The sequence below is a fragment of the Parambassis ranga genome, chromosome 3 (assembly GCF_900634625.1).
Source record: "Parambassis ranga chromosome 3, fParRan2.1, whole genome shotgun sequence".
NCBI classification, from domain to species: domain Eukaryota; kingdom Metazoa; phylum Chordata; class Actinopteri; family Ambassidae; genus Parambassis; species Parambassis ranga.
In genome coordinates this window covers 24,221,687-24,363,329 of record NC_041024.1, presented here as the reverse complement: position 1 = coordinate 24,363,329, position 141,643 = coordinate 24,221,687, and the positions used below count along the sequence as shown (strand labels likewise).

Here is a 141,643-nt window from a genome sequence, read left to right as displayed (position 1 = left end):
CACTGCCTACACCTACAAACAGCTTGATTTGTGAATCATTGACCTTCCAGCTCCTTTATGTTATATTCATGAGGTGTTTTCCACTAAAGTGGATGTAAGATTTTGTAGTAAAAAAAAATACCTACAGTTACACTACAGTTGTAAAATTATATATAAGACAAAATACCATCAACACGTGCACAAAGATTTGGACTCACATGAAATCAAATAAAAAAATACGGTCAAAGGGTAAAGTCTTTACACATCTATCTTATTGTAATCTCAAAATCCTTGGAATACTTTGGGATTTGTTCATATGTGATACAAAGGATTTATTAGACAATACTAGACTAATTATATTCAGATATTCAAAGACATTTCTAGAAATAAATTTAATAATAATCCACACAAGTATTCATAATGTGATTGCATTATATTCTTGGCTTTCCCTCTGTGCCAGCAGCACCCCTCCTGCTACGCAAACAGCAGCACCCAGGTCTATCATTTGATACACGCTGATAACAAGTCAACGCACATCAGGCTTATCACACTCGCATGCCAAGTTCAACCAGACCTGTGACTTCTGTGTGCCATGGAGAGATAATAATCTGAGGAGGAAGAGGATGTTTTTCTTGTTATAATTTTTTTGTGTTTCAGTTTTTTATGTGTGTCTTTTTAAGGTAAAAACTAAATACCGGTAATATTAATATTGATATTTTATGTGATTTTAAGCAGTTGACATCTCCTTGACGATGTATACTGTGTACTGTTTTATCTGCCGCAGAGACCAATGGAAACAGCTGATCATTGTGCAAATGCAACAGTTTACCAATTGACTTATAATGTATCATTTTGTACCACAACTCACATTCAGGTTTTTAGTCTTCCCATCAATCTTTGTTTTGGCACAGCTCACAGTGAGTATAAGAATATTGCACATTGTGTCATATTTGTCTTCTTTATCTAAAATTACTATGGTACTTGCCCTTAAACGACCCACTTACATGCAGACTTCCACATGGGGCCATTTTCCATAAATTCTGCACATTAAAATTGCTGTTGATTTTAAATGTAAGATTCTCAGTGTAGTTGCCCTGTGATGGACTGGTCCCTTGTCCAGGGTGTACCCCGCCTCTCACTCATAGAAAGCCCCCGTGACCAGCCCCCGTGACCCTGCACTGCAGAATGAGCGGCTTCAGATAATGGCTGGATGGAAAATCAGATCTTTGACAAACTCTAGTTTAATTTTTGCACTTGTCATAAAGCCGCAAGACGAGTAGAAACCTGCATCTGAGACCTCAACCAGGGGCATGGTTGAGGTCTCAGATGCAGGTTTTTACTCGTCTTGTTGATCTTTGCTCTTGTTTCAACAAGGAAAATGACAGGTGGGCAGCAGTGGCTCAGTGGTATAGCAGGGATGTCTAATTACTGGAAGGTTGGTGGTTCAATCCCAACTCCTCCCTAGTCACCGTTGTGTGTCCTATACTTTACCCGCATAGCCTCCAGTGTACTCACTGGTGTATGGTGCTCTTTGCTGGGCTGCCTTAAGCAATTTCCCCATTTGGGGACTAATAAAGGTTTCTTAATTTCTTAATTTTTTAAATTAAATTCTAATACACTCTTCTGTTAGTATTAGCAGTGTTGCACACACAGCTCTTCCTCAGTTAAAATTGTTGGGGTAAGCCCCAATTTCATGTGGAGTTCCACAGGGCTTGTGTCTGGGTGCTTTTCCATTTAGGGCCGAATCTCTAATAAACCTGCTATCAATTGCTGTTGCTGTAAAGACGATACACAACTCTGCAGCCCCTTACAAACCTAATCTTGTCCCATTATTACATTTTGGAAGACCAACAATTTTCTCTGTCTCTGTCTGTGACCATCTTTATCACCCCTTTTATTTCACTTTATGTCTGGCTTGTCAAACCAGAAGGAAGACATTTCAGAGTTGTGTCTGTCCTCTAATACTTCTGTGTGTCCTGTGTTACACGTGTGTTACTCTACAGTCCTGTTTGAACTCAGGTTCAACCCTTCATCGTATCTTTACAAAATGTCATACATTACAGTCAGACCTGACCATTAGAACTGCTTAAACTTGTATTAATCATAAATAATATTCAGTAAACATACATCATTCAGTAAAATTGTGTGTGTGTGTTTTAATGGCACAGTATTACATAAATCATGCAGTAGTATAACATAACTGGAGTGTGTGCCACGTGCTACCATATCTTATGACGCATTAGTATTTGGAGATGATAAAAGTCAGCCCAAAAACTATTAGATTGTTACTAAGCCAACAAAATGGATATATTCCTAAACAACTTGGTAATGGTTTGATTATGGATTAAATAGAAGGGTGTTTCCTCTTAATTTTTTTTTAAATGCATACACACTGAGTGAGGCATGCTGGCTTTATTTTCATCTTATCTAATATTTACTGTGCCACCTTGCTTTGAAAGAACACACGGAGATTTCTCCAAAATGGTCCAGGTCAAACCACAAGCGCTGTTTTCTCAACCCAGTTATCACTGTTGATTAAAGGAGGTGAATGCTGTCCAAACACACCAGTGTTTTCACATCTTGAGCTGACTCATAAAATCTCAATGCTGTGCAACTTTTTTCAAACACTGGAAGTCAGCTCCACCAACGCGAAATCAGGTTCTCTGATACAGGTCCTCTGACATCACACAGAGGAGCAGCCGTGAGACATGTCCCAGGGGACTGCTGTGAAAACAGGACGACAGTGACGTGACTACACCATTTGTCTTGTCATTCACCACGCTTCTCACAAGTTCATCCTCCTCTCTTTTAGTCCTCCCCTTGCCTGCTCTACAGTCTCCCTTCACCAGTCACCTAGACACACATCTATTTTCTCACATGCTAACCTTAGCTTTTTATTAAACACATACCCATCCTTCCCAGACTTAACCATTTGACCACATAAAGAGAACCTTGTCACAAGATTATGATACCAGTATGCTGCTTGTAAGATAAGTATAATAATTTATTGGAAGAACAAATGCAAAAGCATCTCCCACTGACTGGACAAAATGAACTGTGCTCAGCTCTGCCTAACCAAACCACGGAGCTCTTTGTAGACCTCTGTGGAACGATTACTGTGATGTATGGATCATGGCAAGAGTATTTCTAAAGTTCCCGAATGGTTAGACTGAAAATATTCACAGAACATTTGTGGAAAACTTAAGCTCTGCCAAGTTTGCAGCAGCAGTGACTGAAAGCAAAAACAGTGCACAAAAAGTAGAAAACTATGGTACCTGGACATTATTGTTGATAATAAGTTGAGTTGATCATTTCGAGGAGGTTTAGGAAAGAGGACAAAATATGTGGACCTGGCAGCTAACCGTCAAAGACAGGGATGGAACGCCAGTCTCTTCACCAGGCTCTAGCGCTACTGTGGACACCCTACTGTGGACACCAAAGGAACAAAGGCATCAAGACAGTCTTGGAGGAAGCAGAGGGGACTGCCCAATGGCTGTGGTTAAAGAGGCTCTGTATGTGAAACATGGCAGAGCATCCTACAGGGACACAAAGTGTGGCCTGATCATCCCAGAGAGGGTGTCTGATGGTAAGACCCAAAACACTCAATGACCTCAAGTAAATCACAGATGATGTGTCCAGATTGCAATTTGTCAAAAAGTAAAATTTTAGAACAATAAATTTACAGTAAAACATCTGTATCTGGTGCATATATTTTTAATTTGTTAAATGTGAAAATGTAACACTAACCTCCAATTAAAACAGTGAAATCATGTACAATCAACACTACAAAACATTGTGGCTATTTGGTGCATTAGATGCACAATAGTCTAGCCATATAGTCTGTCTTTGTCACAGATGTGGGCTGAACATCTGTTTGCATGATCTGATCTGATCTTTGTGCATAAATGAGAAGAGTGAACAGGGACTGTGGAAATACATGGAGCAGGGCAGGGCCAGCAATAATGAATCACTACACAAAACTAAGGGACTGCCACTCCTTTACCTGCGGAGACCTTGCCCCCTGATATAAAGGGTTGAGCATTTTTCTCATCTTCCTCAGAGTTTCTGTGGTGAAGCAAGCATGGCCAACAAGTGGCTGCTATGGCTGAGCTTCTCTGCCATCATAGCTGCTTGGCACAGCGGTACGTACATAATTCAGTCAAATATGAGACGACTTTGTATAGTGTTTTACATACTAACTAACTCTTTTTACAGAGGCAGCTGTGAGCACATCCCTGCCCCAGATTCTTGAAAAAATAACAGGTGAGCTCATTGGTGAACTTGTTCCTTACCTTGTGCTGGGTGTTAGCAGCCATTCATGTAAACACCTGATCTGTCTCTACAGATGTGAGTCCCATCCACAATGGTCAGGTCTGCAGTACGTGGGGCAACTTCCACTTCAAGACCTTTGATGGAGATGTTTTCCAGCTGCACTCTACCTGCAACTACATCCTAACATCCTCATGCAAAAGCACCTACAAGGACTTCAACATCCAGATAAGAAGAGGAGAGTCCGACGGCCAGTCCACCATCAAACACATCATTCTGAAGCTGGAAGGTTCAGTCGTAGAACTGTCCAATGGCACGGTCCTCATCGATGGCAACATGTGAGTGTGCACTGAAAAACATACATTGCTCCACCAAGGAAACAGCTGACATGTCTTCATCCACTACCCTTTTTTCCTGGAAAAAACTAAATAGGGACTTTCTTTTTTTGCAGAGCCGTCCTACCTTTCAGTCAAGCAGGAGTGCTCATTGTGAAAACTCCCACCTATATCAAGATCAAAGCAAAGCTAGGGTTGACTGCTATCTGGAATGAGGAAGACTCTTTCTTGGTAGGGTTGTGGATGCACACAAAAGCCTGTTATAGGCACTGTTTTATTAGAAATAATAGGATGTTGAAGTTAACTGATTTACTCCTCATAGGTGGAGCTAGACCCCAAATACAGGAACCAAACCTGTGGTCTTTGTGGAGACTTTAATGGAGACAAGCTTCACAATGAGTTCTACAGTCATGGTAAATCTGAACCCACCTATTAAAAGTCAGTATATTTAGGCAGAACTGAATTATGACTCATGTATCATTCAAACAGGTGTGGAAATATCTCTCATGGACTTTGCTAACTTCTGGAAAATGGATGGTCCAACTGAAAGCTGCTCTGACTTCACAGTGGAATCAAACAGCTGCAACAACACGGTGAGCTCTATAGAAAATATGAATAGAGATACAATATTATCAGCAAGGCATTGGTATCAGCATGTATAGGCCTTAAAATAAAAAAAATATGTATAATATTCTTAATTACACAATTATTATTTTTTCTTTCTCAGTGCTTTAATACAAGATTTATTCTGCCAGTGACTCATTTTTATATATAACTGGCTCGTATCTAATCAGCACTCCACGACACATTTGAGCACGTATTTTTCCTGTTTAACTTACTGTGTGTGGTCTTTATGTCCCTGTGCTGCAGAGACCTCTGTGTCAGCAGATCCTCACAGGCCCGGCCTTCAACAGCTGCCACAGCCTGCTGGACGTCGACTCCTTCACCTCAGCCTGTGTTGCAGACCTCTGCCACTGTGGCAGTGGGGAAGGTGACAAAGTAGATCCCTCCTGCCTGTGCAATACTGTGTCTGAATTCTCCAGGCAGTGTGTCCATGCTGGTGGAAATCCCCAAAACTGGAGGACCAAAGAGCTTTGCTGTGAGTACACAAATCAGAATGTCTCAAGATATTTGGGGGGATATACCATTTGTGGTAAAGTATTTTAGATGTAGGCTAGAGGGGTAGTACTGTCTGTGTGAGTGACTGTCCGGTGTTTTTATAGGGAAATCATGTCCCCACCGAATGGAATACAAAGAGTGTGGGAGTCCCTGCATTAACACCTGCTCCAACCCAGACGCTAGTCATACCTGTGACAACCATTGCATCGATGGATGCTTCTGCCCAGCAGGTGCACCAGAGTCTAACCTCATATGCACACACAGTGTGTTTGAAAAAACTGAGTGTTTACAGTTGTTGATTGCTTTCAGGCACGGTCCTGGATGATTTAAGTGAAAAAGGGTGTGTTCCAGTGAGTGAGTGCTCCTGCAGCTACAACAGCAAGATCTACAAACCCGGAGAGTCCTACTCCAGCAACTGCAAACAGTGGTAGGTTATCAGTTTGTCTCGATGTAAAGAACAATATGGAACATGTGTGTCTATCCAAAGGCATTCAAGGTTATACTATGTGTCCCGACAGTGTGTGTGAGAGTAGTCAGTGGGTGTGTAAGGAGGAGAACTGTCCAGGAACCTGCTCTGTGGAGGGAGGAGCTCACATCAAGACCTTTGATGAAAAAATCTACACCTTTCATGGCGACTGCTCTTATGTTCTGGCTAAGGTACAATACCTTTCTTTTAAAATGATCCACTATGACTAGCTATATGCAGGTATTATTATGTAGCCTTTGCTATAGGCTATTTGTAACATCAGCAGTGCTGTTGAATAATATTGCCACTATGTCTGCAGGACTGCAATGGAACACAATTTGTGGTGCAAGGAGAATTAGTCCAGTGTGGACTGACTGACAGCGAGACCTGCCTCAAGTCTGTTACCTTGGGTTTGTCTGGGGGAGCTAATGTGAGTTGGATACACATAGACACATACACTACACACTAACACTAAAAACTAGAGGGATAAGAGGAAGAGGGAAAGAAGGGAGGAAATAAACAGGCAACAGTGGCGCAGTGGCGCAGTGGTATAGCAGGGTTGTCCAATAACCGGAAGGTTGGTGGTTCGATCCCAACTCCTCCCTAGTCACTGTTGTGTGTTCTTGGGCAAGACACTTCACCCTAGCCTGTGGCGCGCCTTGCTAGTCATTGTATGACACTGCTTGTGCAGCAGCCGTAACGAATTTCCCTCTGGGATTGATACAGTATCTAAAATAAAATAAAAAAAAAAAATAAACAGGGGTGGGCTAGCTATTTCTTTTGGAGGTGCACAGGCCCAAAGCCTCTGTCAGCCTCTTGTAGATTAGGATACTGAGGGCCCGATAACCATGACAACATATTTGGCACTGCTCACACACACACACAGCTGATGTCGATGAAGTCATAAGTGCCTGCTCTTTGTGCTGTTAAAACACAGTGCTTCTACACAATGTGTTACAATACATACAGTTTTGTGAATCCTTTACAATTTTCTTCCAAAATACCAACAATATCTTGTATTCTTTCATATACAGGTCATCACCATCCAACCCAGTGGCCAGGTTTTTGTAAACGGCATCTATGCTCAGCTACCATTTTCTGCAGGTGAGAGCTGCTTTACTGATTAGAAGTTTCATTTTGTCATATTTATTCTCTGAATAACACATTGAGGCAAACAAGATTAGCCTGTAATCAATGTTGTTTTCACTGCACCAGCAGCACCTGCTGGTCAGGTGCAGCAACTACACAGAGATGAGTAGATTTTGATCACAGTAAAGGAAAGGTGCAGGTGTATTAGTGGAACTTGACCCTTTGTGGGTCACCATCATGATGAAAAGTGATTTTGTACATAAATGAAAGGTCAGGCTGTGTCTTCCTGTAGACTGTATAAAACTCATTGTGACGCTCTTTGCTGGTTGGTAAATGCATATTTCCACATGAGGTCACTGTAACACCACCATAGCTCATACTGTCACTCTCGTCCTTTTGTCTCACCCCTAGCTGGGATCACTGCCTTCAAAGCATCCTCTTACTATGTACTGGTACAGACGTCTGTTGGAGTTCTACTGGAGGTGCAAATCAAGCCAATCATGCAGCTTTACATCACAGTGACCAGCGGCTACCAGGCCAAGACCTGTGGTATGTACACAAAGGTGTTCTAAATCACTGTTGCAGAAGAGAAGCATCTTCTGTATGGCTTCTGTATTTGTCTTACATACAATTCCTCCAGCACCCAGGTATATGTTACACACTTGTTTAACCCTTTTTACCCCACTCCTCTGCTCAGTGTAGGATCATTGCAATATAACGTCCTGAACCTCTGTGGAGGTTGCAATCATGGAACAAGTACAGGCAGAGGAACACAAATCCTTAAATATTCACAAAAACACAAAATGGTGGTAAAGCTCCAAAGAAGATGTTAAAAGCACTTTAGCAGTAATGGTTCTTTTAGCAAACCATTCCACAAACTCAATCCAGTTCTGATTTTATTTGAAGACTTGTTATTTACATGACACTGTCTGCCTGCAGGTCTGTGTGGGAACTTCAACAATAACCAGGCCGATGACTTTCTGAAGCTCAGCGGTGTCAAAGATGCTACAGCGGCTGGATTTGTCAACAGCTGGAAGACACATGCTGGGTGCCCTGATGTCAAGAACAACTTTGAGAATCCCTGCAGTCTCAGTCTGGATAACGGTAAGTGGGCTGACTCAAATTATAATTACTGTAAAGTATTCAGAATGACTGAGGATGGTCTTTTTGATCACAGAGAAATACGCCCAGCACTGGTGCTCCATGCTGACTGACCCTCAGGGAGTGTTTGCCTCCTGTCACTCTGAGATCAGGCCTGAGTCTTACAAAGAGGTATCACAGTGTCTGTGTATATGTTTCTCTCAGGTGTACATGTACATGGCCTCTTCATACTGTTTGTGTATTTTGTCTTTTCACAGAATTGCATGTACGACAGCTGTAACTGTGAGAAAAGTGAGGACTGTATGTGTGCTGCAGTCTCTTCTTATGTTCACGCCTGTGCAGCTGCAGGAATCCAGATCAGTGGATGGAGGAAAGTCATCTGTGGTGAGCAGTGGGCTGTGGTGAAACAGAAGGCTTTTATGCATGGGGCTGTAGACTACATGGAAATAAGAATGGCAGTGTTGCAGTCCTTATATGTGCTTTGATTTGAGTCTCTTACTAATTGTGTGTTCTGGCCTCTTCAGGTAAATATGCTAACTGCCCCAGCAGCATGGTGTACTCCTACAACATCACCTCCAGTGGTCCCACCTGCCGCTGCATCAGCACCACAGATCTCAGCTGTCACTCCTCCTTCCCGCCTGTGGATGGCTGTACCTGCGCAGAGGAAACCTTTCTGGATGACTCTGGGAAGTGTGTCGCATCTAAAGCTTGTCCCTGTTATGACAAAGGCTCAGTGGTTCCTCCTGGTCAGGTCATCAATAAGGAAGGGATCATGTGGTATGGAGCCTATATAGCTTTTTTTACTGTTAGATTTTGATCCTTTTTGAGGAACAGTTAATTATTCTTGTTTACAGAGGATGCAATATAAGGTGTCTAAATGTTTTTTCTATATCTTTCCACACTAGCACCTGTAGAGAGGGCAAACTCAACTGCATTGGGGAGTCTGTAACACAGCCATGTAAGTAACCTTAGTACCTCCTTTTCCAAATTTTAAGAATTTCCATTGACATACTGTGATCACATTTAAGTTGTGGGTAAGATCGGTTTGTGCTGGAGAACAAATTTGAAGAAATTCCATGAAGGCTTTTTAAGGATATTAAGTTGGCCAGAAGGGGATGAACAAAATTATATGTGGTTTGTTTCCCACAATGCTTCTACATGTCTTGTGTCAACAGCCTGTACTCCTCCAATGGTGTTCTTCAACTGCTCTGCTAATGGTCCATCTGCAAAGGGAACTGAGTGTGAAAAGAGCTGTAACACATTAGACATGGCCTGTGTGAGTCACGTTTCAAGGACAGAGAGACATATAAAGGGCGTATATGTTTTTGATTTGAAAGAGAAGTCAAAATTTTAACACATGGATGTTGTTTAATATTTTTTCCAGATGACCACGGTTTGCGTCTCCGGCTGTATGTGCCCATCTGGAATGGTGTCTGATGGAAAAGCGGGCTGCATCAAGCCCGAGGCCTGTCCCTGTGTTCACAATGGCATCTCTTATCAGCCTGGACAGACCACCAAAGTGGACTGTAACACCTGGTAGATAAATCATGAGTAAAAAAGAAATGTGACTTCCATCTGTGACTGACGTACAAAAACCAAACTGAAACTCTGACTGGATTTACAGCACTTGCAAAGACAGGAAGTGGCACTGCACTACCAACCAGTGTGACGGAACCTGTTCTGTCTACGGTGATGGACACTACATGACGTTTGATCAGAAGCGGTACACTTTTGATGGCAGCTGTGAATATATTCTCACTCAGGTATGGATGCACACAAAAGCAGTTACAAACACTGGCTAGAATGCAATGTTTTTGAATTCAAAAGTCAAGGAGCCTGATTTATATTATTTCCTTGTATGCGTACCCTTCACAGGACTACTGTGGCAGTGCTGTGAGTAATGGAACATTCAGAGTGATCACCGAGAATGTTCCTTGTGGAACCACTGGAACCACCTGCTCCAAAACCATCAAGATCTTTCTTGGGGTAAAAAAAAAAAACACTTACAAAACCTAAGTGTTACCCTTACCTAAACTGAAACCCTATCCCGGGTCACTATCTTACATAAATACTGGCATTGACAGAATATAAATGAAATTGATGAGCTCCTCAAGGTCGACAAAATATTGTGGAACAATTTTAAAAATGTGTAAACAACTGAGTTTTAGAGAAAATGGTCAATTTTGACCAACAGTCGCTTCCTTCTCTTTTGTTTAGACTGCAGAACTTATCCTAACAGAGGGAAGCTATCAGCTGCTTTCAAGTGGAAATGAAGACACAGTTCCATTCCAATACAGCACTATGGGCATCTACCTGGTAGTTGAAGCTAATAATGGACTTATTCTCATGTGGGACAGGAAGACCAGCCTCTTTATCAAGCTCAGTTCAAAATATAAGGTAAAACTACAACTTGTTAAGGACGGTTTTGCTATTTTAATAACAAATAAACACAAGCTTTATTTTGAAATTTATTTTAAACAACATCATATATTACTCTTTAAGGGCCATGTCTGTGGGCTCTGTGGCAACTACGATGGCAAGGCAAACAATGACTTTACTACAAGGTGTCATGCTGTGGTGGTGAACCCCCTGGTGTTTGGAAACAGCTGGAAGAACCTACCAAGCTGCCCTGATGCTGAAGTCATCACCACCCCCTGCACTGCCAACCCATACAGACAGTCATGGGCTCAGAAACAGTGCAGCATCATACAGAGTGACGTCTTTCTCGCCTGCCACTCCATTGTAGGTCCCTGTTGATGTGTTGTTGTTAAAGTTATCATTCTGAAAACTGCAGGACTAGTAACGATGATATCCAGATGAAGAGATTACATAACCAACATTGTCATAAGGCATAGTAGTAGATGCAATATTGCATTTTAAAGTAACCCTACTAACACAGCTTGTCTGTAGGTGGATCCTGCTCCATACTATGAATCATGTGTGTTTGATTCATGTGCCTGTGACACTGGTGGAGACTGTGAATGTTTCTGCACTGCGGTTGCCGCCTATGCTCAATCCTGTAATCAAGCTGGCATCTGTATCCAATGGAGAACCCCCAAGATCTGTCGTGAGTATCCAGGATGAAAGTGTATTGTGGTAAAATCACAGACAGCATTAGGATGTACATGATACAGCCTTTTTCTTCTGATCACAATACAGATATTTGGGTTTTGGGTCACTACCGGACTTATATTTTTTTCATTGTAGATAGTACTCCACATTGTAGCTCTATGTGGTTGTTATGAGTTGAGCTTTAAGGTGTGCCACACATTCTGCTATGGATGACCAAGCATGCCTTGCAAATGCATCATTAAAATGAATTATATAGATATTAAGTCAATATCAGAACAGATATTAAATATTAGCATTACACTGGTGCATCCCTAAGTAGCATATATTTCATATTGCTTGTTTGAACCTGAACCAAAAACCTTAATGTACAATCTGAACCACCACCAACTTTTTCATAGGAGTGGTCCACCACTAGTGGTTACTAAATTTTCCAACCTGGAATGATTCCACACTAAAGACATTTATTGCATTTTTTCTAGCTCTCTTCTGTGATTACTACAATCCTCCTGGTGAGTGTGAGTGGCACTACCTACCATGTGGCTCTCCTTGCATGAAAACTTGTAGGAACCCTTCAGGCAGCTGTTCTGCACAGATTCCTCCTCTAGAAGGTACAAAATGAATGTTTTTTTAATGTTACTATGCTTACATGATATGTGCACTTTTTGACCCTCTATTTGTTTTAAATAGGTTGTTATCCAAAATGTCCTCCTGAGATGCCCTATTTTGATGAGGATACAATGAAATGTGTATCAAGAGAACAGTGTGGCTGCTACGATAAAGAAGGAAAACACTATAATGATGGTGACAAAGTGCCAACCACTGAAAACTGTCATACTTGGTAGGCCATGCATATAGTTAAAAATTGTACCAGTTAAGGTAATATGACTCTGGGATAACAACCAAAGATATGTTTCATATTTTTCTCTGCAGTACATGCAGCTCAATGACTATCCAGTGCCACTATAATCCACAAGGTATGAAAAAAGGTGGAGAGCTTGTAAGTCAAAATATATATTTACTATAATAAGAATGCATCTTCTCTTTTTTACAGCCTGCACTTGCACATACCAGGGTAACAAATACTCCCCTGGCACAACCATTTATAACACAACAGATGGACATGGTAACTGCATAACAGCAGTGTGTGGGAACAATGGTACTATTGACAAGAAGTCATACCCATGCCCAGTACCTACAACACCCACAGTGACCATTACTACACCCAGCCAGTCTACAACCACCTTTGTGTTTACAGCAACCACACCAGGTAAATGTGAGGCATTCATTTTGAGACATATTATGTATAACTACCATATAACCAAAAACTGTGTTGTGTGTATCCACAGAACCAATTACAGTTACATGTAATCCTTGTGAATGGACGCCATGGTTTGATACCAGCTTCCCAACACTGGGAAACCACGGAGGAGACAGTGAAACGTATGAAAAGATTAGACAAGCAGGGCAAAACATATGCGACAATCCCATCCAAATCCAGTGCAGAGCTGAGAAATTCCCAAATGTCACCGCTGAAAAGGTGGGGCAGGTGGTGCAGTGTAGCCTGTCAAAGGGCCTGACATGCAGAAATGAAGACCAGTCAGGTCCACTGGCCTTGTGTTTTAACTACCAAGTCAGATTTTTATGTTGTGACTATAGTGTATGTCCATCGACTCCTCCTTTTACAACACCTCCAATTCCAACAACAACACCTACAACTACAACCAAGCCACCTACAACAACCACACCTTCTACCACGACTAAAACAACTCAGCCACCTACAACTACAACAACTTCAACCACAACAACTACACCTGCAACATCGCCTCCCTCTACAATACCTCCAAGCTCAACCACAAAACCTCCAATTATAACAACAACAGAAATTATTACTGAAACGCCTTGCCAGGAAATATTATGTTCCTGGTCACAGTGGATAAATTCAGACTACCCTGAACATGGATTTCAAGGTGGAGACAATGAAACTATCAAAGAAATTATTAAGAAGGGATATGACATATGTGAGAATCCAGTAGAAGTGGAATGTCAGGCTGTGCAATACCCAGGAGTCCCCCTGAAGGAACTGGAACAACGAGTAACATGTAATAATAAGGTGGGACTGCTTTGCAGAAACAACCAACAGTATCCACCTATATGTTTAGACTATGAAATAAAGGTAAAGTGTTGCAGGACTGTACAATGTAACACAACAACAAAACCTCCTGGCACAACAACTCAGCCACCTACAACAACCACAAAACCTTCTACAACAACTAAAACAACAACCCAGCCAGCTACAACAACAACCACAACACCTCAGCCACCTACAACAACTACAACTCCTTCTACCACGACTGAAACAACTCAGCCACCTACAACTACAACACCTTCTACCACGACTGAAACAACTCAGCCACCTACAACTACAACACCTTCTACCACGACTGAAACAACAACACCCCAGCCACCTACAACACCTTGCCCTGAGGGACAGGAGGTTACATGTAGTTGGTCAAAATGGATCAATCTGGGACAACCCACATCAGGCCCGGATGGTGGAGATAATGAGTCCATCCAGAAAATCATCTCAGCTGGATATCAAGTTTGTTCAAATCCAGAAGAAGTTCAATGTAGAGCAGTTCTCCAACCAGATAAGTCCATGTCAGAGGTGGGACAAGATGTGACTTGCAATACAGATGTAGGTCTCATATGCAACAACAGCCTACAGGGGCTTCAGCAACAGTGTTTAGATTATGAGGTAAGATTCAAGTGCTGTGTGTGTACAACTCCAACAACAACTCAGCCACCTACTACAACTACAACGCCTTCTACCACAACTGAAACAACTCAGCCACCTACAACTACAACACCTTCTACCACGACTGAAACAACAACTCAGCCACCTACTACAACTACAACGCCTTCTACCACAACTGAAACATCAACCCAGCCACCTACAACAACTACAACGCCTTCTACCACGACTGAAACATCAACCCAGCCACCTAAGCCACCTACAACTACTACACCTTCTACCACGACTGAAACAACTCACCCACCTACAACTACAACACCTTCTACCACGACTGAAACAACAACACCCCAGCCACCTACAACACCTTGCCCTGAGGGACAGGAGGTTACATGTAGTTGGTCAAAATGGATCAATCTGGGACAACCCACATCAGGCCCGGATGGTGGAGATAATGAGTCCATCCAGAAAATCATCTCAGCTGGATATCAGGTTTGTTTATATCCAGAAGAAGTTCAATGTAGAGCAGTTCTCCAACCAGATAAGTCCATGTCAGAGGTGGGACAAGATGTTACTTGCAATACAGATGTAGGTCTCATATGCAACAACAGCCAACAGGGGCTTCAGCAACAGTGTTTAGATTATGAGGTAAGATTCAAGTGCTGTGTGTGTACAACTCCAACAACAACTCAGCCACCTACTACAACCACAACGCCTTCTACCACGACTGAAACATCAACCCAGCCACCTACAACAACTACACCTTCTACCACGACTAAAACAACTCAGCCACCTACAACTACAACAACTTCAACCACAACAACTACACCTGCAACATCGCCTCCCTCTACAATACCTCCAAGCTCAACCACAAAACCTCCAATTATAACAACAACAGAAATTATTACTGAAACGCCTTGCCAGGAAATATTATGTTCCTGGTCACAGTGGATAAATTCAGACTACCCTGAACATGGATTTCAAGGTGGAGACAATGAAACTATCAAAGAAATTATTAAGAAGGGATATGACATATGTGAGAATCCAGTAGAAGTGGAATGTCAGGCTGTGCAATACCCAGGAGTCCCCCTGAAGGAACTGGAACAACGAGTAACATGTAATAATAAGGTGGGACTGCTTTGCAGAAACAACCAACAGTATCCACCTATATGTTTAGACTATGAAATAAAGGTAAAGTGTTGCAGGACTGTACAATGTAACACAACAACAAAACCTCCTGGCACAACAACTCAGCCACCTACAACAACCACAAAACCTTCTACAACAACTAAAACAACAACCCAGCCAGCTACAACAACAACCACAACACCTCAGCCACCTACAACAACTACAACTCCTTCTACCACGACTGAAACAACTCAGCCACCTACAACTACAACACCTTCTACCACGACTGAAACAACTCAGCCACCTACAACTACAACACCTTCTACCACGACTGAAACAACAACACCCCAGCCACCTACAACACCTTGCCCTGAGGGACAGGAGGTTACATGTAGTTGGTCAAAATGGATCAATCTGGGACAACCCACATCAGGCCCGGATGGTGGAGATAATGAGTCCATCCAGAAAATCATCTCAGCTGGATATCAAGTTTGTTCAAATCCAGAAGAAGTTCAATGTAGAGCAGTTCTCCAACCAGATAAGTCCATGTCAGAGGTGGGACAAGATGTGACTTGCAATACAGATGTAGGTCTCATATGCAACAACAGCCTACAGGGGCTTCAGCAACAGTGTTTAGATTATGAGGTAAGATTCAAGTGCTGTGTGTGTACAACTCCAACAACAACTCAGCCACCTACTACAACTACAACGCCTTCTACCACAACTGAAACAACTCAGCCACCTACAACTACAACACCTTCTACCACGACTGAAACAACAACTCAGCCACCTACTACAACTACAACGCCTTCTACCACAACTGAAACATCAACCCAGCCACCTACAACAACTACAACGCCTTCTACCACGACTGAAACATCAACCCAGCCACCTAAGCCACCTACAACTACTACACCTTCTACCACGACTGAAACAACTCACCCACCTACAACTACAACACCTTCTACCACGACTGAAACAACAACACCCCAGCCACCTACAACACCTTGCCCTGAGGGACAGGAGGTTACATGTAGTTGGTCAAAATGGATCAATCTGGGACAACCCACATCAGGCCCGGATGGTGGAGATAATGAGTCCATCCAGAAAATCATCTCAGCTGGATATCAGGTTTGTTTATATCCAGAAGAAGTTCAATGTAGAGCAGTTCTCCAACCAGATAAGTCCATGTCAGAGGTGGGACAAGATGTTACTTGCAATACAGATGTAGGTCTCATATGCAACAACAGCCAACAGGGGCTTCAGCAACAGTGTTTAGATTATGAGGTAAGATTCAAGTGCTGTGTGTGTACAACTCCAACAACAACTCAGCCACCTACTACAACCACAACGCCTTCTACCACGACTGAAACATCAACCCAGCCACCTACAACAACTACACCTTCTACCACGACTAAAACAACTCAGCCACCTACAACTACAACAACTTCAACCACAACAACTACACCTGCAACATCGCCTCCCTCTACAATACCTCCAAGCTCAACCACAAAACCTCCAATTATAACAACAACAGAAATTATTACTGAAACGCCTTGCCAGGAAATATTATGTTCCTGGTCACAGTGGATAAATTCAGACTACCCTGAACATGGATTTCAAGGTGGAGACAATGAAACTATCAAAGAAATTATTAAGAAGGGATATGACATATGTGAGAATCCAGTAGAAGTGGAATGTCAGGCTGTGCAATACCCAGGAGTCCCCCTGAAGGAACTGGAACAACGAGTAACATGTAATAATAAGGTGGGACTGCTTTGCAAAAACAACCAACAGTATCCACCTATATGTTTAGACTATGAAATAAAGGTAAAGTGTTGCAGGACTGTACAATGTAACACAACAACAAAACCTCCTGGCACAACAACAACTCAGCCACCTACAACAACCACAACACCTTCTACAACAACTGAAACAACAACCCAGCCAGCTACAACAACAACCACAACACCTTCTACAACAACTGAAACAACAACAACTCAGCCACCTACAACTACAACACCTTCTACCACGACTGAAACAACTCAGCCACCTACAACTACAACACCTTCTACCACGACTGAAACAACAACACCTCAGCCACCAACAACACCTTGCCCTGGGGGACAGGAGGTTACATGTAGTTGGTCAAAATGGATCAATCTGGGACAACCCACATCAGGCCCGGATGGTGGAGATAATGAGTCCATCCAGAAAATCATCTCAGCTGGATATCAGGTTTGTTCAAATCCAGAAGAAGTTCAATGTAGAGCAGTTCTCCAACCAGATAAGTCCATGTCAGAGGTGGGACAAGATGTGACTTGCAATACAGATGTAGGTCTCATATGCAACAACAGCCTACAGGGGCTTCAGCAACAGTGTTTAGATTATGAGGTAAGGTTCAAATGCTGTGTGTGTACAACTCCAACAACAACTCAGCCACCTACTACAACTACAACGCCTTCTACCACGACTCAAACAACTCAGCCACCTACTACAACTACAACACCTTCTACCACAACTGAAACATCAACCCAGCCACCTACAACAACTACAACACCTTCTACCACGACTGAAACATCAACCCAGCCACCTACAACTACAACACCTTCTACCACGACTGAAACAACTCAGCCACCTACAACTACAACACCTTCTACCACGACTGAAACAACTCAGCCACCTACAACAACTACAACACCTTCTACCACGACTGAAACAACAACTCAGCCACCTACAACAACCACACCTTCTACCACAACTGAAACATCAACCCAGCCACCTACAACAACTACAACACCTTCTACAACAACTGAAACAACAACACCTCAGCCACCTACAACAACTACAACGCCTTCTACCACGACTGAAACAACTCAGCCACCTACAACTACAACACCTTCTACCACGACTGAAACAACTCAGCCACCTACAACAACTACAACACCTTCTACCACGACTGAAACAACAACACCCCAGCCACCTACAACACCTTGCCCTGAGGGACAGGAGGTTACATGTAGTTGGTCAAAATGGATCAATCTGGGACAACCCACATCAGGCCCGGATGGTGGAGATAATGAGTCCATCCAGAAAATCATCTCAGCTGGATATCAGGTTTGTTCAAATCCAGAAGAAGTTCAATGTAGAGCAGTTCTCCAACCAGATAAGTCCATGTCAGAGGTGGGACAAGATGTGACTTGCAATACAGATGTAGGTCTCATATGCAACAACAGCCAACAGGGGCTTCAGCAACAGTGTTTCGATTATGAGGTAAGGTTCAAGTGCTGTGTGTGTACAACTCCAACAACAACTCAGCCACCTACTACAACTACGCCTTCTACCACGACTGAAACAACAACTCAGCCACCTACTACAACTACAACGCCTTCTACCACGACTGAAACAACTCAGCCACCTACTACAACTACAACACCTTCTACCACAACTGAAACATCAACCCAGCCACCTACAACAACTACAACACCTTCTACCACAACTGAAACATCAACCCAGCCACCTACAACAACTACAACACCTTCTACAACAACTGAAACAACACCTCAGCCACCTACAACAACTACGACGCCTTCTACCACGACTGAAACAACTCAGCCACCTACAACTACAACACCATCTACCACGACTGAAACAACTCAGCCACCTACAACTACAACACCTTCTACCACGACTGAAACAACAACACCTCAGCCACCTACAACACCTTGCCCTGAGGGACAGGAGGTTACATGTAGTTGGTCAAAATGGATCAATCTGGGACAACCCACATCAGGCCCGGATGGTGGAGATAATGAGTCCATCCAGAAAATCATCTCAGCTGGATATCAGGTTTGTTCAAATCCAGAAGAAGTTCAATGTAGAGCAGTTCTCCAACCAGATAAGTCCATGTCAGAGGTGGGACAAGATGTTACTTGCAATACAGATGTAGGTCTCATATGCAACAACAGCCTACAGGGGCTTCAGCAACAGTGTTTAGATTATGAGGTAAGGTTCAAATGCTGTGTGTGTACAACTCCAACAACAACTCGGCCACCTACTACAACTACAACACCTTCTACCACGACTGAAACAACAACTCAGCCACCTACAACAACGACACCTTCTACCACAACTGAAACATCAACCCAGCCACCTACAACAACTACAACACCTTCTACCACAACTGAAACAACTCAGCCACCTACAACAACGACACCTTCTACCACAACTGAAACATCAACCCAGCCACCTACAACAACTACAACACCTTCTACCATAACTGAAACAACAACTCAGCCACCTACAACAACGACACCTTCTACCACAACTGAAACATCAACCCAGCCACCTACAACAACTACAACACCTTCTACCACAACTAAAACATCAACCCAGCCACATACAACAACTACAACAACTAAAACAACAACACCTCAGCCACCTACAACAACTACAACGCCTTCTACCACGACTGAAACAACTCAGCCACCTACAACTACAACACCTTCTACCACGACTGAAACAACAACACCCCAGCCACCTACAATACCTTGCCCTGAGGGACAGGAGGTTACATGTAGTTGGTCAAAATGGATCAATCTGGGACAACCCACATCAGGCCCGGATGGTGGAGATAATGAGTCCATCCAGAAAATCATCTCAGCTGGATATCAGGTTTGTTCAAATCCAGAAGAAGTTCAATGTAGAGCAGTTCTCCAACCAGATAAGTCCATGTCAGAGGTGGGACAAGATGTGACTTGCAATACAGATGTAGGTCTCATATGCAACAACAGCCAACAGGGGCTTCAGCAACAGTGTTTAGATTATGAGGTAAGGTTCAAGTGCTGTGTGTGTACAACTCCAACAACAACTCAGCCACCTACTACAACCACAACGCCTTCTACCACAACTGAAACATCAACCCAGCCACCTACAACAACTACAACACCTTCTACCACAACTAAAACAACTCAGCCACCTACAACTACAACACCTTCTACCACGACTGAAACAACTCAGCCACCTACAACTACAACACCTTCTACCACGACTGAAACAACTCAGCCACCTACAACTACAACACCTTCTACCACGACTGAAACAACTCAGCCACCTACAACTACAACAACTCAGCCACCTACAACTACAACACCTTCTACAACGACTAAAACAACTCAGCCACCTACAACTACAACACCTTCTACCACGACTGAAACAACTCAGCCACCTACAACAACTACAACACCTTCTACCACGACTAAAACAACTCAGCCACCTACAACTACAACACCTTCTACCACGACTGAAACAACAACACCCCAGCCACCTACAACACCTTGCCCTGAGGGACAGGAGGTTACATGTAGTTGGTCAAAATGGATCAATCTGGGACAACCCACATCAGGCCCGGATGGTGGAGATAATGAGTCCATCCAGAAAATCATCTCAGCTGGATATCAGGTTTGTTCAAATCCAGAAGAAGTTCAATGTAGAGCAGTTCTCCAACCAGATAAGTCCATGTCAGAGGTGGGACAAGATGTTACTTGCAATACAGATGTAGGTCTCATATGCAACAACAGCCTACAGGGGCTTCAGCAACAGTGTTTAGATTATGAGGTAAGATTCAAGTGCTGTGTGTGTACAACTCCAACCATTACAACTACAACTACCACAACAAAAAGGACATCTACCACTGAGCCTCCAAAAACTACAACTACACTTCCCCCAACAACCAAAACAACTACAACTCATCCACCTACACCCACCAAAACTGAAACAACTACAACCCAACCTCCTACAACTACAACCACAACACCTTCCACCACAACGCAGCCAACTACAACTACTGAACCTGTATTGACTGGGGGAACCTCTACCCCAGTTACTGGGCAACAAACCTGCAACTGCAAACATGATGGTATAACATTTCCTCCTGGTAAGTTTGACTGGAAGTCTACATAAGGTGTATAATCCACACTTCAATATCCTGCACAATATTCATCAACCTTCCTGTGTGTCCTTTTCAGGCTCCATTGTTTATAATGTGACAGACAATGATGGCTACTGTTACATCGGTTACTGCAATGAGAGCTGCATTGTGGTCCCCAAACACTATCAGTGCGGTACACCAGATAAAGACTGTACTCATGTCAAACCACCACGAAAGGTACTTGGAATTCCAAACATTGTATTTTTTGTCTTAATCATAAAATGAAAACATGAAATTTGGATTTTGACCCTCTGATTCCTCCATAGGATGGTGAAACATGGGAGGAAAGTGACTGTCGTACAGGAAAATGTGATAACGGCAAGGTGACGTATAAACAGAAAGAATGTCCAACTCTGAAGCCTATCACCTGTGAAAACAACTTCCCTACTGCAGTAGTGAAGGATGCTGATGGGTGCTGTTCTCACTATGAGTGCCAGTGTAAGTTTGACCTATTTAAATGTAAAGCATAACAATATATGTTGGTATAATCACATGGTGATGGACAACTCATATCTTTATTATGTGAAGGTATCTGCTATGGCTGGGGAGACCCTCATTATGTCACCTTCGATGGAACCTACTACCCCTTTCAAGGCAACTGCTCCTACTGGCTGGTCAAAGAGATTTTGCCCAAATACAACTTCAGCGTTATGATCGACAACTACTACTGCGGTGCAGCTGATGGCCTGTCCTGTCCCCAGTCAATCACTGTGTTCTACAATAACTACAAGATCTTTATTACCCAGAAGAATATCAATGGCATATTCACAAACCAAGTAATTGAAATTTTGTTCCAGTCGATATTATTTCTATGCCTATAGTACATTTGCAACCAGCCGTTTCTACGGTCTTCAGTAGATGTAACCTACAGCGACAAGCTGTTGCCACAGCTTCACATCACACTTTTAGCATACTCAAATAACATATGAATATGCAAAATGTTTTAGCTTGTGGTTTATCCTTTGCAGGTTACAGCTGCAACAAAAACAAACTGTATTGTATGGAGAAGGGATTTCATACCACTAAGTTTGTAAAGGGGTATTAATTTTAAAATTTCTGATGTGCTTTTATTTTAGATTTCTGTGAATGACAAGCGAGTGAGCCCTATGTACCAGAATGATGACTTCCGTATAACTACCACCGGCATTGAAACGGTGCTTATAATCCCTGAAATCCATGCCAAGATTTCCTTCTCAGGCCTCATCTTCAGCATCTACTTGCCCTACAGTCAATTTTCTGGCAACACCGTGGGACAATGTGGTGAGTCCTGCACAGTCAAGTACTGTTAATACTGTGAGGATCTCAATAAAATCTATAGGACATTTTAATGGATTCCATTTTAAAACTATGGCATCACCATATACTGATCCTGGTTTCTACAGGCACGTGTGACAACAACCAGACAAATGACTGCATGTTACCCAATGGCAAAATTGATCCTTCATGTTCTGATATGGCACATGAATGGCACACTAACAGCAGTCACTGTCAAAATCCAGTTCCACCCAAACCAACACCTACGCCTGAGTATTGCAATGCAACCATCTGTGAGATTATCAAGAGCAGGTAGGAGGTGCAGTCCAACTCACCATGAACAATGTCAAGCAGGCTTAGGTGGGTGATTGTGGAGCTCAGATTGCTCTTGCAAGCTCTGTAAGCAAGCAAAACACCAGATACCATGCTTCCTGCTAACTTGATTAAAACTATCATAGCTACTTTTGGGCAGCTGTCTGTTTGGCATCCATCGCTGTATACAGCTAATGTATTGCCCCTTCTGCAGTGTGTTTAAAGATTGCCACAAGCTGGTTGACTACACCTACTTTGTTGTGGCCTGCGAGTTTGATGTGTGCCACATGCACGAGGATCACATCGGCTGCACCAGCATACAAACCTACGCTGAGGCATGTGCTGAGGCTGGCTTGTGTATCGACTGGAGAAGCGCCACCAATGGACTCTGTGGTGGGCACCTGCAATATATAATGTTAATCAAGAGCACTGAACATCACAACACTCATGATTTGTCTCTCTTTTTGCAGAATACAAATGTCCCCCTCCTAAAGTGTACCAGGCCTGTGGCCCTGTTGTGGAGCCTACCTGTGATTCCTGGTAAAGCAGCTCATCAGTTTCATTGAATGTCACTTTTCTTACAAATATACAAAAAATTATGATGCATGCTGTTGTTTCTGCAGGTTCAATGAGAAATTCATCTACTCTGTCGATGAGTTCAGTGCCATGACCACAGCGAATCTGGAAGGGTGCCACTGCCCAAATGGCACTTTCCTCCTATCTGCTAACTCAGACGAATGTGTGTCCACCTGTGGTAAGAGACCATAGTCCAGTTCTTTAGAGCAGGTTGTTAAAGGTAGAATTAAATGTTATAATATAACTGATGTCTACTGAAAAGTGAAGTGATGAACAGGGCCTGGTCAGGTGACTCTGAGGCAGAGAGGCAGAACAGGTCTGGTGGAGCATTAGAGGGATTGTAGGAAAACAAAAATCTAAAACTGTGTTAAGAGTATATAAAATGTGAACTAAACAATTCTTTATATTTTCCCCTGAACAGAAATCTGCCGACTGGAAAATGGAAAATGGACTGAGGTAAATCACTTGTGTACAATACTGGTGCTTCTTTATTTTACCTAACTGTGAGAAAGTGATTATTTAGCTGTACACGTCTACATTCTCAGGCCAATGCCACATGGAAAGAAGGCTGTAAGGAGTGTGTATGTGAGGAGGACACGCTGCAGGTCAGCTGCCATCACGTGTCCTGTCCTACACAGCCACCTCTCAGATGTGACCAGGAAGGCCAGGTTAAGGTCAATTACACAGATGGATGCTGCCAAAAGGAGAAGTGTGGTATGTGCAGATAGCAATGTTGCATACTATAGCCTAAATGTATATTGTACATTTTAACCCAGTCATGCAGAGTCTTGCCTTAACATTGATAATGTATCCTGTCCTGGGTTATTACCCTAATCCTTATAATGCTTGTATATGTCCCCTTGTTTGTTTGAACAGAGTGTCATGTGAAGCTGTGCTATGATTCTGTGCCATCATGTCCAGTTGGTTTTACTCCAAACACCACCATGGGCGTCTGTTGTGTCAAATACACCTGCGGTAAGTGTGCTTGTGGCTGTATGGTAAATTAATCTTTATGTATTTGTTTTTCTACCTTAACAGTATAATGCAATAATTAACTAGTCTGGTTGTTTACACAGTGCCCAAACAGGATGTGTGTGTTTTTAACAAGCAAGAATATCAGGTGAAACTTCACATCTACCACCTCTTCTGGTGTTATACATGCTGAACACTTTTACAATACTCACTACGATACATTGTGATGTGCTGCTCACCACTTTCACAACTGATTCAGGTAGGAGACCTGGTTCCCATGACGCCGTGTCAAAGGTGCATCTGTTCTAACCAGAAAGACGCCGTCAGCGGTCTGCACACATTTGAATGTCAGCCCATTCCATGTGACACATACTGTCCCTTGGTAAGAACAGGCCCTCTTTCCCTGCCTCTTGTTTACTTCTCTCACAGACACACTTGTACACATGCACACACACGTACACACACGCATGCACGCACACACACACACACACACACACACACACACACACATTTTTGACCACATCTCTCCTGCCTTTTTTCTCATTGGGAAATTACAATAAATGTTTTGTTTTTAGCTGGATATGTTAAGGGAAAAGATTGATGCTTAACCTTAGAAAAGGTGAATTTGAGCCTTATCTTTTTCATAACCAAACCAATTTTTAACTAACCAAGTAAACTGAAAATCACACATTTACTTGAAAAGAACTTTATGAGAAATAAACTTAAGGGATCATAACAGCTTCAACAATTGCTTTTCTTGGCTGAGTGAACATCACCTCTTTATTACCTGACATCAGATGACAAGGAGCACCACACCCATGTGTTAATGAGGAGGTGCAACAGTACAGCACAGGGAAGAGCCCTGATGTTTATCATAATGTGCTGATTATATGAGGATGTTTCCTAATTGCTATCTGGTTGCACCATACAGTTTGATCCAAAATCCATATATTTTAATTTTCTCTCTATAATACTATAAAATCATACTGTTACTGTGTAAATTAATCACTTAATTTATCAGTATGTATAGAGAGAAATAATAAAAACATGTGTATATATTACTCCCCTTTATGTAGTGGTTACATTATAATAATGTCAACCCCAAATCTTCTTGATGACATTGGTCTCATTGAGACCTGGTATGCTGGTTTTAATGTATATGTTTTGTTAACATGTGTGTTTTTGTTTAGGGGTATGAGTATCAGGTTGTCCTGGGCCAGTGTTGTGGGAACTGTGTCCAAATAGGCTGCATCATCACACTGTCCAACAACGTCACAAATGTATTAAAGGTATATGTGCGACTGCATGATTTATCCATCATACACTATTACTAATGTTAATTTAAGTTCATATTGTTGTGTATGTTCACAGTCAATCAGTCTGAATGCAGCATATGTAGAATTTATTAAAACAAATCTTAGCATAAAATAATAATATCAAATGAAAACTACTGTGTTTTTTTATGGTTAAAAGTTTTTCTCAAAATAAATAAATAAGTGTGTAATAGAGGTAGTGGATTCTATAGAAAGCTAAACATTCTGCACACCCCAATGGGTGAAAAATTCAAAGCTACTTTAGCAGCAGATCAACTCAAAATAGAAAGCAGTACCTTAAGTTATATATTTCATTTTGTTAGTATAATCAGATTAAATATTCCAAACAAGGAGGCGATGTGCAAAATAAGATCATCCACACAGGGACGCTGACATTGTTGTGTTATTCTTCAGCCTGGTGACATCTGGTCTCCTGCTGGGGACCCATGTGACAAATATGAGTGTGTGAAAATTGGTAAGCAGTTCATCACCGTTGAAGCTAAGATCGTCTGTCCACCCTTCCTCCCTGAAGAATGCATACCGGTAAAGTATACACACACATGCACACTTTAACTGACATACCACCAAAAACATTCACAAACATAAAGAATAGATTTGAAACCCTTCTGGTAGCCAAGGAGTGTGAGTGGAGCTGAGGTGCTGAGTAGTCACAGAAGCTGGCATGTGCTTGTCGGTCAACGTAGACACACCCATAATTTGTTTTAATGTAATTAAAACAAATTAATTATAGAAGAAAATGCTATAAAAGGAATTTATCTATAGAGACCATTGTTTCTGTACTATGTTTATTTCTGCTATATAACTGGAGATTTTAACATTGAGGTCTATGGAGACTGACTCAGAGGCTGTGTGGGCTTCATTGCCTGAGAGGGTGGTGTTTTGGGTTGTAATAAAAAACACTAAAGACACTTTCACCTATAAATCTGCACAAAGAGAAGCTCGATCCAACTCCAAAACTAACATGATTGTGTGTGTGTGTCTCCTGCAGGGAACAGAGACTGTAGCTCCAGATGGATGCTGCCATGTCTGTATGTATTAACACTACTGATATATGTATTAACACTACTGATATATGTATTAATACTACTGGTTGCAAAATGATGATGCATATCATTGTGCAACCACCTGGCTGTTGTAGGCACTTGGCTCCTTTACGGCACTAATCATGATTCTCCCACCCACCTCAGGTATTCAGAAAGGTCATCCATGCAGTGTCTTCACAAATGCTGTGCACCTGGAAAGCAAAGGCTGCCAATCCAGAGAACTAGTCAACATCACATCCTGTAGTGGCGCATGTGGTACTTTCACCTCGTGAGTACCCCTTCTATCACCAAAATGCATGATCCTACATTTCCCATAAAGCATCTTCCTTTTTTAAATTCTTCTGCTCTCGCTTTTTCTGTGCTTTCTCCTCTCAGCTACTCTACCAAACTGAGGTCTCTGCAGCACACGTGCTCCTGCTGCCAGGAGCTGGCCACGTCTGAGCGGCACATCCAGCTCTCCTGCCCTGACAGCACTGAGATCACCTACAGCTACACCCACATTGAATCCTGCGGCTGCCTCAAAACAGACTGCTCTGCGTTCAGCCGTGGTGAAGCGACCAATACTTCCAGCGTCAAGTCACGTCGGCGCAAGAGATGAGAACAACATGATTAACAGCATCGCTAAGAAACATGAATTTACAGCAGCACCGCATGCATGATTCAGCTATTTAAGTCTGATGTCATAGAAACAATAGTTTTTGCTTGTTAGGATTAGAAATCTGTGCTGATCTATATAATAAAGATTAGACTGTAGCTGCAAAGGTTTGTGTCTGTCGTGGTTTCTTACTGCATGTGCACACCTGTAGATGCCTTCCTAAAAGGAATTGGTCAAACTCACCATGAATCACCGTGGTGAGGGGCTCATCATGATGGTAGCTGACAGTGGCGACCATGGAAGGGAACACTTTCCATGATCTTACCCTTATGCTGAAGTCTATCCTTAACCAGTAGTTTATAATGGCTTTTATTCTCACCCAACCACAGGTAAGAATAAAACACAACCATTGACAAAGTAAAAACAAAACGCATGGTGTCAAGATGACCCACAGACACCTGGATGAAGCTCAGTGGTGCTGCTTGTCCATCCCACCACCATCCCTAACCTGCTTCCTGACTTTGGCTGCTGTATTGCTCTCATGATAGCAAACCATCAAACAATACAATCAAATGTTCTGTTAGCATTAATGTACCTATACACAATATTTTGAGCAGGACATGATTATCAGTAGACACTGACCTAAAAATATTAGATAAGATTAACTGTCCCCACAGTATGCTTCAAATGTCATTACATCAGTCAGCTTATAATCGGGTAGTAGTGTGTCTGCAGTGTGCCAGATTTGAAGGATCTTAAGGCCTTAAACTGCTAGCATTGTTGCTATGCACTGGCATTAACCCTTTAACTACAGGCTTTATTATATTATTATTATATTATGTTCTTTGCAATTAGGTAGAAAATATGAGCAAATCAGTACTGGTTCTCACCTGAACAATATCAACATAACTGCCAGTTTTCTTTCTTTTTTATCAACTGACTTAATTAATGTATGAAGTATTAACTCAATGAGGTACAGAGTGCAAAGATTTGCACAGCCTTCATTTTTGGTCTGGTATAAGGTGTCAACAAAAAACTGATCCATGAATTGTTATTGTCACAGTGTCTGCACATTGCAGTTCAGGTGTGCTGATGTTTTTTTTAGTGTGACATCCCTGTGTATCTGGGAAACTGTGTGTGAGATTGATTCTAATCAAATATGAAACCGTGCATGTGCATTATGTTTCCTTAACTTTAACCTATGGTAACATCCAGTCACCTCCACACATGCAGGCTGTAGCCACATCCTGCTCCCAGTTTACCTCCTATCTTAGAATATTTGTCCAGGACTTGTAAGATAAAGGTCTCACAGAAAGATGAGGGCAGAGCTGTGATGACACAGAAGCCAAACACAGCAGCTGAAAGCAGCAGCACACTCAAACACTCCCAGTGTGATACAGTACCTTTAGGAAAGGCGTGTGTGTACAGCACACAGCCAAAGTCAGATCCCTTTACAGACCAGTGGGTGGAGGCAACAGGGAGTCACCGTCAACAAGGATGTGTACTTAATTTAATATTTATCCAGGTATCTCAATGACAGCAAATTTTTTCCTGACATACAGAAGCGAGACATTTGCTTTTCCATGTTTTGAAAGGCTTATCTTACATAAATATCCTAAAATAAAATACAAATCCACACAATATTAATTTAAGTCTACTTTTAAATGAACTGAGATTTTATGCATAATACACAAAGACTTGCTGCTCCATCACTACCAGTCTTTGATTGTAGCCCTAAGGGGATTTTCCATATAGTTTGTATAGCATTCAATCACAATTCTATTTGTATTGTATTTGTATTTATACACACCCGAGCATAACAGTATGTTAAGGAGTGCATGGGACGTCAAACATCAAACATTTAGACTGTGGGATTGAAACAAATGATCCAGATAAATCTGCTGCAATGATGCAGGACAGCATGTTGTCAGTAGAATGAACAAAAACATGCTTCTGCAGTCACATCACAATTTGAGATTTTTGTTGTTTCCTGATGATGACATTGTGATTTTTTTTGCATAATTAGCCCTGAATAATCTAGCGACTACTCCGGGGTGCCCGCCTCTTGCCTATTGACAGCAGGGATAGGCTTCAGCCGTCCCCATGACCCTGTAATTCAAGACAAAGTGGGTTATGAAAATGGATGGATGAATCTTGCCTATTTTATCAAGAGCTATCATCAGGTCACATCTTACTGAGTGGCAATTGCTGCCTGTCTATAAATCTCTTAGCCATTTAGCACCCACGTACATGGTAGTGCCTACTGACATCTAAAGAGTTAGAACTGAACATGGTAAAGCAGTAAAAAACCAAGAATAATCTCAAGGTTTTATGCTGAACGTACCCCAACTCACACAATATATAAACCCTATCCTTATCTGTGTTCTAGTAAACCCAATGCATGAACAGTGGGGTGCAGGGTGCTGTTCATTTGGGGTGACTCCTGCATTTATCACTTTATAGTGTGGTGATGGTTTTAGGGTAGGATCATGCATGTAGTGCTGTTTGGGCCACTGGGCAATCATCTCCTATGGAGACTTGTGTTTAGAGAGCTAGTTAAGAGTGAGTTTATGTTTCTGAGGTTTTCCCTGCTTGTGCTGTGTCCTGATTCTGATGTAGTTTTGTTCTGACTTTGGCTTTGTGAAATGAGGTTTCACCAATTAAAGCAAAGATTTTTGAATTTTTGAAATCTTTGTAACTTCTTAGTACTTCTTAGACTTGAAGTCTAGTCCTGAGCTGTTGCTCTTGCCTGTTTGGGCCCTTTAGCACTGTGTTCTCTATATTCCAGAAAAGAGCCTGAGGTTTTTCACAGGATGCACATCCTGGACCGAGTGAGCTGAGTCACTGTGGCTTATTTACGCAGGCTTCCCACATCAACACAAGTCTAAAAATCTTTCACCTCCTTGGAGCAACACACGTCACGTAACACCTGAACAATGCGCCATTATGTGTTCACATCTCCAAAGGGATGGGTGTAGGCCATCCTTAATGTTTAATAAGGTTTGTTTCCAGTCAAAGTTTGGCAGATCTGTGTTGATGTTACACCTGGAGCCCAAAGTGACATTTAAAGTCCTCTGTCAGTAAAACAGGACTAAATGCTGCTTTTACTTACTTGTTACTACTGTTGTTTAACAGTGGTAGTTTATGTAGTTCTCTTTAGCTGACCAGAACATGTGTTACAAGGAAATGGGCTGTCCACTGGATATGAATGTGTGAGCCATTGTGTGCACAAATAAACATGAACAGAATTATGAAGAAGTAACCTTGAGCTAACCTCAACCCAAGACTTTCACAAAAAAGCATCATCAAAATCAGACAAAAATAGCAAGAACATCTGGAAGAATTTGTTTGTTCCCATCACCAGGCCAGACCTTGATAATAAGTACTAAAATGTACACCAATCAGCCATGACAGTGGAGTAAATAACACTCATTATCTGGTTACCATGGCAGCTGCCAGTGAACAAGTCCTCAAATTTGATGTTAGAAGCAGGAAAAATGAGCAGCAGAAGCATATTAAACAGGTCTGACATGGTCCGAACAATGATGTCTCTAGTATGTACTTAAGAGTTTATCTTTTCACCATATAAATATGCATGTTACTATGTTAAAAATGCATATATTGTGCAGACTACAAAGGTGGATGGCACCATACTGTCTATGTAACCTGGCAACTCTTTCTAGATAATAAACTGGTTAAATAAAGCCCAAAATGCTTGTCATGGTTTTACATATTTTACGATAAATACAATAATACATGTGTACATGCAGAAATTTCACTAAGGGGTTTACCGATGTTATAAACGTATATATTGTATACAGAGACTGTACCCGACTAAGTCGGACCGACTTCATCCAGGTGATTTAATAAGTCAATGTTGAAAACATCATCTTCTATCTTGTGGCTGGAATGAGCCAATGAGTGGGCCTGTAGGGTAACAAGGCTGCTTGGTGCAGTGATGGAGATGTTTGCTGAATAAACACAAAGTGATGCATACGTAGCTCCACCTTGTCTGGCAGGTTATAAAACAACATGCACTTCAGGTAAGTTCTCTCACAAAGGGTCACTCCTGGGGACCAACATGGGGAGCACAGGGCTCCAGATGAAGTTATGGCTGGTGTACTTGGCGCTGCTGGTCAGCGCGCTTGCACAAACTGGTAATTGATGGCATAAAAAGCTACTCACAGATTCACACTCAGGATTCTCAATGAGATGATTAGAAGGATGTTATTTTGACATGATCTCATGTTTAATCTAAAATCATTTGTCTGAATCAATTTGTATATTTAAGCTATTTCTATTTGTATTTTTGGATATCCACAATAGTTCTATTTGAATTGAATTGTCTTTGGAAAATGAATTAATATAGTGTTCTCTTTACAACAGTTATTCCTGCGATCAACTCACAGAGCTTGGATTCAGGTAACTGCAAATTCCCGATATTTTTTTTAATACTTATTCAACATCACTTTTAATAACCTTTTTTAATAACTTTTTTTAAAGCTGTAGCTAATGCATCTCACATTGGCCGAGTGTGCTCAACTTGGGGACCCAATCACTTCAAGACCTTTGATGGAGAGTTCTTCGAGCTGTCCTCCAGCTGTGACCACATAATGGTCTCACAGTGTAAGGGCAGCTACGAAAACCTAGTCATCCAGATGAAGCGCACCACTGTGGCTGGCGTCCCCACCATCACCAACATCCTAATGAAGCTGGAGGGATCGGTGGTGAGGCTCTACAACAGCTCCGTGATTGTTGACAACAAACTGTGAGTTCCTTTATGTGACTCTGAGACACTGCATTTCATACATGTATATATAGATATTTCAGACTGAGATGCAAGGCCATAGTTTTAGTATGGACGGAGGGGACATGTCCCCACCAATGTCCAGCAATTACTAAATTTCCCCACCAATAATTTGATCCCTCAAAAAAAAAACTAATTCTCATTGGGTGCAGGAAGGGTTAAATTCCGTTCTTTTGCGGCGCCCTACCAAAGGATATCCTCCTGTCCCAAAGCCCTTGATATTCTGATTCTGATTGGGTTATATCAAGGGCTCTGGTCCGACCGTAACATATATGGCCTTGTGGCTGTCACATGTGTGGCTTGGTGCATATCAAAGAGATGGCAGCCATAAAGAAGGTCTATATAAGCAGTTATTTCGTAAATGAGTACCATTCAGTAGTGCTATACAAAAAACAGATCGTTTGCCTTGAAAACTGGTCTAGTATTTTCTAGAGCTGGATCACCAAATGCTCAGCAGATGGACAAAACTTTCTGCAGGCTTCTCATAGGCAGTTCTGAAGGTGAGGGAGGCTCTGACGGGTACCACAAAACCTTGGTTAAATATGGGCAAAGAGTTGCAATCCAGGTGGAGCTGAGGTGGGCAGGCAGTCACGTATGCAGTACTTGCCTACTGAAAGTGATCACGGCCTTAATTCTCTCTGAGTATTTTTACTTTATTTTTACTGTCTGTTGGTCATGAGCAATGGTGATTCACCTCCCATTAAAATTGTCAAAATTATCAGTAAAGCCTAAAACTGTTTTTGTACCAGGCTGTAAATATGTTTATTTTAACATTTTAACTAGGCCTATGGGGGTTGATTTACTCAATGAGTCAGCCTCAAGTGGCTACTCTAGGAACTGCAGGTTTTGGTTCTTGGTGTAATTCATATATTGTATGTAACTATGGTAAAAACTTGCATAGCTTTCTAAAGTAGCATGTCTCTCTCTCTCTCTCTCTCTCTCTCTCTCTCTGTGAGAGGCTCCAATCATTGGCATTTGGGCAGTTTAGGCTTAGCCTATCTTAATCTCCAATACAGGCAAAGAGGTGGAGCCTGAGTTTTGCTAAGGAGGCAGGTATTTGTAGCAGCAGAAAGCTTGTGCTGTAAGCCAGCACCCACCTGTCAGTCAAAGCGGTCACATCCTTAATAATGCAACATGTTAAGTCTTGATATAATTAAAACCAGTGAGTTAAGAAAATGTACCCACTGTACAGTTTATCAATAGAGACTGACACAGGTTTTGTACCAGGCTGTAAACATGTTAATTTCTGCTGTAAATATGTGAACTCTAACATAAAGGTCTACAGGGATTGACTCCTCTGCACATGTTTCATTTCTCAGTGCTATTTGCTAAAACATTCTGTTATTTTAGATTCTTAAAAAGTTAAAAGTTTTAGTTATTTGCAAAAATATTTATAGGTCCAGAGGTCTGAGATCACATGTCGAGATACTATTTTGCTTTGGTCTTTTCTACCGATTTTATCTCCTACTAACCACACTGTGTGTTTGCTGTAGGGTGACTCTGCCGTTCATCACCTTCGGGTTATCCATCACAGGAACAACATCCAGTGTCACTATTAATGCCAAACTGGGAATGACCGCTATCTGGAATCGGGAAGACTCATTGGATGTATGACGCACACTCTCACATAACCACAGATGTATTTTTTACATACTCACATTGTCAGCTTACTTTACACAACTGAACAGGATGTAGTTGTAATTATTTGTGGGATGTTATCTCATTTTATTTATATCAACAAAAGCTAAGAGTACCCAGGAGCTTATGTTCAAAGTGTAGTTGAGTGAGCCTATTCTGCTGAGCAAAAAGCCATTCAAGACACATGCAAGAGCCACAGCTTGTGTATTGTCACATATGATAAAAATGATATGGATGAATGAGCAGCATTTAAAAAAATATTCCTTCCTGTTACTACAAGAAATAAAAAATATACTCAATATGAAGGATAGAATTCTGTATATATTTTATAGTTGACATAGATAAATTATAGCAATTTAAAATAAGCATATAGAAGACTTTCAGAGAAAACATCAGTTCTTTTATTTAATGGCACTGTCCTCCTCAGAAATTGTCTCCTATCCTAAAATCAGTTAAACGGGACTAATGAAATAACATCCATGACAGCAAACAAAAACTAAACCGCAGCAGCAGTGAGTCAGTGTGTAAGTTTGTAGAAAATGTCCCGGAAAGATACGCAAACATTATGAATTACCAAACCCTAAAACCACAAAGCAAATGCTGCTGCCTGGAGGTAACTATGCAGCTGAGCTTATAATATCAATCACTTGAAAAATGTGTAAACAGAATGGTGTTTACTAAGGTTATGTGGGAACAATCACAATGAAATGGGTTTATAATTAGCCTGTAGTCACAAAGACAGAGGATCCTTGCCACTGCAAACACAGTATCTTCTCCTGTGCCAAAGCAAACACTGCTGAAGCGAAACGCCTCTCACTTTCACTGTCATGAGCCTTCTTTGGGATTGTGCAGGCGTGTTGTATTACATTTCTCATATGCATTAACTGACATTCAAAGCTTTTATTCCTAATGTGTCATCTTATAATTGTGGCAGTAACTGATGTTTGTGTTGTGTGTTTGCAGATTGAAGTAGGTGAAAAGTATAGGAACAAACTGTGTGGACTGTGTGGAAACTTTGACGGTGCAGTCAATGACTTCATCAAAGACGGTAAGATCTTTTCCCAGTATCATGCTGGGATATAATGTCCTGTAAAACATGGTTCCAAGTATTCTAATATTCTAAACCTTGCTTGAAATGTTTGGATAACAATGACCTGGATCCCTGAAAACATAATCCCCTCTCTTAACCTCTTCAAATAAGCAGCGCATTTATTGTTTATAAAAAGGATGTCAACAATCCAATGATCAACCTATTAGAGTGTGAATGGTGGTAAATTATCTTGAAGTGGGATGACAATAAGTCCCATCTTGTCATATTCAATATTTTTGTTTATTTATATAACGCATTCAGCACTCAGAATTGTCTCAAAGTGTATATATACACAAACACTGAATCAATAGGCTCAAGTTCCTGCTACTGACAAAATAGATCTAAATAAAAAACACTAATTATTACAAATATTTAAATGCTGTTTGTCTGGCTACATTTTTCTTTAGAAACTCTGCTGTCTGTGGAAGACTTTGCTGACACTTACAAGGTGAACGAGCCCACTGAGAACTGTGTGGATACCAGCACCGGCCCGGTTGAGAGTTGTGGCGACAGGGTAATTTTTTTCCTCATTATTCTTCATCCCCTTTTTAAGATTTAAGTGTAGAGATGATGACGCTGATGGTGATGTAATGTACTATACTATCTGGGATGAGGTTAAAATCACTACCCTAGCATAAATAAGAATTGTATTTTTATTATTTGCATAATAAAATTAGTTCATAGACATTGGATGTATTCAACATAGTAAAGTTGTTCAAATCTCTAAAAACTGCACAATATGTCCTTTAAAAAGATATATTGCTGCTGAGCTATGCAGCAACGTGTTGGCAAGAAATATACAAAATGTAATATTCGGTCATATATTGAAATAGCTGTGCGTCCATCTCATCTCATCCTTGTCTTCAGTGATCTACAATTGATTAGACTGTAGAGTTGTTTTATTTCTTTCACTGACTGAGGTGTTTTTGTTTCGTTTATCTTTCCAGGATTTCTGTTCTGCAATCTTCTTCAGTGATAAGTTCAGTAGCTGTATAAACCGCCTCGATGGCCCATCCTTTACCAAAGCATGTATGGTGGATACATGCAACTCCACCAACAGCACTTACTTTGCCCTCTGCCAAACCATCTCGGAGTTCTCCAGGCAGTGTGTCCACGCAGGTGGCACACCTGGACAATGGAGGAATGAAACCTTTTGCTGTACGTGTGTTAAAACCATGAGCAAACATATAACGAATATCATTCTGCCTTTATATGTTGAATCATGCTCAAAATTGTTTTCTTCTCGACAGACAAATCATGTCCATACAACATGAAGTTTTCAGAGTGCACCAGTCCCTGTCCAGACACCTGCTCCACCCCTCATGCCAGCCAGACATGTGACCAACACTGCAATAGTGGCTGCACCTGCCCTTCTGGTATGCAAATGTTAGCTGCACTACAGAGGCCATACGCATATATAGATGAGGTGCAATGTCAGTTATGTCTCACACACAGACAAAAGTCATGCTCTTGTATTGACATTAAACCAAAATTATGAATTTGTATGTAACTATAATTATATCAGAATTCTGATTGCAAACTTTTTCCATAATTTAAACTTTTGGTCTGATTTCTCACCAAATAATAGTTTTAACAATTATCAGAAAAGGTTAAAATTCTTACTACAAAATTAGACAGAATTATGACTTTGCAGTTGAATTCTCATATATAAGTCACAATTCTGAGATTTGGGTAAAATGCCTGATTTAAATTTCAGAATTATAAAAATAACAACATGTTTTTTAACTAATCCCCGTCCACAATCCTCTCACCTCTCCTCAGGATTGCTCTTTGATGACATTGGTAAAACTGGGTGCATTGCCATCTCTCAGTGTCCATGTGTTCACCAAGGTGAGGTCTATCAGCCAGGAGGGTCGTACAGTCACAACTGTAGAAACTGGTAGGATATTACATACACACAAAAACAATATTCATAATCTCCCCGGTCTGAATTCTGCAGCAGACATGTTTTCCTCTCTGTGTGACATGACAGTGTGTGTTTGAATGGTCATTGGTCATGTTCCGATGAGAACTGCCCCGGATCCTGCTCTGTGATGGGTGGAGCTCACATTATGTCATATGATGGAAAAGCCTTCACCTTCCATGGGGACTGCACCTACGTTCTGTCTAAGGTAGTACTACGTAAACAATGTTTATACCACACATACAGAGTTATACTTTTTTCATCCCAGGAGTGTGGGCAGGAAGTGAACATGAGTGATGCATGTGTTATAATATAAATCTGATTTTGTCTTAATGTGTGTTGACACAGAGTAACAACTCTTTATTCACTGTGCTGGTGGACCTAGTAAGATGTGGTCTGTCTGACAGTAGGACTTGCCTCAGAGCTGTAACACTGGCATTGGACAATAATTACGTGGTAACTGCTCACACACACACACACACACATTTCCACCCAGACACCCCAGCTCCAACCATGCCCGGAGCTTTAAAACCACTGTTTAGAAGCAAAAAATTGAACAACATCTAAATGTGTTTTTCATAAAATGACAGGTGATAAAAATTCAAGCGTCCGGACAGATTTATGTGAACCAGATTCTTTCCCAGCTTCCACTATTTACACGTGAGTTACTTCAAATGTCAACATTAGATAACAAAGCTACTTCAAATTTAACCCCGGGGAACTCTAATGAGTTTCTTTGACTGATTGGTTGTTTCTCTTCTGTCTACTACAGCTGAGCTAAGCGCTTTCAAAGTGTCTTCCTTCTACATCCATATAAGCACCACAGTGGGTATAAACGTGATGGTCCAGCTGGTCCCTGTTATGCAGGTTTTCATTTCAGCCAGCACATCACTTAAAGGATCCACTTCTGGTATGCCTCCACATTATTCTACAGAATAAATAGACGCTTGGACCAGTCAGGTTTATAACTGTAGAGTGTCATCTCAGGTTTGTGCGGAAACTTTAACAACCTAATGAGTGACGACTTCAAGGTGATGACTGGGCTTATAGAGGGCACCGCTGCAGCATTTGCCAATGCATGGAAAACCAGAGCCAGCTGCCCAGATATTACCACACGCTTTGGAGACCCCTGCAGCCATGAAATCAACACAGGTACATCCTTAAAATATGCCGTCATGCCTTTCACACACATCACATTCCATCATTCACAGCATGTGGTGATTTGTAACTTCCTTTTTTGTATTCTTCCATGTCTCTCTTAGAGAGTTATGCCCGGTACTGGTGCTCCAAGATAACCGATCCCAATGGAGTGTTTGCTCCATGCCATTCTAGCATTAGCCCCACCAAATACCAAGAGGTAGGTCTGCACAGGAGACGCTTTAATGGCAAATTTTAACAATTGCTTACTGCTAATGCTTACTGTGTGTTCTCACAGAACTGCATGTATGACACCTGTAACTGTGAGAAAAGCGAGGAATGCATGTGTGCTGCGGTCTCCTCATATGTTTACGCCTGCTCAGAGGCAGGAATCCAACTCACTGGATGGAGGTCATCAATCTGTGGTGAGTAATTTATTGGTATTTGTATTTTTTAATAGAGACAGGCACCAAATTTCAACATCATGTTTTTGACCTAGAGCCTTCTTCTGTTTATCCCAACAGAAAAATACACCACATTTTGTCCAGCAGAAACTGTGTATAGCTACAACATGACCTCCTGCGGTCGGACTTGTCATTCCCTCAGCCAGCTTGACTACTCGTGCCAGGCGAACTTTCCAGTAGTGGATGGCTGCGGCTGTGCTGAGGGAACCTACATGAATGAGGAGGGGCAATGTGTGCATAGTGCAAGCTGTTTCTGTTATGACAAAGAAACCATTATTCCTCCTGGAGAGACTGTCAGCAAAGATGGTGCCACATGGTAAATACAGACACTTTCAATTTTATTTTAGCTGAGTTCATTTACACTTAAAATCCAGAGAAAATCCAGAGAGTCAGGTAAAATTGAACAAACATCAGTGTAGAATACAGGAATTATTTTTTTGAAGAGAATCCAATTGAAGTATTTTGATTTTGTTGCAATGATTGCATGATGGGAATTTATTAAAAATACCATCACTAGCCCAGCTTTAAGGAGCAACCAAACCATGTGTAGCTTTTTCAAAGTTCAGTGATTAAATCCGTGAGTTGACACAGACCTTGGAACTATTTTTTTAATCAAAATTCTGACTTTAATCCAAGATTTGTTAAACAAACAACAGCATTTTTATAGTGGCCCGGGGCTAGAATAGGATTTAATGTTGCAGGTACTGTCCAAATATACTGAGATCACATGCACACCCACACCATACATCTGACAGCCAATAGTTTAAAGATGTACCTGTACTTTCCTACAAAGTAAGAAATCATTTTATTCCATTTCACCAATAAAACTAGCATTTAGTCACTTATGAAAAATGAGATAAATGATTTCAGGATGGTTTCTGACATACCACTCTATGTGCTCTTAGTGTCTGCAGACAAGGAGTTCTTAGCTGCTCAGGAGGGACAGCGCTGCAATGTAGGTTCCTGCAGTTCATACACCTTGTTTTTTATACAGTTATAGTTATCTGTCAAATTGTTGATGCAGAAACTGTAAATACCCAAGCCCCTCTGAGTAGCAGCCCTGCTATGTGACTTCAACATCACAAATAAAATGCTTGCTGCATTTGAATTGGTGTTTACAGCCATAGCATCATGTGTCGCCCCCTTGGTGTACTTTGACTGCTCAACTGTCTCACCTGGGACTCCTGGGATGGAGTGCTACAAGAGCTGTGGCACTTTGGACATGGCATGTGTAAGTATAGCACAGTAACGGCAGATACGTGTGCATAATGCTGTGGCTTTGTTTTGCTGAGTGCCTCCTCTTTGGTTGGATACAGATCAGCACAGGCTGTGTATCAGGCTGCATGTGCCCGGATGGACTGTTGTCGGATGGAGCAGGAGGGTGCATCAACGAGACCAGCTGTCCTTGTGTGCACAATGGACAGGTCTACCTGTCTGGAGAGACACTGACAGTGGACTGCAACACTTGGTTTGTACAGTGCCTACCAAACACACATATACTTTATACAACAGTTTTAAGTCTGACGTACTGAAACTGTATGCTTGGTGTGTGTCGCAGCTATTGCAGTGGCAGGAAGTTCAGATGTACCAACAATGTGTGTAATGGAGTTTGTGGAATCTATGGGGACGGTCACTATGTCACATTTGATGAAAAGAGGTTTGACTTCAGTGGACAGTGTGAATACTCACTCATGCAGGTAAGTGCTAGAAAAGGCACAAAGGTTAAATTTTGGAAACTTTGAAGGGATCCAAACCAAATTTTGGAGTAAACACCTGGGACTGTTGTCTTTATGCACTACATACAGTGGGTACAGAAAGTATTCAGACCCCCTTAAATGTTTCACTCTTTGTTATATTGCAGCCATAAAATCATTCAGGTTCATTTTTTTCCTCATTAATGTACACACAGCACCCCATATTGACATTTTTGCAGATTTATTAAAAAAGAAAAAGTGAAATATCACATGGTCCTAAGTGTTCAGTCCATTTCTTCTGATCATCCTTCAGATGGTTCTACACCTTCCATTTGAGTCCAGCTCTGTTTGATACTGATCGGACTTGATAAGGAAAGACACACACCTGTCTATATAAGACCTTACAGCTCACAGTGTGTGTTAGAGCACATGAGGTTTTCCCACTTCATCCCTCACTATTTCTACTAGCAGTAGTTTGTGTGTTTTATAGGGTCTGCTCTGATGATGTTCTTACGTCACTTCTAAGCTTGGATGCTTTTCAGATCTTTCAACTATAACCCCAGGGGTTTAGTATCTTCTAATACTGATGAGTTGAAGTTTAAGTAAAAACTACTATTTAGTATAGTATTTAATGAATCAATACAATAACCATTAAAAAAATACAGGTTTCTTCTTTGCCAATGCTATCCACTGATCACATCTACTGTGTTTGCCTCACTCAGGACTACTGTGGCACCAATCAGAGCACTGGGACCTTCAGAATTATCACAGAAAACATTCCTTGTGGAACCACAGGAACAGCCTGCTCCAAGGCTATCAAGATCTTCCTGAAAGTAAATGCATTACAAACACAGTCCGGATATATTCTGCTTACACTAACTTTGAATATCAAACTAATGTTTATGGTTTACACAATAATCCTGAAAGCAGGAATCTTTGCTAAACCATACAAAGCAAAGCTAATGGTATTAAGGGGTGCATCTAGCTTTAGTTTTTAGTTTCAGAACAATAATACTGGTCATGCTATGATGCTGAGGCCCAAAAATATGATGTACCTGAACACATTCAAAGACATCACCAGAGGAATGTCAGCATTTAAGTTAATTGAGAAAGGGTTTTTCCAGTAACTGTAATGGTACAAATATAATGGCCTGTTGTCTTTGATGTTAACACCAACAGGACAATGAATACCTCTTAAATGAAGAAAACCTCCACGTGATTCAGGGCAGCATCAAGGCGCTCCCAGAACCTCTGCACAAAATGGGTGTCTACCTGGTAGTGACTATCAAGCCAGGACTTGTGCTCATGTGGGACCAGAAGACTAGCCTTTTCATCACTCTCAGCCCGCAGTACAAGGTAAAGAAAACAAAAAGTGCATGATTCACAATGCCATTTTTTCTCACTCCTACTATAACTACTTTAGTAAACAGTAAACTACTTTATAAACTACTTTGTAAACAGGCAGCTGGAGCATCTTACACGCGATTAGGCAAATTTAATAGCTGCTTGTAGTTCAATCCCATCCATCCTGTGACATCATGTCAATCTTGTTAGTTTGGCTTGACTGAATTTACTAGCTAGCCAGTTCACATTATCCACTTGATGTCCAACTTTAGATAAGTCATTGTGATGTGGTGTCTGTCTATCAAGTTGCATTAAGCCCATTTGTGAATAGACCAATTGACCTGAGGTTTAACCAGATGTGTTGTGCAAATGCTTCATAACTTTGATGACTTAATTTATGCCGACAACACATTATCCTACATAAACAAAATGTGTTGATCATTTTCCGGAGGCCTCACAACCCAGTTTGCTCAGGAATAACAGCTCTAAAGGCTGAGTGAATATTGAATATCATATTCTTCTTGGTGATGCTGATACCGGTTACCATTCTTTGTGCACCCCCCAACTGATCAAAACAGTAAAGTACAATATGAAACAATATGAAATAGAGCTGGAATGTTACTTGCAACAGTACAAACAGTACAGTACATAATGTCCAACTGAGGGGTGAATGAAATGTCACAGATGACAAACGGGCCTCACACAACAGTAAATTCTGTCACTGGGTTCCTTTGTCTTAGGGCAAAGTCTGTGGTCTCTGTGGAAACTATGATGGCAACAGCAAAAATGACTTCACCACACGCTCTGAAGAGACAGTGACGGACGTTCTACAGTTTGGTAACAGCTGGAGGGTTTCCTCAACGTGCCCTAACGCAGAGCTGATCACTGATCCCTGCATCTCTAACCGCTATCGGGCAGCCTGGTCTCAGAAACAGTGTAGTATCATCCTCAGTGCCACCTTCCAGGAGTGTCAAGCAAGGGTAACTATTGTTATAATAAACATGTGTTTGTTACCTATTGTCCTATTCTTATAAAAAAAATACATTACCATGTGTTCAGGTTGACCCTGGTCCATACTTTGATTCTTGTGTGAGAGACTCTTGTGCTTGTGACACTGGTGGGGATTGTGAGTGTTTCTGCACTGCTGTGGCTGCCTACGCAAAAGCTTGTAATAAAGCTGGAGCCTGCATTAAATGGAGAACTCCAAAGCTGTGCCGTAAGTTTGACCACCATGATGGATTAGAGGATTTAAGACACATGTTAGTCCAAAGTATGACTTCTTGTGTGCTACTTCTCTGGCAGCTATTTTCTGTGACTACTATAACTCTCCTGATGGCTGTGAGTGGCACTACAAGCCCTGTGGAGCTGACTGCATGAAGACATGTAGGAATCCATCAGGAAACTGCTCCTCGCTCATCACCAGACTAGAAGGTACATTAGAAATGAATGAAACATCCACTCTAGTACAATTTGAGCTTTCAATTTTAAGCCAGCCGAAGGATTTATGAGAAACACTATGTATTGTTTGTGTTGTGACATGTTTAGTTAATGTATAATCATTAATAAGTAATTAACAATGTATTAGCATACACTTAGAACTATGAGAGTAATTTCACTCATTCTCTTACCTACAAGAGTTATCAAAGGCTGGACACTGGAAAGAGACAAGCCCTAAGTGTGTTCCTGCCTGTCATACAAAGACCAGGACTTATCCAGTTGCTTGCCTTTATAGTTCACTATAGTGATCTTATAATGGTATTTCAGGCTGCTATCCACAGTGCCCTCCATCCAAACCCTACTTTGATGAAGACTCTATGAAGTGTGTTGCCCTGAACCAGTGTGGATGCTATGATGACCATGGCAACCATTACCCTGTTGGAAGATATGTTCCATCAAAAAACTGCAACAACTGGTATGTGATTCATCCTCACACACAATAGTGTTGCGTAAATGCAATAGCTGGAAAGCCTAGTATACTGTATATAATGTATAAAATATGTCTGATGCAGTGATGCTTTACTGTGATGAGTCAACACTGGGCATGTTGGCCTTGCATGATTGCCTTTATCGGGTTAAATGAATGATAACTAGCTGATGTAAGAAAATGTTTTGACACATGGAGCACTGTCTCTATAGTAGCATCACCACCTTAAGTAAGACATGTTTGTATATACTTTTAGATATAGGAAAGTTCAGGGTTATTTGTAAAAAAAAAAAAGAGAGGGTCGTTCTAGAGTACTAGAGTAGTGACAATACACCACAGAGTTTTGAGTACAAGCATTGCTGTTTTCTGACATGATATGATAATGTCAACTTTATACTTTAGACATAACTTTCTAGACAGTGAAAATTTAATGGGAAGATATATTCTTATGATTTCCACATTTGTTGATCATTGATTTTCTGAGCAAATGCCAAAGAAATGACGAGACCTTCTTCTACTTTTAAAGCACCTGTTTGGACACTGGAATAAAATGTGCCTACGATGTGAACTGTAAGTACACATAGAGTACATGAGGGTCTATTTATTCCAACATATCAGCATATTTATCATTTTAAGGATCATGGTGAAATAAAAAAAAAGGTTGAGCTCGTGATTTGCAGCTTGCAGGTGCCTTCTGGATGGAAAGATATATAAATATGGGGAAACCATCTACAACACAACGGATGGGGTGGGACACTGCATCACAGCTGAGTGTGGGGCAGATGGGACAGTGATAAGAAAACTGTACCCATGCTTAACCACAACCACACCAAGTCCTACAACAACGCCTTTTACATTTTCCACAGGTGAGAAAACAACCTACTTTACAGGCATGAACTATGAGAAACTAAATTCTATACATCAATAGGGAACTGTATTGCAAAAAAAGTGATATTAAAACATTTGAAATATAGAATGAAGTATACCTGTATGAGCTAAAAATTTTATAACAATCGTTTTGCATTTATTGCAGGTATTACTACTACAAAACCACCACCAAAAGAGACCACAGTTGTGACATCCAAACCATCTGTCAGTACAACTACACAAGTGCCTCCAACTGCAACTGAAGCAACCACAACCAAACCTGTCGAAACCACGACAGCAGCAAAAGTTGGCACAACAACACCACCTAAAGGAGTCACAACTGGCCCACTAACACCCGTTACTACAGCTGTTGTTGAAACCACAACCACACTACCAGCAGTCACAACAAGTGGAGAAACCACCATTGTGACATCCAAACCATCTGTCAGTACAACTACCAAAGCTGTCGAAACCACGACAGCAGCAAAGGTTGGCACAACAACACCACCTAAAGGAGTCACAACTGGCCCAGTAACACCCGCTACTACAGCTGTTGTTGAAACCACAACCACACTACCAGCAGTCACAACAAGTGGAGGAACCACCATTGTGACATCCAAACCATCTGTCAGTACAACTACCCTAGGGCCTCCTACCCCAACTGAAGAAACCACAACCAAAGCTGTTGAAACCACGACAGCAGCAAAGGTTGGCACAACAACACCACCAAAAGGAGTCACAACTGGCCCAGTAACACCTGCTACTACAGCTGTTGTTGAAACCACAACCACACTACCAGCAGTCACATCGGGAGGAACCACCATTGTGACATCCAAACCATCTGTCAGTACAACTACCCAAGGGCCTCCTACCCCAACTGAAGCAACCACAACCAAAGCTGTTGAAACCACGACAGCAGCAAAGGTTGGCACAACAACACCACCTAAAGGAGTCACAACTGGCCCAGTAACACCCGCTACTACAGCTGTTGTTGAAACCACAACCACACTACCAGCAGTCACAACAAGTGGAGGAACCACAATTGTGACATCCAAACCATCTGTCAGTACAACTACCCAAGGGCCTCCTACCCCAACTGAAGCAACCACAACCAAAGCTGTTGAAACCACGACAGCAGCAAAGGTTGGCACAACAACACCACCTAAAGGCGTCACAACTGGCCCAGTAACACCTGCTACTACAGCTGTTGTTGAAACAACAACCACACTACCAGCAGTCACAACAAGTGGAGGAACCACAATTGTGACATCCAAACCATCTGTCAGTACAACTACCCTAGGGCCTCCTACCCCAACTGAAGAAACCACAACCAAAGCTGTCGAAACCACGACAGCAGCAAAGGTTGGCACAACAACACCACCTAAAGGAGTCACAACTGGCCCAGTAACACCCGCTACTACAGCTGTTGTTGAAACCACAACCACACTACCAGCAGTCACAACAAGTGGAGGAACCACCATTGTGACATCCAAACCATCTGTCAGTACAACTACCCTAGGGCCTCCTACCCCAACTGAAGAAACCACAACCAAAGCTGTTGAAACCACGACAGCAGCAAAGGTTGGCACAACAACACCACCAAAAGGAGTCACAACTGGCCCAGTAACACCTGCTACTACAGCTGTTGTTGAAACCACAACCACACTACCAGCAGTCACATCGGGAGGAACCACCATTGTGACATCCAAACCATCTGTCAGTACAACTACCCAAGGGCCTCCTACCCCAACTGAAGCAACCACAACCAAAGCTGTTGAAACCACGACAGCAGCAAAGGTTGGCACAACAACACCACCTAAAGGAGTCACAACTGGCCCAGTAACACCCGCTACTACAGCTGTTGTTGAAACCACAACCACACTACCAGCAGTCACAACAAGTGGAGGAACCACAATTGTGACATCCAAACCATCTGTCAGTACAACTACCCAAGGGCCTCCTACCCCAACTGAAGCAACCACAACCAAAGCTGTTGAAACCACGACAGCAGCAAAGGTTGGCACAACAACACCACCTAAAGGCGTCACAACTGGCCCAGTAACACCTGCTACTACAGCTGTTGTTGAAACAACAACCACACTACCAGCAGTCACAACAAGTGGAGGAACCACAATTGTGACATCCAAACCATCTGTCAGTACAACTACCCTAGGGCCTCCTACCCCAACTGAAGAAACCACAACCAAAGCTGTGGAAACCACGACAGCAGCAAAGGTTGGCACAACAACACCACCAAAAGGAGTCACAACTGGCCCAGTAACACCCGCTACTACAGCTGTTGTTGAAACCACAACCACACTACCAGCAGTCACAACAAGTGGAGGAACCACAATTGTGACATCCAAACCATCTGTCAGTACAACTACCCAAGGGCCTCCTACCCCAACTGAAGCAACCACAACCAAAGCTGTTGAAACCACGACAGCAGTAAAGGTTGGCACAACAACACCACCTAAAGGAGTCACAACTGGCCCAGTAACACCTGCTACTACAGTTGTTGTTGAAACCACAACCACACTAACAGCAGTCACAAGTGGAGGAACCACCATTGTGACATCCAAACCATCAGTCAGTACAACTACCCTAGGGCCTCCTACCCCAACTGAAGCAACCACAACCAAAGCTGTTGAAACCACGACAGCAGCAAAGGTTGGCACAACAACACCACCTAAAGGCGTCACAACTGGCCCAGTAACACCTGCTACTACAGCTGTTGTTGAAACAACAACCACACTACCAGCAGTCACAACAAGTGGAGGAACCACAATTGTGACATCCAAACCATCTGTCAGTACAACTACCCTAGGGCCTCCTACCCCAACTGAAGAAACCACAACCAAAGCTGTGGAAACCACGACAGCAGCAAAGGTTGGCACAACAACACCACCAAAAGGAGTCACAACTGGCCCAGTAACACCCGCTACTACAGCTGTTGTTGAAACCACAACCACACTACCAGCAGTCACAACAAGTGGAGGAACCACAATTGTGACATCCAAACCATCTGTCAGTACAACTACCCAAGGGCCTCCTACCTCAACTGAAGCAACCACAACCAAAGCTGTTGAAACCACGACAGCAGCAAAGGTTGGCACAACAACACCACCTAAAGGAGTCACAACTGGCCCAGTAACACCTGCTACTACAGCTGTTGTTGAAACCACAACCACACTACCAGCAGTCACAAGTGGAGGAACCACCATTGTGACATCCAAACCATCTGTCAGTACAACTACCCAAGGGCCTCCTACCCCAACTGAAGCAACCACAACCAAAGCTGTTGAAACCACGACAGCAGCAAAGGTTGGCACAACAACACCACCTAAAGGAGTCACAACTGGCCCAGTAACACCCGCTACTACAGCTGTTGTTGAAACCACAACCACACTACCAGCAGTCACAACAAGTGGAGGAACCACAATTGTGACATCCAAACCATCTGTCAGTACAACTACCCAAGGGCCTCCTACCCCAACTGAAGCAACCACAACCAAAGCTGTTGAAACCACGACAGCAGCAAAGGTTGGCACAACAACACCACCTAAAGGAGTCACAACTGGCCCAGTAACACCCGCAACTACAGTTGTTGTTGAAACCACAACCACACTACCAGCAGTCACAACAAGTGGAGGAACCACCATTGTGACATCAAAACCATCTGTCAGTACAACTACCCTAGGGCCTCCTACCCCAACTGAAGCAACCACAACCAAAGCTGTTGAAACCACAACAGCAGCAAAGGTTGGCACAACAACACCACCTGAAGGAGTCACAACTGGCCCAGTAACACCCGCTACTACAGCTGTGGTTGAAACAACAACCACACTACCAGCAGTCCAAACAAGTGGAGGAACCACAATTGTGACATCCAAACCATCTGTCAGTACAACTACCCTAGGGCCTCCTACCCCAACTGAAGCAACCACAACCAAAGCTGTTGAAACCACGACAGTAGCAAAGGTTGGCACAACAACACCACCTAAAGGAGTCACAACTGGCCCAGTAACACCCGCAACTACAGCTGTTGTTGAAACCACAACCACACTACCAGCAGTCACAACAAGTGGAGGAACCACAATTGTGACATCCAAACCATCTGTCAGTACAACCACCTTAGGGCCTCCTACCCCAACTGAAGCAACCACAACCAAAGCTGTCGAAACCACGACAGCAGCAAAGATTGGCACAACAACACCACCAAAAGGAGTCACAACTGGCCCAGTAACACCCGCAACTACAGCTGTTGTTGAAACCACAACCACACTACCAGCAGTCACAACAAGTGGAGGAACCACAATTGTGACATCCAAACCATCTGTCAGTACAACTACCCTAAGGCCTCCTACCCCAACTGAAGCAACCACAACCAAAGCTTTTGAAACCACGACAGTAGCAAAGGTTGGCACAACAACACCACCTAAAGGAGTCACAACTGGCCCAGTAACACCCGCTACTACAGTTGTTGTTGAAACCACAACCACACTACCAGCAGTCACAACGGGAGGAACCACCATTGTGACATCCAAACCATCTGTCAGTACAACCACCTTAGGGCCTCCTACCCCAACTGAAGCAACCACAACCAAAGCTGTCGAAACCACGACAGCAGCAAAGATTGGCACAACAACACCACCAAAAGGAGTCACAACTGGCCCAGTAACACCCGCTACTACAGCTGTTGTTGAAACCACAACCACACTACCAGCAGTCACAACAAGTGGAGGAACCACAATTGTGACATCCAAACCATCTGTCAGTACAACTACCCTAGGGCCTCCTACCCCAACTGAAGCAACCACAACCAAAGCTTTTGAAACCACGACAGCAGCAAAGGTTGGCACAACAACACCACCTAAAGGAGTCACAACTGGCCCAGTAACACCCGCTACTACAGTTGTTGTTGAAACCACAACCACACTACCAGCAGTCACAACGGGAGGAACCACCATTGTGACATCCAAACCATCTGTCAGTACAACTACCCTAGGGCCTCCTACCCTGACTGAAGCAACCACAACCAAAGCTGTCGAAACCACGACAGCAGCAAAGGTTGGCACAACAACACCACCTAAAGGAGTCACAACTGGCCCAGTAACACCCGCAACTACAGCTGTTGTTGAAACCACAACCACACTACCAGCAGTCACAACAAGTGGAGGAACCACAATTGTGACATCCAAACCATCTGTCAGTACAACTACCCTAGGGCCTCCTACCCCAACTGAAGCAACCACAACCAAAGCTTTTGAAACCACGACAGTAGCAAAGGTTGGCACAACAACACCACCTAAAGGAGTCACAACTGGCCCAGTAACACCCGCTACTACAGTTGTTGTTGAAACCACAACCACACTACCAGCAGTCACAAGTGGAGGAACCACCATTGTGACATCCAAACCATCTGTCAGTACAACTACCCTAGGGCCTCCTACCCCAACTGAAGCAACCACAACCAAAGCTATCGAAACCACGACAGCAGCAAAGGTTGGCACAACAACCCCACCTGAAGGAGTCACAACTGGCCCAGTAACACCCGCTACTACAGCTGTGGTTGAAACAACAACCACACTACCAGCAGTCACAACAAGTGGAGGAACCACAATTGTGACATCCAAACCATCTGTCAGTACAACTACCCTAGGGCCTCCTACCCCAACTGAAGCAACCACAACCAAAGCTGTCGAAACCACGACAGCAGCAAAGGTTGGCACAACAACACCACCTAAAGGAGTCACAACTGGCCCAGTAACACCTACTACTACAGCTATTGTTGAAACCACAACCACACTACCAACAAGTGGAGGAACCACCGTTGTGACATCCAAACCATCTGTCAGTACAACTACCCTAGGGCCTCCTACCCCAACTGAAGCAACCACAACCAAAGCTGTTGAAACCACGACAGCAGCAAAGGTTGGCACAACAACACCACCTAAAGGAGTCACAACTGGCCCAGTAACACCCGCAACTACAGCTGTTGTTGAAACCACAACCATACTACCAGCAGTCACAACAAGTGGAGGAACCACAATTGTGACATCCAAACCATCTGTCAGTACAACCACCTTAGGGCCTCCTACCCCAACTGAAGCAACCACAACCAAAGCTGTCGAAACCACGACAGCAGCAAAGATTGGCACAACAACACCACCAAAAGGAGTCACAACTGGCCCAGTAACAGCTGCTACTACAGCTATTGTTGAAACCACAACCACACTACCAGCAGTAACAACAAGTGGAGGAACCACCATTGTGACATCAAAACCATCTGTCAGTACAACTACCCTAGGGCCTCCTACCCCAACTGAAGCAACCACAACCAAAGCTTTTGAAACCACGACAGCAGCAAAGGTTGGCACAACAACACCACCTAAAGGAGTCACAACTGGCCCAGTAACACCCGCTACTACAGCTGTGGTTGAAACAACAACCACACTACCAGCAGTCACAACAAGTGGAGGAACCACAATTGTGACATCCAAACCATCTGTCAGTACAACTACCCTAGGGCCTCCTACCCCAACTGAAGCAACCACAACCAAAGCTGTCGAAACCACGACAGCAGCAAAGGTTGGCACAACAACACCACCAAAAGGAGTCACAACTGGCCCAGTAACACCCGCAACTACAGTTGTTGTTGAAACAACAACCACACTACCAGCAGTCACAACAAGTGGAGGAACCACCATTGTGACAACAAAACCATCTGTCAGTACAACTACCGTAGGGCCTCCTACCCCAACTGAAGCAACCACAACCAAAGCTGTCGAAACCACGACAGCAGCAAAGGTTGGCACAACAACACCACCTAAAGGAGTCACAACTGGCCCAGTAACACCCGCTACTACAGCTGTGGTTGAAACAAAAACCACACTACCAGCAGTCACAACAAGTGGAGGAACCACAATTGTGACATCCAAACCATCTGTCAGTACAACTACCCTAGGGCCTCTTACCCCAACTGAAGCAACCACAACCAAAGCTGTCGAAACCACGACAGCAGCAAAGGTTGGCACAACAACACCACCAGAAGGAGTCACAACTGGCCCAGTAACACCTGCTACTACAGCTATTGTTGAAACAACAACCACACTACCAGCAGTCACAACAAGTGGAGGAACCACAATTGTGACATCCAAACCATCTGTCAGTACAACTACCCTAGGGCCTCCCACCCCAACTGAAGCAACCACAACCAAAGCTGTCGAAACCACGACAGCAGCAAAGGTTGGCACAACAACACCACCAAAAGGAGTCACAACTGGCCCAGTAACACCTTCTACTACAGCTATTGTTGAAACAACAACCACACTACCAGCAGTCACAACAAGTGGAGGAACCACAATTGTGACATCCAAACCATCTGTCAGTACAACTACCCTAGGGCCTCCTACCCCAACTGAAGCAACCACAACCAAAGCTGTCGAAACCACGACAGCAGCAAAGGTTGGCACAACAACACCACCTAAAGGAGTCACAACTGGCCCAGTAACACCCGCTACTACAGTTGTTGTTGAAACAACAACTACACTACCAGCAGTAACAACAAGTGGAGGAACCACAATTGTGACATCCAAACCATCTGTCAGTACAACTACCTTAGGGCCTCCTACCCCAACTGAAGCAACCACAACCAAAGCTGTCGAAACCACGACAGCAGCAAAGGTTGGCACAACAACACCACCTAAAGGAGTCACAACTGGCCCAGTAACACCCGCAACTACAGCTGTTGTTGAAACCACAACCACACTACCAGCAGTCACAACAAGTGGAGGAACCACCATTGTGACATCCAAACCATCTGTCAGTACAACTACCCAAGGGCCTCCTACCCCAACTGAAGCAACCACAACCAAAGCTGTTGAAACCACGACAGCAGCAAAGGTTGGCACAACAACACCACCTAAAGGAGTCACAACTGGCCCAGTAACACCCGCTACTACAGCTGTTGTTGAAACAACAACTACACTACCAGCAGTCACAACAAGTGGAGGAACCACAATTGTGACATCCAAACCATCTGTCAGTACAACTACCTTAGGGCCTCCTACCCCAACTGAAGCAACCACAACCAAAGCTGTCGAAACCACTACAGCAGCAAAGGTTGGCACAACAACACCACCAAAAGGAGTCACAACTGGCCCAGTAACACCCGCTACTACAGCTATTGTTGAAACCACAACCACACTACCAGCAGTCACAACGGGAGGAACCACCATTGTGACATCCAAACCATCTGTCAGTACAACTACCTTAGGGCCTCCTACCCCAACTGAAGCAACCACAACCAAAGCTGTCGAAACCACTACAGCAGCAAAGGTTGGCACAACAACACCACCAGAAGGAGTCACAACTGGCCCAGTAACACCTGCTACTACAGCTATTGTTGAAACAACAACCACACTACCAGCAGTCACAACAAGTGGAGGAACCACAATTGTGACATCCAAACCATCTGTCAGTACAACTACCCTAGGGCCTCCCACCCCAACTGAAGCAACCACAACCAAAGCTGTCGAAACCACGACAGCAGCAAAGGTTGGCACAACAACACCACCAAAAGGAGTCACAACTGGCCCAGTAACACCTGCTACTACAGCTATTGTTGAAACAACCACCACACTACCAGCAGTCACAACAAGTGGAGGAACCACAATTGTGACATCCAAACCATCTGTCAGTACAACTACCCTAGGGCCTCCTACCCCAACTGAAGCAACCACAACCAAAGCTGTCGAAACCACGACAGCAGCAAAGGTTGGCACAACAACACCACCTAAAGGAGTCACAACTGGCCCAGTAACACCCGCTACTACAGTTGTTGTTGAAACAACAACTACACTACCAGCAGTAACAACAAGTGGAGGAACCACAATTGTGACATCCAAACCATCTGTCAGTACAACTACCTTAGGGCCTCCTACCCCAACTGAAGCAACCACAACCAAAGCTGTTGAAACCACGACAGCAGCAAAGGTTGGCACAACAACACCACCTAAAGGAGTCACAACTGGCCCAGTAACACCCGCAACTACAGCTGTTGTTGAAACCACAACCACACTACCAGCAGTCACAACGGGAGGAACCACCATTGTGACATCCAAACCATCTGTCAGTACAACTACCCAAGGGCCTCCTACCCCAACTGAAGCAACCACAACCAAAGCTGTTGAAACCACGACAGCAGCAAAGGTTGGCACAACAACACCACCTAAAGGAGTCACAACTGGCCCAGTAACACCCGCTACTACAGCTGTTGTTGAAACAACAACTACACTACCAGCAGTCACAACAAGTGGAGGAACCACAATTGTGACATCCAAACCATCTGTCAGTACAACTACCTTAGGGCCTCCTACCCCAACTGAAGCAACCACAACCAAAGCTGTTGAAACCACGACAGCAGCAAAGGTTGGCACAACAACACCACCTAAAGGAGTCACAACTGGCCCAGTAACACCCGCAACTACAGCTGTTGTTGAAACCACAACCACACTACCAACAAGTGGAGGAACCACAATTGTGACATCCAAACCATCTGTCAGTACAACTACCCTAGGGCCTCCTACCCCAACTGAAGCAACCACAACCAAAGCTGTTGAAACCACGACTGCAGCAAAGGTTGGCACAACAACACCACCTAAAGGAGTCACAACTGGCCCAGTAACACCCGCTACTACAGCTGTTGTTGAAACAACAACTACACTACCAGCAGTAACAACAAGTGGAGGAACCACAATTGTGACATCCAAACCATCTGTCAGTACAACTACCTTAGGGCCTCCTACCCCAACTGAAGCAACCACAACCAAAGTTGTCGAAACCACTACAGCAGCAAAGGTTGGCACAACAACACCGCCAAAAGGAGTCACAACTGGCCCAGTAACACCCGCTACTACAGCTATTGTTGAAACCACAACCACACTACCAGCAGTCACAACGGGAGGAACCACCATTGTGACATCCAAACCATCTGTCAGTACAACTACCCAAGGGCCTCCTACCCCAACTGAAGCAACCACAACCAAAGCTGTTGAAACCACGACAGCAGCAAAGGTTGGCACAACAACACCACCTAAAGGAGTCACAACTGGCCCAGTAACACCCGCAACTACAGCTGTTGTTGAAACCACAACCACACTACCAACAAGTGGAGGAACCACAATTGTGACATCCAAACCATCTGTCAGTACAACTACCCTAGGGCCTCCTACCCCAACTGAAGCAACCACAACCAAAGCTGTCGAAACCACTACAGCAGCAAAGGTTGGCACAACAACACCGCCAAAAGGAGTCACAACTGGCCCAGTAACACCCGCTACTACAGCTGTTGTTGAAACAACAACTACACTACCAGCAGTAACAACAAGTGGAGGAACCACAATTGTGACATCCAAACCATCTGTCAGTACAACTACCTTAGGGCCTCCTACCCCAACTGAAGCAACCACAACCAAAGTTGTCGAAACCACTACAGCAGCAAAGGTTGGCACAACAACACCGCCAAAAGGAGTCACAACTGGCCCAGTAACACCCGCTACTACAGCTATTGTTGAAACCACAACCACACTACCAGCAGTCACAACGGGAGGAACCACCATTGTGACATCCAAACCATCTGTCAGTACAACTACCCAAGGGCCTCCTACCCCAACTGAAGCAACCACAACCAAAGCTGTTGAAACCACGACAGCAGCAAAGGTTGGCACAACAACACCACCTAAAGGAGTCACAACTGGCCCAGTAACACCCGCAACTACAGCTGTTGTTGAAACCACAACCACACTACCAGCAGTCACAACAAGTGGAGAAACCACCATTGTGACATCAAAACCATCTGTCAGTACAACTACCCTAGGCCCTCCTACCCCAACTGAAGCAACCACAACCAAAGCTGTCGAAACCACGACAGCAGCAAAGGTTGGCACAACAACACCACCTAAAGGAGTCACAACTGGCCCAGTAACACCCGCTACTACAGCTGTTGTTGAAACAACAACCACACTACCAGCAGTCACAACAAGTGGAGGAACCACAATTGTGACATCCAAACCATCTGTCAGTACAACTACCCTAGGGCCTCCTACCCCAACTGAAGCAACCACAACCAAAGCTGTTGAAACCACGACAGCAGCAAAGGTTGGCACAACAACACCACCTAAAGGAGTCACAACTGGCCCAGTAACACCCGCTACTACAGCTGTTGTTGAAACAACAACCACACTACCAGCAGTCACAACAAGTGGAGGAACCACCATTGTGACATCCAAACCATCTGTCAGTACAACTACCACAGCTGTTGAAACCACGACAGCAGCAACGGTTGGCACAACAACACCACCTAAAGGAGTCACAACTGTCCCAGTAACCCCCCCTACTACAGCTGTTGTTGCAACCACAACCACACTACCAGCAGTCACAACAAGTGGAGGAACCACAATTGTGACATTCAAACCATCTGTCAGTACAACTACCCAAGGGCCTCCTACCCCAACTGAAGCAACCACAACTAAAGCTGTAGAAACCACTACCTCCCCTCCAGTTTTTACAGGCTCAACATTGTCAACAACTGTGATTACCAAACCAGCTGTCTCTGCAACTACAGGAACTTATTTCACCACTTCCATTAGCGCTATTACAAAGACATTTTCAACCACCACTTCTCTTTATACAAGTCCTGAAACCACATTATGTTTTTGTAACGTCAATGGAACGTCTTTTCATCCAGGTATGTTTTTTTTTAATTTCACCATCAACCACTTTTTCCAATTGAGTTTCACCAGATTCACATACATTAATGTATTTCTTTTTCAGGTAACATTCAACTAAAATCACTTAATCATTATGTTGTTTTTTATTTCATTCACTACTTTTTTGTGAATGTCGACTATAATCAATTATGCACTTGATTAGATAACTATTTTGTTCAAATGAAATATTCAAGGTCCGTCCAAAGGATACATATATATTGAAATGAAATTAGACAATGATTAGGGCCCTGTTACCGCTTTTTTGTGCAGTGTAGTTCGTGTAGACCACGTACTAGTAGCACAGAATTGTAATAAAGCCTGAGAAATCAAAGGGACAATTTTCCTGAACTAACCTTTCATCACTTATCTATTTTTTTCACAGGAGACATGGTGTATAATGTTACAGATGGCTATGGGTGGTGCTATGTTGCATATTGCAATATATCGTGTAAAGTTCAGATAAATTCCGGTCCATGTCCCACAACACCAATACCTACCACAACTACAGTCTACAGTACCACAACAAAATCCACAGTTGCATCCACAACTACTCCTATCTTATACCCTACTACACCATTGCTTCCATCTACCACTACCCTGGACTGCAATGAAGTATATCCACCAAGAAAGGTATAAAAAATATAAAAACTGTAATTTGTGCTATTTTTGTGCACTGTATGAAGAACATGGCTGCACTGACAGACTAATGCTGGCTCATAATCGCAAGCTTTCTGCATCCATTTGCTCTCCACCTCTTTGTAAGAAATGGGAGTTAATTTAATTTAATTAATATTTAAAAGGCCTAGAAACTGCCAGTGGATCATGACTGATGGCAAACACTATGATGACCACGATGCTGTATAATAATGTCTTCTCTCTGGTTGCATACCACAGGGCCACCAAATTCACAAAAAACTAGAGGCCTCTTTGCCCCTTACATCTATATGACTTTTTGCTTCTCTATGCCCATTCAGAATGGAGAATCCTGGAAGGTTGAGAACTGCACCACAGCTACATGCATCAATGGCAACATCACATTAACGCATGTTCCCTGTACCTCTGTGCAACCACCCATCTGTACTAACGGACGCCAACCTGTCAAGTTCTATGACAATGATGGATGTTGCTTCCATTATGAATGTGAATGTAAGTTGTGAATGTCTTACATTTGCGCCTGAAAAACAAGCATATGCTATAAAGTGTGTATACAGTAACACCTTAATCTGTGAGGCAGCTGGATTCCCCCCTGCCAGGCCAAATGCATCTGACCAATCAGTGTCCTGAGAGAGAATACTGGTAGTTATTGTCATATCGAAGTTGTGGCAATGGCAGACAAGGAAGATCCCTAACACATTATTGTGTGCCGCCCTTAGCAATTTTTTGATCTGATCAGCAGAAGTTAGCACCTTGTGATAGATGGTTGACATGATTTTCTAAGCACCTGCTTATTACTCTTTGACAGTGCCTATCCTTTACAAACAGTTTACTATAGGCCAAGCACACTGTTTAAAGTTATTATTTTGAATAATATATTTTTGCTAATACAAATTATAATACAAACAATTGCTAGTGTTAATGTAGTTTTCTGCCTGTCCTGCTTTCCATGCCTGATTCTTGTACTCTTGCAGGTGTGTGCAGCATCTGGGGTGAATCTCACTACAAAACCTTTGATGGACAAACATATGACTTCAAGGAGAACTGCTCTTACTACCTGGTCAAAGAGATTACTGCTAAATATAACCTGACTGTTATCATAAATCACTACGACTGTGGTTCCTCAAACAGCACATTCTGTCCTCGGTCTCTGCTAATTTCATACAAATCTTATCAAGTAGTTTTGACTCAGCTAAAGACTTCGGTAACAACATCTAATGTGGTAAGCAACAAGTTTGCATTAGTGTCTCGCATCATGTTGATTTAATCTCTTGAACAAAGTAGTGTGCTTACTGACATGAGTGTGCCTGTTTCCTGTCTTTTCTAATGGGTGTGTCTTTGCCCTGTAGGTGTATGTGAATGACAAGCGTGTCTATACTGCCTATAGCAATTCCGTGCTGTTTATCACTGGCACAAACATGGTAACCACAGTGGTGATACAAGAGATCGGCACAAAAGTGGTCTACAGTCGCTCCTCAATCAGCGTTGAACTTCCCTATTCCCTCTTTGAAGGAAGGACAGAGGGACAGTGTGGTGAGTTACTTTGACCACAGTGACAAACTCTGCTGTCAGCACCAGGATTTAACTAAGCACATATGCATATCAGCCCAGAGATGCAGCCATCATTACAAAGAGACAGATTATAAAAGGAGCAAGTAATGTTACCTTCAAGTGAGGTGGGATGGAGAGCCCCCTTTTTTCCCCTAGCCTTCATCTAAGGGGGAGGCCCACAGTCTGAAATAAGCACAAAGCAAAACTGAAATTCAAGCCATATCACACATCTCATGAGGTTTACCATATACCCTTTAGCTAAATGGAAGTGTCTGGAGTCCATATCTTTCAAACAAAGAAGTTTCTAAACTAGTATGGTGTAGCCTCGATAGTCCAGTTGATTCCAGGAGTTAACATTAGCTGGATTTAACTGAGCACAAATTCTCTGGCTTTCTGACACCTCACTATTACCTATACCTTATTGACATCAGACACTGAATAAAAATATGGCTTTGGTCCGCAGCAAGCAGAGGTCACATAAATTAACCTGCAGTATACAGGTTGTTGTTGGACCGTTTCCATACAAGGTACAAACTCAGCTCTAATACTACTTCATTCTCTCTAGGGCAGACTCTCCAAATTATCTACAGTTTGAAGGGGATGATATAATCTATCTGGCTACCTGGTTAGCATGCTAACTCCAATATCATAAATTCTCCTCTACCAGGAACGTGTGACAACTCCCAGACCAATGAATGTCGTCTACCAAACGGTCAGGTAGAAAACTGCACAGACTCTGCAGGCCACTGGGAGGTCCCAGGTATACCCTGTGTCGGCCCTACACCCTTACCAATTACCACAACAACACCCAGCAAGACAACAACAACAACACCAACAACAACAACAACCCCATATACAACATTACCGCCCAGCTGCAAACCTGCCATCTGTGACCTCCTGACCAGCAGGTGACACATACCTTAGTGACTCTTTCATTCTTTGGAAATGAAGTTATGTAATGTTTTAACACTGATATTTGTGATCATTTTCCTGATCTGCTGTCACCCTGTAGTGTGTTTGAGCCGTGTCACTCAGTCATCCCCCCAGGGACATATGTGTCTACCTGTAAAACTGACCATTGCAACAGTGGCATTGAAAGTTGCTCCAGCCTGGAGGCCTATGCTACTGTGTGTTCTAATGCAGGAGTCTGTATCGAATGGAGGAATGCTACAAATGGGACATGCGGTGAGACATACAAATATAGTTAATAGTGTACCACACTATAGCCTTTTGGAGTTCTGACAAATGTAAATACAATATATATATATATATATATATATATATATTTTGTCTTACAGAGCACAAATGCCCAAGTGACAAAGTGTACAAGCCATGCGGGCCTACTGTGGAACCGACATGCAACAACAGGTAAAGTATATTTCAGCAATATAAGGTTTTGTTTTTACATATTCAGATATTTACACTTTGCTGTTGTGCCATTGAATTAAAATTAGCAGGAGATAGAGTAAAGTGCTGTAAAGTTGGGCATTTTAACTTGAAGGTGGGGATTGACTTGCTTTTCTGGGTGAGGAACTGCACTTCCAAGGTGGCTTTAATTCTCAACCCCAAAAGTTGGTGCTTCTTTATGACATGCCTTTAAAATAGCTAAATGCAGCTTTCAGGGGAAAGAACTACCTAGATTGAGACACAGTTTACATTGGAACTTAAAAGTCTATTTCTATATTTCTGCATAAATATAAGCCAAAACAGTGGGATATTTTCATTTAAGTCCTGAACCCAATCAACAAATGACAGAATTATCTCACTTTGTCTTTTGTTTATTGAGGGAAATTAGTCAATATTATATATGTGCGAGTGGCAAAATGATGTAGACTTTTGCTTTCAGTATCATCTGTGACCTTCTCATGCAGCTGAGCTGCTGATCAGTCGTCCAACAATGCCCTGGAGGAATTTTAGTCCATCTCTCAGTATAGAACAGCTTGTGGGTTTCTCACATGAACTGTGCTTGCTTCAGGTCCTTCCCTCTAACATTTCAATTAGATTAAAAGGTCAGAGCTTTGATGTGACCTTTCTAAAACATTAGGTTTATTTTTCTTCAACCGTTCTTTTGTGGAATCATTTGTGTGACTGGGGTAGTTGTTTTGCTGCGTGGCCCACTCTCCACATCTCCTGATAGTATATATATTTATATAAATATTAACATTAGCTAATGTGACAGAGGCCTTTAGCTGGCTTCCTTTGTAACCTTGTAGTGTATTTGGAGTAAATCTGTGTTGATAGACCACTCCTGTGGAGGGAAACAATGGACTTGAATTTCCTCTATTTGTACACAATCTGTCTGTCTGTGGATTAGTGGAGTCCAAACTCCAGTTGTTTCCTCTCTTACATCAGATACAATGACAAGTTCCAGGTTAAGAATGAAGCATCTACTAACAACACTAAGGAGGGTTGCTTCTGTCCTGCTGGCACCATCTTATTCAACACAGTTTATGGCACTTGTGTCACCTCCTGCGGTAAGAGGAACTTCTATAGACCCTATAGATGCTTGTTTTTTTCTGTCACGCTTACAACCACTTTTCTGTGTTTCTATCTCAGGTTGTGTTGGACCTGATGGAAAACCCAAAAAAGTAATAAGTCTCCTAAACACATCAGCGTACATTAACAAAGTATGACCCATGCGTTTAACCATTCTCCTCTCTCCTAACCAGCCTGGTGAACAGTGGACAAGTGGCTGTGACATCTGTGAGTGTGACCCAGATTCTTTGGAAGTCCTGTGTAAGCCCATCGTGTGCCCAAATGTGTTGCCCCCCATCTGTAACCAGCCAGGCCAGCAACTGGTCAACAAGACGGACACCTGCTGCCCGACACAGTCATGTGGTCAGTTAAACTACCAATAAAGGAATACAGAATATGCCTACAAGTCCATAAGGCACTGTCCTAGATTTTCAAAACATCAGTATAAATTATTGAAAGTTGTAACAGTTTCATTAGAGCTGCTCAATGATGATCTCCACATTACCACAGATAACCCACCCCTTGCTTTTGTCACTAACAGAGTGCAATGTAAACCTGTGCCCTGGCCCACCAATCTGTCCGCTTGGCTTCCAGCTCATCATCAGCAGCAACGGCGGCAACTGCTGCCAGTCCTACGAGTGTGGTACGCATCAGTCTATGCATCCTGCTGCTGTTCAATATGTAACACGGAGCTGTGTGTGAAAAGTTGTAAGATGTGTTACTCATTTTCTAGTCAGTGCAGGCTCAGTGTTCACTGCAATATAAAACCCTGCACCTCTGTGGAAATGGCACATTAATGGCTACGAGTAGTCATGTCATTGTGTGTGTGTGTTTATATATTTTCTCTTTGATTTTGATTTTACAAGAATGTAAATGAACTAGATTTACCTTTTTTGTTTTATACAGAATTTTGTTAATTTAAAAGGTTTGTTTTTGGTGATTTGACTTGACTTGATTTGATTGACATACAGTAAGGTTCAAGCTTAGATTTGGTTATATTTTCTGACAACTTCTACACATGGTGGATTCAGGTACTACCAGAAATCAGACAATTCTTTTTATAGTTTTCAAAAAAATGGAAAAAAAATTCTAATATGCTGGCAGGTTTTTGAGGTTCAGAGCATTAAAGGACAGTTATGTCTCTTTTCTGTCTCGACAGTTCCTAAAGGTGTATGTGTTTACAACATGACTGAATATCAGGTAAGCACATAATCCAAAACCCGCATCAATGTCATCTCTGTAAATGGATTCTTAAGATATATTAATGTTGTTATGTATAAATTATTCAATATTTTCCTTTAGCCAGGAGATAAGATACCAACAGAACCATTTGAAAAAACAGAGCCACCATTAGAGCCACCATCTGCAACAACAGCTCCATCACGAATAACAGCAGTTCCATCAGCACCTCCATCAGGAGGAACAGCAGGTCCATCAGGAGCAACATCAGGTCCATCAAGAGGAACAGTAGGTCCATCAGGAGGAACAGCAGGTCCATCAGGAGCAACATCAGGTCCATCAAGAGGAACAGTAGGTCCATCAGGAGGAACAGTAGGTCCATCAGGAGGAACAGTAGGTCCATCAGGAGGAACAGCAGGTCCATCAGGAGGAACAGCACCTCCATCAGGAAGCACAGCAGGTCCATCAGGAGGCACGGCACCTCGACCTCCAGGCACAGCAGGTCCATCAGGAGGCACGGCACCTCCACCTCCAGGCACAGCACCTCCATCAGGAAGCACAGCAGGTCCATCAGGAGGCACGGCACCTCCACCTCCAGGCACAGCACCTCCATCAGGAAGCACAGCAGGTCCATCAGGAAGCACAGCAGGTCCATCAGCAGGCACGGCACCTCCACCTCCAGGCACAGCACCTCCATCAGGAAGCACAGCAGGTCCATCAGGAGGCATGACACCTCGACCTCCAGGCACAGCACCTCCATCAGGAGGCACGGCACCTCCACCTCCAGGCACAGAACCTCCATCAGGAAGCACAGCACCTCCATCAGGAGGCACGGCACCTCCACCTCCAGGCACAGCAGGTCCATCAGGAGGCACGGCACCTCCACCTCCAGGCACAGCAGGTCCATCAGGAAGCACAGCAGGTCCATCAGGAGGCACAGCACCTCCACTTCCAGGCACAGCACCTCCATCAGGAGGCACAAGAGGTCCATCAGGAGGCACGGCACCTCCACCTCCAGGCACAGCACCTCCATCAGGAGGCACAGCAGGCCCATCAGGAGGCACGGCACCTCCACCTTCAGGCACAGCAGGTCCATCAGGAGGCACGGCACCTCCACCTCCAGGCACAGCAGGTCCATCAGGAAGCACAGCAGGTCCATCAGGAGGCACAGCACCTCCACTTCCAGGCACAGCACCTCCATCAGGAGGCACAAGAGGTCCATCAGGAGGCACGGCACCTCCACCTCCAGGCACAGCACCTCCATCAGGAGGCACAGCAGGCCCATCAGGAGGCACGGCACCTCCACCTTCAGGCACAGCACCTCCATCAGGAGGCACGGCACCTCCACCTCCAGGAACAGCACCTCCATCAGGAAGCACAGCAGGTCCATCAGGAGGCACAGCACCTCCACCTCCAGGCACAGCACCTCCATCAGGAGGCACGGCACCTCCACCTCCAGGCACAGCACCTCCATCAGGGAGCACAGCAGGTCCATCAGGAGGCACGGCACCTCCACCTCCAGGACCAGCACCTCCATCAGGAAGCACAGCAGGTCCATCAGGAGGCACGGCACCTCCACTTCCAGGCAGAGCAACTCCATCGGGAGGCACAACAGGTCCATCAGGAGGCACGGCACCTCCACCACCAGGCACAGCACCTCCATCAGGAAGGACAGCACCTCCATCAGGACGAACAACACCTCCATCAGGAGCAGGCCAGACCACACAAGGGCCGATATCAGAAGTGCCATTCAGACCTGGGCCCTGCCAAGAGTGTTATTGTGGCCCCAAAGTAGATCCTGTCACCAAGCTGAACATCATCTCTTGCAAACCCATTGTCTGCCACACAGATTGCCCCGAGGTAAGCTCATTTACTGGACGTACCAACAAACAAACATTTACTCTTTGGCCTCTTTATGTGGTGGAGCAGAAGACTAGTCATTCAGGTTTAGAGAGGTTTAGTTGGGTATGGTGTTCCTTCATCCCAGGGGAGGTGTCAGGGAGACAAGCTGAGATAGTAGGGTCCGTATACCAGTGAGAAACCATGCGAGTGGATATTTTGACATAGCAAGTTTCTTGTCATAGCGCAATGAACGATTGCATTGCCCTGTGAGGTATGATTCAAACCAAGAGTGATAGTGCCTGTGATACCATTTTGACCTAAGAAGATGTTCCAACCTTTAGATGTGCTCATTCTGGCACATTCTACACACTTACACTTCAGCATACTTTTTTTTTTTAAGAGAACAAACAAACATTTTTTTACAGTACTCAAGGTTTATTTATATAAACCTTGAATGTAATGCTGTGCCTTACACTGCATGGATTTTGGAAGCCCTGTTGTAGCGTTGTCTTATTTGGTCTCCCTGACCCTCTCTCTCTTTGTGCAGGGTTACAAATATGTGACACCACCTGGCAAGTGCTGTGGGTCGTGTGTGCAGAAGAGCTGTATTTTCACCACACCCGACAACCAGACGCACATCATCGAGGTCAGTACTCCAGTTTTCTAACAGAGAGAAAATCAGAAAAAAACTCATCTCTGTGTGTCTGTGTGTTTTTGACAAAAGCCGACTTACCTCATGTCTTCATGTTGGTACAGGTCAACAATGTTTATGCGCCTCCTAATGACAAGTGTGTGAAGTATGAGTGTGAGAATATCAACGGACAGTTCGTCACTAAGGAAACAAAGACCTCCTGTCCTAAATTTAACCCACTGGACTGTGAGCCTGTGAGTATTTCAATTTTGTGTGCAGATGTTTGTTTCTACTGTGCGTGCAGCAAACAATATGAACATGCCTCCTCTTTCCCGCAGGGCACAGAGACAACCGATGCTGATGGATGTTGCAAGACGTGTAAGTTAGCAGATGCTATAAACCTCATATTTGCATTTTTAAAATGAACAAGGGTGAAAATGTTACACTTTGTACTGTGCGTTTCAGGCAAGAAAAAGAGCGTCTGTGAGAAGAAGAGTGAGCAGGTGGTTATCAAGGTGAACGACTGCACAAGCGTGCAGTCAGTTAAGATGACGTACTGCGCGGGGCACTGTGGAAGCTCATCCATGTGAGTCCAATTTATTCAGTCAAAACAATATATGAAAACCTCATAACCTTATTACACACCACCTTAGAAAATGTGTGTTTGGACTGGCAAAGAGGGGTGGTAGTTCAAATGTTGAAACCACACAGTATAAAACTGTGCTACAAATGTTGGCAGGTTACTAGTCTTTATGTCTCTACCCTCTCCGATGATTGTGAAATTAGGAAATTAGGGAATGACCAAAAGAATTGATTAAATCATAAGCAGAAATTTGTTCTTAGGGTGTCTTATTCTCCAAAAAAAAAAAGATGAAAAGTTCACTAGTGTACTAGGCATCTGGGTGTCTCTGCTCCCACCTCAACCCTGATGATTAGCTGGTTTCAAGAATGACTGGATGGATACACTAGAAAAGCTGGCATATAGGATTAAAGCTGTTTTCCTTATGTGTGTGCAGGTATTCACCATTAGTCAACACACTGATGCACCAGTGCGAGTGTTGCCAGGAGGCCACCACCAGCGTGCAGCAGGTGGAGCTGACCTGCGCCAACGGCTCCAAGATCCAGCACAGCTACACCCAGGTGGAGACATGCAGATGCACCCCGACAGAGTGCGTGAACGGGACAACACCGAGACCACAGCGCCGCAGGAGACGCTAATCAGATACTTAAAGCTTTATAGTAGGCAAGACCTATCTTATTCTTGTCAGGTTTTATTATTTAATGCCTGACCTTATCTCTTTCTTACAAATGTACTACTGTAATTGCTTATCTCTCTAAATATTAAACGACTTCAGCAATAAAAACATATGCATTAGCGTTCTTTGTACGGAATGATAGACATCACACCAAAATACATGTATAACATCTGTATATTCTAAGCATTTTGTTCCACAAGCACTTTGATAGATGACAGTTAGGACAAAAAAAATCAAAATAACCTCATGTCTTTCTAAAATCAACACAGAACTCTTATCATCTGTCAATAAATTAAAACATTTTAAAATCTGTAAATCAAAGTGCTGGGACTTAAAATGTTGTGTAGTTCACTGAATGTAACAGTAAATACATGACTACAGTTTAAAAAAAATCTCAATAGGTTTTGGAGTCACAACCTCTCTTAAATGACTTTTGGCAGGCAGCACATTAACAGCAGAACCTTGCAATCCACGAGTGTAAATACAAAGCTTTAAGAAAGTGCACCACACACACACACAGTGGCTGTTAACTTAACTATGATGCTTAAACAAGGACCCCAAATGTGTGGCTTCATGTACATTTCACCAGGAATGTGACATTTTCACACGGCTTCTTTAAAAGTACACCAGAGGACAGCTGTGGATACTTCTTCTAACTTGTTTGTTCATTTTCTTTTCATATATAAATCTCTAAATAATTTTAATTGATTCAATAATTGTTAGATTTTGAATGCAGAAGCAGTTCACTGCAAGTTACTATAGACAACAAAACATCAACATGAATGCAGGTGCAAATCAAACCCATAGAATCAGTGAAGGGGGATGGAGACAGGGTTGCCATGGTTATCATAGCATACTGTGACATTGAATAAACACAAATTTTATGAGAGCTAGTAAGGCTACAGCAAATTCAATATTGATCCTGAATGATCCTGGCATTGATATGATTTAAAGCGGCCCATTGTGACGATCCAGAGAAAGCTGTGAGTAAGTGGAGAAAGTCAATACTTCATTTTTACTGTTTGGCTAATAAGGAGTCAGTGAAAGGAAAGGAGAGGAGGAGGACCTTAGTGGGAGCTCAGACCAGGCTGCAGGGTGCGAGCATGCCACACCGCTGGTTGCTGCTGTGTGTAGTATCTCTCCGTGTATGATGTTTACATCTCTGCGCATGCATACGTGTGAGTTGCCAAGTCCGATCTTGGTGGTTAGAGCTCCTCGGCCATCTGCAGCAGAGAGTTGATGGCAGCGTCCTTGTTGCCCTGCTGTGCCTCCAGCACAGTGCGGACCACCTCCTTATCCAGGTTGGGGAACATGTCCTGCAGAGCCTTCAGGTCCTCCTCGCTGCACACCTGCCCCTGCCCACCCATGGCTGGCATGGATGTTGGCATTGCCATGGGAACCATGCCCTCGTTGTAGACGGCAGGAACTCCTAAAAACACAGTGTTGATGTAAGAGTGTGTGAGAAATGTGATCCTACGGCATCATCGGGGGTTGTTGCATTTAACCACAGCTAGGGCATAAACACTGCAAAGTGTGTGTCTGACCTGCAATAGGCACATATCCAACTCCTTGCTGATACACAGAGGGCATCAGGACAACAGGCTGAGTCATCATGCCAGCTGGTAGAGACTGACAACACAGAGATTAACAGTTCACATCATGTACTGAATGTTTTTGATGTTAAACTCATAACACATGTATGCAATAGCAAGAGAGATGCAAGGACGAGACAGAGGGAAGGACTGTAGGGTTCCTGCTCTTTCCAGGAAATAATCTTCAAGGAATTCTAAAAATATGTTTTTAGAAATAAGTGATACAAGTAAGTAAACTATCCCTTTACATCAGGGATCACAAATGTTCTTCATCACTACCAGAGAGGACCACACACCTCCACTAACCGTAGGACCAAAATGTGCACATGATCCTATCCAAAAGACACAATGTTACGTTAACTAGCAGCCACTTATTATGATCAAAAAGGATGTAGGCATGTGACACATTGTGATATCTAGACAAATGTGTGAACTGTCAGGACCTCCTTTGACCATCCTTTAAATCAATTGCACCGTGCTGTGGTGGTGAACAAGCCTCCGTCTCAGCCCACAGAGGCTGTCACAGCAAAACCCTTCCTACAGGAAGACAACCTACAGTAGAACGGCCACAGCGTTTGATGGTGTGTGTTTGTGTACGTAACTGCACTCACAGCGAAAGACATGACCAGGTTGATCATGCCCTCCTTGTCGTCTCCCTGCCTGCCGCTGAGGGCGAACCACTCATCCACCACCCTGCCCTCCCTTAGGCTCTCAGGGATGGTGACGTGCGTCCATGCTATCCTGTCGTCCATAGAAAACGCTCTCTGCACAGAAAAACACACATCAGAGTCATCAGATCATTCAATACACACAAGAAAATAGAAAGATGAATGAAAAGAAGTACACATTTAAAAGCTCCAGCAGCCTATGCCTCTAGTTTGACATTTGTCAACACCTCACCTCATCAAAGATCTCCAGGTAGAAGGAGTCCACCCCGGGGGGTATGGTGCACTGGATCACCTTGTTCCAGCGTGGATTCTTAGCTCCATTATGAGCAGTTGGTGTCTCGTAGACAGCATATCCCAGTCTGATCCTGCAGTACGGATCCATCCGGGTCATACCGTAGTTTTTAGCCAGCTTGGCCTGAGAATGAACAGGATGGCTTTGGTTAGGAGGCACAAACAGCTGCATGTAGTACAGAAATGAAGTTCAGACTGATAGAGGGTTGTTCAGCTGCTACCGCAAAATCAAACACCACTGTCTCCCACACTCTACTGGAAGCCCAGCTGTATTTCTCTCAGTGAAGCTGAGCTGTGTTTACCTGGACCACGGTAATGCTGAGTCGACCCACAGTGCCGACGGAGCCTCCATACTGCAGCTGCCTGGCTGTCTGGGCGTCCATTTGGACCTGCTGCTGCTGCTGGGTGGGAGTGATTCGCAGGAAGTCCTGGGGAAGCTCCCCAATATATACCTGTTTACACACAGGTACATTTACACATGGCTGTTTGGAAAATGTGCAAATATTGGATAATTAAGGAGGAAGAAGAGCTTGGATTCATTTTAATGTTGTTTTAATCACAAACTAAGAAATTGCAATTGAATTGAAACCTGACTATTAATAATCGGTAGGGGGGGACGTCCAGGAAAGACCTTGTGAGCATCACGTGACTGTACACATTCTGATCTGTTGCTTCTTCATGTCACGTGTGCTGCGTAATTGTGGCGAGTTTACTGAACAGAGACAGAGTCTGAGTCTCAGCACAGTGTTGACCAAATGACCAATATTATTATTATTATTACAGCTATTTGTGCATCATATAATATCAGTGAAGTCTTTTCTCTGGGTTGTGAATGTTTAACAAAAACGCTGTGTGATGATTATTCATTACAGGCTACATCAAATGAAGCATGTCTCATTGCTTCTGACGCCTGTGCAGCCGTTAGCCACGCCAATGCTAACTGTTGGAAAGAAGAGGAAGCAGCACTGAGCTCTTAGGCCTCCTGCACAGATAAGGTTACTTTGCCGTTTATTTGTGCTGTCTGTGAATGATTCTCTAGGAGCGGCTACACCCACAGTCTGCCCGCGGAATGAAATCAACACACCCTGGTAGCTATTTCCACTTTCCGGATAAAATAAGCTCTATATAATACAGGCGGTGTGAGTTTTACTCTTTATGTGTCAAAAAGTAAACGCAGTTCGTGGTAAGTCTAAGATGTAAATAAAGTACAGTTGTCTAGCTGTCTGTTTACAACACGAAATAAATAGACAGCTACCGGTCCCCTTTGGGTGGTGATGGTGGTCGCCATGTCGTCTCTTCAGTGTGTGTGTTGTTTAATTCTTCGGTCTTTAAGTCTTCTTAAATCACAGGCGATCTCAGCAAGTTAAATAACAACAAATGATCCGTGCTCGGATTAGTTTGCTCCCGGAAGTTCTTTCCTTACGCTCCACTTCCTCGTAATCAGAGCGATAGAGTTAAACAGAGTAGCGCCGTGAACTACGTGATCGCTGTAACGGCAACATCAAAGTGTGTCGCAACTCTCTCTCTCTATGGCTCTGCTCGTAACCGTAGCTCGTAACCCTTTAATGATGTGGGCTGGATGCAGCGATGGCGCGTTGCTGCCCCCTTGTGTCCGGATGTCGACAGCAAAATATGGAAATAATCAAAACTATTACATTCAGATATATCACAATATTATATATTATTTAAGAAATATTTATCCGTTAATTTTAGGCCCTGAAAGTTTTAGGGCTGGGTTAGAAACAGCTGTTTTAAAATTTGTTATTACTTTGTTAAAAATTATACTAGATTTATATCCTCACTAAAAACCTACTGTATGCTTTGAACAGTGACATTTTGCCAAAGGCATGACGTTATATGAGTTGTGTCCTCAATTACTTGCATAGACACAAAAACAGTTCCAATGAGACAATGGGCCTTCAGTCGACTTGTTTGTTTTCGTTGTGCACTGGGCTGAACATCCAAGCATGAGACTAATGTGCATGTAGCTTTCTGCCAGGCAAACTTTCCCACAGAATGTGTGACAAGAATTTTAATTTTTTGTCAACAAATAAATGTGCAGCATTTCTTTCATATTTTTGACCCCTTATAGGAAAAAAATCTGGGCTTTAGGGTATATAAGACAAAGGAGTACACATTCACTATATGTATATGTAGAATTTAATTTAATTTAATTTAATTGTTTACATTGTTTTTACAAAATATATTTCTGGTGTTTCCTATAGGCTTTTAGAGAATTTAAAAGCCTATAGGAAGGCCATTGATACAAAGGCCTTTGGCTCGTTTTAAAGAATCACATTTTGTTCAGTAAACCTATGATTTGCCAGTAATTGTAATGGTAAGGTTTTAAAAAATAATTGTAATTTACAATTTAATTTTTGCGATCTGTATTATTAGAAGTAACAGTAAAGCACTGGCATCCCTGCACCAAGTATTTTACTCATTTTTGTAAATACACAATCTGTTTACATTAGGATTTGTGTTGATACTTTAGTCGCATTAATTTAGACAGTCATACATCTGATCAGATTGTGCATGCTTGCAGCTTAAAAATTGTGTGTAACTCCATCTTAACACAGTATGATCTCCATGAGCAGTAAGTGCTCCAAACCATTCAAGAAAATGACTCATTTTGAGCTTATCACACAATCTAAACCCCAAAGGAAGGGTAATGCAGTCAGAAAATCACAAGTCACAAAATAATCTGAAGGTTATTTTCAAAAATTTTATTTTCACAGAAACCAAACAATCAACCAAGCAGCAGGGATCACACAGTCAGCTAACATGAGCTGACAGCTGGACTGCACAATCCACACACTGGAGACACATCCAATCCAAAGGAGAAAAAACTCAGCACACAACAATGTAACACTCAACAACAGCAACAAAAAAACAACACATTTCATCCGAGGGCAGCGTCACAGGAATACTTGATCAGTTCATGCTCTGTCCATCTGAGCAGAGTTTGGTCAGACAGTTTAAGTCACAGTAAGGAGGAAGAGGAAGAAGAGGAGGAGAGTTGTTGCTTTAAAAATAACCACCGTCACCCAAATGACACCAGAAACAAACAGTGTGTCCAAACCTTTAAAAACACAATGAAATCAACCAGACATGGATCATCTCAACGCCTTGATCATGTTTTTGAATCTTTGGAATTAAGCAGTACTGCTTAATTAGTTCTGATTACTAGGAACAGTTTACTTTGTGAAAATGTGCATTCAAAATAAATACAGATATTTAAGGACTCATCTACACACTAATAAAACAACTTATTCAAATACAAACCCAGTGACATAGAATTTGTCCCTACAGTCATCAAGTAATTTGTAGAAACACTAATGTGGTGGAGAAATAATATTTAAGTTATATTTTATGACAATCCCTAAAATTTGTTGACTTGTGACAAAAAAAAATCAGTATCTGAGCGCCCCCCAGTGGACAAAGTATGTAATAGAGGTGCTGGTCAAGTCACTTCAGAAGCAGATACACCAAAGACATTTTTTTGTTACGTCAAATCCTGTAGCTTTGTCCGTTTTCCCTCTGTAGCTGTGCTGCTCTTCTTCACTGTTTTTTTACACAAGCTTCTGAATGTTTTCTTATACAAGCTATAGACTCATCAGAACCTAACACATCATCAACCAATCATGTACCATAAATATCCACAAAACCATTAGGATAGCGTGTCAGACCTAGATGACTAGCAAACAAAAAGAACCATTTGATGTGATAAAAAAAGAAGGAAAACACCTGATTGTGGTGGAGGCACTGACCTGTGCTTAGCAGGCATTGAAGCAAGTCTGAGATACTGAGATAAAGTTCAAAAATACACTATAGTAAACATAAACCAACAGAACACAGTGATAATGTGTGACTGACTAGATGACTTACACACAGTAAATCAGTGCCTGACTGTGGGCTCATCCCCAGAATTTAGACCAAACTGAGTTTTCTGTATCAGGGGTTTCCAAAGTCCAAGAAAGCGGGCCTCCTTTCAGACAGAGTTGTGTATTTTGTTCAATTTCTGGACACATAGGTCTTAAGATGTACAATTAAATCCCATAGACGCTCATTATCTGAGCCAACATAGCTTAACATTGACATAATATCATTTAAACACTGTCTCTGATACATTAAAATTCCCCTGAATGACTAGTTTTTAAGAATCTTTTTAATTAAGTCACACACACACACACACACAAGCCCTTATGGAGAAGCCAAAACCTCTGATCTACCTAACAGTAACACAACCTGTATAGCAGCATGAGATCACAGATGAACGGTTGATTACATTCGTGAGCGAGTGTGCGTCTATAAGGATTATTTTTAAATGACAAACGCCCATCCATCATCGCTGATGAGGAGGTCCCACAGGAGGACCGCTGCTTCTGTCATTAGTAAAGCAAGCCCAATAAAAAGAGTTGTGATTGTGCAAAACATTTGGCACAAGTTTTATTCATCAATTTTAACTTAAACACAAACTAGATCACATTTTTTGCCAAGAATTTCAGTGCAGATATATAAAAAAAAAGAAACAAAAAAAAAGAAAAGAAACATGCATACTAAATGTGACGAAAGGCTCTCCTGTGTGTGTCTGATTCTCTGCAGGATAAGAGCAGACCAGCATCATGTGCTGAATGTAAAAAGTGATTCTCACACTGATACCACTCAGAATACCACTCAAAAGGGAACTCCCAAAGGTTTAACCCTTTAATTACAAACATGTGATCACTAACTTGAAAAAAATCTTTGAACTCATGAGACACGCTCCGGCACTCACACATCACAACATCATCTAAAGATAGATCAGCTGCTTTCCCATTAAAACACACACAAAAAAAGAGAACAGGGGCACCGGAAGGACTGCAGCACAACACAGTAGATAAAAACAAACTGATCTAGCAAAAATCTAGTGGTTACATCAGTTAGTCCTACAAAAATAGATCTTTTTTTTGGCTCGTATCAATTATATTTGAACACGTTGCAGTCTTTCTAGTGCCCATGTTGGCAGCACACAGGACATATGGGAAATAACAACAACAACAAAAAAAACCTCCTGGTAATCAATGTCAAACACAAGGTTCAAATGTGAAATTGGAAGCATCAGAGAAGCGCAGAAGACAAGGACTGGACGATGAACTGTGACGCCACATCAACATGCTAGGGCAAACAGGAAGAGATCTAGAGAAAACAAAAAGAAAAAACACAACAGGGAGACAAACCTGGGTTAAACAGCAATGGAACACGAGACAGGAGAGAGAAAAGAATGATCATCTGTGTGTGTGGGGAAGAGAGGTAAGGTGGGGTAAGGTGAAGGGGTGGGTTTAGATTTTTACAGTCTAAACACTCAACAGTCAGTGCCAGGACAGAGGGAGGGATGAGCCGCATGCTACCGGGGACTGAGGTGGATGACACAATGACACACACACACACACATACACAAACACACAACAACCTGAATAAAATGTGGACTCAGTGAGGGCATGCAGGTCACATCAGGCCTCAGGGGTTCTGGACAAGCAGCTAGCACAGTGGCTGGAGTTCCACTGGAATTATCCTAAAGCTTTTAGAGAGACTCTTAATTTGAAATACGTAACATAACTGTGCTCCTGGTTCCTATTTATTAACTATTTGCAGCCACAGGGCCATTATTATGACAGCGTCCTTAATGTCATGAATGCTGCTATGTGACAGGAATAATGCAGACTTGGTGATGAAGTGCCTGTGAATAACACGTGACTTGGCCTTTCCACCTTTTTCATTTGAAGACATGCAGCCTGTGTGTGCCACAGCAGCCCACAGGGAGGTATCACAATCTAACATGGTTCACCACCAAGACACCTCCAATGTTATTAAGACCAAATCAGGTACTGTATTCATCAAGGGGCAGGTTTGGTTCAGAGGTAGTAGGTCATTTCAGGAAATGTCAACAACATGGAGACACAAACTCAAAGTGAATTTAGAGAGAATGTACTCCCCCACAAAGTGTAAACAATCGTTGCATGGTTAACGTATGCCTGAACAACACACATGTTTTTTCCTATATACACACCTTCTGGAGTTAATAGTGTGCTTACAGGCAGATTCAAGTTCTCTGAACACACACAGCTATGATTGAATAGTCCTGATTGAGTGGAGAATAGCTTTGTATGCAACACACCCCACATTAACTAAACAGTATAAATCACATCATATTACACAAAAGATGGCACCTTCCACTGCTGTTATACTAAGGCCGTCATCGGACTGACATCAGGTTTAAATGTAGCTCCCTCCCCTGGTGTATTCAGCTGGCTATATATTCATATCCAGCAATGACACCAACAGGCTACAGTACATTTTTAGAATAAGCTCTGCCCCCTGTGAGCCATGTATTTCAGTGAAGGCATGTATCAGTTAACACTGATGGGTCCTTCATCATGCCACACTGACATGTAGTACACATCACCAGAAGGAACTGACAGTTAACAGGCAAGAAAGACACACACACACACACACACACACACACACCAGGAGATCAAATGGATTTGTAGACTTCACATTTGTCTTTCAAAGTAATCTCAATTCAGATAAATAATTTAGGCAATAAATAGCTCCCCAACACACAGGGGAAGTATAAAACCTATATAAAAATAGAAAAGGCATAACAGTTTAAATATACATCTCAACATTTGTCTTGCTTCCTAGCTCTGTATATATAAAAAAAACAAAACAAAACAAAAAAAACGTGCTTTCCTGGAAGGCTAACCAACACCTGGTTTGACTTGAGTAATGTTTTAAGATGTTCAGTTGTGTTCAGAGACACCCTCCAGAGATCAGCTAAAGTAACCGAGGGGTGTTTGTGAGTGTTCACAAAACGTCTGACAGACTCTTGGGTGAGTGGAACGACCCTATTAAGTTTAATTTTATTGCCTAGGTCCTCCATATTGCTAGTTACAGCTGAGACTGGCTTCACAGCACACATCAGCCTGACCTCTGACCTGCAGCCACAAACATCTATATTATTTACGGCCTATTTCTCAGATGGAAAGCACAATCGATGCAGTGAGCACAGAAGAATACCACAGATATCACTTCCAGCCAATGTTTTTGTACACTACACAAACCATTCGCAAACATGTCAACACCCACCCAAGGCCATGTAAATTAGTGTAAGTCATGCAGCAGCTGGAATGGCCACAGCATCGACCATCAGCTCCTGTCACCATGACGCAGAGGTCAGAGAGGACGAGAGCTGCAGGTTGAACCAGAGAGAGGGTGACAGTGTTCAGGCTTCTAAACTGCCACTCACACATAAAACAGTGTGTCTGCTCTGGCAGAGCTGAACCTGGTCTGTGACAATGTAGAAAACCTCCAAACTATCTCTGTTCAAGAATAATAAGGAGATATGTCATTTCCAGCTGCTGATGCTGAGTCTGGGTGGTTGTGGGAAAAGTGAACAGGAAGTAAAAACAGAGGAGTTTGGCACCTGATACTCGATGTGCAACATATCTCAAACAATATGTATAATCTACCACAGCAAACGGACACCATTTTAACTTAAATAAAAACATACACCTGTTTCTCTGTTGGGTAAAAGGAAAAACAAAGTGCATAAACCACAAAACAACACAGGGAGAATCCAGCCTAGCCTGAAAATTCTTGCATGTAGCTTCATGTGTCTCTTTTGCCTGGACAAATTCTAATGACCAGGAGAGGCAGTGCAACAGACAAGTTTCTGAGCGGACCAGTCTTATTTGGTTATTCAGACTCCACTTACCATAACACCACCCTGCCTATCTAAGTCTGCAATGCTTCAGGCCCTTCAGTAGGGTTTGCTGTCATTCTTTGAGCGCTTCAGCTGCACCTTCAGCCTTTTCATACCGATCTGGAAACCATTCATTGACTGGATGGCTGCCTGTGATGACACTGGGTTGTCGTAGCTCACAAAGCCTGGAGAAGAAATACAGTTTCATTTATTCAAGGAAGGAGCAGTAGTCCTTCAATGGAACTGGACACATGGAACATTCCTAACTTCCTGAAAATCATCATCAATTTTACTAACAGGCCTGTATTGTGAAGTGTATTGTAGCCACAATAATGAATGATATGTTGGGATGTTTATTCGTCAACTGCTCACATTTACCTACTGAGCTTCAAGCACCCTATGTAAACTACACACACAATACGAACTGTTGTCCTCTCACTCATACTGTGTGGCCATCTTTTTATGAACTGTGTAAACATGCTGTATGACATGGCAGTTCAAACATATTTAATTACATTTCTGTGTCCACAGTTTGCATCAACTCACCAAAACACTTGCTAAGATTTGTCTGTTTGTCAATGAAGACTTTTGCAGAGATGACATTTCCGAAAGGCATAAACATCTGGAGCAGGTCCTGGTCTCCAAACTCTTGTGGCAGGTGGTAAATGAATAAATTTGCACCTTCTGGACCTGCCAATCAAAGAGCACATGTTACCGACTACGGAAACATTATACATATGACATTCTGATGGTTTTGGTCCAACATTGTAAACAAATTAAAAATGTGGTGTATAGAGCCGGAGGGTTTGTGTTTTTACCCTCTTGAATGTATCGGCAACTTCAGTTGATGAATTTGCCGATACATCAACTGAAGTTGTTCGTAGGTCATTCAACGATCTAAATATTTGTATTTTACTCTTAAAAATAAGTTACAGTGGGCGAGACAATGACTGTAGTGTTTACATTTTTCTAAATAAAGATCCCTGTAGAGTTCTGTTCTATCAAATAGACAACAACAAGCCTTCTGTTATGGACATGCGCTTGTTTTAAAGTGGAGCTGTCGACATGATGATCTGAGGCCATGTCAGAGAGAAGGTGGTGACATCTTACCGGTACCGCGCCTGTTGCTGGCTGATGCAGCAGATTTAACACAAGACAGAATCCTTAGCAGAAGGTGACATTTAAACACAGCACACACACAAACACACATTCTACACACTCTACATCTCCACCAACAACAAAGTCTACATATAAACCACAGTCTGTACCCAGCCGAATTCCAAATTGAGAAACCAGAGGAAGCTGCATTCTTGCACCTTGTTGCTACTTATTTTAAATAATAGCACCTTACTGCGCAAAGCTTAAGCTGGATAAAAGAAAGGGTCACTCTGAGGCTGGCCCGACTCTTGGGCCCTACTCTTTTTACAGTTCATAAAACTTTTAATGACCCTTCTGGTCATTGCTGTTTCCTACAGCACCCACCTTCCTTTTGGCTGCCTGCAGCAGAGACGTTCTGCTGGGACAGCAGGCTCTGGTTGTACAGGCTGGGGAGGGCAGCAGCGGCGTACTGCTGGATGCCTGAGTAGGCCTGGCTCAGTGCCTCCATTGTATTTCCAGAGCCATTAGACAGACCTCCGGATCCAAGACTGCCATTCAGTGCTGCCATGCCTGCATCAGTTACAAGAACACATAAAATCAAATAAGCACTTGCCACTTAGGGGCATTACAGGCAGTCAGAATGTACAGTAATCGAGTAAATCGAGTGTCTGAGATTATGACTGTAGTTTAGTGTTATTACCTGCCAGGGAGCCCATGTTGAGGCCAGCTCCAGCACTGGCAGCCAGAGACTGCAGTGCCCCTAAAGAAGCCATGGGGTTCACCGAAGAGTTGCTGCTGGAGGTGGGGGAGGAGCCTGCTTGGGGGACATTTACTGTTAATTGGTGTTATAAATAAGGATAAACAGAACACAATGTACACTATTTTTTAATATTTTGAAATTATACAACAGTATAGAAGGCACATTTCAAAGGATATACTCAGGAAATAAAATAAACAAGAGTTTAAATACCCTGTTTGGATTTAATACCTGAGCTTGTTAGAGCACTTAGTGGACTACTGGATGTGGTCATGGCACTGGAACCTGTGGGCGTGGCCTGTGTGGCAGTTGCTGCTGCAGCTAAAGCAGCCAGGTTCTGCATCGCATTAAGACCTAAAAAACACACGCACACAGACAAGCTGAAGCCTCCTAGTATCCCTATTATCCTATTCAAAGGCAGACAAAATTGTGTCCATGTACCTGAAACAGGGTGCAGGTTGTTGAGTGCATTCCCCGTGGAGGCTGACTGCTGCAGCAGCTGTAAGTAGAGCTGCAACAAAGAGGAGATTAAACTAGTAAAACCACTTTGTTTTTTAAATTTCTATTTTGGATAATGACACAGACACTGTACAAATAAACACTCACTGCTAGGTACTGTGGTCCCAGACTATTGAGTCCAGTGAGATTCCCCCACATGGAAGCAGCACTGAGTTGCTGCATCTGCTGCTGCAGCTGTTGGGCCATGCGCTTCTGCTCCTTGTCTTTCTGAGTGTCCGCAAACTTCACAACAATGGGGGATGAGCAGCCCTAAGCACAGACACAGTTTAATGCTAATCTATTTATTACTTTTCAAGTTCAAGTAAAATGAGCCAAGTATAGTGCTGACATGGTGAATACCATAAAACTGATCAATTTCTGAACTCAAGGCCACATGTTCAAATCTCACCTCCATTGTCTGGGACTGGTGCATGGACTTGATGGCTGACTGCGCCATTTGTCTGGCTGTGAATGTCACAAATGCACAACCTGGAGATAGAAACACAATCAAAAACAAAACAAAGACAACAAATCAATAAATACAAATGAGAACAATGAGCCATAAAAACTGTGCTCCATCACTGTCCCTCTGTTTTATTGCACGTGAATGTGTCACTATAGCTACTTGAATTAATAAACATGCAGGTATAGTAGTACATCCAACTTCAGAAAAGAATGTAACGCTCTGTTTATCTGTTTGAAGTGTAATCATTATTAAACGTTACCACGGCTGAGTCCATCAGGGCCTCGCAGTATCCGGCACTCCTCTATCTGTCCATATGGCGAGAACATCAGCCGGATGTCATTCTCATTACACTTCTTGGAGATCATTCCAATAAACAGCTTCCTGTCCTCCACTGCTGTATTCAACACAACATTAAACACACCTGCATTGTGTCAAGAGATAAAATTCAACATGCATACAGCTGAGCTGTGAGATACTTGAATACAATACTGATACATGAATAGTCTTGGTAGGTAGGCAGTGAGGTGAAACTAAATTGCGTATGTACGTTGAACCACAGGTTAGTGCAAGCAAAGCCTGCCTAAAAAGCAAATAACAGTGTTGTGGTTAATGAGCAAAGGACGGAGAGGATGGACTGAAATGCTAGAAAATTCTTACCATTGTTTTTCTCACTGTCAGCTGGCTTCATCTGAATTGGGTGATGCATCTGACAGGAAGGAGGAGCGACACATTACACACACAGTGCCTAATTTAAACTGCTGCTACAGAGATCGATTATGTAACAAAAATATTGATGTTTGTAATGTTCTTCTGCAGATAGAAGTGCATTATTAACCTCAGAAACCCTGGAGAAATACGGTTTTATATTTTAAATAAAAGATGTTGCTAAATGTTTTTAAAGACTACAGGACTGAGAGAGCTGGAAAACAAAATATGTATAATAAATCATTGTTGTGTCTCTGACTTGGTAAAAGAATACTCACTAAAAACAGTCAAAACTAAACCAGGCCACATGAACCTGCTTTAGTAGATTTTAACAATTTTAATAGCAAAGCAATACAAGGAGATGGTCACCTACCCCAGGCAGAATTTTCATATTGTGCAGAGCATTCTGTGCTTCTAAGGCTGACTTGCGAGTATAATATGTTACAAAACAGCAGCCTGCAAGGGAATAAAAAATACAAGAGGTTACACAGTGTATTCTGTTACCTGCAACAATATATGACAAGCATATAAAGCAATAAATACAGGACAGGTTTTGTGTGAGAGAGTACTTGTCCCTTACGGTTACATCTATTGTGTCTGTTTCCAAGCCAGGGAATGCCAAATTTGGGCACCCTGACTTGCACAGCAGGTCTGCTGTTTAAACCTGCTGAGCCAGCTATCATCACCTTTTCTTACGATCAGAGTGAACATCACAGCTGAATTATATATCCAGTACTTGCTTATTTATGTTCCACCACCCTACTTTAGCTTATCTCCAATATCTGTAGCAGAAGTGTTGCACACAGAATAAACACATATCAGCAACGCACATCAACAGGACACAGTGCTGCCATATTTATAAAACAATCAACAACAATGGAAACATGTGGATGCTGTATTAAATATAAATAAGATAAACACAGTCCAGGTGCCCAGAGGTGCCTTTGTAGTAGTTTGTGTTGCAAACTTCAAACCTATTAGTTTTTGTTTTTTATGAAGAAAAGCAAATGTATGCCTTCCCCGTTTTGAAATGTTCTATGCTGTGTGTTTGTGTGTGTGTGTCTATAAGCTGACCTTTGCTCTGTGGTGGATTTTGGCTGCGGTCTCGGAGAACATTAATCTCATAGACTGCTCCATAAGGCTCAAATAGTTCACGAAGCTGCTCCTCAGACCAGGACCGGGGAATCTGTCCAACAAACATCTTAATGGCATCGACATCTGGTTGGTCAGGGTGGTCCAGAGACCCATTCATCTTCTTCCCACTGCAAAAGGCAAACACCAGGGCATTAGATGCTTGACACAAACCTGCAACGCAGCCAGAAAACTGGGTAAATATATTCATGCATTTTGTTTAATTCATGACGCTCACTGACAGCATAAAAATCTGTAGTAACAACCAAATATTCCAACTGAAGAATAATCTAAGGACTTTTCACAGTAAAGCACGTTTATTTATTAAAGCACTCGTCCAACGGGACCTTCCATGCTGCAAGATTTAAAAAACAATCACAATGACAAGGGTTCTGTGACAATTCCTTCTTTAAGAAAGAATAGAGCTTGCTCTCTCAAACAGAATGATAGGCTGGTCATTGTGAACGAACCGTTCACAATGACCAACTTCCAGTGATTAGATGATAATAAATGAAATAAATAACTAGATAAACAGTGAGGACAGATAGGAGTAAGTTAGAACTAGACAGGTGCTTATTAAAGATACATGCATGTATGTACATAAATACAATCACTATTAGTATCATTTCTAACTTCCCTGTATATCCACATTCTCAGTTACTGAAACGTGGCACTGTCCTTATGGCACTCTTTTCTTACAATGCTTGCTTATTGTGGTGTGTTGTCTGCAGTCACAGTTTAAAAGATGCATCTTCTATGCTCCCTTCACTTTCAAAGTCATGCTATGTGCTGCTGGATAAGCTCCTGCTTTACAAGAAAAGCTTTTTACCTCCACAGGATCTCGTCCCTACTGCAGACACAAAGGTAAGAGATAATGAAGTAACCTTGCTTGTTTTATTGACAGTTATTGGAGTCATACGCTGATTTTGTCATTTTAAGATAAAATGCAGGAGCTATTCCTAATTTTTAGTTCAACTGTCAGTACGATGAAGCTAAACACATGTACTGGCAATAGGACTATTCATTTAAAAACTCAAGTAACATTCATTCATCACTTTTGCCCATGTGTGTAGTAAGTAAATACAAAACGCCCAAAAAAATGTCAAACCTGCAGTGCAGCCTTATTGTTCAAAAATGAGCAGCATTCACTTAAACATCTCACTAAATAATAGTAAGAACGACTAAAAATACATCTATCAATGAGGCCAGCTGCAGCTGGACAGCCTGGCTGTGAGACTGATCTTGCCATTTCACATCAGGGAAGCAGCTTTTACTAAGAGTTACACTTCAGATATAATTTAGTGGAATACAATGTCTGTAGATTGATATTAATAAATAAATAAATATGATAAAATATGACACATGTGGACAAAGGATGCCATCACCCTAATCTTAGCATCTCATCTCTCATGCATGGAGAGTTCCTTCTGCAGTTTTAGTAGTTTCAGCATCTCCTTAGTTTTCTTTGCTTGTTGTAGGCTAACAACTTGAGCCTTTAGAAACAGAGGAACATATTTTAACCAAAAGGTTAGGCCATCTGATGTTGTTTAAAAAAAATGAGAAGCTACCCAGTGCATCAGTTAGGGTCAATGGACCAGCTGCCAGCTGAAACATATTGCAGTAATTATCCAGTGGAGGCTTGTACCCATTTTCTTAGTTAAAACACAGGTGATGCCTTTTTGTGCATTTTTGCTACTACACACAGCATCATGCTTGCACAACAGCACATGGCAAGACCACACAGACCTGACTGGTCTGTACAGAAACTAGAGATCCTCTAGTATCAAAATTAACTTTTCCATATTCATATACAAATTTCTGTTCAGCCAAGACAGCCAAGTTGCTGAACACAAGTCTTCATATCAAAAAATATTACAGGAAAACACATATATCACAGAACATGGCGATTTGTTCCACAAGTCATTTCAATAATAAAAAGCTGAATGAGAGAGAGGTTAGGAGCCACATTTTAAATGCTCTTCCAATGATTTACATATCTTTCACTTTAACAGGCAGCACACTGAACCACAGCACATCTGATGTGTGTGGTGTATAGTGTTACTTTGTAGCAGTCTATTGTGTTGATTTAATCAAAGCAAACACAATGATCATCCATGCGTAACTGCACAGTGCTGCGTTGTGACAATTCTCACAGAGAGCTGCAGAGGCTACCTAACAATGGCCAGGTGGTTTTTAACATGTCATCAAAATAGTCATGGAATTAAGATTAAGTAGTAACCGCTGACCAAAAATCAGTAAATTCTGCAAACCCGGGTTTTAGAACAGGGGCAATGACCAGCATGACCATGTTTTTCAGCAGCACAGCATCAGTACCTGACAACTACCTAAATTGCAATTTACTCCCTCGCGACATCTCCTTCCACTTTCTGTCATTAAATGTAGACTTTTAGCTTAACAACACAAATATTCAACTCAATACAAAGAAATACGGTAAGGTGCCAACATACACCTTTATGCACAGGAGTATTTCACTAAGTACTATACTAAACAATTCCCATACAACCAGACAAAAACACTTATACAAAGCTGAGCAGGGAAAGTAACTTACACAGGACTAGAATTCAAAGAGCAATGATCCACCATCATCTCTGGGAGAAAATCCAGCTTAAAAGATGCCATAATGGCAGTTCCTTTCTTCTCCTTTTAGACAAAAAAGCGACACTGACACAGTGATTAGATAGTGGTGGTAAACTCCAGATTGTACACTTAGTAAGTCCCTGGCCACTGGTGCAAAAAAGACCAAAATGAAACCACTTGTCGCAGTAAACCAATCCACATGGAAAACCCGTCCTCTGGAACACAAAATACAACAAAATGTGGCAAAAGAAACACTTGTGTTTCAGATGCAAAAAGCGCACAAAGGACAGACACAAAGTGGCAGGCTTCAGGTTGGCTTTCCTGGTTCTGAGACTGGGACTAAACACTGCATGAAGATCATGGGGACAGAGGGATGCTGGGATAACTGGGGCCAAAGGGAGTAATGGCCATTTGGACCACCACAATCAAAGTGCTGATGATCCACGGCCTTTGTGAACATTTCTCCTAGGCCAGCAGATCTGGCTGCAGCGTCAGATAAACAGGGTGTCAGATTGATGGTGATAAGGCCCAGTAGGCAGAGGGAATGAAAGGGGGAGTGAATAGTACTCCCCAGCCAGTAGCTAATCCCTGGACTAGCCACACCAGGGGCTAACAATTAGGTTCCGGCCTGAGGGGGGCTGTGTTTGCCCTGTTGTCCTACATGCTGCTAAGGTTTGTGTGTGATTTGTGTGTGTAAAAACAGAGGTGAGCCAACGGCAAATAATGCTGGCCTCGGCCTTTGTGCAGTTCGCAGTGCACACACTAATTCACATGCACATAAACACCCACACCTGATTCTTGATAAATGACAGCTGTTACATCATAAAAGGGAAACGTAGGGGTCATTGTTCATGAGCTTTTCACAGACCTCTACTTGCAAGTTACTGTGAAAACACGGTTTAACACACAGCTTGCACAACAGTGATGCTTACTATTAAGAGCTGTGAATGATGTTGAAAGTAGCACGCCCAAAATATGTCATGACACCATTATCTAAGTATTCAAACCTACTTTTTATGCAATATGTATAAAGAAATACCAGCCATAACATTTTACTATCCTGACTTGTCTATAGCTGCACAGCAAACTGTGAGGCACTGTGTGTTCGGACACCTTTCTGTCTAAACCTGCAGTTTGAGCTACAGTAGCTTAGACCACATGGGCCAGCCTTCACTTGCCATGTGCAGGAGGACAAAATGTTCACTTGCTGCCCAACACACCCCCACCCACTGACAGGTACCATGGTAACCACACAATCAGTGTGATTCATTTCACCTGTTAGTGCTCAGAGTGCTATGGCGGATTTGTGTATATACCTATAGAAATATACTGTATGTGTGATAGACCAGGTTTGGCCAAAAACCTAAAAAAAATGCAGCAGCACACCTATGACATTCTCTGAGAATTATTTGTTTGCATTTTGGCAACTGGATGCTGCAGACATATAGTAACAAAATCAAAAAGCATAGCAACTGATGTTAAAAACATGAACTGATCTATGAACATGTACGATTCATCTGATAGCAAAACACGAAACATGATGCTTCTGAAGTGTTCTGGATTAACAAGCTTCAGCATCAATAGAGTGCCACCCTGGCAAGTGAAAAGGCAGAGCTGTGCTCTGCATGTACATAGCATTTTAGTAATGAGGGGAGAATTTTAGTACATTGAAATGAGAGGAGAAAAATGCTGCAGACAAATCACATTTTCATTTTGCTGTGCTATGATTCCTGATGGTGCCCCTGATCATCTCTAAATTCAAAACATTTTGTAAATCCATCTACTGTCCTGCTTCTTTCTACACAAGGTCAGTGGGGCTGGAGGTTGCCCCAGCTGTCCGGAGTAGACGTGGTAGACCCCTTGACAGGTTACATAACAAAAATAATATTCCCAGTGGAGAAGCCCTGCAACATAATACAGCACATTGCCATTATTTGTGTTAAACTGTGGTCTGACCATGTCTACATTTTACCTGTTGTTTTGGTTAAGCCCATTGTAATATTTTTGTAGGAGAGGAAGAGGACAGCAGCTATTATGCCATCTAAGGCAGAAGCAACAGGTGGGCCTGACACAAACATGCAGCCCCAGCCCTGGTAGAATCCAATTTTATAGCAAACACTACATCTACTTTTTATAGGTTTGTATAGACGGGATAGCTGTGTGAGAGGATGTATAGCTGGATGATGTGGACTTCTAGGTAGTCTCTGACTTTCTGATTAGTGTACAGAAAATGCTGAAGGGTCCTTACCCCCCTAGCACCAAGCTGGAGACTTCAGAGGGTGGGATGGGGAGAGTGGGCTGTCCAGGCTGCTCTGAAGAAACATACAGGGTTTCAGGGTCGAGGCTATCCATCCACAGGGCCTACAGGTACAACTACTGCTAACACATGCACACACAGGACACACAGGACACAAGGACAAGAAGACACACAAACGATTACATATTGACAACAAATGTATAAAACAAATAACAAATACTGACACATTTAACAAAGACACGGGACACATGAGTAAAGAAGCTAATGTGGAGGACATCCAAGACATCCAAAGTTTGCAAGAATGATAAAGGAGAACTAAGATCCATGGTTTCCATTATCTATCAGGTGATCCATGACAATTCTAAACAGTTTCATCTGTGGTCTACAAAAGCAAATGACAGACATTATCATATAATATTTTTCCTGCAGCCTGTCTGAAGCTTGATATGCCCCATTAGTAACTGCATCAACAGAGAAAGATAATCATGTACATGACATTCCAGACAATGTTTCAGACAACAGAGGGAGCTGCACGCTGTTATCGCTCTTCTTCTACTTTTGACTTGTGTGGCTTAGTCATTAGTCTTAAAAGACACTTCAGTGGAAACCCCATTCAGAAGCTAACAAGCCACTTGACTCCAAAAACATCACCACAAAAGTCTTTTCAAACCAAGTAGAGTGAGAAGAAGGAGAGGAGACAGACTGAATAAGAGTGCAGCAGCATGAGGAGGAAACATAGGGGTCCAACTGTGATCTGTATGCCCACTGCTACAGAGGAGAGAGTGACAGCTTTTAAACAGTTATTATAATTTAATGTTTACACATTTGTAACACAAATATACACACAATTGTATCATTGTGCTTTTGGACCAAACACACTCTACATTTGTCACATGTTGATTAAGGCATTAAATAATTCAATGTTTGCAGTTGTTGCTGCTAAAGTGGTTTATATATTATTGATTTTTACCTTTTTGCTTTAAGAAATACAACTATTATGTAAGCCTACATATTTCTGGAATGGTCTGGAATAACCATTCAGCAGCACTAACAGGTCATACAGTCTTACAGTAGATATCAGACACAACACAACTTAATCCAGATTGTAACATGTCAGTCCTGGTGGCCTGGTTATTAGGTGTGTACAGGATAATGTGAGCTTTTCCAAAACACTGAAACACAAGCTGACCAGGTGAGAGTCAGAGGCTGAGCGCCATGAACGTTAAGAAGACAGGCCGCAGTCTGTATTTTTCTGTGGATATTAATTTTTAATGACAGGATTTTGCAGAGTTGTTGTTACATTAGGCTTTTGCGGATTTTAACAGGAGACACAGAGAGTATAAATACTTCAAATCACCAAAGCAAAGCTGTTTTTTGTCTGATCTCTGACACACAAAAATATGTTCACTCAATTTGAGTGTATTCAACACAACCCAGACAACAAACAGGAGGAATCTACGCAGGGCTTGATAACCTCAGCACAGACCGGTCTGTAGACTGGTCTCTGGTCAGAGCTGTATGGCAGCAGGTTAACATATTTGGTACATTAGTATATCTGACTATGGAGCACATCCACAGTCACTAATTTAAGGCTTGTGTTGTCAAAGCAGCCATAAAGTAATGAATAAGTTATCTGTGCTGTTTATATGCCGCCCTGCTTCTTACCAAGGGATGGATGGTTTTTGTTTCCAAGCTCAAAAGAGAGCAGGTTGCTTCCTTATGGTGGAAAACAGAGGAGCCGCGGAGACAGAGGTCTGTTGGGGGAAGTAAACGGTTTTACCAGTGGGATTTGTTCACGTCATTCAAACAACATAGGTTAAAGCATTCATTAATTACGTGTTAAACGTTTGATACCTGCGTGTTGGCTAGCACATGATACACTGCAGCATCTTTACATCTTTTTAAACTACATACTAAATTTAGCATGAAGTATTTCCAGTCATTCAGCGGAACATTCTTCTTCTTTAACCCATTTTAGTGAGACTTCTTACTTCCACGGTGGATCGTGGGGAGTGTCTATGGCAACTTCCGTGTTTGGTGACATCACGTGCATGCACTTTTTTTGGATATATAAATAAATACACACATATACACAGCTAACTCCATGGGTTCAAAATGCGCTGTGGCATTTTACCACAGCATTCCTGCAAAATGACACCGAAACATGCCGCATAGCGCTCTAACTACAGCCCGTCAACCCTGCTGTCATTTTAACAACTACTGATGTCAGCTTGTCAAACTACGGCTCGGCCCACAAAGTAGGCTCCATACGAAGACCAGTAGTTAGAGCGAAATGACCGAGCCAACTAGTACTAACAAACATTTAGCGCCGGGGGTAAGTCATGTTAACCTTAGCTAGCTACAGCGGGGTTTGATAACTTAGAAATGATGAGCAACTTACCCGTGTTTCTTACGCCACTGTGAATTTGACGTGTGGTTAAAAACAAAATGCCGCTTATGAACGTCTCCACACAATATAAAATGGTGTATACTGACTCCTGGGGGAAATTAGCTAACTACTACATCTGTGAATAAGTTGTAGTCTTGTCACTTTACAGATTTAGCTAGCAGTCCCTGTGTAAAATGGCAGTCTGTGCTCCCGAACCGTTCCCACTCGGCACCCGTGGAGGGGGGCGGGGAACTAAGATTATGGTCATACTTCCTTGATGTGTACTTAAATGACTATATGGAAGATTTTATCTTTGAATTATTGTTTAAAATGTCTTCGTCAACTATCTGTGACGTTTATAGTTTGGAGAAGAGGGAGCAGACGTCCACGTGACAGTTCCCTGTGCTCGAGTGTGTCGTGGTACGGTCCACAGAGAGGAGCCTATCAGAGCCTGAGCTGTGGTACCAAATCATTATTGGCTTTTAAATTGTATTTTTATTATAAATCATTATTTTGTTCATTTTAAATTGTCTGTGAATACTTTGTACTTAATTAAAAAAAATAAAATATTTATAAGAAGAAAATGATCGGTATGAAAAATGATACTGCACTGCTGTTTGATTTGTTACTGCTGATATTGTACTCTTTTATAAATGCGGCTGTGTCTAAGGTTTAGAGCTGATCATTGCCAACTAAAACCGTATAATGGCTGTTCCACTCCAGCAGCCCGGGGCTATCTGTTCAAGGTGTCATTTTCTATAAATGATCTTAAAAGTTTGTGTAAAGTCTGATAACACATCTCATTTTTAGTTTTGCACAAACAAATCTCAGTTTTGAGAGGGGTTGGACTTCAAAGGCCTTTACATGACTTGTGTAACATTTTAATGAAAAAGGGGCTCGAACCACTAAAAGTGTATCGTGGTTGCTTTTAGCTGATTGGTATTGGTTCCATATTAGTGGCATAGATGTTGATCATAACGTGTGGACCTGTAACTGTGTCTGGTTTTAATAATCAATGAAAGAATCTTCTCAGAACAGGTCCATCTTTTCCATTATAGCTGGTCAACTGGCCAACATGAAGCACTTACAGCATAAACCCTTTAAAAACAAACATGTACACCACCTCACGTCTTCACCGAACCAAATGTATTACACATGGTCTTGATGTTGTTGACGTAAAACCAATTCATCAAAGATGTTGTACCTTTCTCTGAGGTTAAATACCAACAAGCCCAAAAACCTGGGAAATGCATGGTATTATGCTAAATGCTAGCATTTAACAGATGTCATATATATATATATTGTCTTAAAACAGACAAATATAACTAAACAGTAAATCCCATCAAGTGATGTTTGCAGCAGAATCAATCAAGAAAATGATTGCTGCTAGCAATGTTGAGTTCCTTCTCATCTGAAGCTCTTCACTTTCTCCTTTGCTACTGACAAACTTTCCCTCTGCAGTCTCCCGAGCTGTGTCCTTCTGCATTGTCTGGTGCAGGTAGCCATTATAAAAATCTCTTGCCGTCAGTCTTTTTTTCAGGAGCACAGCCTTGAATCCCACCCAGCCATCCTGAAATAGAGAAAACACAAGTGCATGAGCCACAAAAAATATTAAAATCGTATAGTAATACACTGCTCCAAAAATAAAGGGGACACTAAAACATCACATCATAGATCTGAGAATGAATGAAATACTCCAGTTGAAAATCTTCATTCATTAAATAGTGGAATACTTGGAGAACAAAATAACATAAAAATGATTAATGTAATCTAATCTAAATCTAATTCCAAATTATTAACCCATGGATGTCTGGATTTGGAACCATACTCAAAATCAAAGTGGATCACATTACAAATTCCTCTGGACAAGTCAGAATGAGGCTCAGCAGTGTGTGTGGCCTCCACGTGCCTGTATGACCTCCCTACAATGTCTGAGCATGTTCCTGATGAGGTCACAGATATTCTCCTGAGGGATCTCCTCCAAGACCTGGATTAAAGCATCAGTCAGCTCCTGGACAGTCTGTGGTGCAGCGTGGTGTTGGTGGATGGAACGAGACATGATGTCCCAGATGTGCTGGATTGGATTGAGGTCTGGGGAACAGGCAGGACCATAGCATCAATGCCTTCATCATGCAGGACCTGCTGACACACTTCAGCCACATGAGGCCTACTGTCATGCACCAGAAGGAACCCAGGGCCCTCTGCACCAGCATATGGTCTCGCAATGGAGGTAGCCTCGTGCTACCTCTAGGGGTGAGAGCACTGACAAAATGCAAAAGTGATCAAACATCAGGCAGAAAGGATGAGATCAGAGAGATGGTCTGTGGTCAGCACCTGCAGAACCTCTCCTTTATAGGGCTTATCTTGATAACTGCCTCTCATTTCCACCTGTTGTCTGTTCCATTTGCACAACAGCAGCTGAAACTGATTCACAATCAGTGTTGATCCTAACTGGACAGGCTGATTTCACAGAAGTGTGACTGACTTGGAGTTATTGTGTTCTTTAAGTGTTCCCTTTATTTTTTAGCAGTGTATTTAGCTTGTTGACTATTTTAAAAATATTACACTATACAATAGTGACAATATATTTCTATAGTGTCAGGTACATCTGCTCTAACCAGTGCCTCCTTTTAACAGACAGCAATCACAGAAAATTGATGACAGCTGAGCAAGTAGACCTGCGCTAATATCATATAGGTTCAAATATGATTACGATTTATGATCACATCATCATTTGAGACTACAAGACTTCATGTCCCTGTCCATTCTATGCTGTTTACATTATTAGGAACGTGTTCTCATGTTTTTCCGGCAACCAATCACTCTCTGCTCCTCCTCACTAAGTTCAAGCTCTGCTCCTCCCTCAGAGTCGCTCTGAGAATTTTCTTAAATCACTTAAAGCTAAGAGTCCTTGCTAAGTTTTTTTAGGCTAAGATAAGCTGTCTGAGGGGATTCTTAGAATCTTTGTGAATATGGCCCCAGGTTTCTAGGTTAAGGACTGTGACAGTGTTGTACCAACCTTACAGCACACAGCCAGGGTGTTGGACTCCTTCAGATAGCTCACTGAGCCAGGGATGGGTTTCCTCCTTGGGTCTGCAAACAGCCATATAGTATGAGTGATGAATGACACTTGATGCAGTGCTGATACACACACATCAAAGTCAATGCCTCTAAAAAAGTAAGTGTCCCTTCTTTTAATTGTGTTTTTTTGTGTACAAACAATACAAATCATCTTATTATTAGGTGAATACATTTGTCCTAATACAATTTTCACTGTGCCATTATTTATTTAGAAACAATCAAGCCAAAGTAAACTCCAACACTGCATCACCCCTTACACCTTCCATAGGATTTGATTAGTTGAGCTGCAGCAGGTGCTGCTGATGATCAGTCCTTGATGAACTGATCATCAGCAGGTGTACAGACCTCTATAAAAACAGAGGTTTTGACAGTTTTCTGCTCTGGAACATTCAGGTGTGTGTTAACACAATGACAAGAGAGAAAGACATAAACCATGGTGTTAGAGAAGCAGCTGTTGCTGCACATCAATCTGAAAGACTTATAAAACCATTTCAAACTATTTGGAGTTCAAATAGCTGTCTTGAATGTGGAAACATTCAAGACAGCTGTCAGTCTTCACAGGAGTGGACGTGCCAGCTATTGCAGCTACAGGATCTAAGACACCTTGCAGTCATTGAGTGGACCATGAACCGCTCTGTATACCAGAGACAAATGTGAGGACATCGACAGTTAACGCTTGGTGGAAACTGGGTCATAGAACAGGACAAAGATGCAAATCTACATCAGAATGTCTGAAAAATAAAAGAATCAAGGTTTTTGAATGACCGAGTCAAAGTCCAGACCTCAACCTAATCCAAGAATCCAGAATGGGACAAAACTCCACTACAATGTGAGAGACTTTAAGTTATTGCTGTTAAAGGTGCAAGCTGTTAAATTATGAGGAGTAATTAGTATTACCCATATTTTTCCTAAATAAATCATGGCACAGTGAAACAAAGTGTTATTACAGAGGCTGTATTTGTACTGTTTGTAGTATTTATTGTTTTTAGACACAGACTTAAAGAGGAAGTACTAACCTTTGAACATTTTGACTGGAGGAGTCAGATCAGTGCATCACTACAAAGACATCAGTGCTCTCACCACACACGGCCTAATCTCAAACATTGTTCTTCTTCTTTCAGCAATTCTTGTCAGGGGTGCCACAGCTAATCATCCGTTTCTTTCATGTCCTCTTTTAGCACATCCATATATCTCCTCTTCGACCTTCCTCTTGACCTCTTGTCTGGCAGCACCACTTCCAACATCCTTCTACCAATATAACCACTATAAGCCCCTCTGCACATGTCCAAACTCAATCTGTCCTCTCTGACTTTGTCTCCAAAACAGCCAACCTGAGCTGTCCCTCTAAAGAGAACCTCAGCATCTTCATCTTCATCTGCCTCTGGTCTTTTCCTCACTGTTACAGTCTCTAAACCAGGCAGCATAGCTGCTCTCACTGCTGTCTTCTTCAGCTTTGTTTCCTGCTGACACTTGTCTTTACTTCTCTTTTCTTTTCGCCACACTCCCTGTCCTACTGGACTGTTGACCCCGAGTACTTAAACTCCTTCACCTTCTTGTCCTCCAAACATACCTGATAAAGAAATGTGACATTTTCCTACAAAATCCAGGAGTTTGATGGTCCTGCCCATCCACATGGTCTTCAAAGGAACCTGGTGAGGAGAGAAGGATCATTGGGATGTTCCATTTGGAGTCAAAGTGAACAACAGTAAGTCCTTCTTCCTTACCCTGGATCCGATGGCGCGGTACAGACAATCTATTTGGTCGCATGTTTGCTCCTCCCACACTACCCAGCTCATAGACTGCTTGATTTTTGGAGCTGTTGGAGAAAGGTGAGATGTAAGGTGGAGGTACCATTTAGAATGTTGTAGTTGACACTCACATACCAAATGACGCTCCCGTCTGTCCTTGCTCCTGTTTATTTGCAATCCTATCCGGCAGCGTCCTCAACGTGTCAATCAGCTGCAATCAATAGGATTTAGTGAAAGAATGAGGTAGCCATCATCCCGTATGTATGTTACATATACTCACCAGTCGTGCTCCTTTAGTAGACAGTAAAGCTCCGAGCTCCTCAGCGGTGCAGTTCTGGGGGACCTGATGAAGCTCCTGGTTGAGAATGGGGCCCACATCAAACCTGGGACATGAATACCATTGGACATTTGTTAATTAGAGTTGGAGAAAAGACAGGAGGAACACAGAGAGGTGCGCTCACCTGTGAGGCCGGATCTGCATTACAGTGACTCCTGTCACAGTGTCACCGTGCAGGATGGTGTGAAAGATCGGCGCCGGACCTCGCCACCTTGGTAGCAGACTGGGGTGAACGTTCAGAACACCGCTGCATGGAAAGAGCAGTTTGTACCTTTGTATGCATGTATTAGACTATGTGTAAATTAATTCCCCCAAATTTCTTGAATCTAAAATGGAAACAAACTATGTGACCAAAAGTAAATGGACACCATGTGTGTACAGTATAAGTGCTGTGTGAGGTCCGGGATACATGCTAACACCATCATGTAGTTGATAGGGGATAATGCATATGAATCATTATTTTAGTCAGCTCTTCTTCCTGACCTGTTTTAACTACGTGTCCATATCCTGACAGTTAAACAGCAGCTAAACTGGGTCACATTTAAGCCTCTGTATCATGCGGCCTCTACAAGCACTCACTATGGAAACTTGCTGATGAGTCTCTCGGGGAGTAAACAGCCAAAAGACACGACCACCCCGACATCAAACTGTCCATCCACGGTGTCAGGGGGCCAGCTGTGGAGGGGAAGTTGGTTCTGTTGAGCAAACCTCTTCACTGGGATGTCACCAGACAGTGTAACAACCTCAAGGGTGTCTACGACCCCGTCCCTGGAGCTCCTACAGTACAACAGAAAAGGAAGGTTAGGGATTCTGTGAGTGGAAGTTATTATTATTATTATTCTGCAATGATGGTCACCGGAGATGCAGTACTACAATATCTCTCTCTGACATTAACAGTGTCTGGTGTTCTGTGTGGACACAATAAATGTATGCTTCCTTATTTAACTTAAATCACATGCAACAATCAACATCTAAAGACAAAAAAGGATTTAAATCACTTTACTCCAAAACACTCTGAGAATCTGTGTGAAGATGTTTCATAGACTTGTTATAACCTGCATCACAGAACTGGCTGTGCTGTCTGACAGTATCAGAATCCGCCCAGTGCGCAGAGTTTACCAGAAGCTGCGTAATACCACAGAAGAAAGTGCTCACCTGCTGGATGCGAGCATTTTCAACGACTCCAGGGCGAACTGATCAGAACCAAAGAACAGGACTCTCCACGGAGGTCTGGATGAAGACATGAGTCCGAAGTGTCGCCCATCACTCCTCCACACCGGCCGGACACAGCAGCGGTGGACCTGGCTCAGGGTTTTAACACAGGCTCCCACGGTCCTGCCGTTCCACCACATAGCTGCTGATACTACTGTTCAAAGTGTCGGTGTTGAGTGCAACAGTTTCTGTCACTGTAGTCTTCCTGTCCTATCTATGCACATAGGGCGCCGCCATGTTTTCCATCGCACGTTCTTCTTCTACTTCTTCATTAAGGGTGTTTGTGCTTTGTAAGCGACATATTAGCGCATTGCTGCCACCTGGTGGTATGGCGTGTAGATCAAATTGCGTTTCGTGTTCTCAGTGCGTCTTTTCCATCTCAGCATGTGTTTAATACACTGTAAATATTTTATAATGTAATAAAGATATGTCTCAGATGACAAAATGAAAGTTTTTAGAATGTTAGTTTTTAGAGTAGAGACTTTTTTGGTTTTTACATTTGATCGGGTAGATGTTTCTAAACAAGAAAAGACAGATTTCAGTCCCAATATCTTCTGTGAGACTGCTCTGACACATTGTTACTATCTAAAGTGAGAACCAGGGAGAACCGTGTCACTTTCGTTACTGCTCTCCCTCTGCGTAAATGCGCAAAACACAACACTGACTCTGCTGAGATGTCCCGTGGGTTCCGCCTCTGTCTTTGGGACAATAACTGGTTACATAACATTAGAAAGCAGCTACGGCTTAACGCACTGTGCACAAATACTGGATGGATGCTCTAGATTTGTCTTTCTTTTGAGGTATGTTTTGTGCCATGTGCGTAAATACGCAGCATTCTCTCTCACTATAGACCCCCTCCTGTTCTATTACAAAGGAACATAATCTTGAAGTAAGAATACAGTAACACAATATTTCGACAGCTATAGCATAGCCCGTTTAATTTACCTGCACCTAATGAACGCTGTGACACCTCATTTAACTGCACTGAATGAAAAAATAAAGGATTTCCTATTAGATCCTGTCTGTATGCTGTGGATGGTTATTGCTGAATTAATAAAGCCACTGCTGCACACTGATCACTACTCAGCACCAGCTGGCCGACAGATGCAATGATTTCTATAAAGGTTCCATAAAATGTGTATTTAATCATACCAGAAACTGTGACATATTGCGAATATGATTCTCATCTCCACATGTTCTTATTGATTCCTCTGCCGCTATTGCATAGAGTAAGACTCAATGCAAATGCACTTTTTCATTTTAATCTTTTATTTTTCTTTAGAACAAATAAATTGAATAAAATTTGTCAAGGCTGAAAAATTGTCAAAGAACAATAAACACATTGTTCGCACACTCTTCTGCATGTTTTTATTGTAACAGTAACAGTAACTGCAGTAACGCCTGTAATATTTGCAATTATAATTCTCACCACAGTGGGCGGTGTATCTATTTACAGTATCATTTAGCTTCCTCCAAGTTATTTTGAAGGTATTGATAAATGGCTGCAAATTGCTTCTGGGAAATCTTAAAAGTGTAAGAACAGAATATATGACAGTACCTCTGGATATTAGTAATGATAACATTTTATTATATTAATGTTGAGTGTAAAATTAACAAAATGCAATTATGTTTTGTTAATTTCAATTTTATTTCAGTAAATGACAATGATAATTTCTATTTAATCTTCACTTTTTTATTTATCTGATTTACAAGAGGGTTTAAAGACATATTTAAAAGCAAAAAAGACACACTGCCTTCAACAAATCAGCATCAGCTAAGAAAAAAAAAAAAAAAAAAAAATCAACAGGCGCTGCGGCAAACAATCCCGAAATTGTACACCATTAGATACTCTGTATAGCAACCAGCATACGATCCATCCTCAACACATTAACCGGACAGCATCACCAACCAGCAGGGTTCCATTCAGAAAAATAAAGACAAATTCAGACATCGTTAGTGACATGAAGTGAGCAGTGGGCCTTTTGGTACAAGCACACTAAAGCATGCCAACACTGCAAACACACTGAAGTTTCGTCAATCCGTTGGTCCAGAAGAAACCAAAACATAAGAGAAGGAATCCACAGACAGAGACAAAGGTCATTAAAAAGAAGCACAGCTTAAATGTAAGGGAGCAGGAGCTGCTGAAAAACATCATTTTTGGAATTTCTATGCAGACATATGGTGCTATAAATGCTGCTTACAAAAAGTTCAGACAATTTTCAAATTACAAAGGGCACAACATGGTTAGTGTTGTCGCTGTGGGGGTCAAAGTTTGCACGTTCACCTGGTGAAACCTTAGTTCAGTTTGGCACAACTGAATTAAAACACGCCATGGAGCTTCCTAAAGAACAGCAGAGTTACTGATTATTTAGACCACTACTAGACTCTGGAGCCATTATACAGTCAGCTAATCCAGTCACTTCTCATCATGGGCAGATATGAGGGGCTGAGGGTTCACCGGTCACAGCTAGTAAGTCTACTATTAACAGGAAAAATGATGCAGGTTACAGACTGACTGGCTGATGTGAACCCATAAAGGGGCGGTGTCTAAGACTTGCCACGAGTGCACATTGAAGTTACGTGCAGTATTGCTGACACATGCTTCTTAACATGTCCGACCTGCACTTCTGCAAGTGGGGGACAGAGAGGAGGAAATGACGCAGAGAAATGAAGAATAAAAGGAAGGAATGAGTTCTTTTAGCTCTTCTTGACATTTATTTTTATTCCTGACCTACAGGATAATATTTTGTGTGTGCAGTTGTATATTTATAATATAGTGAAACATCTAGGGAGGGACTGAACATCCTTCCATCCTGCATTAGTTTTTTAAAGGACCAGGCCCTCATAGGCGGGGCCCTCAGACTCCGGGGACTCTCTTTGCAGACGAAGATGCTCCAGTGTATTGTGGAAGTGTTTGTTGATCTGCTCCGTTTCTTCACTTGCTTCCAGGTTAGGGAGGTCTTCCCTGATCTTCTGGATCAGCTGGTTTAATACCTGCACTGTGACCTGGAAAGGTTGAGGATGAAGGACAGTGTCAAAAATGCCCTTGTGAACAGCAATAAACAATAAAAGCATCTCTTAAAAGCCACTAAAACATCAAAATTGGATCATAACTAGAAACAGACACCACAAAGCTCCATGTGGAGTGTTTTAACAGGAGGGTGCCTGTATGCAGTGCTCAAAAGGACACACACAGACGCCTTGCTTCAATCTCCTCTATGTATTATGACCTGGATGACTGAGAGTCTTCATCAACATGTAGTATTACAGTGCAGTTTTAGCAAGGATCTCTGCATCACACTGGCAGCATTTCAGGCAATTTTAAACTTTTAAATGATTTAAGGTCCACAACACTGAGACTAATGTTATTAAAAAGGAAAATATAGAAAAGTACACCCTGACTCTCCTGTTTGATCACTTTTTCATGAATGAAATAAGTAATTGATCCCTTCACAAAACGTGCTTTAGTATTTGGGGGCAAAACCTCACAGAGGTCAGACGTTTCTTGTAGTTGACCACAAGGTCTGCACACATCTCAGGGGGGATTTTGTCCCAGATCCTCTCCAAGTGATTAATGTTTGGTGGCTGATGTTAGAAACTGGAACCTTAAGCTCCCTCCACAGATTTTCTGTGGGATTAAGGTCTGGAGACCGACTAGGCCACTCCAGGACCTTATTATGCTTCTTCTACATCAATCCTTTGTTGCCTTGGTCATGTGTTTTGTCATGCTGGAATACCCACACACGGCGCATTTTCAATGCCCTGGCTGAGGGAAGCGGTGAAGCTGTCCTGTCCCCTTGGCAGAAAAACACCCCCAGAGCATAATGTGTCCACCTCCATGTTTGACGGTGGGGACGGTGTTCTTGGAGTCATAGGCAGAATCCTCCTTCCTCCAAACACAGCGAGGTGCGTTGATGCCAAAGAGCTGGATTTTGGTCTCATGTGACCACAACACTTTCAGCCAGTCCTCCTCTGAATCATTCAGATGTTCAGTGGCAAACTTCAACCGGGCCTGTGCATGTGCTTTCTTCAGCAGGGGGACCTTGCGGCACTGCAGGATTTCAGTCCTTCACGGTGTAGTGTGTTACCAACTGTTTTCTTGGTGACTGTGTCCCAGCTGCCTTGAGATCATTGACAGGTTCCTCCCGAGTAGGCTGATTCCTCACCGTTCTCATTATCATTGAAACTCCTTGAGGGGAGACCTTGCACGGAAAGCTCTTTGGTCTTGGCCATGTTGAAGAGTTTGGAATCTGGATTGATTAATGGCTTCTGTGGACAGGTGTCTTTTATACAGGTAATGAGCTGAGAGGGCTCCCAGTGTCAGCTCCTTACCTGTATAAATACACCTGGGAGCCAGAAATCCTGCTGTTTGATCGGGGATCATTCATGAAAGTGTGAATTCGTTTATGACCTTTTTGAAATGCATTTTTTCTGGATGTTTTGTTATTGTTCTGTCTCTTACTGTTCAAACAAACCTACGTGAAATTATAGACTGATCATCTCTTTGTTAGTGTTCAAACAAACAAAATCAGCCGGGGTTCAAATCAGTTTTTTTCCTAACTAATAGGAGTCTAATCTTATTAAAAACTCGTGACCTACCGCGTCATTCTCCCGCTCGTAGAAGCAGACGTATCTGTTGAGGATTTCAATGAAAAGCTGGACTTGCAGTGATGGATCCATACACTGGTTGGCAATCTTCAGGGCTTTCTTTAGACACTCCATCACCCGCTTACCGTCACGGATCTAAAGATGGAGAAGTAATGGTTAGCAATGAGAGATATAAACAGATTTAATTTCAACAAAATACCATCAGAACATGTAGAGAGAGAGAGAAAAAACACACCTCCTCTCCATTCTTGTCGGTGCTCCGACCTGACCAAAAGAGATGGGCGCAGATGCTGACAGCTCTGCACTGGTCAGGCTTTTTCAGCAGCTTGGATGCAGCCAGCGCACACTGAGTTCTCAGAGGCTCGTGGTTTTCCTCGCTGAAGCATCGCATTCGTTCAAAGGTGCCGATGATCAGCGTGATGGCTGCCAACTGAGCTTTGGAGTCACTGATCTCGTCCTCATACAGGGAGAAGGCCTGAAGTACAGATAAGACAGAGAAATAAAGGGAAAAGGTGAGGGCGGCAGAACCAAATGTATCATTGTAATACATGCAAAATCTTATCAAACATTCACCTGTGACATGAACTCATACGCTACAGTCTCGTGATTCTCAAAGCCGATCTCGCCTGCAGCCAGCGCCCCCTGCAGGAAGAGTCGGAGAGGCAGCTCAGCAAGCTCTGCCTTGATAAGTGCACTGATGGTCTGGTGGGCGAAGGAGAAGATCTTTTGGCACTTCTTTTCCCACTTGTCATCCTAACAGAAAAAAGATTTAGAACTTATTAATAAATACGACATTACACTGCAGCTATGAGCTGAAAAAGAACATGTGCTCACCGTTGAAGAGTTTTCCTTGTATCTAAAGGCTAGCTGGTAAGCAGCGAACACCAGAGGAGGCAGTGTGTAGCGGATCCTTTGGTTTCCACCAGCACCAAAATGTTTCCGGGCCGTGTTCAGAATCTAAAGTCAAAATCAGAATGTTAAGTCAACACCATAAGATCACAGGGAGGTTTTCAAAACTACTATTGTGTGCAGTTTATTTATTACATTAGATTAATGTGCAAAAACACTGTCGTGACTCTTTAACTTCAAGAGAAGGACCTACAAGATACTGTTGATCGGGATCCTCAGAGTGGAGCAGATGGATAAAACGACCCACAAGGCTCTGCTCCTCAGCAAAGTCCTCAGGGTCAGGATCATCTGCTGGTTGGTCTGGCTGATCCTGGATCAGTGTTGATACCAAGTTCAAGATGGCGTCCACCTAAAGAAAACAGACGTTCAACAGAGGGAACCGATGCTGAAAAATACGAGCTCCATCTGTTTTAAATTTAATATACACATTTTTACAGTCATCCATTCCTTAGGGTGCACAGGCATCAGACACGGTGCACATTGTAGCTGAAGTATTGGTCATCTCCTCCACAATTAAACAAGTGAGAAAGATTTAATTATTACTGTTAATGGATGATGTGATGTTGATGGAATTTTCCGTCAATCCCCACCAGTAATTACTGTAGCTGTCACAAAACCAGGGGGGATTTATCACTTACTCATGACATAAAAAGCTTTTTTGAGTTTTACTAGTGGCACCATTTACAATATTGGTAGTACCAGACAGATGTGGTATGGTAACATCATGCCTGAGTCAAAAAAAAATCTAACCTGTTCTTGCGCCACAATGGTGGTGTTGTAGTCCAGCGTGTTGCTCAGCACATAGCAGCTCATGCTCTTGCGCGACTCATAGTCGAAGTATTCGAAGAGCGGGGGGAAGTGCTTGAGTTGCAGCACCATCAGGATGTTGTTGTAGGTATCCACAGGGATCTTCAACAGTCGGGTAAGTTCCTTTGACACTGCACTGCTGGTGGCTATGCTGCAGGAGTTGGAAGAGACAAGAGATTCAACACTTTCTCAGTTGCCTAGTGTTACAGGAAGTACTTGCATGCAGAGGGGTAAGTCACATGACCCAAGGAGATGTGATGTGGGTTCCTGACAGCTTACAAAGGTGGCCCTCCTACACCATGGTACAAAACTGGTACTGTGCCCTACTTGCTGCCAACACACATCACACATTTACGCCTTTATTTTTTTTACTCACTGTTCCAGGTTGAGTTTGTTGAATATCTCCACGGTGCTCTCCAGGACCTTGTCTACGTAGTCCACGCGGTCAGGGTAGCATTTCATGGCCAGATTGATGAGGGAGACCTGAAGGGAGACCACGTCTTCTGATGGCATGTCCTGACGCGACTGAAGGAGAGGAGAAATCACAGAAACACACAATCAGTGTATCATGGTCAGTCAGATGTGTTGCAGCTACTGGCACTGAAGCTTGGGAGGAATCGACTAAGACTGTTCCGTTATAAATCATTATGTATGCAATTTTCTTTTCTTGACCTTGGCTACATTACAATACTAAGGCTTTTATCTTTTTTCAGCTGTGTTTTTCTGTCTGACACACACACACCTAACAATACAGACTGTATTTTAATTGCTGTGTCGCTGCTAGTAATTATTCTTATGACTGCACCATTAACTACAGGCATGGTAGTGATAACAGGTTCACTTCACTGATATTTCCACAATAATATTAAAGCTCTGGTGTCTGGGCAATTTCCCCTTTAACTTTTTTGATATATGAATCTGTGTAAAGATATATTTCAAGTTACTATTATGTGACCAAAAGAGATTTGACTGGTTCCACAATTCACTTATTTTCTACAACAAGTTTATTATCTTCACTCACCAATGCCTCAAGATTAAAAAATAAAGAAATAAATCAAGGTTTTGTAGAGTTCAGCTTATCTCTGTTTTAGGAGTTTTTTTAATGCTGAAGACACAGTGTGTCACAATGTGCCTGTCTTTACATGATAATTAAATTAAAGAATCCGATTTAAATATGTATAGGCTCCAGCCCCCTGTGACCCTGCACTGCAGAACAAAGCGGGTTTGGATGATGGATAGATTCAAAAGTGTAACAGAAGATCTGAACACTTAAGTGTACCTGAATGACAGTGGCCACTTGCTGAGAGAAGATGTCAAAAAGTTTGATTTCGGCTGGAATGCCCGGGCCGTCTTCTCGATGAGCAAACAGAGCAAGTCTAGAGAACAAAACAGACAGTTATTAACAATGACAGCAACAGCAACAACAACAATAAATGTTAATTTATAAATCATTATACATTCAAATAAAAAGTTATTACAAGAAGCAGACAAACACTTAAGCTGCCTCTACTGGTTTAGCTTATTTACAGTCAGTGATCTGTACCTGTCGATGAGGGCAATGATGATATTCTTGACATTAACGTGTTGATGGAGCTCAGCACAGGAACGTAGGAAAGGATTCAGGGTCTGAAGGTGGAACTCATCTGGGAAAACCTGATGGGACAATGTTGATTTAGTTCCAAAAGGTGGCGCTTTGTGTGTACTCGACATAATGTATGAAACAATTGGCAAAGGGTTCCTCTCGGTGTGCTGTCGAATTGAGAATGCGCTGCGTAACCCTCCTACCTGAATGATGCACTCCATTAAATATTCCTGTGCCAATGAGTCTCTGCAGTTCACAACCTGTTCCAGCACTCCAGGAAGAACAATCTGCAACAAACAGATGAAAAAATGTTTTACTGATCAGACATAAAATTAGACAAATAGCAAAAAAAATACACAGTAAGTGTCAAAATTCATGTCAACAGTACATTATCAAGGGTTACTAATATTTTACATTTTAAAGGCAAATGTCTGTTAAGCTGAGAATGTACTGGCAGTTACAACATTTTTATAAGATTAACTTGATGTTCATGTATCAACAATGTCTGCAGCACACTCACCTGTTTGTACTTGTCCACGTTGACGCCCTCCAGCTGGCTGAGGCGGACCAGATTAGTGCCGACCAGAATCCTGAGCTCCTGCCGTTCCTTTTCTCTCTTCTCTCTGTCCCGGCTGTGTCCCTGATGCTGCATTCGAACCCACAGCTTGTTCATTTCCGCAAAGTTTAAAAGGACAAAGTCCATGGAGTCATTGATGTCACCAGTCATCTCCTCTGACCCCCTGTGGAGAAAACAGAAGTGAAGGGTTGTAAACAGTTGCAGTCTCGACACAGTATGTTTTAGTATAGATCAGGTATTTGGTATAGTAGGAATGCCTTTGCTGTGAAAAGCTTCTTGTTTATGAAGAACAAGATAACTTTATGTTCTCTTGAATCACTTATTTTGTTGTTAGCATCCAAACAATGATTGCAGAACTTCTTATACTCTATTTGTGATGATAAACTATTTATTGTGTTATTTTCTCTTTGTGTTTGCTATTACCCACCTAACAACACGACACAGTCTTTGTATATGCAGGCAATACGTCTGAATCTAAATTCATAGCTACATGTATTTGGACGTATACTTATGAGTATACAGGTATTTATATAAGAGTATTAGGCAGCAACATCACAGCATGCACACTCACTCGCTGAAAAAGCTTCAACATCACAAATTATACTTTGTTTATCTTCTGTTCTTCAACAGAACAGTGATAAAGAAACTGCAAAGCAAAGATTACTTCTACAAATATAAATTAGCAGTGTTTCCGTGAAATTTAAATTATAAATTTTTTCTGAAGTTCCTCTTTACTCTGTGGGCTACCTCGTCCTGTCTCTAACTCTGCTTGTGAACATGCATATATTCATTTGGTCATTTGCCCAATAAAAACACATACATGTATGTGCAGTCAAAGAGTGTCTGTGTGTACGGATGTTGAAAAATCAGCCCTGCTTAGAGCAGAGGTCTAGTTTGCCAATGTGAGGAAAACATATTTGCCAAGTGGCTGATCAAGTTCATCACACACTTAAACCAGAGAGTAAGGCAGCAAAGAAGCTAGGTCCACGAGGTTCTCACACTGTAGCCAAACACTAATCAATATAGATTATTCCTGCAAGGACAATGGTGGTGTCTGTGGGCAACCGTCAGTGACACTGCCCCACGCACAATAGTTTATTTTGATTCTGTTAGTAGTACTGATGACAATGAATGCATAGAGGCTGTAAATCAAAGGCTACTTGAAGAAATCTTCAATTAGGTTTTCATCCCACTTCAGACTTCTGTCATTGTTGACATTGAAAAATAGGATGAAGATCAAACATGCAAAGAGCTAGCCTTGCTTACTCTGACTGCTCGCCATCATCTGGTAGAATATTGCGGGTACACTGCAACAGGTAATTTCTGAGGAAGAGGCCTCTGAGTGGGTGCTGGACACCACGACACATCTCGACCAGATCCTTCAGTATGTCCTTACGAGACTGGGGGAAGGAGCGGACGTACACCACTCCCACTGTGATAAGCAGATAGCTGGGGAGAGAGGCAGGAAACGATGAGGCACAATGAGAGAGGCATTATATTATATTTAGAAATAAATCCTTTGGTGTGCTCCAGTGGAATGTATCCGTGTCTGTAACACAGATAACTCCTCCTGATCTAGTGAGTATACATGTAAATGGTGTAAAAAGGCCACAGGAAATAGCCTATAATCAATGAAAAGGATCGATCAAACTCATGACTGATTGGCCTAACCCATGAGACTGCATGCATTCTATCACTTAAGAGAGTGTGACCTACTCTATTCTACCCTTGATAAAGTTCAAGTAATGGCTAATAACTGTCTGGCTATCTAGGTTCAGTCAACAATCAATTTAATGGCTCATCTGTTAGCGCATAGGATCCGAGGTTAAGGGTCCATTCTTTTTTTGATAAGGTTTTTTCACAGTTCAGATTGATGCAAGTTCCATCCGCACAGGAAATAACATAACTTAATAAAATAAAACAAAATTACTCTGAAAAAAGAAAATGCATTCTTACGTTTATCACATACATTTTCATAAATCTGGTTTCACATATCAAGTGACAACGACACTCATGCGGTAAGTCGACATATTCAAATCCAACATGGATACTCACAGTCTGGGGATGATGTTGCCTGCGTACTGGACCAGCTCGTAAAGATCTGCAACCTTGCGTCCCTTGGCAAACTCGTCAGTCAGATAAACCTCTAGGTAGTGGAGTTCATCAGATATAGCCATATCTGAAAACACTGTTAGGGAGCTGTGCAAACTCACCATGAATTATTTGTAGTCAACAATAACAGAGAGTCAGGAGCAGCAGCTTCAGTCAACAAGATGGTACAATCTTTGCTGACACATTTCTTCTTCTTAGTCTAGCCTGGTCAATTTCTCTGCATAGTTTACTTGTCTTTATATTCCTTTAAAGGCACGTTGTACAGATGGAGGCTGCAGCATACATCTCCTCAGAGTGAGGGTTGCTATGGTTTTCACGTCCATGATTGTGTACAGTGTGTCTGAGGAAATGAGCTAGGCAGTGATTCAAGCACCCTGTGTTCACATTTACTGGGAGGTTTATGTCTGGCCTTTCATTCAGCTGTGACTCTGGTGTGCATGCTGCAGTAAGCGTATTAGCATAGTGTGATGAGACAGTTGTGCTCTGACACACACAGAGCATCCTACGCACAGGGTAAATGTGTCATACAGTTCCCTTGGGTACAGATTTTTTGAACATGGTGCTATTTTAACAGAACAATGATGTCCAAGCTCGAAAATCTGTCGCTCCACAGTCGACAACGAGACAAGCCTGCAGTAGCTATTAGAAACACACATGTTAAGGATACAGAGCTCATAGTAGCTTTTTGGAGAAAGCATGGAGGTCCTCAGCTCACCCAGCATGTTAGAGGCATGCTTTAAAGCATCCATCAGCTTGTTCTTGTCCTGCAGACCATTAAAACAATCATGGTATAAATCGTCAAAACAAAAACATGTCCTACATGACACTTATTTATTTTATTTATAAAAAGTTAGACTTTGTGCAGGAAATATAACACCTTTTTCATCTTAAAGAACTAATAGAAATCTGTCATCACACAGGTTAACTGCTAGCCTAGTGTGTCACATACCCTTATGGCTGGACACATAATGCAGACCAAACAATTATCAAAGGCGTCAAAAAAACTGAACTCATCCTACCAGGCATCGCTTCATCTGAAATGACTGGACCTTGACAGCCTGGACAGCTTCATCCAGGAGCTTCTCCTGTTCATCCTGGGGAGACTGCTGGGTGGTTGGCTATAAGAGCAGGACAGGAAAAACACGCTTTATGATCATTCTTGGCTTGAAATCTTCCTGACATGTTTTTTGTTGCATAATCAATGCAGAAATTCTTCAAACTGTAGAATTCAGTGTCACCTATTAAACATGAGATTACTTTGCTGAAGTGGTTTAAAACACAAAAACTACACGCAAACACTCAACATCTTCAACTCATCTGTGTACATCCAGAGGAAAACATGCTGTTTCCAGAAGAACCCAAAAGTGGTTCCTCACTTTTTTGGGGGTCATCCCGGAAACATTGTCCATAGTTGCAAAGTAGATGTTATACAGCACTTATAAAGCGCGTGTGTGTGGGATTTCTAGCACGTGTGTTATCAAATTGTGATGTTTTCTTTATTTGCATGTTTTATGTGCGTTTTTTATGTGCGGCCATCATAAAAACAGAACCGTAGACGGAATAAGAAACAAACACACAAAACATAACAATATCTGTTTTTTTTGGTGGCCAAATAAAATATGTTCAGGTAATCAGCATCAACAAGACTTCCAGTTACTTCCGGAACAAACGGAACAACATAAGTCATCAATCTAACTCCGCTAGGATGCAATTCCCATTAGAGTCCGATCAAATCTAATGTTTGCGGCTGTTGCTGCCATGTCCGCATATACGACAGTGTGTATAAAGGCGTTCCCAGTTAAAGTATAGCACAAACAAACAGACACAGTTCCCACTAGTCCAAAATGGGACGAACTGAAGCCGCATCATTTAGCAGCATACAGTAAAAATATGTCACAGCAAAGCGGAACAAGCTAGCAGAAGCTAGCGTCAGTTGTCATACTGTCACCTGCTTTACTTTCATACACATAGCGGCTCGTTTCATTACACGCATATTATGCAACAACAGATCATAATGAATGGTTTTGTAGATACGTGATAATAATAAAACACCTATTTCTTCCTTTGGCTGCTCCAATCAGTCGGTTGCTTGTTAGCCTAGCTAGCTGTCAGACGTTAGCTCCGAGGCGCTAGGCCAGAGTACCCCTCAAACACATTAGTGTTTTTAGACCGGTTTAAATGAGACTTTTCAGACACGCTGACCTAAAGATCAATATGTGATGACATCCAAAAGAAACATGCACATAAAATAATGTATTTGGAAAACTGCTTACCATGGTTATTGGATGTGTATCAGAGCAGTCGGAGAGGCTGGCCTGTCATGTGACTCACATTAATGATGCCTTCACGGTCTGCGCTCAGCTGCCCTCACATCAGAGGACAGGCGTGGCCTCACTGCTGCTTCAGAAAGTTGTTTCCCAGCTGAACTTCAGTCAAATACACCGACCTGAGCTGGAATTAATGTAATGGGTCAATAAGAAAGCCGTAAAAATAATATTATTATATTACTATTTATTTTTATTTTTATTATTTTATTTTAGGATCCAGCTGTAAGTTTGTAGATTGCAACTCACTGAATACCTTTATCTATTCGAGGGTTCAGATGAGGACTAAAATGTTAGCATCACTAAATAGAGAAAAAAAAGGATTTGTCAGAAATCTAAAAACTTTAAAATCAGAGCTGTGAGAGAACTAATGGTGGCCTTGTTTTCAAAAATCAGACTGTGATTATTGCCATATACAGACACATACAAGCTTATCATTGCATTAGGCACATAACAACAAACACAAGGAGCCATGCAAGGTGCAATTAAGCAATATAACACAAACTAAAATTAAAAGATGGCTTTTCAGGATGAATTACATTTTTTGCACAGAGGTAAATGGATGTAGCCAATAAATGTCACATTTGATGTTGTTTTGTCTGAGTTGAATTCATTGTGTAGTTTTTAAAATATGCTTCTATTTTATATACACAAGCCAAACGGGAACAGCATGGTCTTTCGTTGACTGTAGCTTGAGTTGCGTGTATCATTTCCCCAAAGTTACGTGAATGCAGCATATCACGAGAAGGGTTCGCTGTGCGCATGCTCACAGCTTTTTAACAATATTAGTATACAGAACTGTGTAGGTATTTCTTCAAGGTGTGTTATCACTGAGCGAACGCGACATTTGTGTGTTTGTGACATGTGTGTGTTCAGGGTGTGAGTGTCCGGCGTAAAGCAGCTTCCGTCCATGTACTGCAGGCAGAAGTTACATCTATCGTAAAGCTGCTGGCGTGTCACTACAAGAAACAGACTATGTCGGCAAATAAAACAAAGAAGGTCAAAATGGCTACTAAATCCTGTCCTGAATGCGACCAACAGGTGAGGAAATACGTGTTTAAATTGTCTAATGTTACTCCTCGAGTATGTGCTTCATTTGATTATTTGTTTTATTGATAACAATCATGGCAGCATACGGGGAATTACCAGCCATTAAGACGGAAATGTGCTTCAGTGGCAGCTCCACTGTTGTGTAAAACACAACATCGACAAATCCACTCAAAATCAGCTGCAGACCTTTTGCAGAGCAAACACGTCTTCGTGGGTAAAACATTGAAAGCACGTCAGCTGCAGATTACAGTGGGCTGCCATGGAAACCTCTAATAACTTTAACCAGTTTACTGTTGGGCTCCATTTTTAAAACTAAATATGTAGGCTGCATTATTGTCTGCATGATTTGTTGTTCTTTTTCAGGAAATACACAGACACACACATGTATAGATATATGTGTGTGTTTGTGTGTAGATCTACAGATTTCTCCTAAATGACTAATCTAGATTAAATTTCTTTTCTTAGAATTTCATAAAAATGTATAGAGAAGTCACTCAAGGGATCAAAATGACCCTGTAAACAACTCCTCCATGGGTTCCCAAACTGTTTCAGTTCAAGACTGTCCTCACTCTTATTTCCCACAGCTACACAATAAAAGAGAGATATGTAACCATACACACACGACTAATACAAGCACAATACTGACCTCATTAATAACACACTAGTTACCAACTAATAGACATACACTCACTGGTCATAAGAAGGTACACAATACTAGTACCGAGTAAGACCCCTTTTTACCTTTAACCACCAAAGATCAGAGATTTTCCTCCATTTTGACGTGACAGCATCACACAGCTGCTGCAGATTTGTCAGCTGATTTGTCCATGATGTGAATCTCCTGTTCCAGCACGTCTCAAAGGTTCTCTATTGGACTGAGATCTGCTGACTGTGGAGGACATCTGAGTGCAGTGAACTCATGTCATGTTAGAGATGATGTGAGCTTTGTGACATGGTGTGTTCTCCTGCTGGAAGTATCCATCAGAAGATGGTACACTGTGCTCATAAAGGGATGGACATGGTCAGCACCAATACTCAGGTAGGCTGTGGTCTTTAAACCAGACTCAGTTGGTACTAAGGGGCCCAAAGTGTGACAAGAAAACCTCCCCCACACCATTACAGCAGCAGCAGCAGCCTGAACCACTGATACAAGGCAGGATGGATCCATGCTTTATGTTGTTTACACCAAACTCTGACTGACCGTCTGAATGTGTCAGCACAAATGGAGACTCATCAGAGCAGGCAGAGTTTTTACAGTCTTCTATTGTCCAGTGTTGGTGGGTCTGTGTGAGTTGTAGCCTCAGTTTGCTGTTCTTAGCTGACAGCAGTGACTCCAGCTGTGTTCTTCTGCTGCTGTAGTCCGTCTGCTTCAAGGCTGTTGTGCGTTCAGAGATGCTCTTCTGCAGACCTCGGTTGGAAGCGGTGCTTATTTGAGTTCCTGTTGTCTTTCTATCAGCTCCAACCAGTCTGACCATTCTCCTCTGACCTCTGACATCAGCAGAGAACTGCTGCTCGATGCATATTTTCTCTGTTTCAGAGCGTTCTCTGTAAACACTAGAGATGGTTGTGTGTGAAAATCCCTGAAACACTCAGACCAACAACCATGCCACGTTCAGAGTCACTGAGATCACCTTTCTTCCACATTCTGATGCTCACTCTGAACTTCAGCAGGTCGTCTTCACCATGTCTACATGCAGAAATGAACCAGCTGCTGACACCAAGCAGTTTAAATGTGTAAACGGAAAAAGAACATACAAAGAATGCTTAATTAAATTAAGAACAAACAAAGTACAAAAAGCTTCCAGCTTTCAAATTCAACTTGATAAACTAATCTTTATGCCTTCTCTTTTTTCCTGTAGATTCCAGTAGCATGTAAGTCCTGCCCATGTGGCTTTGTTTTTATCAGCAGAAAACTCCTGAATGCCAAGTTAAATGAGCGCTCATCTCCAGCCATAGCAGGTGAGCTTACAGCTATAAATAGCTAAATTGTTGACATAAAAATGTTCACATAAACTATACATCCTTCAGTTGATTAATACTGACTTTCCAGTATTTTACTGACCAGCCACATATAATGGGGACATCTTTCCTACACATCTTCTACCTACAGACAGGCTGGACTTTAAGCGCAGGAGGACAGAGCGTATTCGCAGAGAGAGGATCGACTCCCCTTTAACCAACGACATGGAGAACAGGAGAAGACCCCGCACCAACAGCCAATCAGATCCCATCAGAAGGGGGCGGGGCAGACCCAAAACAGTGGGGCTGAAGAAACAGGAAGAAGAGAAAGGTAAAATATGTGAATAATATAGTGTCCAAATCTGTAGTTTGTTTGTCATAGAAATGCTGTAAGGGTTTGGAATGATGTAAGAACGATGCATTTATATACTGGTTTTTGTGTGTTGACAGACAAACAGGAGAAAGAAGTGGATATTTATGCCAGTCTCTCTGATGAGAAGGCCTTCGTGTTTTCTGTGGCCTTGGCCGAGATCAACCGCAAGATCCTGGGTCAAAGACTCATCTTATAGACTGAATCACTGAGTGACCTTACAGAGGCTGACCAAAGAGAGCAGACCCAGCTGAACCTGGAACAACCTGCACATGTTTCAGCTGGATAATGAGATTCAGAAAACTGAAAGAAGTCACAGCCCGTGTTGATAAAACCGTGGAAAGACAGAGGGACTTTGATAAAATTCACAACAACTTGGAATGTGTCACAAAGTAAACAACCACAGCTGTTCTTCACTTAGCTGAAGGCTCCAGTATTCATGTGTTGTTACCTGCATGTTTCTTCTCTTCACCTTAAGGTTTATTATTCACTTGACCAACAATCTATAAATAGACATTAAAAAGTCATTAGACCTTTATTCAGTAATGGTTTTATCCTCATTGATGTTCTTTATGACAGCTTACTGACATATATACATGTATATAGTGTGACAGCAGTTTTTCAGGTTTATCAGGCACAGTCGGCTGAAATAATGTTAAAGTTGTTCCACTTGTTACTGGAATGTTTTTATTACTACACAGTGAGAAAAATAACAAGTTATGTAATAAATGCTTTACACATGTATCCATTCATTAATAGTCCTCATTTATACATCTTATGACTCACACAGCCACAAAGATATATATACTATAGATTGCCTGTGGCGTTGTATTGTGTAACATTTGCTCTTACATCATTTAGATAGCTAATGTCTATTTCTGACTTGCATTCATTTTTCTCCAAGATCGTGTAATGATGATGGAGTTTCGACATCCCAAAGATGTTGGGGGTTAGTGCATGATCCATGTCCCATGCTTGTTGAACGATTCATTTACTGTTTCAGCCCAGTGGTTTGCAGACCACAGCTCCACACTCAGCACCCACAAACCTGTCCCCCCTTACACCCCATCCTCTGTGACTGGCTGCTGGACTTTCTGACTCGCAGGCCTTAGTCTGTCAGAATAGGGAACAGGACTTCAGCCAGCATCATCACAAACATCAGCACATTACAGGGCTGTGTCCTCAGTCCCATCCTCTACACCCTGTTCACCCGATAGTGATAGTCCATGAAAGATTCACTGAGAAATGTAAAAGAAGTCACCCTGTCTACACCGTCTCCATTTATGTAGAGGGGGCCTGGTCCACCCTGTCTCCTTGGTTGGTTTAATGTCCAGTAATTTGTTGATCAGGAGGTCAGGTGTGATAGTATTGAAGGCTGAGCTGTAGTCTATGAAGAAAGACACTTGAGAGACTGGTCTGGCACTTAGGAGTCGACAGGGTGAAGTGTCCCCTCACAGCTAGAAGCTTTAAATGCTTTTATGATAAATCACTCATTTTGTTTTAAAGTAAAGGAGAAAATATCAGGGACCACTGCAATGATGCAAGCCTGGGCTGAGGGCCAACAGTATGTGCAGCAGTATACCCAGGAGAAGGCATGAGCGGTTAGGACATAGCAGCAAATATGCAGGTTATTATTACTGTGTTATACTGTGTGTCCCCACCAATGTTAAGACTGCAGCTAGACCTATATTTAGCAGGTCTAATCATATGTGTTTTGGTCTAACAAAATGTGGAGGTGGATTTACTTTTAGGTGGATATTTTTGTATGTATCATGTATGTATGATTTTCAAACATCCTTGCCTTTCAGGTCAGTGTTTAATCCACAAGAGGGCGCTGAAAATCCATGTGAGCTGCATCATTTTACTGTGACAATAAGCAAGGATGCTATGTTGATTAAATCTAAGGATGTCACTCAACTTCACACTATTTACTGTCAATATTAATTAAAAAATAACTGAAGGAGTGATTAGATAGGTAGCAAGTGCTTCATGACTAGGATGCAAACCCATGGTAGGCCATAAAAAATCATTTGTTTTTCCTGTGTATAAGTCTGTGGGTTCTTTGCCGTCCTCAGGACATGGGACAATCATTACAGGACAGATTCTGACTGTTTAAAGAAACACCACTTACAATGAAGTCTTCAGATCCTTCCCAGCTCACGCAAAGGTTAAAGGCTAACAGCCTTGTCGCTGACCTCAGTGACCTCACAAGCAAACCTAGTCTGTTTCATCATCCAGTCAAATACATAACAAATGTCAAACGTCTTTAAGTTTCTCTATTTTATGACATACTAGCCTTATATGCAGTCCTTTATTTCATCAAACATAACTAGCATTTACATTTCCAGCACAGACACAGCTGTAGACAGATAAACAAATGCAAATCAATCTCTGCTTTTCCTCTCAGGTTTCTTTTCTCCCTTTGAAACTTAAAGCTCCAGTATATTGTCCACATTTTGAACAGTGAAAGAAAATAGTGACACTATCTGATTTCAAAATATTGTTAGAAGATTTTGCATGCTAACAGCTATGAGCTATATCTTTTGCTGGCTTAGAGTTCATTTCCAATATTCATATCATATCATTTTCACTATACATAGGCACAATTCCAGAGTTATCAACATGACTCGATTCCCTCTAATGTGGCTATTATGACTTAACCTCATGCAACAGATGGGCTGTTACACAGAACCACCCTGAAAGTCCTTCAATTGGAATGAGCAGATTTTTAAAATTACACCACGGTCACACCTTGTTCCATAGAATTTCAAGGGTATCATGATACATGGGGGCCAAAATAGCCATAATATAGGGAAATGAACAGAAATGACACTTTAAGTTCGCACAGCAGTACCTAAAAGCATCACGGGTCGAAGGCACTTCAGTATGTACAATAGTAAGTGAATGCATCACAGGAGTCTGTTACTGATCCTGTCGCTTTTAGTTCACAATAGAGGCAGAGCACATAGAGTTAGTTGCAACCTCTACCTGTCTATCTTCTATCTTTCTATCTGTATCTGAGTAAAATACATGGAATTTGTGTTGATCCCTAATGTGCTATTGAATGTGCTATCTGCTGCTATTGAAACCAACCACCTAAAAAGGGCAAGCTTCTGTTCCATTGGCTCCAGGTTTTTATCTTGTAGGTCCATCACAGTCGGATAATCCACTTATTTCAGGTTCTTCATCTTTTCCTCACGGCACCTGTGATTTCAGGGTCAAAGGCTGGATTAGATGGAGGCGTCTCTGAAGTCTTGTCTGACAAATCCTTTCTGCAGAACAAGACAAACAGACACCAGTGGTTTATTTTACTGTTAATGCTGACACATGAGGTATTCCCAAAGATTGATGCAGTGGTGATATGCTGCATAGACATTTAGCCTGAAATTCTATTTATTTGGCTGTTTAGTGGTGACTTTCCTACCTCCCACACCTGCCCCACCCACCACGTTCCTTTTCTCATGTCAGTCTTTTAGATAAGACCCTGTTCTCCCACACACTTTCTGTTTTAAATTACACACCAGTTCATGTACACTCTATGTGTTATCAAAGATTAATTAAACAAATCTTTCAAAATCCCAAGTAATGAGTGACCAACTAAAGCTTGTATGGGCTCAAGTGATCAAATCACTGTGTGTGAGCAACAAAATGAGATTTGCACATGCAATAAGTCACTGTGCAGAACCAGTGGACGGCAGTCTGTGTGTGCACAGCACCAGGGATCATGTTACTCCTATGCAGCAGCATCCTTGCACACAAATGGGAAATCTCCCCCTGTACTCACACACAACTGAGTTGTGCACGTGAGTGAAACTTGTTGTTTGTGCACAGTTTTTAACGTTGTCGACTGAGCTATACATGCACGCACACAAGCCACCAAATGTGACTGTGCATGTGGGCAACTGAGTTAATCTTGCACATGCTAGTGTGCTATTGACTGTGTTTATTCTTGTGCACCTACAACTGGCTGAGCTTCATGTGTGCAGTGACACGTGTGTGTGACTGACATCCTTGTGCGTGCTAAGAGTGTATAATTTAAAGTTGTTTATCGTTTGCTTTATTACAAACCCTCTACTTGATCTCCACTATGTAAGATGTGTTACTCTAGTGAACAAAATAAAGGCAAGTGTTTCTTTTTTAACACACAACTTTGAATAAAATCTAATTTTTTTACTGTGCAGGAACCATGAGAGGTTAAAACTGTTTTAACGGCTTGTGCATAAAGTGAGGATAGGTTATAGTGAGCAGCATAAGCTGTGTTACGTTCCATTGTGTGTGTCCGTGTGCATGTGTGTGTGTGGTAGCCGGGAGATTTTACAGGAAGAATATTGTCTTCAGCAGCTGCCAACTCTCTGAACAGAGACAAAGAGACAAACCCAAAATATCCAAGGCAGATTCTCCACATTCCTTCGTAAGACACTTAAAATCTGGCAAACCACAGAAATGAGACACAGATCCTCACTAGCGTGAGGAGAGCGGTGCCATCGCAACAATAAAGGGATTCAGGCTTATAAAATCTTTCATTTTGCCTCTGGGTTGTGTTTAAGTAGAAATGACTGAAAGCTGAAGTCGTCACTAACAATCAATTGTGTGACGTGACAAATTTAAAACTGCCCCCGTAACATTGGCAACACTACAACCTATGTGCTATCAGCTACAAAGAAAATATTTGCTTTTGCAGAGCCAAGTATCCAAAGATAAGCACAGCCAGAGACTAACAAGGTCCAGGCCTTCAGAGCAAAGGCAGAGGAGGCAGGAAGACGACCAATGAGGAGTGGAGGTTAAAAAAACAGATGGACGTAAATGTAAAGGAGAAAAGCAGCTGGTGGAAGCCAACGCCCACACATTCTCATCTCATGTCAGAAATGATGAACAGCAGCGCTGCTCTAGTTCCTATATTTGTGAAAGAGTCACAGTTTGGCATCCCACTGTACAAATATTCACATTCTGGCCTCACATTAGATCAAATATGCAATTAGTCAATTAGGTTAGTAAAGCATTAAAAGACTAAAATCAACCTGAGAGTTCTTTTCATTATTTATATGATCCACATTGATTTCAATTTCATTTTTCGATTTACCTGCATATTATTATCTTCTTAAAAGGATACATCTGTACTGTACTTCCTGCTGCAAATGAGGAAGTGCATCACAGTCTGACCAAAACACAATAACAATTGGAAAATCAGGACAGCTGCCTGACATCCTACAGTAGGTGGTACGTCACCACTTACTGTAGTCTGTACAACCAGACTCACAAGGTTACAAGTGGGTTAAAAGAGAGTAAATACAGGCTACAAAACAAACTGTCTGACAGTTGTGTCGTGTTTTGGAGTTTAACCACCACACCATTCTCACTGCTCAGCCAATCACATCATTACTTCCAATGCAATGTAAACTTCTCCATCATTCATGCTAGACGTCAGTGATGTGAGGGTATTGCTGCCACTGTGGCTTTTCTCTTTTGTACACACATTATAAAGCCATTGTCAACATATCTCCATGTTTTACAAGATATTTACGATAATCCCTCCTCAGAGGGCTGACTGTAATAAATGTTGCTTAACCTCAACCCTTATTAAACATTTATGAGGCCACTTGAAAACAGAGAGAGTGGAACAATCCTAACATCGTGAGAACCTCTTTGAACCGTGGTCAAATCATTTTGGCATATATCAATTAAATCTATGTAATGTGCTGCCTTCAGCCAGACAAGGAGGAAACATACCAAACTAATCCAATGAATTAGCTTTTTACTGAAGTTAACACTGATTTTATTTGTTATAAAAAAATAAAACAGTAATACGTTTTGCATGTGCTGATCTAAGGAGTACTGACTCTGATGAATGATCAAACCCTGCATGTCTCATTATACTGTATTTTGCTACTATGCCACTTGCAAATTTTAATATGCAACACACAAAATGTCCACTGTCCCAAAAGAAACTGTATTGAAACTGTTCGATTCTGACTGGGGCCTTCCTGTGTGGAAGACGTGCTTGTTAGGTCAATTGGTGACTCTAAATGGCCCGTAGGTGTGAGTGTGAGTGTGAATGGTTGTCTGTCTGTATGCTGCCCTGTGATGGACTGGTGACCTGTCCAGGGTGTACCCCGCCTCTCACCCATAGATAGCTGGGACAGGCTCCAGCCCCCCGTGACCCTGCACTGCAGGACAAAGCGAGTTAATGGATGATGGATGGATGGTAGGGGCTGACATCTGAAATCTGCCTCCACTACTGGAACGCCCTCTTCACAGGCCTCTGAGCTTCTGCTCTCTACACATGGTCCATAATTCAGTGCTGCATCTGCTTTTAAGTCAACCCATATGGCACCCCAATAACTACTGAGCTCCACTAACACACCTTAAAATTCAGGTTGCTTATGCTTACTTACAAAGTGTGTCTGCTCTTCTTACTGAAATGTTCTCACAAAGGCTTATGTTATGTTTGGTTTTAACTCGAGCCAATTAATCAGTGTTGCAACACTGAAGACCAGCAAATTTAATTTCTGATCTGTTTCCTGAGCATCAACTTCAATCCTCCTCCAGCCAATGAGCTGTCAGGTCATTGGACAACCACTGACAGAAGAGATCACTGAAAGAAATTAGTGATGATCCGACTGCCTACCCCCCAACATCCTGGACCAAAGCCAAAGGTCCCCCCACACCACAGTCTAATTACAGGAAGCACTGACTGCTGTGCACTGCCGATGACCACCCATGCTAAGTTAGGTCTGCTATTTTGTTCTTGTGAGCAAATACTCCCTCTGTGGGAAACACTTACTTGTTTGTAGTCTTTGTGCAGTTTGTTGTACTGGAACATGTTGCAGAGGACAGTTGAGGCTGCTCTGGCAGCTTTCAGACTTCCAGAGCTGAGGCAAGACAAATCAACAGACAGCTGTAAACAATGAGGACCACTGACATAACACAGCTTGTTACCGTCAAAATGAGGAAGAGGTTACATATTTGTGTGGCCAAAGGCCTGGAGGGAGAGCATTGACCGTCATAAACAGGAAGCCGTGTGTCTGAGAGGTTACTAACTGAAATATCAACACATTAGCGAGGCCTGTTGTACCGCCCTGCTCCACAGCCCTACCTGTTATCATGAGATGTCTTGATGCCCACCAGTTTAGGGAGGCCGTTGAAGTAACAAATGTCCCGGGCTGCCTGGGAACTCCCGGTAACCAGGTTATTAAGAGCTCCACAGATGTTGACCACCACCTCACGGGAGGGTGTTGTCTGAAAGCCGTCACTGGGCAGCTTGGACACCAAAATATTCACCGTGTTCTTAGCTGCAGGAGAGAAAGGGCTGATTTAAATAAGTGGAGCTTGAATGACTCAAGATTAGAGATTCCAGGCTTCTTCTGGTCTGGTGCCCACAGTCCAGCAGTTTTACAGATACTTTAATCCAGACTGTACAACGTCAGCACATACATGACATGTGCTGATATTTGACAGAACATACACTGATCAGTCATATCATGATGTCCAGTGTGGACACCCTGACTGGTCTGCAGCCAGGCAACAAACTCAACCGTGTGTTCTATCAGAACCAGCAGGAACCTTTTGAGCCACCCTTCACTCCCTATGTCCATCAATGAGCTTTGAACCACTTTAGATAGACCCGGCTGTCTAAACATTGAAGCTTGGTTCTTGTCAAAGTTGCTCACATCCTTCTCGTGCCCATTACATCAACTTTACAGACAAAATGTCCACTCCCCATCCACTGACAGGTACCATGGTAACCAGATAATCAGTGTTATTCACTTCACCTGTCAGTGCTCACAGTGTTACAGCTGATCAGTTCTGCAAAGGTTGTTGGTGTTATACTCTCAAAGGCAGCATGTTATTAAAGATGTGCATAAAGATTATCTGTACTGCGCAGACCACTGTGCAGACTTAACAAAAGGCAAGTTTTCTTAAACCTCAAAAACAACAACAACAACAAATCCAAGAAAAACATCAGAACTAACAAGAGGACTTCAATGGATAAAAGCAAAAAGTACAAACAAACAAATCCAGTAGCTGAACAAAAACTAAGCAGAAATGATTTATGTGGGGGAAACACACAACAATCAGGGTGAAGACAGACAATCAACAATGAGGGAAAACAAAAGGAAGTAACACATGGAGATACTAATACTAATAATAAAATACCTGCCCCACCCTAGAGCTGAAGAGGCTTTCATCTTACCCATGTGTTCCTTGTTTGTTGAATGCCTGGCCAGATTCCTCAGCAGGCCGCTCAGAGGCCTCAGTTCCAGGTCACTGTTTGTGTCTAGGAGATCCAGCAGGATGGGCAGCATCCTCTCCTGCTCTGTCACCACACAGCTCAGCACTGATGCCCACTGGAAAGATGGAGGCAGAGATCACATGAGCCTGATGCTATGGATGGGTTTCTTTGGCAGATTTTGGAATAAACACAAACACAGATCCTACCCTGGCCTCTCCTGCAGTGATATTTTGCAGGGCTCCAATGGTGGCTTCACGGCTGGTGGTACTACAGCTGCTGTTCTGTAGAACCAGTTTGTACATTGTCACCACCTTAGGGTGCCACAGCCACTCGGACCCTTTTGGATGGCTCAGGGTGGGCAGATTGTGGTTATACTGCTGTGAAGAAAGAAGGAAACAAGGGAAGTTCAATGACCACAGCCATTATTCTTGATCCTTCCAAATATCTCTCCGTAGAAATGTATCTGAAAGAGAAACTGACAGAGGGGAAGTTCACTATCCTCAGGCTCTGCTTAAGCTCCACCCACCACACCAATGATCTGCTCTAAAGGAGACGGTAACACACGGAGTACCAGGTCACCTTCTTCTCATTTAATCAGTGACACAATACATGTTTCTCCTCCTTCGCCGCTATGTCAGCTTCTGTGGCAGGATGGAGGATGGCGGTGTGGATAGTGTGGTCTGAAGTTGGTCTGGTTATGTTTGAGGTCAGGACAGACTGATATATGATCAGGATACATAGAGTCAGCACACACAATACAGACAGCTCCCCTGAGCTGCTCCCTGACATATAAACAATGAGCTGATGATGTGCCAGCAAAACATGTTTGGAGATGACTCGAAGCAATGTGGTGGTATCAGACTGACACAATCCAGGAATACTCCGTTTGAAAAGTGTCCATATATTTGGAACTTACTCGTTTAAATATAGTTACATAAAAAATATAAAACATTGACTAATCTGATTCCTACAGTATAATGCAATATTATTATTATTGACTTGAAGAAAAGCTTTACCTGAAATTCCTGCTGAAGTGTTTTTGTTGTAAATCACCTTCTATATTTTTATTTAAGCTGCAGTATTAAAAAAGATAAGCTGTAAATGTATGTTAAATGGGATTCTCTGTGTCTGTCACTCCAAAAATAACTTAACCTTAAAACTCCATTGTAGCTAAAATGCCATGTCCTGTATTCACAGGACAAATGTGCACATGAGTGTTTACACAAAACTATTTGTAACTCATAGAGATGGTACAAAGGTGGATTTAGTTTTTTGTGCGTTAATATTTACACATTCTCTCTGAATGAAATCCCTGCTGAGTGCTGAGGGAGCTTGTGAGTGGCTCATTTCACCTCAGTGTTTTTTTTGCTGTACAGAGTGAAGCAGCCGATGGTGTCAGCGTCCGTGGCGGACACTCTGGCTGGGCCTTCCAGACGGATTCGGACTGACGGTGGAAGCTCAGTGTACAGCTGATATGACAGATTTCTCATTACACACAATGAGTTCTCTAAACCCTAAAAAGAGACAGTGAGAGATGAATACTACAGAACAAATGCAGGAAAAATAAACAACACTGTCAGACTGAAAGTAATCTGAATACATCTTAACATAGAAAAAAACAACAAACAGCATGTTCTGTGATCATTGTCCTCTCCATACCCCTCTCCTCCCCATTTGTCCAGTCACATATTATCTACCACAATAAAACTGTTTAACTGTCTGACTCCAAAATTATGATCTGGAAGCAACATGGACTCAGGCTCAGTGTCTTAAGTGCGATCATATGCTAGCCCCCTCCTTACGGCCCTCCAGAGTCCTCTGCCTTAAACACAGATGCCACTGTAACAACATAATCAGTGTTATTCACTTCACCTCAGTGCCAGTGATGAAGTATAATGTGTCTGTTTAACGTAATGAGCACAGTGATTTTAGAATCAGACGTCACAATATACAACATGTCAGAGTTACCTTGTCATCTCCTGCTTCTTCTTGCTGAATGTAAGACACCAGAGAGTCCACCAGGCCGGGCGTGTCTCTCATCTTCCGTCTCGTTTTCTCGTTCACAGAACTCAAGTTCCTAAACGTGCACAAATAAAGACATTTAAATCATTATTAGGCCGCGCAGTTAAACAAATGAACGCAGTCCTTAAAAAACCTATTGGTAGTTATGTACAAGTTTATGTTTCATACCAGAGCCTGACAAAAAGACAAAAGAAGCACAGCCTGTAAAGATGAAGCTTTGCATGGTATAAATATCTTATCATCAGCTTCACACCAGCACTTTGAAGTGCAATGTTCTTCTGTCTTTTAAAACAGCTGTATTTTAACTCTAGTTTTTTTCTATTGTTGGAAGAGATCACACTCCAGCTGTGCCATCTGGAGTTTGCTATGCTCCTATACACTAATGGATGGCACACATGCTTGTACGGTGCTTTAATGTGTGCCGACAGATGTAAGCATACAACATGATGGGAGTGAATAGTTAATAAGCAAACCTCCTCCACCGTGCTTGACAGTGTGTATGAGGTGTTGCATGCTGTGTTTGGTTTTCAGCAGACATGGTGGTGATCATTAAGACCAAACAACTGCACTGTGGTCTCATCTGTCCATAGGACATTGTTCAGCTGTAGCTTTTTTGTATTTCTCTGATCTTGGGGTGAATTAGCTGGGGCATCCACTCCTGTTTCCACTTGTGAATGATCTTTCTCTCTGTAGAACGTTGAACTCCAAATAGTTTGAAATGGTTTTATAAGTCTTCCAGATTGATGTGCAGCAACAGCTGCTTCTCTAACACCATTGTTTATGTCTTTCTCTCTCGTCATTGTGTTAACACACAGCTGAATGTTCCAGAGCAGCAAACTGTCAAAACATCTGTTTTTATAGAGGTCTGTACACCTGCTGATGATCAGTTCATCAAGGACTGATCATCAGCAGCACCTGCTGCAGCTCACACAATTAAATCCTATGGAAGCCGTGAGAGGGGAAAGGTTTTCTTTTTCTTTTTGGCCTCATTTTTGACTAATACTTAACAGTGACAATAGTTACATGTTGTTCATCTGAAGTGGAATTGGCCTAATACTAAGACCCACTGTGAAGATTTCCGTTTTTTTTTTTTTTACACAAAAACCATAGCATTAAGAGAGAGTACAACAGAAATACACAATTTGACACACAGCATGAGTGTGGTGGTACTTGTATACGCAGTGACAGTCACCTGAGGCAGCCGGTTGTATTGTAAAAGATGTCTTTCTCCGCAGGGTTCAGTGGGAGGCTCCTGCACAGAGGGATCAGCACTTTCTCTGTCAGCACTGCCAAAGCTTCCACACACAGTTTCTCCTTCAGGTTGTCTCTGGAGGACAGATTCCACAGCACACCTGCAGCAGACCAGAGCAATCACTGAGTGAGTTACACCAATGACACATACTGTCTGAAACCAAAGACAATCACTACCTGTGATAGTCTTTCGAAGCTCTTCATCAGGTTCATTGAGGATGTTGACGAGAGGTGTCAGCCCGCCGACATCTATGAGGGCTGCCTTGTTGGGAGCGTTCTCATAGATGAGGTTCCGCATGGCGCCAGTGGCGTAGCGCTGCACTTCATAGTTCTCACTAGAAAAAAGGTGTACCAGAGCTGGAATGCCCCGCAGAGCGTGGACCTAAAGGACACAGAGGCACCCCTACTTCACCATGTGTGGTAATTTGTCCACAAGAAAAGGATGTAGACATACACAAAGAAAATATACACCGACCATAAAATTAAAGGTGCATACAGTCAATAGACAGCAGACAGTAGAAATAGCGTAGCATAATATATTGACACATACCTGGTTTTTGGCATCGTTGCTATGGTAACACTGGTGTTGTATGTATGCAGCTCCCACAACTTGTAAAGCAGTGTCTGACTCGGACAGATATCTGACAGCTGTAGCTATGTCCAGACCCTGCATCCTACACACACACACACACACAACATTTTTCACTAAACAATCTTGCATAAATAATTTGTAATTTATTATTATGTCTGCATCACTGCACTGTAATAATAACGTCACACTCTTGTGTAGCAACAAGCACTGTGCAAGTGATACACAAATCTGACAGAGCTACTGTTATATTCCAGAGGTGGTCCAGATGTTGCTGCTGGGAAAATAAAGGACTCACTCTCCTAGTGGGTCGTTGCTGTGTATCGATGCTCCTTCCAGGACATCCACTCCTTTCCCCACACTCCTCACACTCCGCACTGAGCCGGCCCGTTGGATGGGGACGTATTGCCCGGTTGCTTGGTTGGCCCTGGACACCTGCTGCTGCCACTGTGCCCTCCAACTGTCCCCGGCCATGGGGAACCCTCTCCCGTTCTCCACCCAGCCCTCCTGGCCAATGGTGGAGCTGTGCTGCTGGTAGTGCTGCTGTCTGTTGGCGATACGGTTGATGGTACGGTGAGAGGGGCCTTTGTAGGTGTACTGATATGGAAGCTCCTCCTCCTGCCAGTAGCCCCTCTCTTGGCCCAGTATTCCACTGAGACTGCGCCTTAGGGTGCCGGGTGGTGGCGCAGTTGTCGGAAGAGTGGTATTCTCTGGACGCACCAACACATTGAGTTGCAATGCTTCTTGATCTCCCTGACTCAGTGACTTGGATCGTCTGCTTCTGCTGTGCACCTGGGAACTCTGGAAGCTGCTCTGGACCACGCTGGATCCTTTGTGGCTGGACCTGTAACCAGCATCAACAGCAGAGCGAGAGGAGAACCCCGTGGAGTGGAGGGGCACTGTGGGTACCTGAGGAGTGGGCGGTGCAGGGAGAAATAGATCACGGTGCTGATACTAATACATGTGGACAAGATTGCAATAGAGCTCGATGTAGAGTGGCCAATATTTAGCTTTGTATACTGTATGGGCATGCATGGGTATGCACAGCTGTTTAACCAGGTCTTTTGATGGAGGTTATTATGGTGGTGTAGTGGAGCATCAGGAAGTTTTGCCTCCTGACAGTTATGTACCAAGAATCCTGATCTACTCCTACATATGCCTGGATGAGACTCCACCCTGTCTCCCTCAGTTCTTAGTGGGAGTTTTTACATTATTTTCTCTGCCCTGTGGGATAATGGAGCCTTATTTATTTCCATGTCTAAAATGATAATGCAGGGTGCACTTGGCATTTCCAAACTGCAAAATCAATTAGAACGTGTTATTATTATAGTGCTGTCAAATTCCTATTGCATATTAAAGCAGTGAGATAAACTCACAGTTCTCTGGCTGAGGGACATGGGTGTGGCCTCACAAAGCCCTCAGCGCAGCCTACACAGAGTAAAATATCAAAACAAACCAGCAATTGTTGTAGTGATGAAGAAAAATAAGCATGCAGGCCCACAGTTTGTCCTGCTTCCTGTGTTGATCGAGTATTTTCGCACTGATTTCTGTTTAATGTCTTAAATACTCACAGCCATGACGCGACTGGGTGTGTGAATCATGGACCTGGAACTGAACCCATGACTGTGGCTGAAGCTCTTCACCTCAGGAAAGCTGTAATCTAGAGGAGAAGAGAGATTAGAGGTTAGTGTCACAAAGTATTTACTGTGACTACTGTAACAACACAACACAATAAGAAGTGAGCTGCTTCTGCAGCACAGTAATCACATACTTTTACACTATGCTGCATTCACTGGCACCACCCAAAGTCATTAACCTAGATATATGCAAACCCCACACTTCACACCACTCTGTAGTTCTTCACACTGACGAGATTCTTTCACATCTCACTGTCAATACTATTCTACATATTTATCTTTTTATTGCCGCAGCCCTAGAGGTGCCTTTAACACAAGGACACATGGAATGAATGCAATCAAATCAAGGACACACACACACACATCCATGCATAAACAACCTTGTGCAACTATCTCTATGAGTCCATTTATTAATATAATGTACTCCTCAGCCCCTTAAAAAAGGACTTTTAGTCCATTTTTTGTATTATTTGATTTTATTTTTAGTTAAAATCCAATCTGTACAAGTAATCCAAAACAGATTTTGGGAACGATGATGTCTGGACCACAGTCACCTATGCAGGAGACACGGCCGCCCTCAGTGGGAGCGGGCCTGCCAAAGGATGGACCGAGCACATCCTGTCTCCTTTTTGGCAGACAGGCTCAGTTCTCCAAACATAACTTAAATCTAATTTTTAACCCTGACACTTAAACTGGTTCTCACAATGAAGGCTGTATAAGTACACAGACTGACACACACACACTAATAAATATTTTTAAATTAAATTTTTATGCACAAACTGTTTTGTGCATGTTGCACAGTATGTTTAAAAAAAATAAAATAAAATAAATATACATACCGCTGTTGCCTTATCATGCTTAGTTTTAATGTCCACTAATCAATAATGGTCAAAGGCCCCTGTAAGGTTCATACATAGATTAGATCTAGATCTAAAAGAACTTTTAAGATGATTTCATTGAATCTGGATGGCAGCACACAGTGATCAGTGTACAGGAGTAAAGTCTGGTCAGTTTCAGCTTCAGTTAATGTTCACATGAGAATGGCTGGTTTAAGAATCTCCAGGAGCAACAGTCATGTTACTGGAAATTTGCCAGGTCAGAGGAGTAAGCGTCATAAAATACATCCAAAATGATGACCCTTCAGGTGAAAATTAACCAACAGTTTAGGAGGCGTTCAGCCTTAATCTAGGATATACATTTATAGTTTTGCTTGTGTTTCAGCATCCACACTTCTCTGCATTTAGGACTGAACACAACAACTTTTAAGATACTGCTGATGTGTAGAATTGTGTAGCAGAAGCTACAGAAACTGTGACTTTTGGAAACAATGACAACATGGACAGCAGCGCTTCCTGATCCTTCCCTGACCCCCTCTCAGCCACTGGTAAACTCAACATGGAAAATGAATACCAGGTGGTGCTGATCCTGGTTTCTAAGTTAGCAGCTGTTGTGCAGTTACATTGTAGTTTTATAGTGCAACTAGCGTCCATCTGAGCTCCAGCTATTAGAATGATCAGTAACTATTAATGTGTGCAATGCAGCGCCTTCTAAACCTGGACATGTGTCATCAATGGATTTTCTAAATGATTGAAATAAGGTGAGACATGTTTTGTATTGTAACACTAAATATAAAACCAGTACTTCGCATGATGAAAATTTTGTGTCTTAAAAAAAGCTAACAAGTAGCAAATAGGACACTTGTGTAGTTTTGTGAAGCTGATTACACTAAAAAAAACTAAACTTTTGTTACTGCTAACTTTATTGTTGGCCTACATATTAAGGTGCTCTGAACCCACAACGCAGACGATGGTGGAAAAGAACAATCCAACAAACATTTTGGAGGTCCTTTGTGGCTTCAGTACACATCATGAGACCATGATAATCGTTTCTTTTCAAGCATATATTTCATATTGTTGTAACCATTTGAACAGAGACTCAACCATTAAACAGCCGACATAATTCCACCATCTAAATTTGTGATACATCATATGTTACACTGACCATGTGATAAGCTGGGAGGACCCTCCTGCTGATGGGACAGTAAGAGAAAGTAGATGATATAAGAGGAGAATAAGCACTGGTGTGATAAAAGGTAGAGAAGTGTAAAGAGGTAGTGAAGGACCCAAACACAGGGGAATGTCAACAAACAAATGATAAGCCTGGTTAATATTCCCCGAAAAGGACCCCGGTGATGTCACTCTATACAGTAACATAGTGTAATCCCACAGCTAAAGGACAATTTAAACTGTGAGTCTCTGTCTCCATGCATTTAATTATGAGTAGCTTCATTCATTATATTTCCACTATGCTACCATGTGCATATATATCTCTTTCTTTTAACATGTATTTATCATTTGATCACAATTATTGATAGGGAAATGTCCCTAAAGTATTCTAAAAGGTAATAACAATTAGAGCCAGCAGCCAATCACAGAAGAGACCACAGGAAGTAAAAGAAACTGAGATACACAAGTTATGCTGGCTACCAAAATAAAACAGGAAGTACCACAAACCATGGAACATCAAGAAACTGACACTGTTTGTCATGGTTTCAGCCAGGTCTTGTCCAAGTGTTCCAGCCTTTCTTCAGCCAGTTGGTTTCTGTGAGTAATTTGGTGTTTCAGCTTTCAGCCCTGAGTTTTTGGATTCTTTGTGTTTTGACCCTGCCTGGATTCCTGTCTACAGTTTTGCCTTTTGTTCTTTGTACCTTTGCCACGCTGACTGATCATCCATGTACCGAACCCTGGCTAGTATTAAAGGAACTGAGTTTGTTTTCACCTCCAGCTAAGTCTGCATTTGTGTCCTCCATCTCACAATCCCTGACACTGTTGCTTTTAAGGGGGGTCAGGCTCTGGGTCTCTGTGAAGCGTTTTGAGACAATTCTGATTTTTGCTTTAAGAACATAAAACATAGGATTATAACATAAGAAAGAAAGTTCTAAAACCAAATAGAAAACATGCCTTAGGATCATGGCAGACATGCTGCTTACGTCCTTGCCAATATCCCAATACACCTCACTATGACATGATATGCATTCTTTGCTACTTGCGTAGAAACAGACATCCTGTCTGCATGAACACATTTAACTGAGAAAGAAAGGCCTGCGTCGGGCTTTCATCACCAGGTGGGAGGGGTTTAGGGCCCATGTCTCCAGTTAAATGGATTCCCAGGAAATGAATGTTGTTGACCCTGTCAAATTCTTCGCTCTGTGTGTGAAGTGGATGTGATCTTTCTGGACTATATTGTGTAGTGAAGAGGGTGTGTTTGGCAGATAAGAATGAAAGTATGTAGATACACACTGGATAGTGAGGAGGACCATGGACTAACATGTAGCTCTGAAAACGAAGATAAAGAGACAAACATCTACAGTATAGGCGTGGGAGTGAGCCTGAGCAGAGAGGGCGAGGACAGTATAGGACTACTTGGACGGAACCCCACTCCTCCATTGGGGATTTTTATTGGTTTCACAGTTCTTGCTGTGGGGTTAGCCAGCTGTTAATGGCGTTGCCTTGACGACATGGCTCCATAAATTTGGAGGGGCCAAGCTGCAGAAGGAACAGTAAAAGGAGGGAGGGGCAGCTTTGTTGGTTGAGTTGAAGTATCTACAGTGTTTCTCAGCTTTGAGTTAAATGCTAGAAAGCTAATATGCTAGTGTCTATTGACGTCGGCCCCTGTTTTTATTCCGTGTGTGTTGGAAGCCTGCTCAAATTCTGTACCTCTAAAATGTCATTGGATTTCACATTCTGTCTGTGTAGCTCATTGTAACCACATGTGTAAACACTCTCTGACCTCATGGTGTGTTACAATGTGAAGGTAAGTCGATATAAGTTGAACAGAGCTAAAAAAGGGGAAACACGGCTTAAGGAGAAGGAACAACACAAAACCATACAATCCATCTGATGGAAGGAAGGAAAGAGGAAATGCTGCTGGGAGGGGAGCTGGGCTGCATGCCTGAACATAAGCATCAGAAGTCAGGGAAGGTCATACGTAACCATGCAGCATAGAGCACAGCGGAATGTATGGAGTCTGTTTAAACAAACACACAAAGAAAAGATGTTTCTTATTACAGTACTCCGGCCTATCTGTCCCTTTAGGATTATTGAGCATCTTTGATCATCGAAGTGCCAAATGCTGCAGTTCCTTTAGTGACCTCATAGAACTCCATGTTAAAAGATCCATCTGTGTTTCCTTCCTGGTTACCACACCATGGTAACCAGGTAATCAGAGTTATTCACCTCACCTGTCAGTGCTCAGTGTTATGATCAATTGATGTTAGTGTGTTATTCTTATTTTCACATATTGGCTGTTAGACTTCAGTGGTACGCCTCTGTAGTTATAAATATCTATAGATACTTTTCCATCTTTAGAAGCATGATGTGGAAATCTGTTTGGAAATCCAATGACAGGATGTCTTTACTTATTTACGGTAATGATTTTTCTTGTATGTTTTTTTAAATTAAGTTTTCATTATAGTTTCATTACAAAGATCTTAATGTGCTAGGAACATTTACAAGGGTTCATGTTTTGCTTTGGTCAGGGTAATATGAGGAGGGAAATGTGTGGGAGACCCATCGTATAATCTAATCATAACAAAGTATACAAAAGTAAGATGGGGGGTAGAAGTTGCACATCATGAGTAGGACATTAAATGTACAAAGCAAAAACAACAATGTGTACACTGCTGTTATGCAGGCTGTAGTTTGAACCCAAATGTAGGACAGAGGAGGGGATGAAACTAAACAAACTGTAACACTGGGAGGGCCACCCAGGAGATGCATACACCAGGTGATGCTAATAAGACACAGGTGGAAGTAATGAGGGTGGGACAACCAATCACAGAGGAGACGATGAAAGGAACTAAAACAAACACAGCACGTGATAAGATGACTAGTACCAAAATAAAACAGGAAGGAACAAAACGATAAGAAGATAAACTCTGCTAACATGAGCACAGTCATTCCAGGCTCATCCCAATAATCATGTTAGTGTTTGAATTTGATGTTTCATGCACAGTGAAACTAATTTTCCCTTTTGTGTGAGGCAGCACATCTTCAAAATAATGGATTTCAATGGGATTGTGTTCGAATTTGATCTTGGCTGCAGAAAATTAATTTGTTTACGTGTGAATAAAGAAAAAAGCACACACTAGAAAACAAGTATATGATTGGTGTGTGTGTTACGAGAAGATTGTGGATATTTTTAACCTTGACCTTCGGACACATAAATGCTAATATACATCTGTTTTTCCCCTTAGTCATGAATAAAATGGCTCCGATGCTTTTATTAGTCAGTGATAAAGAGTCCCAAGTGCTTTCAAGGATCCATTTTTTTGTTGAACTAATGAAAAATACCAGGTATGACTACAGGATATAACCCACTGACCAAACTGCTGACCGGTCTAAAATAGATTGTGATAACATGCTGTGAAGAGGAGATTGGAGAGGAATGTTCCACACACTTGACAAGCTTACAGAGCGTCTCGTACTGTTTAACACGCAGACTCTCTCAGACAGTTTCCTCAGCTTTCATTTTTCACTGGGTTGCTAAAGGCCTTTAGAAGATCACAGCATCAAGCATGGAGATAGAAGAGCTGCTACATGAACGGAACAATCCAAACAATGATGGTGTCTCAGTCTAAAAGAGTATAAAAAGATGTATTTTTACTGATGACAACCTTCCACCCTGCATGTGTGTACCGTGACCCAACAGCGCCACGGCTTTGTTCTGTTCTCAGTGTGACCTCAAGTCTTACCGGGAGCAGGCTTCAGAAGCCAAGTGCTTCCAAGCACTGCCTGTCTGGCTGGATTTGTGAGATTACAAGTTTTCCCGAAAGTGTCAAGATCACATGAGAATTAAAGATCACATGGTGATCTGCGTGTTTAAAGAGAATAACAATGAGTAGGAGGCTTCTGTGTTCGTCCTGACCTGAGACCCTTCCTTCATCAGCCATGCCATAATACTGATGTATTAAAATAATTGATGAGCACATGTTTTTTATGAAATGAATCCAATGTAGAGGTGTGAAAACCTGCAGCCCCCTGGGGGCTGGCTCCAAACGTGAGTCAGTTCTAACATAGACCTCACAGGCTTCCTGCTGACACTCCAACTCCACGCAAACTCATGGCACTCAGGGTCAGAGCCTCCCACATGGAAAGTAGCTCATCAGAAACCTATGGGTGAGGTCACAGAAGGTCATCCATATTTATGTATATACATTAACAGACTATGACTGTGCTGAAAGAGTCAAACTGACTAAGAACATTTCCTGACTGAGTGTAATGACCCAGAAGTACCTCAGTGGCAGCCATAACAGGAAATGTATGTACTACCTTTATTATCTCCTTTAGGAGAGGACAAACTGGACCATCCTTTACCAAATCAATGCTGTCCCACTGTCCTCTGCAGCGATTCTGGAGACTTATGAAAGTAAACATTGGAAGGCATGAGAATATATGCAGGTCATCACAGACTGGCCAACTGTGAGCTGCCACTTTTCAGAAAAATGAACACACTTGGAATGGCATTTGTAGTTCACTTCCACATCAACAAGAGCCACCAAGTGATCCATCTATTTGGACACAATGGACAACCAGTCACACATTTACTCTCACACCTATGACCAACTGAGAATACCTAAATAACCTAACCGAATGACCTAATGCACATCTTTGGTTTGTAGGCAGGCTTGACCTTGACCTTATCGAGGAGTGTATGTGACTCCGGCCTATGATAATTACCCTGCTACATGAAGCTTGACGCCAGTTCTGGCCCTGCCCACTGTCAGGCTTACTGTTGATCACTGTTTTTTTCCATTAAAGGTAGGGTAGGAGATTTCATTCTGAGGCACTTTTTGTTAAATTAGTGTAACTTCTCTTTACAATCCGATAGCAACCGATTAGTCCGGCAGTTTCCCTTTAAAACAAAGAATATTAATCATCTGTGGAAGCTATAAAACACTAAAAACATCAGCCAATCCTCTGGGTGGACCCTGCACGGAGTATTGGCTGGTTGTCACTCTCTACCTGCTCTGAGCACAAGAGAGGTACGTGCGTGATGGCTGAAGGCACAGACTCGTCTTCAGGTGATGCTCGTCCATGTGGTTGGAGGCGTGGCTTCAGGGTGAGCTCCGAGAGAAAGGGGCGTGTGTTTCCTTTCAAAATCTGGCTGACTCTCACTGAGTTTTCAAAATCTCCTACCCTACCTTTAAGAAGCTGCTGTTTAATGTTACAGTGTCAAACAAATCATCAAGTGGAGTGGACAGATTTTAATGCCTGGATTCCTTATGTTAGAAAACACATCTTATGTCAATGTAGTGCATTACGATACTGATACACGCTACAACCCCACTCTCCCATTCCTCAAAGAAAAAGTTCAGGTCGGACTTGTTTCACTATCAGCATGTTCATCGTCACATGACATGATGCAGCGTCTGTTACATCATCAGCTTTGTGATGGTTCTGGAGGGAGACTGCTATCTCACAGTGCTGGCTCATTCTGACCAAAAAAAGCCTCCACAGGGAGCTTCTATCTCCCACTCAGTGAGATCCTCTTAGAACACACCAGCACACTACACAAAAATGTGATGGATGGTTAACGTTTCAAGGATTAAGCTGTGTATCCACGTCCAGGGGTGAAGGAAGTACTGAAGCTTGGTACTGAAGTAAAAGTACAGTTACAGTAAAATATATATACCACTACTCTACTACTGCATTAACAATCCTACTTAAGTGAACGTCTTAAGTACTTACTTTTAAATTTACAGTATTAAAAGTAAAAGTACTCACGCGATGACTCAATATCTATGGGTGGTGGCATTCTGATAAAGAATGCAGATAGCTCCTGATAATACTCTATACAGATGTCACACTAGTAAATCCCTGCCAGCAACTCTATATCCGCCATCATTTTTGGGCCCTCTAAATTCAACACAATCCATATTTTTGTGTAGATCGAGGAGAAATTTTAGCAAAACTGTTTTCATAAAATGTAACGAGTAACGACAACCATTGTAGAAATGTAATGGAGTAAAAGTCTTAAGTATGCATTACTTTAGTAAAAGGTTTACGTGCGGCCTTCAGACAACATCCTGACCCATTGTGAGTCAAAGTGAGGCCCTGCTGTGTTATCAGAAGGAGTAGCTGTAGTAAGAAAGAGGTGCTTCTCCTTCCGCTCTCATATTTTCGATTTTTTTTAAACGCCTATCCGTTTTACCACCGCCTCTGACTTCAGGTCGACATCATGTGTGCATGTAAAGACAGAGGTTTTGTGCTAACTCAGAGAAAAAAACTTTACACTCATGAACCTGTGATGTCAGAAGTTTCCTAAAGAAAGCAACACAGGAAATAACCAGGAAATAACAGTCACAGGTTCTCACAGATGTCCGTCTGGTGAACAATACTCTGCTTTGAATAAACAACCGAAAATAAGAATAATTCCTCTTAAATATTGAATGATGTGCCTGTTTAGCTGTGTATCACGGTGTGGCGCAGCTGATAAAGGAGACCTTCAGAACTCCACAGTTTCCCACAGATTCCTGGGTTCATGCTGTGCTGAGATTTGATTTCATGTGACAGTCCAGCTGCTCTGTAATAGTGAGAATATCTGGTACAAACCATTTGATCTGGTATGCAATAATTACTGTAAATTGTCACGCTGAGATAGCGCCCGCTGACAGGTTTGTGTGTGAATCTATCTCCTCGCTCCTGTCCTACCTCCTTTTCCCCTGACCTTTATTTAACTGCAGGTTTCCTGTTAGAGGGGAGTTTTCCTTAAAGTCGGCTCAGGGAGTTCAGGACTCTGGCTTTCTCTCAAGCACCTTGAGACCATGTTCATTGTGAAAGATTTTACACAAATACAACTGAATCTTTTTGTGCAATAGTATTGAATTTTTGACCACATGTCAACATATCAGTGGTTCACACACAAAAAAAACACTTTTACTCCACACTGGGCTTTCCCATCTAGTCACTACATCTGGAAATGACCAGCAAGTTATTACTGACTGACTGAACAAAATATATTTTAAGTTAAATCCACTTGGGTTGAAAGAGGACATTGTCTATTTACGCAGAGTAAACAGGAAGTGAACAGGCATGGAACACTGGCCCAGACATCGGCCCGAAAAAGTGACACTTACAGTGTAATCATGACAACAAAGTGTGTTTCTATTTTACCTATAACAAAAATGTGCACTGTTGACTGTTTAGAATAAACTGAATTTACTCTTTTCCTAATATACCCAGAACAAAGGGGAAATGAAACAATGGTATGTGCCCAGTAAAGGCCTGCAGTATGTAGAATTCCATTACACTCTCTGCATTCGCTCAAATGGCCTGATGCTTCCAGATGTTGTTGGATGCTGTCACTCATGGTTTAAACATGTCAGCTAAGACTCTCGTTCATCCCTGCCATGTTAACTAAAGTTTAACATCAAGGAAACATCAAGGAACCTTCCCACAGTGGCTTCATCAGGTCTGATCAGATCTTGGAGGACCACTTGGGGGATTGGGGAAATGGTCTGTATGTTTAAAAACCTGGTTAATCCAAGTACAGGCAAATAAAAAAGTAAGTAAATATAGCATGAAACATATCCACTAAGATTAAAAGTGTTTTTTGTAACAGGCTAAATGGGACATTTAAAAATGGGTGTCAATAAGGAATGACACCTAGAGGCCAGGAGGAGAACTGTTTCTTTTTTTCACATGGGCTTCAGGTCTCAGCCATGCAGGCTGATAGTTGGATGAAAATAAAAAGTCTGTTGCTCGACAGCTTATTAAGTTACAAAGATGTGTGTTGTTCTGTTCGTTTGTGATGAAAACTTTCACAGCGAGCTTTAAGCCTTCATACAAACCAGGACTCAGAATCTATGAGAACAGGAGCGTGAAGCTGCACCTCAGTGTTGCTGCATGGCCTTGAACATGTTATTGGCCTGATGTTTATTAAATGTTCCATGAAGCCCACATGCTGCACAGCTTGACCCTGTTTACCTGTTGATCGTGAGTCGTCCAGCCTGGTCATGGAAGAGGACTTCCTCTCAGCCAGCCGCATCCGGACCTGCTCCCGGACCCTCCTTTCTTTAGCCAGCTGGTCCGGAGACGGACCGTCCGACGGAACCACATAGGCGGTGCAGGAGGAGTTGGGCTGCAGAGCGGACAGAAAGCAGCCCTCCACCATCGCTGCATTCATACTCACAGCGAACAGCAAGTAACTTCACCCAAAGGAAAGAAAAAGTCAAACAAAGTCCAGCAGCTCGTCCGGTGCGCAGATCCCTCTCAGACTGTCCTCTATGGAATGGAGTCCCGACAGCAGCCTGAGCGTCTGTAGGCGGGACCTAACGGGTTGGAGGGGGGTGGGTGGTGTCGGCCACGATCCACCTGCTGTCAAAACAAATGACTGTGGTGCTGGTTGAACGCAGTCCGCAGCGGCTTCACACTTATTAACCACAAACTTTCTCAACCTCCTCTGTTGCAGATTAACCACAGACTGCAGTGACGCAGGATCCGGATCACTGCGTGTGTGTGATGCAGGGCTGGACGTGATGTATTGGGTGTATTTATATAAACTGCTTTGTCAGACAGCAATAACATAAATCTGAAAAGACATAATGAGAAAACACTGGAACATATTGTACATGTTTTATTTCTTTTTATAATTTTTTTTATTTTGTATCTAAATTTTCATGAATTTCTTTATTTTGAGTTTTATTTTGAAAAGGTTGGCTGAAGTAACCTGTTCAATAGCTGTTAGTAAAATGCAAATGAATAAATACATGATTTCCAAAATGAAATTTCCAAAATAAAACATTTAAGTATTACCTAATCTATACGAATACAATTGAAAACACATTAAAACACTGCAACAATAAGACTGTGTACTTGGACTTTGCCCTCTACAGATGCATAATATGCCATATATTACCATATATTACCATATATATGCCATAGTTGTTTCCACCTTTCATCAAACCTTTATGGTCAAATGTATTTCTCACGATCAGCCAGCAGTTTGTGACACATGTCACGGACGGGCTTGTCCCTTTACTCATCATCGCTGTGGATAGTAAATAACAGTGACCTCTCACATCCTGTGATGTCTCATATAGAAGGGTGACAAGCAATATGTGCAGTTCACTTCCATGCACTGATTATACCGATTGTCAGGTTTTGTGTGTCTGTGTGTGTGCAGGCAGGGTTTTGCATTCGATTTTCCACCTGAGAAGAAGAAGAGTGACCACTTAGTCACCACTTAGCTTGGAGGATGACGTTGGATCTACTGGCTAGCAGCAGTTAACGTAGATGCTAATCAACCAAACATTCCATCCTGGGGAGGAGGACCCCCCCCCCCCCCCATCTAGTCTGTGAGTTATTTTTATTGCACACATCACTGTGTCACACCAGCACAGAGGTGACATGAGTTTAGGTGAAGTGATTTATGAGCACACTGCCTGCACCATGTGCAGATGCCTGTCTGTGTGTGATGAGACACACCCTCAGGGAGAATGAAGCAAAAACACACAACAATAACCAGATGGGGTGTTAGTAACATGTGGTGGGGAAACGATGGGTGTAGTCTGCAGCCATCTTCACAGGTATTCTAGTAATGACAGCCAATCATCTTCTCAGCTGAGCACAGGTTCTCAGGATGGTCTTTGTGTGCTCTTTACTCAGTGTTCCACTTCAATCTGCTGGTGTGATGCCACTGACTCTTCCAGGCTGTTCATTTGTAAAAAGGAAGCTGGTCCTCCTCGGTTCGTTGTGTTAAGCTCCAGGTCGTTCCTGCAACAACAAGCACTGAGGCAGCTGGCTTCATCTGTTTGTACTAAATGTTTCCAGCTGATGCTAGTATGGAGACCTGTCCAGGGTCTACCCCACCTCTGGAAGATGTTGCTATGGTAACTGAGATCAAAACAAAATTGCTAATAACAACAATAACAATAGATAACTAAATAATAATAATATAATAATAATAAACAAAGCGAGAAAACAATCTAAAACAGTGGCACTGAAGTCTTCTTTGTTTCATTTTGCAGTTAGTAATCAGTGCTGATGTGTTGTTTTGATCTCTGATAGTAGGTCTCTACAAAAGTAGACTCACACGGTTGTGTAGCTTGAGAAAATATTTTACATAGAAATTAAAATAATTGAAATCAGGCAAGTCAAAATATGCATGAAATGTGTGCTTTGTTATAAACTCTATCTATCATCAGTCTTAGTAAACGTGGTGTAATGTTACATGTCAGCATGTTGTGCAAGAAATAATCATCCAATCAAGTCCTGCGTCTGCAGCCAGCAAGAGGAAGAGGAGGAGGAGGAGAAGGAGGAGAAGGAGGAGGGAGAGGAGGAGGAGGAGGAGGAGGGAGAGGAGGAGGAGAAGGAGGAGGGAGAGGAGGAGGAGGGTGGGATCAGGGCAGATGGTTAACAAGTTTAGTATCAGCTCAACTGATACTGCAGAAAAAGCATGACATCATCTCACAGACCTCTACAAGTTCATTTAGGTGAAGCAGAAACATGAGCTAATGAGATCCAGACACTGACTCCAGAAGTTGGTCACTATCCGCTCATACTTTTTAACCCAGCATATCATGAGGTTGTAAAATAAGCCCAGTTCTCCTGATGACGGTGTGATTATTTAAGAGTCCAGGAATGTGGAAATAACTTCACCCAAAGCTGGGATGAGAAATCCGTGGGGGAGGTCTGGGGAACGTATAGTCTGAGGAGCAGCAATGTGTCAGGAGCTGAGAGGCTCAGGGTGGGGCGGGGGGATTTCTGCAGCCCGTCGCTGAAACAATCCACTGAGGTTAAACCCAGACCTCCAGCTCTCAGTTTGGGTGGAGGTGGAGGAGCATTTTTAGAAACCACGCACCCAAACATGCTCCCTCACAGATCTCAAGATATGTGGTCAGCTGTTTAATTGTACAGAGCGGCAAAAATATGCGCTGTAATCATGTTTTGTAATGTGATTTTGAATAAATATGAGCCAAAACATCAGGACATACTCATGGGTCCGGGGAAGTTGTAGTGCTTGTTTCAGGCGCTCCCACTTTTATCCGTAACTAGTTGTTGTCTTGCTGCACGGCCCAGCTCACAGACAGATGTCCGACATTGTCGAGTGAACTGGTATAATTCAGAAGTCCTCCATAGAAATGAAGTGTAATATGTCTCCACTTGATCTGTTATAGACAGCCTGGCCTGTTAATGTACTATTCTGTATGGGAAGTGAGGGGTCTATTACAATTAACCCTCATACATATTATTCTCTTTTAACCATCCCTTTCTTATTCATGCATGGTGGCTGTCCACTAGCCTGAGGTCGGCGGGTCCCTGTCCTTGGCCTACATTGTTGCAGCTGGCTAATCATTTTCAGCTACTGTTACAACTTTTTGTATCAGATTTATCTTTGATTTATTGCCGGAAAAACCTCACAGGACTTCATCCATTTATTCATTTTCCTGACCCACTTAGTCCTGTACTACAGAGTTATGGGTTACATAGATGTGTTGCTGTGGGCTAAAATTACTTTACTACAAGTTATTGTAGGTCTTTGACAGTTTAATGAAACCACTTATATCTTTCTGAGGAAAATCCAATATTATGGACATCGTTTTCTGAATAGGAATAAACATAGTTTTCTCTTTTCCAATGCTGAAGCAGCAGATATGGTTTTTACTAGAAAGGAGAGGAGGGAGTGAACTGGAATTTAGAGCATCTGGGAGTAAAACTGTCAGATATTAATCACAGCAGCGAGAAACTGTGCAGAGATAAACAACAGTGTACAAAGAGGCCGTGCAACACTGATCTACAGGCAGATACAGAGTGTGTACGCTACAGGATACTGACTAACTGGCCATTCAACTCATTTTCAGTAAAAGAAAAAACAACGTGAAACAATATCAGCAGGGGGAAAAAGAGCAATCAGCCAGACTGCAGACATCTTTTAAGTGTTTCCAGTCAGTGTAAAGGCTCAGGAAATCATTATAGCTGCCATCATTGTGTTTCCACGTCTTCCTCTTCCCTTCAGAACACAATGAAATGCAGCTGGTGATGTGACAGTTTCAGTTATTTCATCAAAGCTGGACACTCCAGACTTTCAGAAACAACAGCTCATTCTCTCTGTTAATAAGGCGCATTTCAACATGTTTGTTCGAGGCGTAAACAAAACAATAAGCGCACAGTCTCACACATCAACGCTTCTGTTAAACTACTACCACTACCATAGCTTCAAGCGCCCTCTAGTGTTTGAAATCATCCTGGACCCTGAAAAGCTGACAGGAGGTTCATTCATCATGAACTTTATATTAAAGAAAGTGAATGCTTCTCAATCAAAGATCGGAGGCGGAGATGATGGAAAGACGTCACTCCTCTCTTTCTGAGTGACCTTTATTTCTGAGCAGTGACAGAACAGTCAGGAATGAAACACCTCAGATAAAACTTAGTCCAGTGTTTAAGCAGGATAGGTCTCAGTTTGGAGGCACAAAGGTCAAAGGTCACAGTGACATGCAAACATTCTAAAAGTCCTCACTTTGTAAGTGTGAGGTAATTGAATGCAGACTCTGAGACTCAGTTTACACATGTTTTATGGAGGCATAAATATTTACCTCCACTAATATTATTCTACATAATTTGTAATATGATGGAACTGTAATATTAGAACATTAGCAGGCTTGTTTGAAGCTACTGTTTTATTGGCTGCTTTGTATTATAATGTCCAAAACACAGTATAATTGTCAGGACACCAGGTTGAGTCAGGGCTTTTATTTTGTAGTTTGGTGGTTTTGTATTTTGCTTTAGTTACTGTTCCTGTCTCCTGTCTCCTCTCGTTTCAGGTGTCTTGTCTTCCTCTTCCTCGTGTGCTCCCTCCTCCTCCTCCTCCTGGCGATCACCTGCTCCTGTGTCTCATTGTCTTCCCTGCTCCCTGTGTATTTAGTCTGTGTCTCCCCTTCACTCTGTGCCAGTTCATCTTGGGAGGTTTGTGGGTTTGTTGCCTCGTCCAAGCCTTGTCAGCCTTACCTCTGATCATGTTCCTCCTTGTTCTCATCAGAGATACTGTATTAATCCCAGGGGGAAATTGCTTTGATTCCAGGTGCTCCATGTAAACTCAAAAACAGGTTAGAAATATAAAAATTCTAAACAATAATGCAGCATGGATGCTGCTAAGGAGCTGTTGTGTTTTCTGCACCTTGCTTTTTGCCTTGAACTCTCTCTTGCCATGTTTTTTTTTAATACCACGCTAAGTGTAAATTTGTTGTTACTCCTGTGACCCCTGGTCAGTAAATAAAGACTGCTTTGATTTTTAACTGCTCTGTGTTTCTGCGTCTGTGTCCACCTCCTGCACAAACCCTGACAATAATGTAAGCAGACTTACTTTTTATTTTCCCATGCTGATCCAAACTACCAACACTACATACATTTCAATCAAAACATAACAGTTGTGTTAAAGTAATCCATTCTTTGAGCTGAGAATAATGGCAAAGGTGAAAAAATATCATGCTGTGGCCTTTGTTTGTAGAGAATAGAACTGTATTTGTTGTTTACAGCTGTAAACAGCAAAGGCCTGTCTTTCCAAACCAAAACATTTGGATGATGAACACACAATTTCAAGAAAAGTGGACACTTAAGTATTATTTTCATGGAGTTTAGTGAAAACCTGCATCACATAAAAAGATAATGACACATTTTCAAAGATAAAGGAAATAATCACTTATTTCGCTTGATACACTCATCTGTCTGTATCTGGAGCTAACAGAGAAAACCATTTCTTTGCATCTGCTCTGCTGTCTCACTAACTTCATAAAAATGCTAGATATTTGTTTTTCTTTCAGAAAGAGAGGTTGCACCAAAAGAATATTTATAAAGTTTGATCTTATCTTACTAACAAAGACCCAAAGACACCAAGAAGGGAAAGGAAACACAGCAGCACTAAACAAACTCAGCTCTCAGTGTTCTCTCATCAGCACTCACCGACCTGTAAACATGAACGTTCACTGTGCCTCAATGACTCTGGGACAGATCAGGACTTTTCCTACACTTGTATCTAAATTTTAAGCAGGAAGAAGAATCCTCGGATCCTCTGGCCAGTTGTTTTAGCATTATGGAAAACATCAGAGCTGATCAAACACTGGTTATAATAGCATGGTGAGACACAGACTAGAGACTCATTGGAAAGGATGTCTTCAGATTTACACTGATGGTGCTAAGGACCCAAAGAGTGGTGGAGCTGGTTTTGCTTTTTACATCCCACAGTATGATATTCTACTGCTGTTATCTGGGCTTTAGAATGGGCGGAAGAGGTCCTTGCAACAAGAAGTAGAGTCTGCTGCAGGCCATCGTGTACACAGTTGTGCTGTTGGTCCTCCAGCTCAGTCTGCTGTCGATGGTCACTCCCAGGTACTTGTACTCCTCCACCATCTCCACATCCTTACCCAGGATGCAAAGGTAATATATACAATATATATATAATATATATTGTATATATTACTGTTTACTGCTTACATTTGCACTTCAGCCACTTTTTAAATGTTATTCGCTAGCACCACCTAGTGGTGCAATCTTTATTAGTTAATTGAGATTGTAGCTGGGTTAGCTTATTAAGCAGTAGGCTACTGGCTGAATTGTGCACTTTTATCATCAGGTCAACATAGTATCTTTCTATTATTGCACACACAGCCAGCTCTTCCCTGTGAACCTGAACCTGCTCTGAAACAAGCAGGGACAGCAGCAGGACTCAGCGTATCACAGGATGCTGTCTTTATGCTGTCGGGCCAACAGTAATGTTCTTTTTCAACTTTGAACCTTCAAGAGTATAAAGCACTGATCTGGCTGCATTTGCCAAGTACATGGACTGCTGTGAAAGTTGTGTTTCTTTGTTAACACTACAGCTGGTGTTTTAGTTTTAAGTTTGTTTATTGATCAAGATACAGCACAATAGCCCACTTTGTGTGTGTGTGTGTGTGTGTGTGTGTGTGTGTGTGTGTGTTCTAGTCTGTCTGGTTCATCAGCTGACCCCTCACTTCAGTAAAAACAGACACTGAAGTTCAATCTAGTGATTGATTTTATTGTTGTGTTAATGTTGGCTAAGTTAAGGCTGCTGCAAGGGTTAAAATGTCAACATGGAACAGCTGAGAGCATTCATTCAAAATGAAGGAAAGTAATGAAAATGTAATCAAATGTAATTACATTACTTTGATAAAGTAATTGAAATAGTTACACTACCATTACATTTTTCACAGGGTAACTTGTAATTGTAACCAGTTACATTTCTAAAGTAATCTTCCCATTAACAGTCACCAGCCACAGGAACTGGATGTATCTGTGTCTGTATCTCCCACATACTTCATCCTATGTGGATGAAAACAATCAGGCATGCTGAGCCTGTCATTTTGAACAGATGATTATAGATGCCTCTTACTCTGTCATGAC

The 141,643-nt window shown here is 42.3% G+C and overlaps 8 protein-coding genes and 1 long non-coding RNA gene across 18 annotated transcripts; 3 read left to right on the top strand and 6 right to left on the bottom strand.

The window, feature by feature from the left end:
* Window positions 1-4,050: 4,050 nt before the first annotated feature.
* LOC114432899 (mucin-5AC-like) lies at window positions 4,051-27,548 on the top strand. 2 transcript variants are annotated; one of them, XM_028400984.1, is made up of 49 exons: window positions 4,051-4,121; window positions 4,195-4,242; window positions 4,325-4,586; window positions 4,700-4,814; window positions 4,906-4,996; window positions 5,073-5,176; window positions 5,454-5,682; window positions 5,807-5,932; window positions 6,012-6,129; window positions 6,221-6,359; window positions 6,488-6,598; window positions 7,203-7,272; window positions 7,669-7,806; window positions 8,197-8,361; window positions 8,435-8,529; window positions 8,616-8,742; window positions 8,883-9,135; window positions 9,264-9,316; window positions 9,534-9,634; window positions 9,743-9,894; window positions 9,983-10,121; window positions 10,234-10,344; window positions 10,576-10,755; window positions 10,861-11,100; window positions 11,269-11,425; window positions 11,910-12,038; window positions 12,118-12,268; window positions 12,361-12,404; window positions 12,482-12,697; window positions 12,777-19,312; window positions 20,924-21,242; window positions 21,334-21,473; window positions 21,563-21,734; window positions 21,825-22,072; window positions 22,373-22,556; window positions 22,679-22,862; window positions 23,077-23,255; window positions 23,333-23,402; window positions 23,486-23,616; window positions 23,860-23,894; window positions 23,984-24,152; window positions 24,315-24,413; window positions 24,515-24,558; window positions 24,670-24,792; window positions 25,601-25,699; window positions 26,138-26,266; window positions 26,733-26,772; window positions 26,932-27,055; window positions 27,163-27,548. In XM_028400984.1, the coding sequence occupies exons 1-49, from the start codon at window positions 4,061-4,063 to the stop codon at window positions 27,383-27,385; spliced, it is 13,173 nt and encodes a 4,390-aa protein (XP_028256785.1). In that variant the 5' UTR covers window positions 4,051-4,060; the 3' UTR covers window positions 27,386-27,548. The 2 variants fall into 2 exon arrangements, with proteins under 2 accessions (XP_028256785.1, XP_028256784.1); XM_028400983.1 differs by having other exon boundaries at window positions 12,777-21,242.
* A 3,906-nt stretch (window positions 27,549-31,454) lies between these two features.
* On the top strand, window positions 31,455-65,715 carry muc5d (mucin 5d). The gene is made up of 51 exons (XM_028400985.1): window positions 31,455-31,539; window positions 31,769-31,804; window positions 31,886-32,150; window positions 33,683-33,797; window positions 34,791-34,875; window positions 35,325-35,431; window positions 35,865-36,075; window positions 36,168-36,293; window positions 36,700-36,817; window positions 36,911-37,049; window positions 37,190-37,297; window positions 37,432-37,501; window positions 37,614-37,751; window positions 37,829-37,993; window positions 38,104-38,198; window positions 38,277-38,403; window positions 38,503-38,758; window positions 39,348-39,397; window positions 39,564-39,673; window positions 39,759-39,910; window positions 40,001-40,139; window positions 40,859-40,969; window positions 41,316-41,492; window positions 42,221-42,460; window positions 42,540-42,696; window positions 42,783-42,911; window positions 43,245-43,392; window positions 43,931-43,974; window positions 44,085-44,270; window positions 44,438-44,729; window positions 55,767-56,020; window positions 56,425-56,672; window positions 57,017-57,188; window positions 57,671-57,918; window positions 58,046-58,229; window positions 58,915-59,155; window positions 59,260-59,432; window positions 59,546-59,615; window positions 60,600-60,721; window positions 60,804-60,835; window positions 60,917-61,085; window positions 61,264-61,365; window positions 61,882-61,922; window positions 62,025-62,373; window positions 63,256-63,465; window positions 63,508-63,761; window positions 64,291-64,389; window positions 64,500-64,628; window positions 64,713-64,752; window positions 64,840-64,960; window positions 65,391-65,715. The coding sequence occupies exons 1-51, from the start codon at window positions 31,464-31,466 to the stop codon at window positions 65,590-65,592; spliced, it is 7,632 nt and encodes a 2,543-aa protein (XP_028256786.1). The 5' UTR covers window positions 31,455-31,463; the 3' UTR covers window positions 65,593-65,715.
* LOC114432904 (uncharacterized) lies at window positions 62,923-63,373 on the bottom strand. Its single transcript, XR_003670329.1, has 3 exons — window positions 63,328-63,373; window positions 63,082-63,159; window positions 62,923-62,976 (listed from the first exon to the last, which is right to left on the bottom strand). It is a non-coding gene; the product is annotated as an uncharacterized LOC114432904 (long non-coding RNA).
* Window positions 65,716-65,786: 71 nt separating the features above from the next.
* Window positions 65,787-69,686, bottom strand: tollip (toll interacting protein). The gene is made up of 6 exons (XM_028400996.1): window positions 69,437-69,686; window positions 68,484-68,633; window positions 68,123-68,305; window positions 67,834-67,986; window positions 67,175-67,259; window positions 65,787-67,059 (listed from the first exon to the last, which is right to left on the bottom strand). The coding sequence occupies exons 1-6, from the start codon at window positions 69,467-69,469 to the stop codon at window positions 66,836-66,838; spliced, it is 828 nt and encodes a 275-aa protein (XP_028256797.1). The 5' UTR covers window positions 69,470-69,686; the 3' UTR covers window positions 65,787-66,835.
* Window positions 69,687-72,599: 2,913 nt separating this feature from the next.
* celf1 (cugbp, Elav-like family member 1) lies at window positions 72,600-88,152 on the bottom strand. 8 transcript variants are annotated; one of them, XM_028400987.1, is made up of 16 exons: window positions 87,837-88,152; window positions 87,101-87,189; window positions 85,427-85,557; window positions 80,524-80,711; window positions 79,823-79,905; window positions 79,402-79,450; window positions 79,004-79,165; window positions 78,688-78,767; window positions 78,387-78,548; window positions 78,222-78,291; window positions 78,012-78,134; window positions 77,724-77,840; window positions 77,408-77,593; window positions 76,472-76,615; window positions 75,938-76,110; window positions 72,600-73,359 (listed from the first exon to the last, which is right to left on the bottom strand). In XM_028400987.1, the coding sequence occupies exons 3-15, from the start codon at window positions 85,528-85,530 to the stop codon at window positions 75,983-75,985; spliced, it is 1,596 nt and encodes a 531-aa protein (XP_028256788.1). In that variant the 5' UTR covers window positions 85,531-85,557; window positions 87,101-87,189; window positions 87,837-88,152; the 3' UTR covers window positions 72,600-73,359; window positions 75,938-75,982. The 8 variants fall into 8 exon arrangements, with proteins under 8 accessions (XP_028256788.1, XP_028256787.1, XP_028256789.1 ...); XM_028400986.1 differs by having other exon boundaries at window positions 85,427-85,554; window positions 87,837-88,147; XM_028400988.1 differs by having other exon boundaries at window positions 77,724-77,837; window positions 85,427-85,554; window positions 87,837-88,147.
* A 662-nt stretch (window positions 88,153-88,814) lies between these two features.
* mtfmt (mitochondrial methionyl-tRNA formyltransferase) lies at window positions 88,815-94,452 on the bottom strand. Its single transcript, XM_028401767.1, has 9 exons — window positions 94,146-94,452; window positions 93,570-93,767; window positions 93,115-93,237; window positions 92,934-93,036; window positions 92,789-92,864; window positions 92,630-92,721; window positions 92,476-92,554; window positions 90,844-90,917; window positions 88,815-89,394 (listed from the first exon to the last, which is right to left on the bottom strand). The coding sequence occupies exons 1-9, from the start codon at window positions 94,340-94,342 to the stop codon at window positions 89,167-89,169; spliced, it is 1,170 nt and encodes a 389-aa protein (XP_028257568.1). The 5' UTR covers window positions 94,343-94,452; the 3' UTR covers window positions 88,815-89,166.
* Window positions 94,453-95,895: 1,443 nt separating this feature from the next.
* Window positions 95,896-107,145, bottom strand: vps35 (VPS35 retromer complex component). The gene is made up of 17 exons (XM_028401766.1): window positions 107,071-107,145; window positions 105,817-105,915; window positions 105,465-105,561; window positions 104,741-104,864; window positions 103,952-104,134; window positions 102,629-102,848; window positions 102,312-102,395; window positions 102,070-102,179; window positions 101,806-101,902; window positions 100,903-101,051; window positions 100,470-100,677; window positions 99,913-100,068; window positions 99,645-99,767; window positions 99,384-99,563; window positions 99,046-99,285; window positions 98,802-98,945; window positions 95,896-97,208 (listed from the first exon to the last, which is right to left on the bottom strand). Exons 1-17 carry the CDS (start codon window positions 107,071-107,073, stop codon window positions 97,029-97,031), a joined length of 2,397 nt encoding a protein of 798 aa, XP_028257567.1. The 5' UTR covers window positions 107,074-107,145; the 3' UTR covers window positions 95,896-97,028.
* Window positions 107,146-107,868: 723 nt separating this feature from the next.
* On the top strand, window positions 107,869-111,242 carry c3h16orf87 (chromosome 3 C16orf87 homolog). The gene is made up of 4 exons (XM_028401807.1): window positions 107,869-108,162; window positions 110,031-110,130; window positions 110,282-110,461; window positions 110,581-111,242. Exons 1-4 carry the CDS (start codon window positions 108,097-108,099, stop codon window positions 110,697-110,699), a joined length of 465 nt encoding a protein of 154 aa, XP_028257608.1. The 5' UTR covers window positions 107,869-108,096; the 3' UTR covers window positions 110,700-111,242.
* A 1,523-nt stretch (window positions 111,243-112,765) lies between these two features.
* Window positions 112,766-134,607, bottom strand: LOC114433309 (plakophilin-3-like). Of its 2 annotated transcripts, none has more exons than XM_028401806.1 (13): window positions 134,216-134,607; window positions 124,164-124,252; window positions 122,891-123,501; window positions 122,554-122,677; window positions 122,181-122,385; window positions 121,945-122,104; window positions 120,699-120,807; window positions 120,083-120,244; window positions 118,937-119,104; window positions 118,692-118,845; window positions 117,594-117,789; window positions 117,282-117,369; window positions 112,766-113,772 (listed from the first exon to the last, which is right to left on the bottom strand). In XM_028401806.1, exons 1-13 carry the CDS (start codon window positions 134,412-134,414, stop codon window positions 113,731-113,733), a joined length of 2,307 nt encoding a protein of 768 aa, XP_028257607.1. In that variant the 5' UTR covers window positions 134,415-134,607; the 3' UTR covers window positions 112,766-113,730. The 2 variants fall into 2 exon arrangements, with proteins under 2 accessions (XP_028257607.1, XP_028257606.1); XM_028401805.1 differs by having other exon boundaries at window positions 118,937-119,107; window positions 134,216-134,606.
* Between the last annotated feature and the right edge of the window lie 7,036 nt (window positions 134,608-141,643).

What these genes read in the sequence shown, in the direction of transcription:
- LOC114432899 (XM_028400983.1), top strand. Translation starts at nt 4,061, where the DNA reads ATGGCCAACAAGTGGCTGCTATGGCTGAGCTTCTCTGCCATCATAGCT. An exon ending in CTACCAGGCCAAGACCTGTG is followed by an intron (nt 7,807 to 8,196) that starts GTATGTACACAA and finishes GTCTGCCTGCAG; the next exon opens with GTCTGTGTGGGAACTTCAAC. An exon ending in CGAATGTGTGTCCACCTGTG is followed by an intron (nt 23,617 to 23,859) that starts GTAAGAGACCAT and finishes TCCCCTGAACAG; the next exon opens with AAATCTGCCGACTGGAAAAT.
- muc5d (XM_028400985.1), top strand. Translation starts at nt 31,464, where the DNA reads ATGGGGAGCACAGGGCTCCAGATGAAGTTATGGCTGGTGTACTTGGCG. An exon ending in AGCAAAGATGGTGCCACATG is followed by an intron (nt 38,759 to 39,347) that starts GTAAATACAGAC and finishes ATGTGCTCTTAG; the next exon opens with TGTCTGCAGACAAGGAGTTC. An exon ending in ACAACATGACTGAATATCAG is followed by an intron (nt 61,923 to 62,024) that starts GTAAGCACATAA and finishes ATTTTCCTTTAG; the next exon opens with CCAGGAGATAAGATACCAAC.
- tollip (XM_028400996.1), bottom strand. Translation starts at nt 69,469, where the DNA reads ATGGCGACCACCATCACCACCCAAAGGGGACCG. An exon ending in TCACCACCCAAAGGGGACCG is followed by an intron (nt 68,634 to 69,436) that starts GTAGCTGTCTAT and finishes GTGTGTAAACAG; the next exon opens with GTATATATTGGGGAGCTTCC. An exon ending in TCAGCATTACCGTGGTCCAG is followed by an intron (nt 68,306 to 68,483) that starts GTAAACACAGCT and finishes GTTCATTCTCAG; the next exon opens with GCCAAGCTGGCTAAAAACTA.
- celf1 (XM_028400987.1), bottom strand. Translation starts at nt 85,530, where the DNA reads ATGGATAGCCTCGACCCTGAAACCCTGTATGTTTCTTCAGAGCAGCCT. An exon ending in ATATGAAAATTCTGCCTGGG is followed by an intron (nt 79,451 to 79,822) that starts GTAGGTGACCAT and finishes CCTTCCTGTCAG; the next exon opens with ATGCATCACCCAATTCAGAT. An exon ending in TGCAGGCAGCCAAAAGGAAG is followed by an intron (nt 76,616 to 77,407) that starts GTGGGTGCTGTA and finishes TTTGATTGGCAG; the next exon opens with GTCCAGAAGGTGCAAATTTA.
- mtfmt (XM_028401767.1), bottom strand. Translation starts at nt 94,342, where the DNA reads ATGTGGTGGAACGGCAGGACCGTGGGAGCCTGTGTTAAAACCCTGAGC. An exon ending in ATGCAGATCCGGCCTCACAG is followed by an intron (nt 93,037 to 93,114) that starts GTGAGCGCACCT and finishes TTCATGTCCCAG; the next exon opens with GTTTGATGTGGGCCCCATTC. An exon ending in ACAGACGGGAGCGTCATTTG is followed by an intron (nt 92,722 to 92,788) that starts GTATGTGAGTGT and finishes TTTCTCCAACAG; the next exon opens with CTCCAAAAATCAAGCAGTCT.
- vps35 (XM_028401766.1), bottom strand. An exon ending in TTCAGATGAAGCGATGCCTG is followed by an intron (nt 105,562 to 105,816) that starts GTAGGATGAGTT and finishes AATGGTCTGCAG; the next exon opens with GACAAGAACAAGCTGATGGA. An exon ending in ACGTGGACAAGTACAAACAG is followed by an intron (nt 102,396 to 102,628) that starts GTGAGTGTGCTG and finishes TGTTTGTTGCAG; the next exon opens with ATTGTTCTTCCTGGAGTGCT.
- c3h16orf87 (XM_028401807.1), top strand. Translation starts at nt 108,097, where the DNA reads ATGTCGGCAAATAAAACAAAGAAGGTCAAAATGGCTACTAAATCCTGT. An exon ending in GTCCTGAATGCGACCAACAG is followed by an intron (nt 108,163 to 110,030) that starts GTGAGGAAATAC and finishes TTTTTCCTGTAG; the next exon opens with ATTCCAGTAGCATGTAAGTC. An exon ending in GAAACAGGAAGAAGAGAAAG is followed by an intron (nt 110,462 to 110,580) that starts GTAAAATATGTG and finishes GTGTGTTGACAG; the next exon opens with ACAAACAGGAGAAAGAAGTG.
- LOC114433309 (XM_028401805.1), bottom strand. Translation starts at nt 134,414, where the DNA reads ATGAATGCAGCGATGGTGGAGGGCTGCTTTCTGTCCGCTCTGCAGCCC. An exon ending in AGCAACGACCCACTAGGAGA is followed by an intron (nt 122,678 to 122,890) that starts GTGAGTCCTTTA and finishes GTGTGTGTGTAG; the next exon opens with GATGCAGGGTCTGGACATAG. An exon ending in TGCACAAAGACTACAAACAA is followed by an intron (nt 113,773 to 117,281) that starts GTAAGTGTTTCC and finishes CTTGTTCTGCAG; the next exon opens with AAAGGATTTGTCAGACAAGA.